The sequence below is a fragment of the Brachypodium distachyon genome, chromosome 5 (assembly GCF_000005505.3).
Source record: "Brachypodium distachyon strain Bd21 chromosome 5, Brachypodium_distachyon_v3.0, whole genome shotgun sequence".
NCBI classification, from domain to species: Eukaryota; Viridiplantae; Streptophyta; class Magnoliopsida; order Poales; family Poaceae; genus Brachypodium; species Brachypodium distachyon.
In genome coordinates, this window is record NC_016135.3 from 20,009,695 (window position 1) to 20,144,433 (window position 134,739).

General features: G+C 46.5%; 22 protein-coding genes and 1 long non-coding RNA gene across 38 annotated transcripts in view; 14 read left to right on the forward strand and 9 right to left on the reverse strand.

The window, feature by feature from the left end:
• Positions 1-9,820: 9,820 nt before the first annotated feature.
• On the forward strand, positions 9,821-14,346 carry LOC100834157 (expansin-B17). Of its 2 annotated transcripts, none has more exons than XM_003580145.4 (4): positions 9,821-10,637; positions 11,507-11,813; positions 12,425-12,554; positions 13,688-14,346. In XM_003580145.4, exons 1-4 carry the CDS (start codon positions 10,463-10,465, stop codon positions 13,889-13,891), a joined length of 816 nt encoding a protein of 271 aa, XP_003580193.1. In that variant the 5' UTR covers positions 9,821-10,462; the 3' UTR covers positions 13,892-14,346. The 2 variants fall into 2 exon arrangements, with proteins under 2 accessions (XP_003580193.1, XP_024312228.1); XM_024456460.1 differs by lacking the exon at positions 9,821-10,637 and adding an exon at positions 10,665-11,307.
• Positions 14,347-16,442: 2,096 nt separating this feature from the next.
• On the forward strand, positions 16,443-19,147 carry LOC100834457 (sphingolipid delta(4)-desaturase DES1-like). The gene is given in 2 exon segments (NM_001279929.1): positions 16,443-16,782; positions 18,181-19,147. Coding segments are annotated over 2 exon segments (990 nt in total). The 5' UTR covers positions 16,443-16,614; the 3' UTR covers positions 19,003-19,147.
• Positions 19,148-21,563: 2,416 nt separating this feature from the next.
• LOC100835067 (vicilin-like seed storage protein At2g18540) lies at positions 21,564-26,480 on the reverse strand. The gene is made up of 8 exons (XM_003580148.4): positions 25,722-26,480; positions 24,322-24,367; positions 23,629-23,678; positions 23,456-23,497; positions 23,237-23,353; positions 22,862-22,940; positions 21,943-22,014; positions 21,564-21,861 (listed from the first exon to the last, which is right to left on the reverse strand). The coding sequence occupies exons 1-8, from the start codon at positions 26,288-26,290 to the stop codon at positions 21,811-21,813; spliced, it is 1,026 nt and encodes a 341-aa protein (XP_003580196.1). The 5' UTR covers positions 26,291-26,480; the 3' UTR covers positions 21,564-21,810.
• Positions 26,481-26,514: 34 nt separating this feature from the next.
• LOC100835373 (syntaxin-81) lies at positions 26,515-30,478 on the forward strand. Its single transcript, XM_003580149.4, has 7 exons — positions 26,515-26,849; positions 26,980-27,063; positions 27,191-27,295; positions 27,795-27,944; positions 28,846-29,103; positions 29,176-29,307; positions 30,175-30,478. The coding sequence occupies exons 1-7, from the start codon at positions 26,772-26,774 to the stop codon at positions 30,319-30,321; spliced, it is 954 nt and encodes a 317-aa protein (XP_003580197.1). The 5' UTR covers positions 26,515-26,771; the 3' UTR covers positions 30,322-30,478.
• Positions 30,479-30,946: 468 nt separating this feature from the next.
• LOC100835684 (E3 ubiquitin-protein ligase RMA1H1) lies at positions 30,947-34,473 on the reverse strand. Of its 3 annotated transcripts, none has more exons than XM_003580150.3 (2): positions 34,289-34,473; positions 30,947-32,114 (listed from the first exon to the last, which is right to left on the reverse strand). In XM_003580150.3, the coding sequence occupies exon 2, from the start codon at positions 32,069-32,071 to the stop codon at positions 31,292-31,294; it is 780 nt and encodes a 259-aa protein (XP_003580198.1). In that variant the 5' UTR covers positions 32,072-32,114; positions 34,289-34,473; the 3' UTR covers positions 30,947-31,291. The 3 variants fall into 3 exon arrangements, with proteins under 3 accessions (XP_003580198.1, XP_024312013.1, XP_010240170.1); XM_024456245.1 differs by lacking the exon at positions 34,289-34,473 and adding an exon at positions 32,886-33,755; XM_010241868.3 differs by lacking the exon at positions 34,289-34,473 and adding an exon at positions 32,320-32,879.
• A 3,577-nt stretch (positions 34,474-38,050) lies between these two features.
• LOC100835992 (thioredoxin M2, chloroplastic) lies at positions 38,051-41,010 on the reverse strand. The gene is made up of 2 exons (XM_003580151.4): positions 40,685-41,010; positions 38,051-38,673 (listed from the first exon to the last, which is right to left on the reverse strand). Exons 1-2 carry the CDS (start codon positions 40,893-40,895, stop codon positions 38,354-38,356), a joined length of 531 nt encoding a protein of 176 aa, XP_003580199.1. The 5' UTR covers positions 40,896-41,010; the 3' UTR covers positions 38,051-38,353.
• A 216-nt stretch (positions 41,011-41,226) lies between these two features.
• Positions 41,227-45,201, reverse strand: LOC100836300 (probable beta-D-xylosidase 6). The gene is made up of 6 exons (XM_003580152.4): positions 44,364-45,201; positions 43,515-43,681; positions 43,306-43,403; positions 42,598-42,948; positions 42,091-42,507; positions 41,227-42,012 (listed from the first exon to the last, which is right to left on the reverse strand). The coding sequence occupies exons 1-6, from the start codon at positions 45,129-45,131 to the stop codon at positions 41,414-41,416; spliced, it is 2,400 nt and encodes a 799-aa protein (XP_003580200.2). The 5' UTR covers positions 45,132-45,201; the 3' UTR covers positions 41,227-41,413.
• Positions 45,202-47,106: 1,905 nt separating this feature from the next.
• On the forward strand, positions 47,107-49,551 carry LOC100836605 (elicitor-responsive protein 3). The gene is made up of 5 exons (XM_003580153.4): positions 47,107-47,374; positions 47,563-47,628; positions 48,021-48,147; positions 48,793-48,913; positions 49,233-49,551. Exons 1-5 carry the CDS (start codon positions 47,308-47,310, stop codon positions 49,245-49,247), a joined length of 396 nt encoding a protein of 131 aa, XP_003580201.1. The 5' UTR covers positions 47,107-47,307; the 3' UTR covers positions 49,248-49,551.
• A 7,158-nt stretch (positions 49,552-56,709) lies between these two features.
• LOC112269525 lies at positions 56,710-57,778 on the reverse strand. The gene has a single exon (XM_024456399.1). It carries the CDS (start codon positions 57,330-57,332, stop codon positions 57,057-57,059), a length of 276 nt encoding a protein of 91 aa, XP_024312167.1. The 5' UTR covers positions 57,333-57,778; the 3' UTR covers positions 56,710-57,056.
• A 1,092-nt stretch (positions 57,779-58,870) lies between these two features.
• Positions 58,871-64,767, forward strand: LOC100837531 (tRNA-dihydrouridine(20) synthase [NAD(P)+]-like). 12 transcript variants are annotated; one of them, XR_002961397.1, is made up of 11 exons: positions 58,871-59,031; positions 59,909-60,014; positions 60,387-60,525; positions 60,716-60,824; positions 60,908-61,044; positions 61,424-61,560; positions 61,914-62,020; positions 62,152-62,279; positions 62,425-62,516; positions 63,358-63,399; positions 64,231-64,767. XR_002961397.1 is itself a non-coding variant. In XM_010241870.3 (10 exons), exons 1-9 carry the CDS (start codon positions 58,987-58,989, stop codon positions 62,477-62,479), a joined length of 963 nt encoding a protein of 320 aa, XP_010240172.1. In that variant the 5' UTR covers positions 58,871-58,986; the 3' UTR covers positions 62,480-62,516; positions 63,302-63,794. The 12 variants fall into 12 exon arrangements, 2 of the variants coding, with proteins under 2 accessions (XP_010240172.1, XP_010240173.1); XR_002961394.1 differs by having other exon boundaries at positions 63,302-63,399; positions 64,231-64,661; XR_733181.3 differs by having other exon boundaries at positions 63,302-63,399; positions 64,317-64,661.
• A 351-nt stretch (positions 64,768-65,118) lies between these two features.
• LOC100837222 (L-type lectin-domain containing receptor kinase IV.1) lies at positions 65,119-67,610 on the reverse strand. Its single transcript, XM_010241872.3, has one exon. The coding sequence runs from the start codon at positions 67,333-67,335 to the stop codon at positions 65,299-65,301; it is 2,037 nt and encodes a 678-aa protein (XP_010240174.1). The 5' UTR covers positions 67,336-67,610; the 3' UTR covers positions 65,119-65,298.
• An 862-nt stretch (positions 67,611-68,472) lies between these two features.
• On the forward strand, positions 68,473-70,930 carry LOC100836918 (L-type lectin-domain containing receptor kinase IV.1). Its single transcript, XM_003580154.4, has one exon. It carries the CDS (start codon positions 68,686-68,688, stop codon positions 70,729-70,731), a length of 2,046 nt encoding a protein of 681 aa, XP_003580202.1. The 5' UTR covers positions 68,473-68,685; the 3' UTR covers positions 70,732-70,930.
• A 1,388-nt stretch (positions 70,931-72,318) lies between these two features.
• LOC100837839 lies at positions 72,319-80,728 on the forward strand. The gene is made up of 10 exons (XM_024456065.1): positions 72,319-72,477; positions 72,591-72,843; positions 73,262-73,327; positions 74,027-74,221; positions 75,067-75,449; positions 76,644-76,859; positions 76,948-77,200; positions 77,819-77,884; positions 79,077-79,271; positions 80,196-80,728. Exons 1-10 carry the CDS (start codon positions 72,380-72,382, stop codon positions 80,577-80,579), a joined length of 2,109 nt encoding a protein of 702 aa, XP_024311833.1. The 5' UTR covers positions 72,319-72,379; the 3' UTR covers positions 80,580-80,728.
• A 50-nt stretch (positions 80,729-80,778) lies between these two features.
• Positions 80,779-82,535, forward strand: LOC100838437 ((+)-neomenthol dehydrogenase-like). 2 transcript variants are annotated; one of them, XM_024456397.1, is made up of 5 exons: positions 80,788-81,059; positions 81,192-81,438; positions 81,525-81,587; positions 81,701-81,895; positions 81,986-82,535. In XM_024456397.1, exons 1-5 carry the CDS (start codon positions 81,025-81,027, stop codon positions 82,364-82,366), a joined length of 921 nt encoding a protein of 306 aa, XP_024312165.1. In that variant the 5' UTR covers positions 80,788-81,024; the 3' UTR covers positions 82,367-82,535. The 2 variants fall into 2 exon arrangements, with proteins under 2 accessions (XP_024312164.1, XP_024312165.1); XM_024456396.1 differs by having other exon boundaries at positions 80,779-81,059; positions 81,701-82,535.
• Positions 82,536-83,837: 1,302 nt separating this feature from the next.
• On the forward strand, positions 83,838-85,686 carry LOC112269524 (salutaridine reductase-like). Its single transcript, XM_024456398.1, has 5 exons — positions 83,838-84,005; positions 84,097-84,340; positions 84,447-84,506; positions 84,661-84,855; positions 84,932-85,686. Exons 1-5 carry the CDS (start codon positions 83,971-83,973, stop codon positions 85,310-85,312), a joined length of 915 nt encoding a protein of 304 aa, XP_024312166.1. The 5' UTR covers positions 83,838-83,970; the 3' UTR covers positions 85,313-85,686.
• A 3,419-nt stretch (positions 85,687-89,105) lies between these two features.
• On the forward strand, positions 89,106-91,017 carry LOC112269522 (salutaridine reductase-like). Its single transcript, XM_024456389.1, has 5 exons — positions 89,106-89,439; positions 89,548-89,791; positions 89,944-90,018; positions 90,211-90,405; positions 90,509-91,017. The coding sequence occupies exons 1-5, from the start codon at positions 89,405-89,407 to the stop codon at positions 90,887-90,889; spliced, it is 930 nt and encodes a 309-aa protein (XP_024312157.1). The 5' UTR covers positions 89,106-89,404; the 3' UTR covers positions 90,890-91,017.
• A 1,786-nt stretch (positions 91,018-92,803) lies between these two features.
• Positions 92,804-94,509, forward strand: LOC100839967 ((+)-neomenthol dehydrogenase). Its single transcript, XM_024456390.1, has 5 exons — positions 92,804-92,977; positions 93,059-93,302; positions 93,411-93,476; positions 93,700-93,894; positions 93,989-94,509. The coding sequence occupies exons 1-5, from the start codon at positions 92,940-92,942 to the stop codon at positions 94,373-94,375; spliced, it is 930 nt and encodes a 309-aa protein (XP_024312158.1). The 5' UTR covers positions 92,804-92,939; the 3' UTR covers positions 94,376-94,509.
• Positions 94,510-94,650: 141 nt separating this feature from the next.
• Positions 94,651-96,308, reverse strand: LOC100840276 (LIM domain-containing protein PLIM2b). The gene is made up of 5 exons (XM_003580164.4): positions 95,888-96,308; positions 95,675-95,774; positions 95,519-95,544; positions 95,276-95,365; positions 94,651-95,164 (listed from the first exon to the last, which is right to left on the reverse strand). Exons 1-5 carry the CDS (start codon positions 96,020-96,022, stop codon positions 94,898-94,900), a joined length of 618 nt encoding a protein of 205 aa, XP_003580212.1. The 5' UTR covers positions 96,023-96,308; the 3' UTR covers positions 94,651-94,897.
• On the forward strand, positions 95,001-95,624 carry LOC112269523. Its single transcript, XR_002961392.1, has 2 exons — positions 95,001-95,140; positions 95,307-95,624. It is a non-coding gene; the product is annotated as an uncharacterized LOC112269523 (long non-coding RNA).
• A 23,521-nt stretch (positions 96,309-119,829) lies between the features above and the next one.
• On the forward strand, positions 119,830-122,667 carry LOC100841187 (transcription factor LAF1). The gene is made up of 3 exons (XM_003580167.4): positions 119,830-120,261; positions 120,601-120,730; positions 121,791-122,667. The coding sequence occupies exons 1-3, from the start codon at positions 120,126-120,128 to the stop codon at positions 122,380-122,382; spliced, it is 858 nt and encodes a 285-aa protein (XP_003580215.1). The 5' UTR covers positions 119,830-120,125; the 3' UTR covers positions 122,383-122,667.
• A 184-nt stretch (positions 122,668-122,851) lies between these two features.
• Positions 122,852-125,945, reverse strand: LOC100841491 (succinate dehydrogenase subunit 7, mitochondrial). Its single transcript, XM_003580168.4, has 4 exons — positions 125,275-125,945; positions 125,022-125,168; positions 123,735-123,837; positions 122,852-123,215 (listed from the first exon to the last, which is right to left on the reverse strand). Exons 2-4 carry the CDS (start codon positions 125,139-125,141, stop codon positions 123,172-123,174), a joined length of 267 nt encoding a protein of 88 aa, XP_003580216.1. The 5' UTR covers positions 125,142-125,168; positions 125,275-125,945; the 3' UTR covers positions 122,852-123,171.
• A 1,379-nt stretch (positions 125,946-127,324) lies between these two features.
• Positions 127,325-129,029, reverse strand: LOC100840880 (probable galacturonosyltransferase-like 3). The gene has a single exon (XM_003580166.4). It carries the CDS (start codon positions 128,856-128,858, stop codon positions 127,830-127,832), a length of 1,029 nt encoding a protein of 342 aa, XP_003580214.1. The 5' UTR covers positions 128,859-129,029; the 3' UTR covers positions 127,325-127,829.
• A 94-nt stretch (positions 129,030-129,123) lies between these two features.
• The window catches only part of LOC100840583 (DEAD-box ATP-dependent RNA helicase 6), a 9,656-nt gene continuing 4,040 nt past the window's right edge, over positions 129,124-134,739 (forward strand). The window contains exons 1-7 of the mRNA XM_003580165.4: positions 129,124-129,584; positions 130,420-130,480; positions 130,824-131,058; positions 131,154-131,392; positions 132,846-133,097; positions 133,202-133,382; positions 134,525-134,613. Of these exons, the coding sequence (XP_003580213.1) occupies positions 129,307-129,584; positions 130,420-130,480; positions 130,824-131,058; positions 131,154-131,392; positions 132,846-133,097; positions 133,202-133,382; positions 134,525-134,613 (1,335 nt within the window). The 5' untranslated portion in view covers positions 129,124-129,306. The remainder of the gene's footprint in view (positions 129,585-130,419; positions 130,481-130,823; positions 131,059-131,153; positions 131,393-132,845; positions 133,098-133,201; positions 133,383-134,524; positions 134,614-134,739) is intronic.

A 134,739-nucleotide genomic window follows, 5' to 3' on the forward strand; every position in this document is an offset into this window, starting at 1 on the left:
CGGCAACTGGAGTTTCTCCACCAGCCTGGCGGACAGGAGGTTAAGCCCCGCTCCGTTGTCCACCAGTACCATTGTCACCGTCATATTGCTGATGATCGGTGAGACGACGAAGGGTATTACCCCTGAACCCAGCTGCCGTGCTGGGTGATCGTCAGCGCTGAAGGTGATCGACACATGCGACCACCTCAGCGGCTGTTGCGGCTCCACATCCGGCAACAGCGCGCACATGTCGCGGGTGAGGCGCTTCACCGCGACATCGGATGGGAGAGCATAGGCTCCCCCATGGATGCAGGCAACACCGCGAGGCTCCTGGAAGCCCGGCTCGTCGCCGCCAGTGCAATCGGACTCGCGCTGCTCCTCAGCGCGAGCCCTGTCGCATCCCCGGGGAGGGCGCTCCCTGCCCGCGCGGGCCTGGCCGCGTCCCCCCTGGGGTTCGTCCCTACCGGCACCGCCGCCGGCAGGCCTCGGCCCCGCTCTGGAGTCATTCGGGCAATCTCGGAAGAGATGCCCGATGTCGCCACAGTTGAAGCAGGCTCCAGCAGCGTGGTGCTCCTCATGGCGTTGCTCGCACCGCTGCTTCACTCGCTGCAGGATGCGGCAGTCCTGCGCGTCATGGGTGGAGTTGCTGTGGATGGGGCAGCGGGGCGCGTCACCCTACTTGCCACCAGACCCGCCACCCGGCGAGGCCTTCTTTGCAGGCCTCGCGACAGGAACCCCCGAGTCTGCAACGAGAACCTGCTTCCCGCTGCGCTTGCAGGAACCCTTGTTCGGCGAACCCACGCCAGGGCTCGCGGCAGCTTTGGCTGCTAGCTCGGGCGCCCATGGCGCACTTGTGCGCCAAGGCATATAGATCCTGCGTCGTCCGGATCCGATGCGTGCTCAGCTTCTCGCGCATCTTGGGGTCGCGGACGTTGATGCCGAAGGTGTTGACGATGGCACCTGCCTCCACCTCCGGGATAGAGTAGGAGAGGTTGGAGAAGCGGTTGACGAAGCTCCGTAACATCTCCCCCGGCTTCTGCACGATGGTGTGCAGTTCCTCCATGGTTCCCGGGCGCTTGTAGTCGCCCTGGAACGCGCTCACAAACTGGTCGCGCAGGTCCGCCCAAGTTGCGATGGACCCGGCAGGCAGGTTGAGCAGCCAGGTTCTCGCTGATCCTTTCAGGACCATTGGGAATCAGTTGGCCCTGACCTTGTCGTCGGCGCCGATGGCATGCATTCCCAACGTGTAGGTCAGGAGGAAATCCTTGGGATTCATGATCCCGTCGTACGTGCCGAGCGCTGGCGCTCGAAACTTGCGGGGCCATGTCACCCGGCGCAGCTCGCGCGTGAACGCGGTGCAGCCGTCCTCGAGGCCCATGGGAGCGTCTTCCTGCTCCTCTAGGCACTGGCGCTCTACCTCGCGCCGACGCCGGCGCTCCAGGGTGCCATGCGCGTCACCCCGCGCGACGGTGGGTGACGAGTCCGAGGATCTTTCTGGGTCCCCGTTTCCCTGGCCTCCCTACGGGGGAGGGTTTTCCCTCTGCAGCGAGGCGCGGGGCGCGTCTCCGCGCGCCGGGTCTGGCCCGCGGCCGGAGCCTGCCGGGACACCCTCGCCTTGCGGCTGCTGGGCGGCCAGAACGAGGAGCGCGTCCAACTCCTCGCCCCACGTCTCGTGCGCCGGCGTGCCTTGCTGCGGTTCATACCGCACCATGACCCGCGCGGCGATGATGGCTTCCGCCGGGGTTCGTGCGGGGGGCAGCCGATTTCCCGAGCGGCTGCTATCCGCTCTAGACCCGGACGCCTCCAGGTGCGCGGGGTGTGAGCCCCCGGGCGTCGCATGCGACGCGGTATGCTCGTTGCTCAGCTGACGCTGCGCGCCTTCAGCCCGCGACTCGACTCGCTGGCCGGCGGGGGCGGCGCTGCGCCCGCTCGCCTGGCTGGCCCCGGCACTGGGGGCCGCCGGCCCCCTCGGCCGATTATCTGCTGTCGGCCGAGGAGGTGGGGGTGGTAGTTGTGATGGCTCGGGATCACCCTGTTCCTGCGACGCGCGTGGCACGTCGTGCGACCGCGTGTGCGCCGCTGGGGCCTCACGCAGATCAATCCTCGAGTCACCAGCCCGCTTGGGGGGCATGGTGGTTTGCTCTGTCGCCGGAAAGAGGGTAGCTAATGCTGGCGTAGACGTCGCCGCCGACAGTCACCGGCGAGCTCTCCTCTAGCGCCCCCTACCTGGCGCGCCAGATGTCATCGCGCGGGGCTCCAACACCGGGGGCGTGCGGGCACACCCCTTTTAGGTTCAGCAGGGGCGTCGGGGATCGCTCCGGCGATCGCCGGCGTGGCCGATGGCGTACAGGAACTGCAAACTAATGTACCCAAAACACATGCAAGCTAAGGACAATTGCATGCACGCTTTTTACCCAGGTTCGGGCCACCCTGAGGTGTAAAACCCTACGTCCTGCTTCTGAGTTCGTATTACCACAAAACCAGGTGTTTACAGGTTGCCGGGGGGGGGAGTCCCTGGGTGCTCTCTCTTTTCGGCTAAGTACCGCTTGCTACTTTGGGCTATTGCTAGTACTGAACTGTGAACTGGTCCAACCAACCCTCCTGACCGTCGGCGGGGGTTCTCCTTTTATAACCAAGGGGATGCCACAGGTGCCACGGTGCATGCATTACAAGTGTCGAGCAGGGAGACATGGCAACTCCCCCTCGGTGCGCTGGTGGACGTGCATGAGCGCCAACTCCGCTGCTAGGGGTCTAAAACCCTAAAAGTAGGATCGGACAGCCACTGTTCCCCTGACTTAGACGGGTAACGCCCCTCCTGTCGGCTCATTTATTGCGCCGTGCGCCTCACTCCTCGCCCTGGCGAGACTGCACACTCGAAGCATGCCACGCGCCCGCGTGGCGCTGCTGCTCTGCCTGCTGGGCCCCACCCCAGTGGCGGGAGCCCGCGCCCGGGAACCCCTCCTCCCGGCAAGTGGCTTCCGGGGGGCGCCCAGGCCTGACCACATCCGGGAAACCCCTCCCGGCAAGTGGCTTCCCGGGGGGCGTCCCGGCGGGAATATTCCCCGAAGCCCCGCTAGCCCTTCCAGGCTGGTAGCTTGCCGGGCTGCTCGTGGCTGCAGCCCAGGATGAGACCCTCCCGGGAAATCGGAGACGAGGCCCACGCGTCGCGCAACGGTGGTACCCCGGGTGCCACTGGTGCGACAATTGTTGTATGTGATTAATCATTCTTCGTAGCCATACACTTTCACGAGATGCTTCGTATAGGGCTATTATTTCCGAATGATTTGTGGATGTAGCCACTAAAATCTGTTTAGAAGACTTTCATGATATGGCTGTCCCACCGTGCAGGAACACGAAACCAGTCTGGAATCTGGCATTGTGGGTATCAGATAAATAGCCAGCATCAGTGTATCCGATTGATTCAGAGGCTTGGTTTTCCTTTTGGAAATATAGACCTAAATCTTTAGTGTCTTGTAGGTAGCGAAACATTTGCTTGACTCCTACCCAATGGCGTTTTGTTGGAGCTGCGTTGTGTCTAGCTAGTAAATTTACTACAAATGCAATATCCGGCCGGGTGCAATTTGCTAAGTACATTAATGCTCCAATGGCACTAAGATATGGGAATTCAGATCCCAAAATTTCCTCTCCATCACCTTTTGGTCTGAATGGATCTTTCTCTACGTCTAGCGATCAAACTACCATAGGTGTTTTACATGGATAGGATTTGTCCATGTTAAATTTCTCCAAGATTTTTTGGATATATGTAGCTTGGTGAACCCATATTCCCGAAGGAAGGTGCTCAAGTTGTAACCCTAAGCAGAATTTGGTTTTACCCAAATCTTTCATTTCAAATTCCATCATTACATGATTCCGAGCTTCATCAATATCCTGTTTGTTGCCAATGATGTTTAAATCATCAACATATACAGAGATAATGCAAAATCCTGTTTTGGATTTCTTGATGAATACACATGGGCAGTCATTATTGTTAGAGTAACCTTTTTTAATGAGAAACTCACTTAGTCGGTTGTACCACATTCTACCCGACTGTTTTAGACCGTATAAAGATTTATTCAACTTTACACAGTACATGTTGCGTCTTGCGTTAGCATTCGGAATTTGGATTCCATCGGGAACCTTCATGTAAATATCCGAATCTAATGACCCATAAAGATATGCAGTCATGACGTCCATCAACTGCATAGATTAAATATCGAAAAGTAATTCCACTCATAACCGGAGAGTGTGTTTCATTGAAATCAATGACGGGTCTCTGCGTAAACCCTTGTGCTACTAGCCTTGCTATGTATCTCACCACCTCATTGTTTTCGTTCCTTTTCTAGACAAAAACCCATTTGAATCCCACTGGAAAAACATTTGGAGGTGTAGGTATTACTTCTGTAAATACCTTTCTTTTATTGAGCGAGGCTATTACTGTTTGAATTGCATCCTTCCATTTGGGCCGGTCGGAGCGTTTTTCACACTCAGCTATGGTCTTTGGATCATGATCATTTAGAAGGTTGTCTGCGATCTTAGTTGAGAAATATGTGTCGACGAATGTAGTCTTTCTATTATATGTTTCTCCAGTGTCTAAATAATTTGTGGAAATTTCATTTACCTTTGGTGACTATTCGCGATTTCCCGTTGCGGTAATGTCTAGGTTTTCCGATATCCCAGCATCAGTAATTGAGTGCACTATTGAGCTGGGTTGTGGATGTTGGTTATCCACAGGGTGTATATTACCCAATTGATCTCGGTCAATCAAATGTTGACTCAAATTTGTTGTTGTTGTTGAAGGAGGTCCAGAAGGTTTATTCTTCCGTTTTCTTTTGCTGCGGTTCCTTCGTTTGTTCCTTTTGTTGCTTGCTGGAAGCTAGATCCTTTTAAGTTGTCGTACTTCTCCCCCTCTTCCTTTGAACGGTAGGTGCAGGAGGTTGAGTGGTTTTTATAGGTACCTCCACTCTTTCTGGTACGTTCTGTGCAGGATTATAGGATTTAGTTATATCTTTGTAATCAACAAATGCGTCTGGTAAATTGTTTGCAATATGTTGCAAATTTATAATTTTTTAAACTTGTTGTTCAGTTTCTTGAGTACGTGGATCAGAGGCGGAAATGCCTTGGACATTCCAATTGATTTCCTGGCATTCTTGTTTTTGGTTGGGTATATATAACAGAATCATTGTGCAGAATCATTACTATTTTCTGAGAAATCAGCCTTGGCTGGGTATATATAACAGAAACGAAACAATGTTAATATAAACATAAGACATCATTTATCTCTTTGTCAAAAAAATAAACATGCTCATCAGTGATAACCAAGCTCATTAGTATATATTTTTTATAATTTTTGTCAGCTCATTGACACTTTATGCGCTGGAAATCAAGTAGTTGCCCATTTAGAAATTATCTGCAGCTTTGGTCGACTGCCCAGTGCCCTTTGAGGCTATGACACATATCCCTACTTAACTGGCCAATGCATTTCTGGGCTCACCCTGCGCAATGCCCACTACACCCAAACCACCCACCTGAAACGAGTGATATTAGCCTGATAAAAGAGTGACTATAATCTGGTAATCAAGTGACATTAATATGGTAAACAAGAGATTATAACTTGGTAAATTTTGACAAAAAAAATTGTCGTCAAAACATATCAACGTAACAGGTGAAAATGGATCGTTAATTAGGGTGCCCGTGGAGTCGTTGCTCTTTGTTTTGAGGGGTGTGGAGTTGTTGCTCTGCAGGTTTGTTTCGCGGGGAAGCAGAAGATTGCACCGATCTGCATGTTTCTTTTTCCGTTCTTTCTTTACTGTGGCTGTACTAACACATGATGAGAATTCTAAAAAAAAACACATGATGAGATTTTTAACATCCCGAAATTTCAAACTTTTACATATGCATTGCATCCATGAGCATCATGCCACAATTGCATATCTAAATTCAAATTTGAATCTCAAAAGGTTTTGAAAAGACTCTATTTCAATTTAAACCCTAGGGTTTGCACCCTTTTGAACTTTGGATCTTCAAACCAATAGGGTTTAATTATAAAAGGGGTTTATTGCATATAAAAGCTATCCCATAATTTTTTGGATAATTATTTGGAGTTGAAAACGTATTTTATTCAAATAGTTATATAGCCCTAAAGACATTTATAGGGCAAATGTATTTTTTATATATTTTATTTTGAGGGGAAATCACTCCCAAAAGTTGAATCATGATAAGACATGATTTTACAAATTTTCTGGAATTTGTTTGGACCAATTTGGAGTTCAAAATCAAAGGATATCAAGGAAATAAGAAAAAGGGAAAAAGAAAAGGCCAAAAGAAAAAAAAATAGAGAACCGGACCGACCCAACTGGACCGGCCCAGTCTTGCGCGTGCCCCCTCGCCCGCGGCCGCGGCCCAGCCCCGCGCGCCCCCGGCCCAGCCGCCCGCGAGAGTCGCTGACGAGCGGGGCCCGCTCGTCAGTCGTCTTCCCCAAGCAGGCGCCCGCCTTTCTCGCCGGACACCGCGCCGACTGCCGCCGCCCTCACCGCCGCCAATTCCGGCCTCGATCCGACATTCCCCGCGCGTCATATTAAAGCCCTCGTGCCCCTCTCTCATTTTCCTATTTCCCCGCTTGCGATTGCGCCCCGGTTTCACTGCAATTTCTCGCTGAAGTTCATCCCGTCCGCCGCCGTTTTTGCTCCGTCGCCGCCGCTCCGGTGAGTCCCGCGCACCGCCGACCCTCTCCCCTTCCTCCTCTCTCCAGCGCGAACCCCCGCGACGCGCTCGCTTTTGTGTTTGGACAACCGCGCCGCCTCCGCCCGCACCGCGCGCCGCCTCTGACTCTGGCCGCGCGCCGCCCGCAAACTGCCTCCGTCCCGCGCGCCCCTCGCCGCGCCGCTGCCCGCCGTCCCCGCGTGCCGCCCCGCACCGCGCCGGCCGCCTGCGCGCTGCCCTGCGCCGCGCCCCCCCGCCACCTCCACCCCGCGCCGGCTGCGCCGCCCGGGTAAAACCCTAGGCGCTCGCCGGTGCCACGCCGCCACGTGGCAGGTTTATCTTTTTAGTTTTTGTTTTATTTTCGGCCGAAATAAAAGTGCACATTTGCAGAAAATCCCCCAGTTTATCAAACCGTCATAACTTTTAAACCGCTTGTCCAAAATTCATGATCCACACCTTTCTGGAATCGTCACAACTTGTAGAATATTTTGACACTGATTAAATTTAAATTTGAATTTTTGAATCACAGTCAAATTACAGAATAGGTTTTTATGCCATTTAATTCATAACTAATTATCTAGGAGTCCTTTTTAATCGAAACCAATGCCCAAAATTTTTTTTAATGTTCTCTGTCCAATGGGACAGAGAAATAAATATTTTGAATTAATTTATTTGACTGATGCCAATAAAACCTCATTTTAGGGTTTAAACCCCAACCTTTGCTAATTGTTTAAAACCCTAATTACATGTATTTAATGATCAATGCTTTGGACCAGTAGATCACCCGAATAAAATAAACCAAGTCATGTGACATGTTGCATTGCATCATAGCATATCTTATTTTGTCGTGATGTGAATTGTGTGTTTATGTATGTGTATGTTTGTTTGTCTCGTATAGTTTTCTCAGAGAGCGAGTCTTGCGAGTGTGACGAGTGTTTGAACTCGAACTACTGTGACAAAGGCAAGTTTACTTTGACCATCATCCCATTATTTTATTACGCACTAGATTTTATTAGTTGCATTGTTAGGATTATTATTGTATCTATGTTATGCTATGATTCTCCTAGTAGTATAGGATACCTTTGCCGTGACTTCACCACCAATTGCCATCGTAGTACCAAAATGCTATGCTATGATAATATATGAGGGTGGTATTATTACAATGTGATACTATTGAATTACATTATGATTTTTCCTAGTGTATGGCAAAACAAGTAATTCAATGAATCGTCCTGGGTGGGCTGCTTTGAGTTTTCGGATGTCGTGACGTTAGGTCCATTTCTTTGGGGCCCGCTGAGTCGTCTCTCCGTGTGATTCGGGAGCGTCCATGGTCGTCTCCCCATGCGATTCGGGGAGCGTCTGCGTCACAATGTGGGATGTCACCCGGGATAATCAGAGACTGGACTAGTTTCTTGTTTAATAGCTTCCAGTACAACCACATGGTAATATGGGCTCTGCCAGGATGGATGTAAGCCATATGATCCTGGATCCGAGGGATTGTGCAGATGTAGCTGTGTAGGTGGGAACGTAGGTCCCTCAGGTGGTCCGGGTGATTATGGTCTGAAAATTCTTGTAATCGATGTCGTTGCTACTCTACCCTGAGGACAGCAAGGGATTAACATGTCGATTTCTGTGGGGAATGTGTACAACCTCTCGAGAGTGTCAAACTAAGTACTTAGCCGTGTCCCCGGTTACGGACAATCATGAGCAACTAGATATGGAGGCTGTAAGGAAGGTCTCACTCATTCCAATTTCTTAAATAAAATGAATGGTTTGAACAGGGTAGGGGCACTTGATGTATCTACTCAATGTGCTTTAGGTTAATAGGAGCATGGGTGTTTCTACCCCGTGTCCAATAGTGATAAAACTATTTAATAAAATGATAGGATGTTACATTGATGCTTGTATGCAATTTGCCAAACCCCACCTAGCCAAATACTGCATATAATTGACAGGATCTGTTATAACCATTTTGTGAATTTGCCAATACATTCAATGTATTGACCCCCTATTGACCCCTAGTGGTTACAACGTTTAAATGTTGCAGGTGAATCGAGTGAGGAGTGAGGTACGAATTGTTAGGGTTACAAGTTTACATTCCGACACGTTTCAACTGTGGAGTTGTTATGGGACTCCTACATCTTCTGCATTCCGCTGCAAGATTTTATCTTCTTTGAGCTAACCCACGAGGTTATGCAATATGTAAGGTTCTGGATCAATGCGATGTAATATACTTTTGACCTTTCTATCTTGATATTACATCTTGAAATTGTGTGTGCTAGCGAGTCGATTCAGGGACTAGCACAGTAAGCACAGAGATCAAACCCTAGTAAGGGGAGATCGCTTCAAGATTTAAGTAGGAAAAAAAACACATGATAAGATTTATAAACTTTTTTTCTAAATTATAATTACAAAATGCGACTTGATTCTTCCTAAAAACAACTTAGAGTTGATAGACAAGAGAAATCACCTCAAAAAACAAAAAAATAGACAAGAGAAATGTTCACGTGAACTATTGTTTTTGAGACATTCCAACGTTTATAATCATGGGTCAAACAAAAATGTCCAACTAGGTTGTATAAAATGTTCAACATAGTTCTAAAAAACTAGAGCTGATATTTTTCAAAAAATTGTTCACATGAATATTTGTATTGCACAAAAATGTTCAAGTAGCTTGTCAAAAGTGTTATAGTGTCGTGTGAAAAATGTTTAACAACTAAACTCTGTTACTAAATGAGAATGTCTGATGTGCGTACACATATCGGACACACACTGTCGTACACAAAGCAAGGAAGCCTAGTCTGCCGTGGTCCGTTGCACATCACTGGAGTTTTTAGGTACATAGCCACCCGTAGAAATTTCGCACTTTAGCAACTATCAGTATTTTATACAGATTCACTGGAGTTTTTAGATACATAGCCACCCGTAGAAATTTCGCACTTTAGCAACTATCAGTATTTTATACAAATTCATGTCAACGGAGGGAGTAATATAAAATAATTTTTCTGCTGGGTAGCTGGTCCTAGTGTGCTCTCCCTGCTAGTGCAAAACGGCAACGGTCAAGCCTCAAGCGAATCCCCCAACGGCCTCCGTGATTTCACCTCACCACCCCCACCACCAAAACTGGAGCCGCACATGGCGCGATGGCATCATGGCAAGGCCACCATCGGCAAAACTGTCTGCTTAACGAGAGAAAACAAAGACGATTCTTCTTACCAGCACAAACACACAAGTTAAAGTGTACTACTGCACGGTGATAATGGCTCTCGCAGTCTCGCTGCAGTAATGCGAGTTTACGGGCCTCTCTCATTGCAGAAGTCATGGCCACCCATGACAAGCAATGAAGGCTCCTCCTCCACTTCCCATCAACGCACTGGTCACCGGGCGCCCGCACTGGTCTCAGCAGTGGCGGAACTCACGGCTCCGGTTGTGTGCTCGGCAGTTCCCACACACTCCTCTTTGTTCCGCTTGCTGCTTTCCACTATAAATCAGGCCACCACCTTTCCGGTACGCTACTCCATCGCTCATCAGTCCCCATTCCCCTGCTTTCCCCCCCTTTGTACTGTGTTGCCATTTGTACAGAGTTAGCCAACCCGGCAACGAAGCCCTGAGCATTGGGGCTTGGGATTTCTCGAAGCCATAAAAGAGACGGAGAGCCCCCAAAAAGAAGTCTACCAGCACGCCTGTCCAAGCAGCCGCAGCATAGCTGCTAGCTAGTACTACAAGGAAAAGGAGGGGAAGGGCGAAGAAGGGGAAAGGAACCAGTAGTGTGAGCCCGTCCCCAATGGCTTCCTCTGCCCCCTTCCTGCTCTGCATTCTGCTGCTCGCGTCCACGGCCTCTGCCGCATTGCTGTTCGACGGCGGGAAATCGGCGGCGAAGGGCAAGGCGGCGGTCGACACGGAGTGGCGGCCAGCCACCGCGACGTGGTACGGCGACGCCGAAGGCGACGGCAGCACCGGTAAAAAAGCTCTGAACTCGCCTCCATTCTCTGGATAAATTAGCTCTGCTGCCTCTGTGTCCATGAGTCCATAGGAGGAGTAGTTAACCTCTTATTACTCGAAGCTACTAAACCGTTTGAGCAAATGTGCATGAATCAGTATTTAGCCATATATACTGCCCTGTTGCAGGATTTCCACTAACCCAGAGACAGCAGCCAATGTGCATTTCTTTTTACTGTTTTTGAGATTGACAAATAGGATTGTTAACTGAAAATGATACTATTAACTAGGACTGCTAGATGCTATCAGAGCCGTCCCATTGGCACGAGACGGTCTTTCATCTTCTCTAAAAATAGAAGTATTCCTCTGGTAAAAAGAGCGATAAAAATATGAACGATTAGTTCTGCCCGTTGCGGCATTTCTGGCGCGACGTCTGCGGATCCCATGAGATCCGAAGAGAATTTCCGGTGGGCCCCTGCTGTATGCGAGCCCATTAGGCATCAGCGAGGCGCTCGGTCGCTTTACGATTCGTGCCCCCAGTTTCTCAGTGCAACGACCGGCGAAGACGACCGTGTCAGGCCTTCCAATAACTCCATTGCTCTGCTCGGTACCAACAAATGCGGAAATCGCTAAAATCTTCGTGGTAAATGCCATCTCTGGCTCCCTTCACACGCTCCACCGACACTCCTGGTAACTTTGATTTTTGCATCCGTAAATTCCAACAATCTACTCCAGTACGCTAGCTGTTCGCTGCATTTACACTCATCAGAAGCCAGAGCACCGCAGCTAGTCGTACCACCTGCAGTAGATCGGAGTACTACCTCGGTTCTGCCAACGAGCTGCATGCCAACTTACTTGACTGTGCGTTAATTTCTGCGATTTTTCTCAGGGGGCGCGTGCGGGTACGGGACGCTGGTGGACGTGGTGCCGATGAAGGCGCGGGTGGGGTCGGTGAGCCCGGTGCTGTTCAAGGGCGGCGAGGGCTGCGGAGCCTGCTACAAGGTGAAGTGCCTCGACCACGGCATCTGCTCGCGCCGCGCCGTCACGGTCATCGTCACCGACGAGTGCCCCGGCGGGCTCTGCGGCGGCGGCCACACCCACTTCGACCTCAGCGGCGCCGCCTTCAGCAGGATGGCCGTCGCCGGCGCCGGCGCCCACCTCCGCGACCGCGGCCAGCTCTCCGTGGTCTACAGACGGTGAGCCCTCGTTACGCGTTCTTTCAGGTCTTTCCTGCGAACTTGATCTGATCAGTTAGTTAGCTGGTTAGTAAACTACTTTTAATCAGCTTTGAGGCATGCCAGAGTGGACACGGAGACGCGGACAAAAGCTCCTTCACTCCCGGACTCGTGAAGTACTAAAATAGTATGATCGATCCGTGGACCGTTGTGGAAACATCGCTAGCTAGCTGAGGCTGTAGTAGTTTGTTGCCCTGTCGTGTCTTCAAGCACACGGGAGGAATTAAATTGTCCAGGGGTTAAATGGGCTTGCAGCACCAGCTCATAGCTGTCTTGGGTCTGTGTGCTGTATCACAGTTACTCATGCCCTCTGCGTGATGTAACTCAGTCAGAGACTCAGAGGTGCGATATCCATTGTCAAGATTCCTGGTCAATTCCTCTAGATCCGTTCACCAGTCTCTCTGACAGTAGAAAACCTGTCGTCTATTCCTCAAGAAAAGATAAAGAACTGTACCAGTCTCATCAGTAGATTTCTGCAACTAGGAATAACGATTGGTTTAGTGAAGCCTAAGATTTCGTGTTTCTTTTGTCTGATAGATTGATCAGTGCAGTGTACTTGTGTTTTGTATCAGGACTGCCTGCAAGTACGGAGGGAAGAACATAGCCTTCCATGTGAACGAGGGCTCGACGAACTTCTGGCTCTCACTGCTCGTCGAGTTCGAGGACGGTGAGGGCGACATTGGATCCATGCAGCTAAAGCAGGTACGTAACGAGAGGTCGTCTTCTTTTTCCAGAACTTGACATGACATGCTTCTTTACTTTCGTTCACTGCCTTTAATTTCCCCGTTGTCTAGCTAGTAGTATCACATCAACAAAGGAAATGGGGAAATCTAGTTATCTTTATTTTGCCTTTCACTGCCTTCGAGTGGTGGGAACAAGCCGAGTGGGTACATGGGACGGATGTTCCGTGGGCCGTGGGGTGCAATAGGACCGCAGATCGTTTCCTTTGCGAAAGCATGTGAGCTCTCTTTCATCGTCCCTCCCTGCTCCATGTGGTTGAGGACATGTTCCACTGTTGGTTGCTTTTACTTACCGTCATGCGCCATGCCTATGCTGGTGGCTAGCATAGCAAAGCAATGCCATCGTTGTTAGGTATCCGTGCTGTGATGTCCTCTGTAGAACAAGCTGAACTTAGTAGAATCATCCATATGAAACTGACTGGTACAGTCGAATTTACAACAAGACAGAGGTGACGGAGCGAAACAAAAAAAAGATATACTCCCGTAAGTAAGATCTACTGTTTGCTCAATCTAAGCTCATACTCCATTCTAAAAGGAACAGCCATCAGACACAGAAATCCGCCACACGTGACCAAGAAAGCATGCTAGTAATACTTTCTTGCCCTGTCCTGTCTACCACACAGGTCACAGAGTCTAGTCAAGATATCATTCGCTTTGCCTTATGATGCCCATCCGGAACATAGTAGTATAAAGAATCCGATGTAAGTGCACATTGAGCAGCAGCACCCAGTTGACAGCCCCCAAAGGCAAGCACATCAAAGCCTCCCCTTTCTCCCGAAAATCCACTGCCCAATGATGCTTCCGCTTTAGCCCGGTCAATCGGTCCTTCAGGACTAGACACTACACTCATGCTTTCAGGTTTGATTTAATCTGACACCCATCCCGCACGCTCTTGACTGGGTTGCGCGGCCTCGTAGTAGTATCCAGGGAATCGGGAGCACGATGCTGCTCTGTACATGTTGCCCTTGCGCTGTCTGCTGTCTGCTGTCTGCTTATTACTGTAGAGCCTATAGTTCGAGCTGCTGTAAATATCAGTATAACACGGGCGCTTACATGTACTTTCTTGATTCTTGACATCACAAATGGTGCGTGCAGGCGAGCTCGGCGCAGTGGCTGGACATGAAGCACGTGTGGGGCGCCACGTGGTGCATGTACGGTGGCCCGCTCGCGGGGCCCTTCTCCGTGAGGCTGACCACGCTGTCCGCCCCGAAGACGCTCACGGCCCGGGACGTCATCCCCAGGAACTGGGCCCCCAGAGGAACCTACACGTCCCGCCTCAACTTCGAAGCCTCTCTGTGATGGACCGGACCGGACTGGGCCACGTTTTATCGGCCCGGATGGAGCCCGCCAAGTGGAGCAACAAATGCAGGCCCACATGGCAGGCAAGCAGGAGTTCTGTTGGATGGACGAAGTAGATTTTGTTTACCGCGGATGTGGTCTGTGATCATTAGATGATGCGTAGCGTAATGTGTGTTTAGCAGGAGTAGTTTGGATCAGGAGCTGGGTGATCTGGCCCGAGCAAGCAGCCGTCCTCTCCAAAAGGAGAGAGAGCGTTTGCTGCTTTTGCTTTGGAGGTTTTTCCTGCTGGGAATCAGATGCGGAAGCCGATTGGACCGGAGGGTTTTGGACCCCTCTTGGTCGCCGCTCGCTCTTTTCATCTACCACTGCCTTTTTCTATTTGCGTGTTTGTTTTGTCTGTTAATTTGTTTACCATGGTTGAAGTGAAGGGATCGTGAGAAAATGTGTTCCATGCTTGTTCGCGTCAGTTTGCTAGTCTGATTCGTAAGTGGAAAACGCTAACATGAGACAAATTGTCTAGCACCAATGTTGGAATATACTTAAGGGTAGATGTTGAGATAAACAAAAAGAGTGAGTGCCAAATTAACTTAGCACCCAATGCTAAGCCAAATAAGTTACTCTAACTTAGTTTATGTGTACACCAATTTAAAGTTCTTAGCATCTACAAGTGGGGTTAAGGAATGCGGCAAAACAACTTAGAGTGCTAAATAGAGAGAACATTGTTATGAACACCCTTGGAGCCTAAATACTACTACTAGGTGATAGGATGCAGACGCTCTAATTTTTCCTTTTCTGCCATCAACATTGGCATCCCCACCTAGAGTTAAGGACGTCCTATCCACAAGTTGTCTCTGAATGGGCTGGATGGTCTCCTGCCCAATCGTGCACTTCATCATCTCTATGTGGAGGTCCAAAACTATATCTTTTGCGCATGAATTTACCCGAGCCCATCAAGGCTATTTCGAAGGTATGAAATTGTATAGTTTTGTGTGTCGCTTTGTTTTGAAGTTTAAACATCCCACATACTATAGATCACAGGCTTACACCAATTGAGGTTCTCTTTCACTCAAGGTAGTCGAATATTTTTCATATTGAATGGGAAATGGGACATTTATGCGGATAGATTGTTTTGTTCGATTTGGTCATGATTCATTTACACTACATTTTTAGAGAACTTTCACTCAATTTTCTAAAAAGATGTGTTCTTACTTTCCTATCGTGCAATCGGACGAATTGAGGTGCTTCTCAGGAAAAAAAATAACAAGAAACAAAGGTTGCAAACATATTGTAATCCGCACGAGGCAAAAGTTTATTAAATATAATAGTAATACTTATGAATTCTTGTATTGGATCCACTTCTCAACATTCATTTTCCTTCTCAGAAAACATATCAATCGTTAAGTCTAGTTAAATTGAATATTTTTATTTTCATGAAAAATAGGTAGTTTATTGAACCCCTTAAATTCAGAATTTGTGAAAGTAGCTCTAGGTTCCTATTGTTGGGGTCACGATGGCTTCGTTCGCGTTTTATGGAGCTTCTCATAGTTTGACTTATTTCTTCCGTTTTCACATGAGGAGGTAGAAGGCACCAATATTGAAGACAAAAACAGATTTAATCCACCCTTTAGATTTTTCTAAAAATATTAACTGATCTAAAGAAAAACAAAAAGGAAACCCATTGACTTTATTTCTTCTTTTCTACACGTGGAGGGAAGATGGCATGGGTTTCGAAGAAAATAAAAACAAGTATATTCCACCCATCCCTTTTTTACTTTTCAAATAATATGAACTAATATAAAGAGAAAGAAAAAGGGAATTTCAATGATACGTATTGTTATTGATCAATTAGATTTTGTTTATGCAAATTCAATCACATTGGATATAAATGGAATAACATTTTGTTTTTCCAATCCAACAAATCAAAGAACTTATTATGGATCGGAGGGAGTACATAACTGCATAAGTCTGCACGCGTATTGTGTGTGATGTGAATTGTGTTGCGTACACAAAAGAAGAAATGAAATACATCCATAATTTGTATACACATCTCTTTGATTATACCATAAATGTATTGACTTTGTGCACACAACCTCTTGCAATATCATGTCTGAATATCTTCCCTTTGATCACTACCCATTACAATTTCATTTTCTCAGCACCAGCAATATAAGATGGCACCAAAAAATGTGTGTATACAACGCAACTTCGGGGGGAGGGAATTCATAGAAACGCAAGCCCATCATTTTGAAACACGGTAAACTTTGTACCATTGAATATTAGTGTAATTGACAATCAAAGTTAAATTTTAAAAACACGGTGCACGCCCATCGTTAAGGAGGAGGCAAGTAGAAATTTCCAATAGGAAATCAAAGTGCGAACTTCGTTATCCCGGTTCACTTCGGAGTTATCGAACTGTCATACTGCCATCAGTCCAAATCACCCGTCACATTCTATGACAGGCCGGGCCCAACCAAGATACCGTACTGTTCCATCCCCATCACGTCAGGCCCCTGCAGATATTTCTGGTTTCCAGGACGCGTCTATCTCCCATGCCCGCTTGGACTCGGGACTCTCCCTGAAATTGCAAGCGCACCAAGCAACTCCATAGCCGGGTTCCATCAACCCAGCCAGCCACCACGAAGCCCACGAGCAGGGGTGCCCCAGTTCCCGTTTCTCTCGCGTAGAAGCAATCGCCATTGCCGGAATCTTCAGACGAGGAAGTAATGGGGGCGACAGGCCCGGACGCCGATGAGAAGGAGGAAGGGGTGATGGCGACGGACTTCTTCTGGTCGTACACGGACGAGCCGCACGCGTCGCGCCGCCGGGAGATCCTCGCCAAGTACCCCCAGATCAAGGAGCTCTTCGGCCCGGATCCTTTGGCCTTCCTCAAGGTGCCGTGATCTATTTCTCTTCTTATGTCCTTTTGGATCCCTCAAACTTGAGATCCCGCGTAAATTGAGTTCTCGATCGTTTCAGCGTGGATTGATTTGGTACTGTGGCGGTCGTCTTGTTTTAATTCTACTCTAGCCGAACAGCTATAGATTCATAACGTTAAGCTTTAATTGCAGCGGCATGAATTTGAAGTGCGATTTTCTTTTACTAATCACCACTGTTATTAGTTCTGTGCTTAGCAAAAAGAGTATGTACCATGCAAAGCTGATGCATCTCATCAATTTTTACGGTTTAGTCACGCAGTGTAACTTAAAGTTCCTGTATCTGGTTGACTGGTGTACTCTGGTGTTCAGTTCAGTAATCAGTACTTTAGTTTCACAGTCCCTCCTTTAATTCAGTGCCTTTTCTACATGGGGAAGCATTTTGGTTGGATACAATTTAATGCAAATGTTCCTTGAGCTGACAAAAGCTTGTCCGTTACATGTCCACATCTAGATCATATGGTCCACATGTGATTCTCTAGCGATGTCGCTCTTGATAATAGTTTTGGAGTTGGTGTAGACTGAAGGTCATGTTCCAGTCCACTCATGTTCGGTGTGATAATTTGAATTTCATGTAGATTGAAACCACCAGCAATTTTCTATACTGGCTTTAAATTAAGATGTCCACAAACTCGGATATTATGGTTGAAAAAGATATAATCGGCAGTAGAAAAAATTGCGCTCAAGTACGCTAACAATCAGTAATACCGCCAATCTAATTGTTTTGACCATCCATAATAAGCACAATAGTCTGTAAATAATCCTATCTTTTGAAGTTTACAATGGTCGGGTAGTTGCTAGTATGATCTAGAAATCTGCGGGCCTCAGAGTTCTGCAGAAACTGTCTTGTTGGTTCTGAATCTGTTCTGCCCATGCTTTCCATGCCTGAAGTGGTTACTGTGTTCTCCATTTTTGCTGTGCATCTGTGAGAACCAACCAGATTATTCTCCACCTGTCGTTGCCAATATGAGACATGGGGTTCATTGGCAAAATTGGTATCTTTCAGTTCCTCTGAACCACACTTGCTGCAGTGGTCTTTGAACTTCTCAGTTGCAGTGCTCTACCTTAGCATGGCAGGCTGGCAACTTTAAATATCCATGTAAATCTCATGGCCTATGTAGGAAATATAAATACTATCCCATCTGACCTTACTTGTGCTGGTTTTTTTGTTTTGTTGGAAGTCGTTCGTAACTGCATGACTAGTGAATTGACTACACTGGAATTCATAGGAGAATATGAATGTGGAAACTTCTCAAACCATCTTTTTGTGTGAAAAATGGAAATAACATCCTAAAAAAGCATATTTTCTATTTAACTGTTGCTATATTTTCACATCCATCTCAACTTTGATTGCAGATTGCTGCAGTTGTCACACTTCAGCTATGGACTGCTATGCTCCTGCAAGACGCTGGCTGGTTGAAGATATTGATGGTTGCCTACTTCTTTGGTTCCTTTCTGAATCACAATCTCTTCCTTGCGATCCATGAACTCAGTCACAATCTTGCCTTCACCACGCCATCTTTAAATCGCTGGCTAGGTATCTTTGCAAACCTCCCCATTGGTGTCCCAATGTCCATAACATTCCAGAAATACCACCTGGAGCACCACCGCTTCCAAGGTGTGGATGGAATCGACATGGATATCCCCAGCCAAGCAGAGGCGCACGTGGTCAAGAATGCCATCAGCAAATCTGTGTGGGTTGTGCTCCAGCTCTTCTTCTATGCACTTAGGCCACTCTTTCTGAAGCCAAAGCCTCCAGGCATGTGGGAATTCACCAACCTTACAATCCAGATCGCGCTCGACGCCATGGTGGTGTACCTCTACGGTTGGAAATCGCTCGCCTATCTGATACTCTCGACGTTCGTCGGTGGTGGCATGCACCCTATGGCCGGCCACTTCATCTCGGAGCACTACGTCTTCAACCCAGACCAGGAGACCTACTCGTACTACGGGCCGCTGAACCTGATGACATGGCATGTAGGGTATCACAACGAGCACCATGATTTCCCCAGAATCCCAGGCACCAAGCTGCACAAGGTGAAGGAGATCGCACCGGAGTACTACAATAGCCTGAAGTCATACAGGTCCTGGAGCCAGGTGATATATATGTACGTCATGGACCAGACGGTTGGCCCTTTCAGCCGGATGAAGAGAAAGGCGCCCAAAAAAGACTCTTAGAAAAACTCTGCATGTAGTGTTATTTTTGCCAGAGATTAGTTATTTCAGATGATGCTTCCCCGGACATTCGGCTTGTAATTGTAACTTTTGGGAACCGGCACTTGTACCAACTCACTGGTTATTTTCTACTGGAGCGCCCTTTTTGAATTTCGCATATGGAGTTCTTAGAAACAGTCCAGACGACTAATCGAGTGATTTTCTGACTTTCAGTTTTGTTTCAAATGACGTGAACTCGTCCCCAAGTTCGGTACGCGTGCTCGTGACTCATGAGTTGCTAATCCAGGTTCATTAGTTGCAGGATAACTTTGTGTGCGTCACAACCGGAGACTGGAGAAGCTAGAGAAATCGCAAAAGATGCCGCTGACCACACAAGAAATGTGTGGGCGCTGAGCGTAGCGTGCACGGGGAGCACTCATCCTGACGGCCGCGTTAGCAAGTATCGGCATCCTGGGGCCTGGGCTCTCCCCAACATTGCCGCAGCTGCGGTCGCCACTCGCCACCCGTTTGTTGTGTTGACCGCACGCTTGTACCCAAGGCCAAGGGCCTCGGCTGCTCTGCGCTTCGTACCAAGTCCAAATTGGAAGGAACAAGGAAGCGTAAGAATTCTGCATGATCTAAAAAAAAGATTGTACGAATTCTGAACTTGTAGCTTCTATGGAGTTCTTATAAATCTGGTGGCGCCCGCCCCTGCTAGTCTGCTATTAAGTGTACCTTTTGTCCTCTAGCCGTGGGCACGTTCACCACGCCGAGGAATCCATCCATGATCCACCGTCTCTGGTCAGGCTTCGTCCAGCTAGTTGCCGCCGCGCCGTAGCCCTGCTATTACGGCGCCGTTATTGGACTCCGGCATGCGGCAGAGGCTGCTCCTCGATTGAGACCCTGATAGTGCTATAGAACTAGTAATACATTAGTACTACATAGAACTGTATTATACTACTTGCAGGTAACTGTGGATTCTCATGGCTACCATCGTGGTGGTGCGTATATTTGATGGATAATTTGCTACGGAGTACTCCGTAGTAGTACGTACTAAGACAAGGGGGGGAATTTATGGGAAGAGTTGTGCGCGCGACTACTCTCGTGGAGGAAACAGAATACCTGCAGCGATCCAAGTCAAATGTCAAAATCCACGCTCCTCTAGAAACCGATGATTCTTCCCTAAACATTAGATCACGACTAAGCCGGAAACACATGGACCAGATCTACCCATTTATTTGTTTCCCAGTACCATTTACGCGTTTCCTTCTTTTAAGGCCTTCTATTCTATACCACTCCCTGAGGAAACTTGCCAGCGAGGCAACACAAACAAGGAAACACAGAGCAGTTGGACCCAACACTCCGTGACAACTGGACCCGACGAACTCTGCCCGTGCATCAGGCCCACATGTCACACTCCTCTCCGAGACGTTATTGTCCTCTTCTTAATCCTGTGGGCTGTGGGTGGCGTGAGTGCGTGATTCAAGCTTCAATCGCCTACGCTGGTACACGCTCATCGTCAAACTTTACAGATCGGCTTCCCCGTCCAGGTCCACACGCGGCACTGGCTATATATCCCAGCGGCGTCATCCCCTCCAGACGCACGACAAGTCGCCAACCCGGCCCAACCGCCAATCAGCATCATCTTTCTCCTCTCCTCAACCCGCGACCGGAAAGGAAAGCAGATTCCTCCGACGAAGAAGAGCCTAGCGGGATCGGAGATGGGAGGCTTCGACGTGAAGCAGCGGACCATGGAGCTCAAGATCGCGGTGATGAAGGGCGTCAGGGTGGTCGGCGACTTCAGCAAGAAGACGTGGAAGAAGGTGAAGAGTGTCAAGCGCTGAGTGATTGATCGGTTGGTCCAGCGCTGGCTTGTGTTGATTCGTATGATTGATAGCAGGTGTGATTTTGGTTGTGGTTGTAATTGGCTTTGTTGGATCTGTTTGAGGCACCTTTTAATGTGAGATTTTGCCTGTTTGTATGGATTATATTATATTTTTGTCTTCTGGTTTTACTTGATTGATCGTGTCTGCTGTTTTTTTGCTTGGTTCGTCTTCCATGGGTGAAGTTTATGGTGAATTGCTGATAGTTCTGTTGTTGTTGAGATGTTTGGTCTGTTCTTGCCCACCTAACAGGCGATCCATCCATATCCTGAAAACTATACACGCTATTTTCATCAGGAGGTGAAAATCTGGCAGACTTCTCACCGTTACACATTCGATGAAACAAGGCTCAAACTTATGATCACATATTCTTACCGATGATTTTATCTCAGCTATAAAAGAAAACTTGGTTGCTATTGATCTACGCATCACAAAATTTTCAGTATGAAAGGTTGCTGCGCATCACAAAATTCTCAGTTAGACAGTAATACGAGCTAAGACTGGAGTAGTTTGCCTCTGCACTACAAAGGGCTGGACATACACGGCAGATGCGTCCTTGGTGTTTAAAGTTCGACAGCTAGCCTCTTCAGACTAAAAATTTAAGAGCTGAGCTGGCTGTGGTAGCGGAGCTGTACGAAAAAAAAGAAAGTCCTCAGGCAACAACTCACGGCACGATGGCACACCGCCGTATGCGGAAACATATGCTGAACAGCAGCAGAAAATGTTTCTTACGCCTCGCTGTACTAGCTGATGCATATAGCAGCACGTGAAACCGCTTTCAAAAATAAATAAATTATACAGCTACAATACCAGCATTTTCCAAGCCAAAACGGCAAAATTCTTGTGCTATTAAACAGCGGTACATGCATCACGGTAAGTTGCTCACTCTACAGTGCTCATGAAGATCTAACGGGAATAACCGCAGGGAATTGGAATGTCCACAAGCCGCCTACTGCGGAGGAGCGTCAGGATCCAACCTTTTCTGGATTGCAGCTGCGGCCTGATAAAGAATATGTTTGGCATTAATTAAATATACATTTCGCCTCTAATTACACTGGCAAGGTTAGAATAAAGGGCATACCTCAAAATTCCCCAACTTGTACTGGTACATCATTTCCTCACGCAGGAGGGCCTGCTCCTTCATTGCTTGAGCCTAAAATGGGGATCAAAGCAAGCATCTATGTCAGATGACAGAACAAAAAGGTGAAATTTTTGTAAACCCATTCTAAGCAAGTGAAATTTTATGCCAACCCATTTTAATGTATACAACCATACAGGTATTCAATATCATGTACTCCATCCCAAAATATAAGGCACATTTCAATTGCTTTGACCAAACCTTTGAGCAAACCTTGCCCCATTAACATGTGACTTACGTGACCAAATCATAATCATAAGCAAGTACTTTTGATTAAGAATTAAATGATGTAATTTTTTGTCACATAAATTGTATATTGATGAAGTAATTCTTAGTCAAAAGCTTGTTCAAGGAAACAAAAAATGCCTTATATTTTGGGATGGGTAGGATCAAAATCAAAAAATTGGATTAAATAAACCTTGAAGCTCAACACCCCTGGAAATCCGAGACTCAAAATTAAAGTATAACAGAAGTTCGAAAAGAACGAGAAGGGGCATCTGTAACCAATTGATAGAGCACATGGCTGTGGTGGTTGAGGTCTCCTTGTAGATTCAAGCCACATACTCCCTATTTTAAAAGATCATAGATGCATTCTCAAATGAATGGAAAAATGAATATATGCATTCTTAAATGAATTGGTGGTACTTGGCAAGTTGGCATCAAGTGACCAAGGAGAGCTTTCAGCTACGTTGTGAAAGATTGATCACACCTACGATACATGAAAGGCAAAAATAAAGAGAACAAGCACTATTTAGTGACCAAGACACTTCCAACAAGCATTCTCGTATTCGATGCAAGTTCAGAGGACAGATCAACAAAGAAAAGAACAAGAATACAAGAAAAAAAACTGCAATATTCTAACCATTCCAGTTTGCATGGAGCGTTTTAGAGCTGTCACTTCTTCCTCCTTTCGGCGTTCACGTTCCCTCAACAGTTCTATCCTGCATGACACATTTTTTGAGAGAAGTAAAAAAATTAATAGCCCAGACACAATTAACTGTTAATCTATCTGTAAAACATGAAGATTGCATGGCATAATGGGCTCATAATTTGAAATTGCCGTAAAATAGTAATCAAATGAATGGAACCTAGGCCATCTACTTTTTTACCAAATGCTATAAGTAGACTTCAGTAATCTATAAGTAGACTTATGTAATTACACTAAGACATTCCATGATGTCCAATGCTTTGCTATTGCAGGTATACACAAACTAAAGAAATGTATATGTCCACATACCGTCGCTGTTCCTCGTCATTAAATATTGTGCGCACTGCTACCACACCAGCATTCTTTAAACCATCCTTTCTCTCTTTCTCCATCATTCGGTGATGGTAAGCATCTAAGTCATAATATCTAATAAGACAACAAAAGAAGGGGAAAGATAAATTCCCATACTGAATTACTAGCATATATATATACACACAACAAGAATCTATGAAAAGAAGCATGCATTACTTTTTTGATGGAAAAGTGGCTGTATTGTGGTCTTCCATAAATCTGAGATGCACAGAAAGATGTATGTTAAACATCCTATGAAGATAAGGAATTCCAGGGAAGGGCAATACTTTATTTCTAAGTTCACCAGAAGCTCATTGAATTATTAATTTCATGGCAGTATAGTAACATACTCCTTAAACATTTGTTTCTCTTCCCAATTAGACAATGCCTCCAAATTGACCTGTGGCCACATTCCAAAATAAATAAATTAAGATTAACACACGATATCGTAAATAAGTAAATACTCAACAAGATTGAGTAGTAACAAGATTGACAATTTGGTACCAATGTAAAATGCACAGCAATTTTCTTTTTTATAACAAACGTTAGTCTACTCTATGTGACCTGATAAGTGATAACAAAACTAGAATAAGAGAGATTGGCTTAACAAGAATGCAAGCAAACATGGTTCAATAAGTTGGGAGAAAAATGCTAAACTAAAAATATCAAAAGACCAAGAGAGAGAACAATACTGCTCTGTTCCTCTAACATTTAGGTCAGCCTAACTTTATAAAATTAAAACTTTTTGCTAAAAGAGAAATAAACAAGCTCTAATGCATTGTGCTCAAATAGCAGCAATTTTCCTTTAACAAAATTTTTTACTGAAAGAATAGTAGTCTACCTAGAATAACGATTTCTTTGGAGCTAACTGGTTTGCCTAATACTAACTGAAAAATATATATATATTAGAATGGCGTTTCATTAGTGGGGGACGGTTAGATACACATTGTTGATCTGACATTTTTCTTGTGTGCGTACTGCGTTCAAGTTCTCAATATTTCATAAAAATGGCAATATCGGTAGAATGATAGAAACAAACATACCTGCTTGACTTCTAACAACCATGCAGTGAACTCTGGTCGCTTGTTCCTGCAGAAAACATCACATGGTTGACCTCATGAGAGAGTGGTAGAAGTATAAAATAATTGCACTTTATAAGATTATCTAGAGTCTAAACTCATAATAACCTACAGGATCCATCACTTAAATCATTTAATCCTATCAAATAGTAAAATATTTCAGAATGATCTAATCTCCATTTCTGATTCATATTGGCCATAAGAGGAATTTTACGCATTGAAATTTACATATTACACATTTACCACTAGTAACACAACTGACAAGATAAATGATCTTAGGCTCTTAGCTATTACCAGTTTACCACATTCTAACAATCACTTGCACCAGGGTAACCAACAAGGAATTGTGAGGCCTCAACACAATGAAGGGCCAGTCCGGAAACGCCAGCGGTAGCCCACATTTCCATCACTCCTCGTTGTCTCCTTGCATCCCACCTCATCTATGGAGCTGCTGTGGAAGCTTCTCTTCCACTGCCACGATATCCTCAAGTGAACTCACAGCTAGTCACCAAGGCATGCAGGAGCATGGCAAGTGGTACAGGCTCATTACTACGTACGTGGCAATCACATTAGAATTTGGTAGGGCTCTTCGCTGTCAAAGAGGCAGAAAAGCAACTTTCCAATGAGAGCATGTCACCTCCCCTCCTCTGTCCTCATCTTTGTTAGATGATTTTTTTTTCTAATTTGTGGCTGCTACATGCTTCCTGATTGCAGATCGAGGAATGAAGAGAGAAGGTGGAGGAGGAGCAGCCAACTAAGGCTTAGATAGCAAATTAAGAAGAAGCAGGTGATGTCTCTTTTTGTTTTTGCTAGAATTTAAATCACAGCAAGAATCGTTACTATAATGCAAGCTTGTGATTCATGCACAAGATGCTTCTTTCTGATCTGATGCAGTCTGTTGATTCATGCAGCGCAGTAGTAGCAAACTATGTGGATGTGTTCATCTGTTACACTTGGTGATTGATAACACAACAGTCACCAGTCACTGGTAATCACCATGTCAGCTAGCTCTGGAGGCAATCAATCCACAGCCAGCAGTTTGCTTCTGGGTGTTTCTAGTTCGCCGGCTCAACAACCAAGCGCAACAGTCAAAGGTGCCAAAGAAGGTGTGTGCTGCAGGCAGTGTCATAGCCTGCAGAAATGTTTTGTGGCAGCACGGCTAAGCATGGTTGGCCGTAGCCTGACCCATCTTCATCACTAACTACAGTACTCATCTTGTTAGCTAATCATGAAGAGTATTCCTCCCATATGCATCCATAGGCTATTCCAGCACACAAACATGAATTCATAATTTTCTACATGCTGGTTTACCATAAAACTAAGACATTGCGATCTAAAAACAAAGTAATAGACAGGATTCTCACCACATATCAACCTCACGGATGATGCCATACTTGCCCCACGAGTTGGTAACTGCAGCCTTCTTCCCCAAATCCTTCTTCTCATCCTTCCTCCGCTTCTTCTTATCCTTTTCCTTCTTATGCCTCTCCTTCTCCTTCCTCTTCCTCTTCTCCTTCTCCTTCCTCCTCCGCCTCCTCTCCTCCTCTTCCTTCTCCTTCCTCCTCCGCCGCCGCCTCCTTCGCCTGTCCTCCTCCGACTCCGACTCGCTCTCCGACTCGGCGCTGGAACCAGAGTACGAAGATTCGGACTCCGACTCAGACGACGATCCCGAGCTCTCACTGCGGCTCCTCCTCCTGTGCCGCCGCCGCCGCTCCTTCTCCTTCCTCCGCCTCTTCCGCCGCTCGCCCGAGTCCTCGCCGGAGCTCTCGCTATCCTCCTGACGCCTCTTTGATTTGCCACGGTGGCCCCGGTCTCGGCTCCCCTTCGAACTTTCCTCCTCCTCGGCTTCTAGGGATTTGCTGTCGCTGCGCGCCGCCTCCTTGCCCGCACCATCATCTGGGGCAGGTGCCGAGCCGTTCTGATCCTTGGCCATGCCTACCCGCCTAGGGTTTCGCCGTTTTGGCGTCGCGGAGGAGACGAGAAGATCGAGAACAGGGGTGGCAACTGGGAACGCGAGGCGGATCGGCTGGCGAATGGCGAATTGGTGATGGCCTGCTGGGCTTCGGACTGCGGGGTGTGCGAAGAGGAGAGATAGCAGCAAAACGTTTCCACGGCCCCTATGAGGCTATGACATGTGGGCCGTTGCTCGTCTGTACTGCTGCCTCTGTACGCGTCTCCCTTCTCCCTCACGCGGCTGCCTCCCTTCTCTGAGGCAAACAAAACTCCAACCTCGCCGCCCGATCCGACGCTCCGCCGGCCGGCCGCTGCTCGCAAGTTCTGTCGGTCCAACGCGCCTTGACCGCAGATTCCTGCGTTTGGCCGGCTCTTGCAGCTGACGAACCCGAGATCGGCACATCTCGCCGGCTGCCGGATCTAGTAGGAGGAGCCCGCGGGTGCTATTATTGCCTTCTGCGATGACGAGGGCTCGGGACAGGACGGAGGATTTCAAGGAGTCCGTTCGCGTCGCCGCGCTCGCCCATGGCTACACTGAGGTGAGCTCATGGGGCCCCTGAGCTCATATGCCCAACGTGACACCTCGGGAACCCGCGCCTTCTCTTCTCTGCATCAGAAACAGTCTTCTCTCTATTTACGGTCCGCTGTGTTGATTTCTTCTCTTTGCAGGCGCAATTGGCCGCGCTCATGTCGGCTTTCATCATCCGGAAGCCGAACCCCAAATCTCCGTTTACAAAAGCAGCAATCAAGACGGTAGAAATTTATTCTTTGGCTGATCTGTTTTTGAATGTCATAATAACCGGAAACAATCGCTAAAGCTTATGGTACTGTTAGAATGTGGGAGGTTTGCTAGTCTAATTGCTGGGTTCTGTTGGTGTAGCTTGAGAGTATCAGGGAACTGGAGAAGTTTATAGTCAAGCATAGGAAGGACTATGTGGACACGCATCGCACCACAGAGCAAGAGAGGGACACCATTGAGCATGAAGTAAGTTCCAACACATCTATGTGTTGTTTGTTCTTTACATTTTCTTCTTGTATTCTTGCATGAGGATTGAGGTATTTACTCTAACCTTGGCTAGTTGCTAGGAAATCTTTGTTAAGACAATCTGATTCCACATGCCACATATTTTTTATTGTTAATGCAAAGCTGAGTTTCAGGTTTATTTCATTGCAATAGCTATGGTAGCATTTAGAATAATTCTTGGTGATCTCTCATCGTGTCCTCCTTTTGCATTGTGAGAGTTCTTTCTCAGTTCTTCCTTCATATCACAACTGTGTTAGTTAGGATTAAAATTTGTTAAGGAAGCATAATCATTATCCCCTTTGTTGCACAGCAGTAAATAAATGTGGTTCGTATATGTAGCACATCTTTTTCTTGCTATTAATATATATACAGGTAAGGAATGTGTATTCTTGTAAATTTGGGCTTCCGCTCACGTTATTTTCTCCATTTCGTATCTATGTGATTACTGAAAGTATATTAGGTTGGTGTTTTTGTAAAAGCATGCAAGGAACAGATCGATATTCTAAAGAACAGGATCCATGAAGATGAGAAGAACAGAAGCGCGAAGACATGGCTTAGCACAAGAGACGAGGGCTCTCGGTTGGACTTGATAGCTCATCAGCACGGTGTGGTATGTCTATTATGCTTCCCACTGATCAGCTACTGTCAGTTATTGACATCGAAACACATCATTGCTCTGATATTACTGTTCCTTAGTGTGTGTGCACACGTAGGTTGAATATGGTAGTGAAGTCTCATTGCCATGGTTATGTCTGTGCAGATCGTTCTCAAAATGATCTTTCAAGGTCTGTTGGGTTAATTTAATGTTTAAGAGAGATCATGATATTGCAAAATTTAGAAGAATCAAGTAGGATTGCAATTTTTGCCCGCTGCCAAAAACATTCAGATTTCAGAATAGTGCTAGTGTTCCCCTTTTCTCTCTGTGTTGGTAAAGTTGTGCATAATTTGCTTAATTTTCTCTGAAATTTTAGAAGTTACAGGCATTCATCGTACATGTGTTACTGTGCTGATAATATGTACTGTGGGCAAATCCTAAAGGGTACTTACTGCTTAGTATATTTACGGTGGGCAATGTTTCGTACACGAGCCGGGTGTTCAATAGACATGTCAAAGTGAATAATTATGGTCCTTTCAAGAATTGATAAACATCTATTTTCCAGATATTTGGTTTCAATGTATACTATGCCCGCGGTAGCAGGATATGCATAACTTCATTGGTTGATATCATTGGGTGGGCTAAAAACAAACACCACATAACTGATCAGTCAAAACAAATGACTTCAAACAATGTCAAATTTCACTTTGTAGTTCAGATATGCGTCCAGGAAGCATCATGTAGGCAAGTACACGGCTGTGCTCTTTCTTACTGGCATGTTCTCTAATCTCTATATCCAATTTGTAGCACAATTAAGTAATATTTTCTGGACTATCCTCCTTGCAAATAATTTTATAGATTTCATATGGTCAGTTCCAAACTTATAAGCTCTGTGTTCTTTGTACAATTTTACCAGGTTTTGATTTTGAGCGAGCGTCTCCACTCAGTAACTGCACAATTTGATCGCCTTCGATCCATGCGTTTTCAAGAGGCTATTAATAGGGCAATGCCAAGAAAGAAGATTAAGAAGAAGCCAGAAATAAAACCAGCTGAATCATCCAAGTCAAACCTTGTATTACAATCTGATGTATCGAGGGTTGGAGATCAGGAGGTATCTACTGCACCCTTAAGAGTTCAAGAACAACTCTTGGATGATGAAACTAGAGCTCTCCAGGTAATATTTTTATGTGATCTTACTACGGGTTAGTGTAAGTCGGGTTATTTACTTGCCTAACTCTTGACTCAGGTGGAGTTAGGCAACCTTCTTGATACTGTCCAAGAAACGGAGACAAAGATGATAGAGATGTCGGCACTTAATCATCTTATGTCGACACATGTCCTACAGCAAGCGCAACAGATTCAATATTTGTACGACCAGGTAGGGGATCTCTTGTTAGCTTAAGCCAACATTTGGTTGTTTCATAGGAGTATGTAGTAGAGGCTGGGAGCATATGCAGTGAAATGGCGATTTATAAATTTTCAAAAATTCCATGAAAAGTGTTGGTTATGAAAACATTCTCGAAAGATTCTCAGGTATACGTAAGACTGGTATATATCCATGCAAAATTAAAGAACTAACTAGGGCTGATTTGCGGTACGCAAAATTTTCAAGACTCCACATATTTTGGCAGGATGCCTCTATTAGGGGCTATAGATTTTTGTTTAATTTTGTGAACAGAAACATACATATCCTGCAAAGAGGTACTCCCTCCGTCCCATAATATGAGGCACGCACGCATCCCTAGATACTCAATTTGATTAATTAAATATGTATCTTTTTTAACAAAAAGTACATCATTAGATTCGTTATCAAAAGAACTTTCTAATGATATAATTTTTTAATTATTTAATTTATATTTGATTAGCTAAATTGACAATCTTGGGATGCGTGCGTGCTTCATATTATGGGACGGAGGGAGTAACAGTTAATAGCATATATATAAACATACAAGGTTCTACAAAGAGATAACAGATAATGACATTGGACACGCATCTTCATTATCATGCGCATATCATTTGTTATCAACTGAACCTTCATCAGGATACATTCAGCATCTAGGAATTTATAATGACGATCTTTACTTGCTAACCTGGTCCAGCATAGCACAAGATCATGGTTGGTTTATTTGCAAGATCATCAGTTTTGCCTGCAGAAACCGTATCCGAATTAGTGAGAAGCTTACAGTCAGTTGCTTTTTGTCACTGCATTTCCATTCTGACAGCGTATCTTATCCATTTGATTCAGGCAGTGGAAGCTACAAACAATGTTGAGCGTGGTAACAAGGAGTTATCCCAGGCGATCCAGCGCAACAGCAGCAGTAGAACCTTTATCCTGCTTTTCTTCTTTGTTCTTACTTTCTCTGTTCTGTTTCTTGACTGGTACAAGAACTGAAATAGCACATGTAAACGTGGTTCTTTAAAATTGCGCAAATGGATTGAATTACCACCGGCGTCTCCTAGTCTCTTTAGGGCTTTAGGCGGACCATATTTATGGGCTATTATCTTGTTTCATGCATATCGTTCACTGTAAACCTGAGATTTTGCCATTATTGCAAACATAGTCATTAGCTCAAAGTGGATTTGCTCCGTGCCCTGCCAATAGGGATGCAAGCAGGATTCCGCGTTCCCACTTCTAGGCCAATCTACAAATTTTAATCAATTTTTTTGAACTAAAATAGAAGTGGAAGATAAGCGGGATGCACATGAAACTGTTTCACTGGACAAGCAACACTGCCGTTTAGGCTGCACGGTGTTCATCGCTTCGAAGGCCCCTCCATTCCCTTTACACGGACAAAAATGCAGCTGGGCAACACTTTTGGTGCAATAAATAATATACAGGTACTCCGTACTGACTACTAAATATCTCAACAGAACTGTTTTGATCGCGTGAACATGTCGGCAAACTTCATCACGCTTGATGTAGTTCAACTTGACATGTAACCAAGTAGACAGATTACGGTGATGTGCAATTTTATATTGTTCTACAACTACATGCAAAGTTCACAATAAAGACAAGATTTGAAAAGTTGCTCCAGTAACGCTCCAAGCCACCAACCAGTGCAGATTGAGATTGAAACAAAATTGCAGTACATGGTAGTGACAGATGCAGGCAAACCAAACAGGAATTCCTGATACTGGCAAGACAAGAATGGTATCTGCATTTCAGCTCCAAATCTCGTCACATTACATCTCTATATCAGCATGATTTAGGCACATGCTTATCCATAAAGGCCGTTGAAAGCGTTAACCATTACCCTCTTCGCTATAAGCAGCAGTCATTAGTATCTTGCCTTCTTTTTTCCACCGAGAAGCAGTATATTGCCTTTGAATATATACATAAGGTGTATACTGCCCCTCTTGCTTCAGAACAAGAGCAGGCATAGCACCACAAACACGAAGAGGAAGAACCAGATGTGGTGCAGGGACCTCTCCACCTCCATCTGCTGCCTTCTCAGTCGGGGGCCCATGTTATGAGCCGCGATATAGTAAGGGCTTGTGTAGTACATGCTCGGAGGGAGCTGGCCACGGAATGCCGATGGAAGCACTGCTTCGGCCATGCCTCCAAGCACCCCTCCAGCTGTCGAGTGGATCAAACCACGTCCCAATGGTGAAGGAGGATGGATGAAGTCGAATTCAGTGGCACCGGAATGGTGGTGGGCATGCCGCAATGGCCGCAGCAGAGGTCTGGGCTCCATGTTCTGATGGTGGCGGTCATCAATGTTGCTTTGTGTGTGGTGGTGCTCAGCATTTTCCCGGTGCACCATTGGCCGGCGTGGAATGGCCATACCATCCAGTGATTTCTTAGAGCTACCACCGCGGCCATATAGTGGCACAAGGCTGTCAGCAGATAGTGTGGCCTTGCACACAGGGCACTGCTGCCTTGCGGAACTTCGGTTGTTACTGGAAGCTGATTCCGCAGCTGGTTGCAGCCACTCGTAGATGCAAGGCCAGCAGTAGAGATGGCCACAGAGGGTAACAACTGGATCTGCGGCGAAGTCAAGGCAGATGTTGCAGTCAAAGGAGCCACTTCCAGCGGCTGCAGGCATCTCCCCACTAATGTTCTTCATTGGCTTATCGTCAGACACTGAAGGTTGGCTATTGATGGCAGCCATGCAAACCTGATCCATTCTCCCAGCTTCCATGGCAATCAGGATGCTATCTGTTCCGGTTGAACAACTCACAGTACTGCAATCCAAGAAGGAGAAGTCAGTAGCCAGTAGGAATACGCATAACTGGAAACGATAAAGTTGAAAAGTTAAGCTAATCATGAAGCGGCCAAGGCTTTTAAAATGTTCGTAAGGTGTGAACACCTATCTGTGTGCATTTAAGGACTAAAAAGCGATACGAAACAAGAACTGGAAGGAACATGGCAAGCAACACGGCTCCATACATCTTCATCTAAACAAGAGCGGGTCCAGGTAACTGGCAGCATTGAGGCCCACACCACATCATCCTGTCCTGAGAAGTCTATTCACTTGCATTAACAGGTGTGATAAGTAGAGCAAATGTTATGTAAAGCATCAATTCCATGTCAATGTGCCAGACAAAATCTTAGCACTGCACATGGTTCTTTTTGCCAGCAAGAGACACATTGTGGAAGAATCCTATCTTTTCTTAACTCACTGAGTCAGCAGCCATGGGTTCTCTAATTTTTAACTACAATGGACTGCAGCTGCTGCACTCTTGTATTAACCCTTATTCTTAGCACCAAGCTACTATGGTAATTGGGTGTACTGACAGGTTATCCAATCATACATATCTATCGGGATACTCGTAAAAGTTGAATCACCAAACAAATCAAACCACTAGAATATGTCCACAGCATAACACCGCAATACTTGACTGACCCATGTTGAAGGCAAGCGCCATGATTGGGCCACTTGCCTTGGGAAGAAAAGGCATGTGAGACAGTTTGCATTCTATAATAGGCAGCTGTGATTTGCGTAGTGGACTTACAACTTTGGCACGCCCTTACTAGATTAACACTGATCCTTGCTAATTCAATATTCAGGTAAGTAGCCATGGAAGGCCAACAAGGCAGATTTGACTAAACCAAGAAGTAGTTGCAGAGGCTAAGACGCCCTGACCTAATCTCCAACATAAGCTTCCATGACAAGTCTTATCTTTTTCTGTGGTTGTGGAGTTCCTTTCACCATCAAATTATTGAAAAACAACAATGGGTGGGGATAGTGATGTGGAACGCAACAATGATGGATTAGCTGAAGGACTTGGCATATTCGATGGGGCCAAATACACGAAAAGGATCATCATTTAACATATCTAGGTGATCGCAAAAAGAATAATAACCTAAAGATAATAGCACCTACTGTATTAAGATCGGGGAACAATGAATTAATTGCCCAACTGCTTCGTGGAAATATCTTGAGTAGTAACTAATACGTCCCCATGTGTACAAGAATTAATAAATTTTACAAGTGGACTTCAGTAAATAATTTCTAAATTGAGAAAATCATCCTTAATTACACCACGTCCCGCACGTGAAACCAAAAGGAGATCAATTTTCAGGCTAATAGGAGCTGTCCCAGGGATGCGACTAACCAACAACTGATTTGATCCTTCAGAAAGAAGACAAGTAATCCAGGCACACAGATCTGCTATTTATGATTGCACTATCTAGTATCTATCACTGCAATTATGCACGGCGTGAATTTTCACGGCTGTATAACGTAAACATACTCCGATAAAGAACGATTCCCCTTGGGAGTAAGAACATATAATACAATTTGACAGCTCAATGAGCAATGGGCATTTTACTGGACATACCCACAGGTCACAAGAATCACCCCCCACCCCAACCCCCTCCCTTCTAGCAATTTAAAAGATTCTACTCCGTACAACCGACTATAACCCCAATTGGAGAATAAAATAAAGTTTATAACCACAAATATCTTCCGTAGACCAAGGAGCACAACATGGAGCCGCAAATATAATGTCCCTCAGAATCGAAGATGGGAATAACGAGTTTAGCACTGCAGATTTCCTAAGCAGGGGAATGGGGTCGGACTGCGCCCCTAAACTCATAAAGGAATTGAACAAAATGCCTCCTTTCCTACAGAAAACGGCATTAGCGCGCGATAGAAAAGCGAGGAGCACCAACAGAGCTACCGGCGATCATCTCCTGTTCACGGAAAAGCCCCTTTAGCAGCTGGTGCCAAGGGCAGCAGCAGTAGCAGCAGCAAGGCAAAACACAAAAGCTGCGGAGCTAAACCAACCTAATGGCGACACCCAAGAGCCCTTCAAGGGGGAAAAAAAAAGAGGTGCTAGAATCGAACAGAGAAACGCAATCTACACACGAACAAAAACAGGACGGAAAAAAAGAGGAGGTTTATTCGGCCGACCTTGGAAGAAATCCAATCCGTGCGCGCGGCGACTGTTGCCGGCTCCTGGTGTCCAAGAATCGGGAGAGGGGATCAAGAAAGGAGGCGAGAATCGGGAGATTGCGGGTGCTGTGTCGCTGCGAGGAGGAAGGAGAAGGAGGGGGATGAGATTAGGCGTCGACGTCACCTGCGGAAGAGGGCGAGAGAGAGATATATAGAAACAGACCCCGAGGTTGGCCGTCCGATCCAGGTCGGACGGCTGTGATCGGGAACGGTAGGCGCCGTCGGTTGCCTCCATCGGACGGTGGCGACGATTTCCCACGTTACTCTCGGTGCGGAAGCTTCCTGTTGATTTTTTTAACGCGGGATAAGAGGCGAGGACGGCGGTTTCGGTGCGAGCAACTGGAAAAAGGATACTGTTTCGGGATTCCCTGTGCAATTTCATTAAGCTGGAGACCCTCGTGGTCTTCTGGATAAACTGAAGCGAGCCATAAACTGGTTGAATCGGTCTCTGACTTCTCTGATGCCCCAGATTCAACGAGGTTAACGTTACTGCCTGTGATTGAGCCAGGTTGGACTCAATGCTAGCGAGGTCCGTCTAGAAAGATGCTATCTGCATCTGACGATTTATTTGATGGCGAATTTAGAATTTTGCTGGTGGGTCGCTGCTCACCTTGGCGCTCCCTATCCTGCGCCCCTGAATTCCACCACGGATCTGGCTGTCTTTACTTTAGCACACAGGAATTAATCATGTAGGGGATGCGACGAAGAACCAAACGCATGCGCGAACCGATTAGCTCGGCATTGTCTGGTAAATTCCAGGTGGAAGATACTCCAACGCTTGTGCATGGTTAACTGCCAACTGTAATAAACGCATTGCGACCTATTAATAAAAGTGAAAGCTCCACCATAAGAATTCACTAGGTAACAAAAACAGCATGTCCCAACAACAGAAAGCATCGGACAGATCGAGACGAGAGGAAATCCCGAGGTCTGGCCTGATGAACAGAGAAAGAGTAACGAGGTGGAGTTAACTCAAAGATAAAGCGTTCTGATTGGTGTTGCTCCTACGACTAGGACACTGCATTGACACCATTTGGCAAAAACAATTTTATTTTCTTTGCTTATGTGGCTCATTTTTTTTTCCCAGAAAAAGGTTCTATGAGCTCATTTTCACTAGAATTTGGCCAAACCTCAGACAACCAATTCAGCTGCCGGATTCCGGTAACATCAAAGTTTTGCCCTGGATTTTATGTGCTTCATCTAGACACTGGGTAAACAGGACCGAGCTCTTGGTCCGTTCTGTTCGGATCAAGATAAGGCCTAGCCGTAAACCCGTACGTCCGCCTTTGTTTAGAGATCTGACGAGTGACATAGCCAGGACCCACCCATCGCGTGGCTGGCCGTTCGCAATCACCACTGCTCTGCACACGCAAGCATCCATTATCTTGAGCCGAGATTTTATATGCGGACAAGAATATATTTTCGAAAGGTTATGTTCGGGCGCTGTCAACGCATAGACACCACCGTGATGATTACCCACCCGGCAATCACGAATCATGTTCGTTTATTTGTTAAACTCTCGCGCAAGAGCGTAATTTTCTAGCCTTATCGTGTACGCCCTTTGTGGGGATGGATGGCTACCATGGGCCATGGCATTGTTGGTTTTGGCATAGGCAGGCAGACTAGTCATATCTGTTTGCCCCACTGAGAAGATAAGCTCGGAGTCGCAAGTGATGTCACGGGAGTTCAAGCGCGCGATGGAACAAGCCATGTGCCGTTTTCTAACTTTATCGTGTCAGTACAGTCACAGAAATATCCACAAGGTTTAAGCCCTGTAGTCTGTAGAGAGTTGAAAGATGCGATCGCACGTACACGGGCAGGTGAGTATGATTGATAGGGTCAGCCAGTCCAGTAGTGAATTTTCCTGTGTGCATGACCGGCCAACGACCTCCGGCTTTGCGAAAGATGCCGGCCGCTGAACGGACGGAAAGGGAAAGCCCAGCCGCCGAGATGCCGTCCGGGATCCCGGGTCGGGGTGGCCGGCCACCTCCTCCCCACCGTTCAGCTCTCTGCACGAGCACGACGGCTGCAACACTCACTTACTCAAGTCATTGGCGCGACAAAGGTTAGTAGTACTGCTCCAGGTCCAATGACGTTGAAGGGGAGAGGGAGTACAACGTTGCCAATTGCCAGGTCCAATGACGTGCCGCGTGCCGCGATTACGGCATCCGGCAACAGCAACGGTGCGGAGATGCGCACGTTTCCCGAGAGGCCGCACGTTCGCCGGCTCCAGCCTTGCGGCATTCTCTTCGGCCGGCCGGGGCCGGGGAACCAAGTGGTCGTTGGGTTGGCTTCCCCGGGTCACTTGTTTAATCCCGGAGTGGACGTGGCCGCTGGCCAGTTTATTCGGCGCAATCCCGTCCCGCGTCGAGACAGGTGAGAGACGATAAGGCACGGGCCGGAGCGGTTGTTGGTGCGTGTATATGTTTGGCTCCCCGTCCGTCCACGGCGTAGGTCGTAGGATATTGCAGGGCGCGTCCCGTGTGCTCATTCGCACGCGTAATCATTGGGCCTAATCTGTTGTTAGCCGGTGGGTGGGTGCGGGGAGCGCCGAGGGCGATCAAGGGACACCGGACCGGGTGGTGGAGTCAAGGCATGTGATTTGGTCTACTACTCGAAAGACTGAATCAAGAGATCGTTTAAGAATAAGAAAATCGATATCGGCCAATGGCGCGGCGTGACGCGTCGAGCCGGTGCACGTTTAACACCCGCGGTAGCAGCAGCCGGAGCCTGGAGCCCGAAGCGGGGTTTGTTTTAGCGGATCGGATCCATGTACTGTAATCACTGTATTAATGCTGTGTGTGCCAGTACAACAACCAGGAGGATTACGGGACCGACCGGCCGGAGCGGGGTTATTGTCCGCTGCATGGAATCCGACGGATGCGTGCGCCCACCAACAAAAGGGGTGGTCGATCGAATCGGGCAAGGTACAGGCCGCCCGCTGTTTAACATCAAGAGACCGTGGATTGCCCGTTTTGTTTTCGCCGCTGTTTACTGCAGCCTGACGGGCGCCCACGATTGATCTGATCTACCGGTTCTCGTGGTCCTCTCGCTCATTCGGATCTCAGCAAGACGTTTAGCGAACCAGAGGCAAAGTTTTGTTCACTCGTGAATGGGACGTAATTACGAGGTAGGGGGTCATATACCTTGGTTTGGAAAACCACGGAGGCGGCGAAGTCATCGAGTCTAGGTCAAGCACTCCAATCCGAGAAAATAGCCGGTAGAAGTGACGGTGAAAACTTCTTAAAAATTACGTATAACAGCCCTTTGGGTCATAATACAAATGAAATTGCTATGGAATACGTTACTTTGGCTCCTATTCTACAGAATCTCTAATGTGCGTTCAATCTTATTATTTTTCTCGTAATCCCGGCACAGACACTGCAACAATTCACATGACATGACCGGTACTCGAACCTTTTAAAGTTTGACCAGGTTTATACAAAAATCACCCACCATCTATGACTCTAAATTAGCAATGCCAAATGTATACTATGAAGACATATAACATGATGGATTTTAATAAAACTAATTTAGAGGCTTAGATTTCGGTTCATTTTCTTATAAACTCAGACAAATCTAGAACATTTTATAAAAACGAACAGGAGGAATGGTATATTTCATCTGAATCCGATTAGTGCATCTGCATCTCACCCACAGCCATCTAAAAGATGAGAGGATCAAATGAGTGGGGAATTATGCTCACAAAACAGTTCAAGATACTCAAGCACGAACTGAGGTTATGTGGTAAAGGATCACATATGAGTGTATAGAATATGACTATTAACAGTCCTGTCATATATATCTACAGCCCAAAAGAATGAAAAGATGGAATCAGGCTTCCTTGGTAATTTCATCACAAGACTTCCTCATTCATTTATTGATGATACACAGAAGGTTAATTTCCAATATTATCTACACGTGGGTATAGAAAGATTGTGCAGATGACGTCAAGTTTTCGATGATCTGACCATAGGACGTGGAATGCTAAGTAAACCGTGTCCAGGAGGTCTCTTCTGCATTTTACCTCTCAGCAAATTTCTCGATGCATGAGATCAGCGTACTTTCAGGCACTGCTCCGATCACCGAATCTTTTTTCTCACCATTCTTGAATATCATCATGGTTGGTATGCTCCGGACGCCATACTGACTTGCTATGTCTGGATTCTCATCGGTGTTGAGCTTGTAGCATTTCAACTTCCCTTCATATTCCTTTGAGAGCTTGCCAACAACTGGATCAATAATTTTGCATGGTCCACACCATGAAGCCCAGAACTCAACAAGGACAGGAAGCTCACTCTCCATAACAAGCGATTGCCATGTCCCTTTCGTGACATCAGGAACTACAAAACAAGTGGACAGTATCATAATGAACAATTGTGAACACACCAGTTGATAAAAATACAGAAATAAAGCCGAAAAAATAACTAGCATAGACTAGCAAAAGTAAATCATTATTTTGCCATGCCTATGACACATATAATGATGATGGAGAAATAAACATGAGGCAAACTCTAGTTATCGAAAAGAAACATTACTGGTACTGTTTGTATGCCATTGCGCCCTGTACAAACATCCTACAATCCTATAGAAGCCTAAGTTAGTTGATCTGAAAGAGATATGGAGGTGTGGAGCAGGAGGATGGTCAAGTCTGATAAGTTGGCAGATTCAAACACTAACCCAAGTCCAAAATCGGCATGAGGTCTCCACATTATTTTCAAAAATGGTTTCTGCAAACCATTGAGAATCCATCAGATTTCCCTATTCATTTTTTGAACTAGCATAAAACTCTAATTGGTAAATATACTTGTCGTACTAGGCTTAAACGGTTTCTCCCCAACCCGATTTTGAACACCCCTACTACATATCAACCATGAAGGTTCAAAGTTCAAACCACTGGAAGTGTACAGCCAGTCTGTAAATTAGGTCAGGCAGATCCCATCCAGACAGAGAAATCTGTTCATAAAAGATCTGTAAACCTCTTTTGCTGGCACAGAAATATCTTCCAATTCAGAACGCATATAGCATTTCCGTATCAGATATTGAAACAGGGTCACTAGTTTTTCATGATTAACAGCTTCGTGAATGTAGCGCAAATACGTGTTGCTTTTTCTAATTGGCTTTAAGGTGCTTCGCATAAGATAGCAGAGGTTTTGAATTTCTACCAACACACATCCGCACAGAACTACAAATCAGAACACTGTAATAATGCCTTGAGTACAACAGGAGCCCAACTGTTCACTGTAAATGCTTTACCACTGCAGTCAACGGTTCGTTCTAATATTGCCCTAGCACATTGCCTGCTTAAGGTGAATAATTTGTACTTGATTGTTTATGTAAATGAATTAAAATATCATGGTTTTCGCAAAAAAAAGAATTAAAATATCATGGGTGTAAGCCATTAATTTCAGCCTTTCAGGAGCTTCCAGCAGCAGGAGTTTTAACATAAAAAAACAGGTAAATGCACCATTGCACCTATCAATCCATCATAGGCATTTGCTTCTCAATTAACTTATGATCCTAAACAAATCAAAACATATATGTGGAGCAACCCAAGATTAGCTGCTTTATGTGTCAGGGAAGAACACATAATTATGCTAAAGGGGGTGACATGGATGATGTGGTCCAGAAAGGAAGTAATGTATCACTGCCATAGCAAAATGGCCAGGAGGCAAAGATGCAGACATCTATACATTCAAATATTCAACTACCATTGAACGATCTAAAATCGACAATAAATCAACTGTACCAGTCATGTGATTCTATATTTAGATTCAGTTACCCTCATTAAAACAGATGTGGCAATATTAATAACTGATATAGCCAAATTTACCTGCAATATACAAGCATTACGTTACAAGTGAGTTCGACGCACTAATAGGAAACTAGTTGTTCAACGTTGGCCTATTAGCAGTCCTATTACAGAAGCCAGATAGTTAAATGCTCGAGTTAGTGTGCAGCAACATAACAGTCAAGCTTGTGTGAAAGCTTCCGAGGAAATAAAATTGCAAACTCTGCATTTAAAGAGGCAGATGCATGCCAGAAAGAAGGCGCCGAAGCATCAACGTCAAATGTTGCTCGTTCTGTCATTCAGAGTTGCTAAAATGGTAAAATCCATAACCTCGCGTCCACAACTCTATGCCCTTAAAAACTCGACATTTGCCACGATGGAGGACCCAAACTGATTCCCCGAAGCAAAACAAGTTAAGCTTTCAATCCCAATTCCAGACACAGAACTCGAAAACTTAGAATAGATCCACACAGATGCATTGATCGGATAAGTATTTAATCACCGAATCTCACAACAGAATACAGATCAATACGTGCGACTTGACGAGCTGGCGTCGTGCATACCTTGGATGGAGGTGTCCTGGCCCTGGACCGCGCACACGACCGACGCGCCACGGCCAACGCCCCGGCGGTTCCCGGCGAGGTCGGTGACAGCGCGGAGGGCCGGGGATCGCGGGGCGCGGGTGGACGGGAGCGCGTGGAAGCGCCGCGCGCGCAAGCTGGCAACGAGGGGAGAGCAGGTCGCGGGGACGGCGATGGCGAGGGCGGAGGCCATGGGCGATGCGGACGGGATGACCGGATGAGAGTTCCAGAAGCGGAGAAGAGCGTGTTTGTTGTGATGCGCGAGGAGGACGGGGGGATGGATGGGGAACTTGGAAAGGGAAGCTGGGGGCAGTTCTTCCGGTGGGCGTCATGTGGTGGCCGCGCGCGCTTCGGCTGGGCCAGGCTGGTGGCTCGGTTGTTGCAAACGGGCAAATGACTCTTCCTTTCAGAGGTTAAAAACGCCTGATGACCTGAAGTGCGAGCGAGGAGCAGAGTGTCACCTTTTGCATTGTGCATTGCGGTTGAATGACAAAGGATCAGTTCATCAGTTAACAATGTTACTCTAGAAAAAAGGTCCTTCTCATTCCCAATCACGAATAATGATACAATAGAGTTTGCAACAGTGTTACATTCATCGCTTGCATTTCTTTTACTGCAATACCTGCATCTAATGAATCTTTACAGCATGTGAATCTGAATGTTCCAGATGCAGCAGCTATAAATATGACACAAGATGTAGTTCCTTCTTCCTCATGCTTCCATGAAAAATTCGTGCTCTTCATCCCCCACCATCAGAAGATGGGATCCCAGGAGCAGCACCCTTCTGCCTTCAGTGTTGGCTGAGCTCATAAGCTTGCAAGGATCTACCGTGATCTCCACGTTGGTTGCTTTGCCGGCGGCTGCATAGAGGCGCTCGAAACCAACCAACTGTTTCAAAGGAAAGCCTGGAACGCTTGACTTCGATCTCGTGAATAGGAGAACAGCGTGGCTCCCATCCATGGCGCCGTCGTTGGCAACAGAGATGTGGACAGAGAATTTTATGGATTCACATGATGCAATGTCTTCGACTTGCACGTAGTCTAGCCCATCCCTCCGTGTGTGTGCACGCTTCGTGCTGATAAAGTCTACAGCTGACGAACGTGACAAACTAATTTTCGTTGGAGCCTGTATGATGTTGTATGAGTATTTTGAGTAACTCAGACCATACCCAAAGCCATATACCACATCTCCGGTGTAAAACCGATATGTTCTCCCAGGGTAACTGCGTGAAGGGTCGGCTCTCATGTTCATATCGTTCATTGGAACAGCGGTGAAGGATTCAGGGTACCAGGTAATAGGCAATTTTCCTCCTGTCATCACAGTGAATCTGATTAGTCAACATACAAGTTTCTCATTCGACTGCATACAACTGTAAATAGTTTACTGACCTGGATTGTACTCTCCAAAGAGAATTTCTGGGAGAACTTGTCCGCCAACTTCCCCTGGATATCCAATCCACAATACACTTGCAATTCTTTTATCTTGCTTCGCAAAAGAAACATCAACAGGACCACCACCCGTGATAACCAACACAAGGGGCTTCTTGGTTACACTAGCAATGCTATTTATGAGGTCCATTTGCTTGCCGGGAAGGAGAAGGCTCACTCTATCAAGATCTTCAGTCTCCTGAGTCAGGTTCAACCCAGCAATCAGAACAACAATATCAGCTCTTTTAGCTACTTCAATGGCTTCGCCAAATCCATCTGTTGAGTTACAAGATATATCCTTACATCCAGCAGCAATGGTTGTTTGTGGAACAACGGCTTGCATGCCTTTAAGAAAGGTGGTAGGGTTACAGGGAACTCCTGAACAAAGCAAAACTAACATTAGTTTATGTACTGTAGGATAGTAAAATAAGGGGCGTTTAAAGTTTAAACAAGGCCAGTGATTTAGACCTGTGTAATCTCCACCCATTATATATGCGTCATTTGCTACTGGTCCGATGATAGCAATATGACTAACTTCGCTTCTCTTCAGAGGCAAAAAACTGTTATCATTCTTCAACAAGACAGTACCCTGCCTTGCAGCTTCTGCTGCAAGCTCCCTGTGCTCTTTCGTGCAAATATTGCTTGGCCCTAGTTGAGTGAACCACTGATTCCCACTAGTCTTATCAAAAAGTCCAAGACGTAGCTGAACAGAAAACAGATTAAAAAGAGCATGGTTGATATCTTCTTCTGTTATCTTTCCTTTCTGAATTGCTGACTTTGTATGCCGAATCAGGAAGGACCCACAGTTGATATCCATTCCTTGAAAAAGAAGGAATCATATTCAGCGAGACATTCTGCTTGGTTGAAGGCTACACAGAAGGTGTTAAAAAAAAATCTATTTCAACAAGATGTTGAGACTTATTCATGCTAATTCTGGCAAGGTGTCACACTGGAAGCATAAATTAGAATTAGTTGAACTTGCACATGCTGGCACCAGGTAAATTAGTTGAACTTGAAAACTATTTTATGTCTCTAATCTCCTAATATTTGTTTATATAATGTATATTGAGCAGAGAATTCCTTTGAGAAGACAAGGCCATAGTCTAGAAAGAAAGCAACATTGTTAACAAAAGCACATATGCGATGCTCGCCACGAGAGAGTTTCAGTCCACTAACCGGCTTTCAGAACAATCGCTATTGAATCTTCATCTGAATTTGTGTAATTCTGGTATCCGTAAATTATTCCCACGGCATCACAATCAGATACGACGTACCTTCAGACAATAAAATGAACACTGATATTATGACATTACTGTCATTCCCAACATATCTAATATTTCAAGGCTCATACAATAGAGAACAATTCAAAGGAGAGGAAGCAATACCCTTGAAATCCCCATTCATCCCTAACCTTCTGCAGTAGATCTTTGCGGGCACATGCTGGCACACCATTTACCTGGTTGTATGAACACATCAAGCAACTTGCACGACCCTCCTGGATACAGCTCTTGAAAGGAGGCTCATACGTGTCCTCGAAATCTTGCTCATTGACCTGCCAATAGTGGATTTGCTCTTACCATTCGCATTAGAAGTTCAAAACAATTATTCAACAGATTTCATTAGTACTTCATATTATTCTTTGATTGAATATATTGATAAAATTACAATATTAATGGTCACTTGAAGCAATAATACAACAATCAAATATTTCTCAGTCACTGATACAATCTCTGGGGCTAAGCATGTAGTAAGTGAAACTGTAGGTAGTACTCCTATTTGTTTCTCTGCACATCAAGTCATGGACTGGTAAAGTAGTGTGCTAATGTTATGTCCAATTGTCTAGTAGTCCCTAAATGTTACTGGAAGTTATTTCTCGGCCAACATCCATAGCCGTCCGGTGAAGATATTTCCATTTCTTTGTACATACACAATTCTCAATATTTCCATTTCTTTGTACATACACAATTCTCAATGATCAGATTGAATGGTTTTTAGCGTCGACTTAGAAATAGTTATCCCCGGTTACCCCAAAAATAGCAAAACCGTTTGAAAAAGTCAGCTGCCCAATGACGGGCTATTAGTTACGTTCTGCATAATTAATGAAGTTGACAGCGCTGTCAAAATAATAGTGAAGTTGACAGCAAACAAGGCCAATAAGCTGAATACTCTGCGAAAACCAAAATGAGCTTCACTATAACAGAAGACCAACACATTCATATGAGCAAACACTTCACCTTGGCATTAAAGGTGTACCGCGTGAAGTTCCCCCATTTCTCCAGATCATACGCGACGTAGTGCTTGCAGCAGGCGGAGAGCATCATCCTGCCTTCCTTGCCATCGCCGTACTCTCCCTGAAACCCTTTCACATACTCGACGGAGTAGGCGGCGATGACGGCGGGGTCCTCACCGGGCGTCTCCTGTCCGCGGCCCCACCGAGGGTCGCGGAACACGTTGATGTTGGGCGCCCAGTACGTGAGGCCGGCTTGGCCGGCGTTGTGCATGGCGCGCGCCTCCACCGCGACGGCCTCCGCCACCGCACGCCACAGCGAGCGGTTGAACGAGGCGGCGGAGAGGATGACCTGGGGGAAGATGGTCGCGGCGCCGACGGGGCCCGAGGAGAAGTTGACCCCCGGGCCGTTGTCGGCGAGGCCGTGGAGGGACTCGGACCACCACTCGTAGGGCGGGATGCCGAGGCGCGGGACGCCCGCTGCTGTGTTGGAGAGCTGCGCTATCTTCTCGTCGAGGGTGAGGAGGGAGACGAGCGCGCGCGCGCGGACAGGGAACGGGAGGGAGGCGTCGCAGAAAGGATACGAGTTGGCCGCAGCCGACGCGCACGCGTGCGCATTCGACGGTGCGGCGGCGCCAGCGCCGGCGCGGGCGACGAGGAGGACCAGGAGGAGGAGCAACGGGGGATACATGTCGTGCTTCGGGGCAGAGGACTTGTGTCGAGCACTTGCCTTGCTTAAATCTCCACGCCAGTTCACCTCTACACTCCATCGCATACGGTTGTCCGGTGCCTCGGCGCCTCGGCCTGGGAAGCTGGGATGTGTTGCCGAGGCTGCTGAGCGGGACCGACTGGGCCTGAGAGGGTAAGCTAGATAGTGTCTCGGGGGACTCGTGTTTGGTGCGAGATGCCTGACGCAGCTCAGTTTTCTTTGACATCGATGACTAGGACCCGATAACAAGACCCAATCGCGTGCGAGATCGGTCCTCATGTCGCTGCGGATAAGTCATATTTTTTGCTTACTCTGTTTTGATATGGTTGCCGAGATGCTTGATGTCTGCGTCTTCCTTGCTAAAGGCCAAGTAATGACAGTTCTGACATGTTGCGTTGGGCTAATGGATAGTAATTGCGAAAGTTGGAGTTCAGAATTCCCTCTCCTGTTCAGTGTTCACCTTTGCGACCCTGCGTTCTTTTCTTCGAACCTCAAAAGAAGGAGACCGCATGAGCTTTGGATACATGTAAATTTTGCTTACCTTTAATGCACTGAACAGATAGATATGTTCAAGTCATCAAAATCCAATCAAGACAAGATTTCAATTTTTTCACTAGTCTCATTAATATTTTTTTCACTAGTCTCGTTAATATTTTCTTGAATTTTAGATGTTCAGGGAGGAGAAAACTCCCCGGCTCCGATGCATATAGCAAGAAACCAAGCATAGTACCAAGTGTTCTAACTTCTAAGATTATATTTGTTTGGGATGCAATTGTAGCTCATAGAATGAGCCGCGGCTCGAAAGTTAGATTGTCTGATGTCTGTTTGTTTCGACGGTTGGTGCAACTGTATGAACATATCATAACATAGAATACTACTAATATATTTATAAACACATCTGGTTGCAAAATATGAGGTCATCATGACAACACATAAGCTGCACCTAATAGGATCCTACTCTCTTGCGGCCATCAGAGCATTTGCAATGTTAATACGGGTTGCGTCCATTGTGCCATTGCCACTTTCCGAATATCTTCCATGTAGTCCTCGTCAGTATATGAATCACTCTCTCGGATGAAGTTCCGCAAGACCATACAAGTAACGATAATCCTTGCTTGCTTGAGGGTAGTAGGCACAACCTTCAACATGAACCATTTTTTGCTTCAAGACAAAACACATCGTTCTATGACATTTTCTGAGTGATGAATGTGTAGCTCAATATTTTTTCCTAGCATTTGCAACGGCGCCATGTCGAAACTCTACTAGATGATATGTTACATATTTCTCTCTACATGCAAACATGTCACATCACTAGACCCACTATGCACATTGTCGTGCAAACAATGTCACCTCATCAAGTCATGCATATTTTTTTTTAAAGCCATGCATATATTCATTTACCTTTTTCATGCCAGCTCATCAATTCATACACATCATTTTTTCACATGCTTCTTAGAGTTTATAGTTTCTAAATGTAAAACAAAACATTTTTTTTTTACCATTTTTCCATTAGTGTAAAATTAATTTTAAGCATCTATTTATACATTTGTCTTAACACGGTTCAGCAATGTGCGGTGCATCATCTAGTATTTAGAAACGGAGGAGTATTTCGAAAGAAGTTTTTTTTTAGCAAAAGTAATAAAAGGAATTTGTTCGAGGCATACAAGCCTGGCCCAATTGTGAGGCCTCGTCACGATCAGTACCACATCCAATCAGACGGTCCAGAGAAACATCTTTGGGCTGGACTGGACCAGATTGAATTCGGATCAAAATTAACACCGCTTTCTTGTCCCTACCAACCCCTCGCCAAGATTTTCCCCTTCCAATACCTCACCGGGGCGATCACACGGACGGGTGACAAGCCGGGTGGTTCTCCCATTCCTGGAACCATCCAATCGGCACGGCCGGCGTACGCGTAAACTAGGCTTTCGCACGCGCGAAACCGGCGGAATTGCGGAAAGAATCCACCGGCATCCATCATTGGCGTTGGTGCACGGCACGGCACGCCAGCGGTGCATTGACTTAAGAGACCTTGGCTTGCTTAGCCCTACCATGCTACCTCCATGTGATGTGGTTGAGGCGGGAGGAAGACGCATGCGAGTTGCTCCATCTTCAACCCCTGTCCTTATACTTATAGCAGCTCCATTTGATTGGATCTAGCGATCTCGTCGTCTAGTCTTGTCGATCGAGCGAGCGGTACAGGAATTCGGGATCGCTCAGATCAGGCCGGGGGGTGGAAGATATGGCGCAGGGGACGCTGGAGGTGCTGCTCGTCGGAGCCAAGGGCCTCGAGAACACCGACTTCCTCAGTACGTACCTTCGCCTTTCCCGTTCGAATTCTGCTTTGATTTTCCGTTACCTGGTCGATCAGGCCGGTGCTGACCTCTTGATCGGCCAAACTGCTCTGTGTTTTCGCTGTTGCGGCTGTTGAAAGATGTTGTCAATTCTCGATTCCTTGTTGACGAGTACCGTACGTGGTTGCGAATTATTCCTGCAGGCAACATGGATCCTTACGCGGTTCTGATATGCACCTCGCAGGAGCAGAAGAGCACCGTTGCGTCAGGTAAACATGTTCGTTTAGCTTGCATTCAGATATGTACCCCCGGTGATCTCTCTCAAGAAAAAGATTCAGCTATACATATCCGTTGCAGCGTTCTGCTCATTCACGCCTTACTTGCTCAACGTTTTAGTTCATTAGTACTTAAATCCGTGCCAATTAATATGGAACGGAGGGAGTAGTGCACAGAACATGAGTATATCAGCTCCTGAACATCCAACTGTACTTTGAAACTGAAATACATGAACCAAAGAACTAGCCTTCCTTTCTATAACGAAAAGCAGAGTTCATCAAGACATGCTTAGCGAGTAACGAGTAATTAACCTCATGGATGGCGCCTCAGTGCTACTCCACGTGTGCCACTGGCTTCCCTATCAATTATAATTCGGTGCATGCAGGCAAAGGAAGTGATCCTGAATGGAACGAAACCTTTGTGTTCACCGTCTCTGAGAACGCGACCGAGCTCATCATCAAGCTCCTGGACAGTGACAATGGCACAGAAGATGATTGTGTTGGTGAAGCAACGTAAGTACATGTTTGTTATCCATGGATCCATGTTTAATGGCTAAAAGTATAGTGCTTTATAAGTCGAACTGAATTTCTTCATGGCTAAATGTCGATTTCTGTCTCTGAAGATGGGGTTAGCCCAAAATCTTCCTACGAGTTACCTCGTTGCTGCACTCACTCGAGACGCCCAACCAAATCTTCTCGCATAAGCTTCAGTGATCACATTGTGAAGAACATTCACTGTTGGAGGTTGTTTTGTTTTTCCATGCTGGCACCTGATGTGCAATGTTGCTTGTATCGTCACTTGTCGGTGGGATTGTTCTCATTTTATTTCCGCATTTACTCTGAACTTTGAAGAACTGGTTGGCGTTTTCTCTAATGGAAATTGAGGGGTGAACCATTCGTTTTTTTAAGGCCACTCTGGATGTGCACGCTGTTACAAGAGAAACTAGTTCTCTGGTAGGCAGGCACCACGCCGTGACCTGGACCATTTTCATTTCGCATTTGGGTTGATGTCACGGGATGCTACCCTGAACAATACATCCCGAGTATTAATTGCAGATAATTAATGGACCATTTTCATTTCGCATTTGAATAGCTGCTTCCGTATAAACTGCAAGTTTCATTGTCCATTAATTACAGCTGAATAGCTGAATCTTGCAGGATCCCTTTGGAAGCAGTGTACACGGAAGGAAGCATCTCACCAACGGTTTATAATGTTGTCAAAGACGAAGAATACCGCGGAGAAATCAAAATTGGTCTGACGTTCACTCCGGAGCCGGAGGTAATTATCTCATGTTAATGCATGTTCAAAGAGGAAGAACCCCTTCTGTTCGGGGCCATAAGCATTAGTAGCTGTATATGCAAGCCTTGTAATCTTGTCGATCCTTATTAGCGATTAACTTAATGTCATATTATCATAAACTGATAGCAAGTGATATAAGAGCTATCCAGCTAACGGTAAATAATCCTCTACCTCATTTTGCCTGTTCAAATTCTAGTTTCAGCGGCCACTAAATTTACTTTGTTTCCTTTCGTGTGTACCTCGGTCCTCTTCTGATCTATGTACTATTTTTTTTTATAAAATCTGTTTCTATTTGCAGGAGTCTGGGGAATAGAATTTACCTGAGGAAAACCTGGGACAGTGGAATCAATCGTCTTGAGAAGATCATGCTTTGATGAACTGCAATTGTGTGACTAGTATGCTAGAACGAAGCCTATGTTAAAGACAGTACTTCTCACTAATTTCCTTAATGGTGGATGATTGCAACTCTCCGTATTAATATGTATCATTCTTGTACTTCAATTATTAATAATGGTTTTTTTTGTTTTCTGCCACTTGTATGCACTGCTCTTTAAAATGTTTCACAAAACCGATCTGTAATTCATCATTTTTCAATGAAATCCAGCAGTTTCACTTGATGTCAAAATAATTGTGTCTTGGTCAAATTATTTCAACAATTTCTGTAGTGCACAAAAATTCAAATAAATTTGCAAAGTATATCAAATTTTGGTTGATTTTCAGCCAATTTTGAGTGAGAATTTTAGTCATTTGACCAAAACACTAGGGAAAAGAATTACCTTGAGTGATTGAGAAAACAAGTGTATTAAGTTTTGTTATGACAAAAGTACTTTTTTCGTCTCTCGTCTTTTCAAACCGGACCGGTCCTAGAGCCGACTCAAAGAGGTTTTCTCGATGATGTGTCCTGATATTTTAGGGTTAATTGGATCTATGCCACTCTCTATTTCACCGATTGAAAATATGTCATTACAAAAACTTGACTTGGAAAATGCCACTCTAACTTTCTTATACCTCTAACTATGCCATTCTGTCCACTTAAGACCAATTATTATTCATAAAATACATGTATTTCAGCGTGTATAACCGTTTACAATAATACCCCTATTTACATTCCAGGCGCCACAAAAGGTTCAAAACATTCAAATTTGGCCGAAAATTCAAACTTCTCAGAAAAATCTATAAAAATTACAGAAAATCATAACTATTTTAATGAGCCTACTGTCCAAAGATGAGCCATTTATGGGCACATATGAACCCCTAAACTGCTATTTTAAGTTCAAAACATTCAAATTTGACCAAAATTCGAACTTCTCAGAAAAATCTGAAAAAAATAGAGAAAATAATAACTACTTTTAGGAGCCTACTGTCAAAAGATGAGCCATTTCTGGGCACATTTGGACCCTTAAAATGACATGCAAGATTCTGTCCAGAAAATTTGACACCATTTACCCGAAATTTCAACAGCATTTTAGATCCATTTAACACATATTAAGAAGAACAATTCATGCAGATTCATAAAGAGGTTCACAAGCACGATTTAATAGTCACAGCTTCACATATCAAGTACCAAACGAATTTAATGGAGGTACATAGGTTGACAAGAACAATCGAATCAGCCGCTAGCCACCAAGCCAATAAAGTAGGCTTCTTTTTGCACCATTTGTAGGCTGCAGTTCTGGAGGTGGAGGTGGAGGCATCACAGGTGCAAATGGAACATTCTTCTTGCCTTTCTTCCCTTTAGATGCAGTCTTCTTCACAGGGGTCTTTTTCTTGGCCTTCTCTTGTGTTGTAGCTTCTCTCACAGGTGTCTTCTTCCTGGCTTTCTCTTGTGAGGCAACTTTCTTCACAGGTTTCTTCTTCCTGGCCTTCTCTTGTGCTGTAGCTTTTTTCACAGGTGTCTTCTACCTGGCCTTGGCCTTCTCTTGTGTTGTAGCTTTCTTCACAGGTGTCTTCTTCTTGGCTGGTGTTTTGGGCTTTTGTGGAGTTGTTCTAGCTTTTTTCCTGCATTATCAACACGTGGTTTAGATTGAGTAATAACAGATTTTAAGACAAGTGCAGCAATTTACCTTATAAGGTTGATAAGGACCTCATCATCTCCTGCATCAACATCTATAGTAGCAGCTGTTTCATCAACTTTGTTCCTGCAATAAGAACAAAATAAATCAATTTTACAATATATAAGTTACAGAAATATAGATCAGGTACATCATCTAATGCCACATTATCTATTGAATCACCTTTTCTTTGTTGGTGTAGATGGATCTGGTACATCATCAACTATATCATCATCTAATGCCACATATTTAGGATCAGGAACCTTACATGTCTTCTCCATGTGCCCAGGTCCACCACATCTCTTACACTTGACTATTTTCCTTCCAGGTTCTAGCCATCCTGTAATTCTCTGAACTCTTGGCCTACCAGCCACTACTTGCTGCAAAGGAGGATGCACCTTGAACCCCAAATCCACATTTATCCACTGTGTCGTCTGTCATGGAAGGGATTCTCCCAGCATATGCTGCCTTGAACTTATCCACAGAATAGTAATCATCCACATATGTCTGAATCTCAGCACCATTAATGCTACAAATGAAGGCCAATGCGTGCATGCATGGCTTTCCAGAAACTTGCCAAACTCTACAAGTACACGTGCGATTTTGCAAGTTGACAATGTGCCTTTTGACAAATTTCAGATCCAGTAATGTAACTTCTGCCTCATGTTCACTGGTCCAAAGAATCTTGTTTCGGCCAATGGTTTTGCTAGGAGCATTCAGCTGCTTGATGATATGAGGAAGAATTCTACTCTTTAGTTGTTCACTTACTTGTCTTCTAACACAAAACTTTTCCATGACGAGCTCCCTAATTCTATCGACGAGGTTGCAAATATTGAGACCTTTGAAGTCTTTAATTTGCTAATTCTATGTGAAGCCATTGTGCAATTTGCCAACTTTGTAGTTGGACAATTGTGCTCAAATGGAAGTGTTTTTATCTGTGAATGAGAAAACAACTATATAAGTCAGGTGCAACAAAGATAATTTGCACAAAAATAATAGACATGTAAAAAACAACACAAGTGCCCATACCATGGTTGTTCTACCATCTTGTAGTACTGATGCATGGATGCGCCATTTACATGTCACATGTGCACACCGAGCAATAAATCTAGTGGGATCGGTTTTGATTTTAGCCAATTTAAAACCAACAATAATAGCTCTCTGCCTTATAGCTTTTCTGCAAGCCACAATGTCAAGAAAAAGAGCACCAACTCTGATGTCTGGGCTCTCGGGGTCATGCACCACAGTATACCCAGCAGGGTCAATGTCAACCACTTTTTCCTCTTCATGGCGCGCAAACACATCAGCACAATCATCTTCCTCCTGAATGTTGCCACCCTCCTCAACACATGGTGCCGAGACATCCACATGGACATTATACATGTACTCATCGTCTACCCCTACATACTCCTCAACTATGTCAAATGGATCAGTTTCTATAACAGGGGCAGATTACTTTAATGGTGAGGTTGAATGAGATGCTGCATTCTCGCTAGGAGTTAGAGGACACCCTTCGAAACCCACCAGAAGCACGTCATCATCCGGAATTGTTGGCTCGGACACATGAACAACATTGTCAAGCATAGGCACAGGAGTTTCAGAACAAGAGCTATCAAACAGAACAACAGAAAGTGTAAGCCTCCTCTCTGCTCTGTACATGTCAAACATCACATCAAATTCGTCGTTTTCAGTTAGTCTAACATCTTGCGCCCTTATCACGTTAAAATACCACACAATGATACTCTGATCCCTGCCAACTCTCAATTCTGCACTTAATCCATCCATGAGAACATCCATCGTGAAATCATCCGAGTTTACATTCCATCTAATCGTTTTCCCCTTTTTTTTTACGAAAACGGCAGCGCCGATTCATTACTTAAGAGTGGGGATATACACGCGCCAAGCGCAAAGACAAGGAGGAAGCCACAAGGACCGAACAAGAGCTAAGGCTAAACAAGAGCTAGGGCTAGACTAGACCTAGATTAGAAACGAGAATCAGAACACCTCTGGGGGGCGGACGGTCTGGAACCAAGCTGTTCTATCCATCAAACCACCTCGACAACACGTAGCCCGGCCGCGCGCCACAGCCGGATCTCCTCGGCGATAGCATCAGCAACTGAGCCGGGGGGGGCGACCATTGGAGTGGAAGACGCGCTGGTTCTGCTCCAACCAGAGAACCACCAGGTAGCCATGACGATGCTGCAGAGGCTCTCCTTGTCTGCAGCGCCGCGAGCGCCATCCACCAACTGAGCCCACCAGGAGAGGAGGTCGCCCGCAGGAGGGGCACGTTGGATGAGGTGCACCAACCGGAAACGCGGGAGGAGCGAGTGCCACACCTGTCTCAAGTAGGAGCAGTCAGCGAAGATGTGATGGGTAGTCTCCGGGCGAAGGAAGCACAATTGGCAGCTCGGCTTGTGAGCGATGTTTCACCGGGTCAATTGATCCGCTGTGAGACATCTCCCAAGGCACGCGAGCTAGGCGTGGAACTTAAGCTTGGGCGGTATCCTAGTACGCCAGACCAGCACCGCCATGGGAGAGGGGATGCTGCCGAGAAATTGCATCTTGTAGGCGCTCAACGCGGTGTAAGAGCCCGAGCCGTCGAACTTCCAGCGCAGAACGTCCTCGCCATCAGAGAGCTGGAAATGCCGTAGCCGCGTCCAAAGGTCGACGAACTGCACCAGGACCGCCGGGGACGGGTCCTGCTTAATGGCCCGGATCCACGCAGAGCTCTGCAGGGCACCGGCCACCGACGCCTTTCTCTTACACGAGTGTGAGAAGAGCAGCGGAAACTTCGAGTACAGAGGGCATCCATCAAGCCACGGGTCGAACCAGAACGACGTCTTCTGACCATTGCCGACCAACACCAGGGAGCCAGCCTCAAAGAGCGCGCGAGTGGTTGGATCCTTCCCGAAGACGCCGTCCTGGGCAGGGACGCCCCAGCTCCTCCAAAGCCAGCGAACCCGCAAAGCAGCGGAGTGACGCTGTAGGCAGGGGATGCCGAGGCCACCGAAGGCTTTAGGTGAGCAGACCCGGCGCCAGGCGACCAGGCACTTCGCCCCCACAGTCTGGTCCGACCCCGACCACAGGAAGGCGCGGCGAAGCTTATCAATTTGCTTGATCACCCAAACCGGGTTGTGAAGGACCACCATCTGGTAAGTAGGCAGGGCCGAGAGCACGGCGTTGATGAGGACCAGCCTGCCCGCACGGTTGAGGAACTGACCCTGCCATCCTGCCAATCTTCTGCTCACCTTGTCGATCAAGGGCTGGTAGTCACCCCTGGTTAAGCGGTTGAAGGAGAGCAGCATGCCGAGGTACTTGCAAGGGAAGGAACCCGGGCTGCAGGGAAGGGCCGCAACAATCGGCGTCATGTCGAGCTCCCCACAGTGAATAGGTGAGAGGCTGCTCTTGGCAAAGTTGATTCTCAGCCCGGTGGCGTTGCCGAAGAGCGAGAGAAGGGACGCGGCAGCCTCCGCCTCAGCAGCCGCGGGCTGGATAAAGATCATGACGTCGTCCGCGTAGATGCTTGTCCGAGAGAGGGCGAGCTGTGGGAATGGTTGGAAGATCCCAGCACGGTCGGCCTCCTCGAAGAGCCGGGCCAAGCAGTCCATGACCAGCACGAACAACAGAGGTGAGAGGGGGTCGCCCTGCCTCAGGGCCCAGCGGTGAAGAATGGGCGCAGACAGGTCCTGGCTGAAGCACACACGCGTGGACGACGAGCACAACAGGATAGCGAGCCAGCTGCACCATCTGTTAGGGAACCCCTGGAAGCGAAGCAGTTGCAGCAGGAAGTCCCACGACACCGTGTCGAATGCCTTGGAGATATCTAGCTTTAGCAGAAGATTGGGCCACTTCCTGGCATGCACCGACTTGAGCCAGCTCTGGACGTGAAAGAAGTTGTCAGTATGCACTGACTCGTTTTCCCCTTCACGTATGATTTTCTACCGTTTGGTTCCTTCAGCACAAATCCTTGAACAACAAGGTCTAAGCTAAAAGCATTCATCAATTCGAGCCTACAAATTTCATGGAAAATAGCGAATGTTCAGAGAATGAAAGTACAACAGTCCGTACATTCAAGGAGGAGAGAAGAGGTTGGGAGCGGTGATGTTGGGGACTCACTCGTACAGCGACTCGGGGATTGTCAACTCCATGATGATCGGCCCCCGACGGGACTCCCTCCACCCACCGCTCGCCTCCAATCATGGCGACGGGAACCTCAAGTCGCCGCGGCCCTCCACAGCAGCGGGCGAGCTCCGCCACCGCCCATCTCCCGCAAGCCACCGCCGTCGCCCGCCTCCCTCCAGCCGCCACCGCCGCCCGCCTCCGTCTAGCCGCTGTCGCCCGCCTCCACTTTTTCTAGGGTTCCTTAGGTCAGGATAGAGGAGCGCCTGGGGTAATTAGAGAAAGGTAGAGAAATAAAACTATTTGAGTTGGGATAAAAAAAAAATTGTTTGTATAGAGTTATGCATATATGTATTTAGATATATACGTCATGGTATTGGACAAAATGGCATGAATAGAGGTATAAGAAAGTTAGAGTGGCATTTTTCCAAGTCAAGTTTTTGTAATGGCATATTTCCAATCGATGAAATAGAGAGTGGCATAGATCAATTAACCCGATATTTTAACCCAAAGCGTCCTTTTGGCTGTCCGAGAGACGATGTCCACCAACTGCTCGACGAAATGTCCAATACAATGAGAAAGAGATGTAAGGTTGATCAGTGGCGGAGGCAGGGACCAGGCCAGATTTCATCATATGAGCTTCATATTTTTATGCTTTGGCCTTTCTTAATAAATCATCTTTTTATTCTGGTCCTCTCTATATCATTTTCCTGCCTCCGTCCATGAGGTTGATGCCACTTGAACAAGCACATGGATGGTTATCACTGAGAGAAACTGTTTTGGGTCCACTCCAGTATCAAATGTGGCTGATTTGAGAAGATGTGGGGCGAAAAACATATTTGGGGTCGGAAACATATTTGGTTAGCTTATGGAACATGATAGAAGTTATTTGGTTAGATATGGAAACGCCGATTTCTTTTTCATGAGGCTGAACCAAATGAATTTTTTTTAGAATTTCATGAAAGAATGTAGATAGTTTTCATTCCTATAGATCAAGCAAGTTTGTTTTTTCAAAGGAACAAAATCCTCCAACTTTTCTTTTATAAATTCTCTTAAGAATATTCAACGTGAGTGCTTAGTGCTTACGTAGTTACTTGTAGATTGTGCTATCTTCCTTCACCGTCCGGAGGTGAGGATGAAATCATTGTAACTGCATTACCTAACGTAGAAAGTCCCAGCGGTAGTCAGCACCATGCATGCATGTTCTCCTGACATGTTTTTCCGGATGACAAAGAGTAGATTATGGCTTAATGTACACTCAAAACACTGCAGGCTGCCGATCCAGACCGGTTGTTCTTTGACCTTTCAGCTGGACTACACGGCCGTACTCCTCTCTCGCCTCCCTATATCTCTTGTCGAATCAAAAGACAAACGGAACCGGCCTACAAAACAATTTTGTAATCTCCTACACGACGCTTCTTCGCCATGTGAGGGGTAAGATAACAACAAGGTGTACTGATGATATCACGCTCATAAGCGAACAAAAAGGCTAGTAAGCATCTACCATATTTTAGCCGGGGCGCGGACAAAGCACCATCTTGTCGTGGCTCCCATGTCCGTTTGCTGCCTTCGCGAAAACTGAAATGACCCTAAACGCCCCCGGAAGAAGTGGAAAACACAAGCCATTGACCATTCCAAGAGCTCGCAACAACAGATTGCAAAAGCTCCCAATCATTGTCCTAGCTAGTCACATCTCAGATCGATCTTTGCTCTCCAGAGAACTAATCATAAATCAAGTGCTAGGGAGAGGAAGAAGGAGATCATACATGCAAGTAATTACATCCGGATCCAAACTCCAGAGCTCTAACGGGCTAGCTAATTACAGTTGCTACATCATCACTTTGTATGTGATTTCGTATTTGCACACAAGGCACTACTCAGCTACTCACTAGTCACTAGTGTGTTCTTCTGCACGAGAGGAAAAAATGGAGGCGCGCGAAGAACCTGTAGTGCTAGTTGTGCAGCGGGTTAGGGCCCTGCGGAACAAGCCTCTTGGAGTCACCGAACTCCGCCGCTGCCGCGTCGCCGCCGGCCGTCTCCGCCGACACCGCCGCCGGGGACACCCAGCTGTGTTGCGTCGGCGTCGGGGCGCGCTTGGACGCCGCGACGTCTGCAGCTCTGAGGATCCTGTGGCCGCAGCTGAAGGTGGCGAGCTCGGACGCCAGGATGAGAAGCAACATTGCTAGGAGCGTGGCCGGCAGTACCGTGCCGCCGGCGTCCCTCACCATGATAATTAAGAAGAGAGATGGGGAAGAGGGGAGAGGGGGTGAGCTAGCTTGGTGAGCTAGTGGGCTGCTGCCTCAGCTCCCGGAAGAAGTGGAGGTGGTTCTGCAATAACTGCGTCTGTATGGACGCGGGCAGAGACTGTTGGGAGGAGGAGGAGGTAGGGGCCGAGAGGATGTTGTGTGTGCGTGTATCATGTGCCTTGTTGTGTTGTGCCGTGGGTGCTACTACTAGTGCTAAGATGGCCGGACGGCGGACGGTGTCCCCGTTTTCGATCTGTAGACTGCAGTGTTGAATTTGTTCGTGTTAAGGGAAGGGATGATGGTTGGAGCTTTGAGAGGTGGCCAGTTGACTATTAGAAAAATAAGCAAACGACATGTTGCATGTGTGTTGCTCTATGATACTGGTTAGGCAGTGTCCGGGTCTTTTGGGCGTAATGTATTCGTGCGTTCTAGAGTAACTTGCTGGGGGCCGGTGGTAACAATTAATCCAAACATTGTGATGGCATGATCTGTATCCTGGCGAAAAAGCTGAGTGCTCGTTTGGTTCTGGCTCTCAGCCGGATGACTGAATTCTGTTATTTCAGCTCTCATGAATGAGATGCAGTATGCTGTATGTCGTATGCGGACAAGGTATGACGGGAAGACCCAAAGGAAATCAATGATGTACTCCAGTGCATTTCTCTTTATGAATCCTGACTACCTTGAACTAGACAATCGGCTCATCCTATCGACAATGCCTCTCGCAGAATTTTCACACGTCTCCATTGTACAAATTACTACTGAGATTCTGAGTACATTTTTTTAAAGATGTTTAATACGTTTTCTGTTCTTTTTTATAAGATGTTTTACTTTTGTTTTAAATTCAAACTTCTTAAAATTTAACCATTTTTTGTAAAAAAACACACTAGTGTGTACATTAGAAATATAAGCATACTATAAAGATACCATGACCAGGGACATACACCTTGCAAGACAAGCTGTAAAACCACTTCTCTGTCGATGAATCAACAATGAAAAAAATCAAAACACGAAAAGACGTGTCATGAGAACCACTGACTCTGTGGCATAAGTTGTGCCTACACCAGGACTAGAAAAGAGGCAGAACACTAATCTTCTAAATGACGTCGTCTCCATCGCCAAAACGACACCGAGAAGAACACGCAAACCTAACAAAAAAATAGCAAAACTAGATGTCATATGTTAATCCATTGTTTCCCTCGTCTCTCGACGCCAGCTCGGACGTGAGAGAGGAGAGGAACTGCGGGAGACTGAAGCTTCTTCGACGACAGCTGCGGCTAGTGTTTTCTCCGTTGGCACACAAAGACGGCGGCTCGCGGATCTGAATTCCTAGTTGGTCACTTGGCTCTCTCTTTTTTCGGGAAAATACGCACTTGGGCTGTTGCAATCACCTCAGCCCAACCCAGCTTAAGGACGGGTAGAGTTGGGCTTTTAAGCGGCCCAACACAACGTAGGAGAGTACCCTGAGAGACGACGCAGCACACGGGACACAGCGCGTAGGCCGCGGTCGCCGCCGGTTCGCCTTTTATTCTCGGCGGTACTCGACACGGAGCAACTCCTCGTTGTCCAAAATCCCCGGAGAAAGAGGGAGAGAGTCAGAGGCGGAGCAGCCGCGGAGAAGCGGCGGCGCTAGCAAGCTATGGAGTACCGCAACAAGTTGGTGCTCGCGCCCATGGTCCGCGTGGTAACTCCTCTTGATCTTAACCCTCCCTCTCTGATTCCCAGCAGCAGCGTCCCCAACTCCCCATGACCATGAGTTGGGGAGCTTAGGGACCGATTTTTAGTCTCCCGAGCACTAGGTCCTAGATTTAGGTCTCTCCGAATCTAAAGCCGGACGCCTTAGTGTGCGCCGGATGAATGAGTAGCTCGCCTTCTCGGCGCGTTGTTCTATGGGCGGTGGCCGTGGGTTGGAGGCTATTCGCTGCCGTGTTAACAAAAATGAAGCCTGAGAGTTCTCTAGTTTGAAACCAGAGTTTCTCTCGATTCAGCTCTAGGGACTGGAATCTTAGCGAGCCTCCATGTGCGACAAATGATAAATAACACACTACCCTATTGATGAACTGATGATGGCTTTCCACCTGTTACATGTACTTTTGGAGGTGCAGTGCAAAGGTTCACCTGAACCTTTCATATGGTAACATCCAAATGAACCATTTGAGAGATGTGGTATCAAGGCTGCAGGTTTACTTGATTGATTAAATTTGCTTCTAGCATGTCATGTTCTGAAAACGTGAGAATACTAGTCAAGTAGTCATTTATTACCTCATGGTTTGGGTATTAAAAGACACTGTATATTGAGAAACAGTACGCATGCAAAATTGTACTAGTTTTGTCGATGTTAATATCATCGAACTTTATCATTTCTCCTGCACTTTTGCTTCTAATGGGGCGGTATTACTGCACCTTCACTGAGTTCCAGTGCTGGCTTACTGAATATGTAGTAGCCATCCTCCATAATTCACATTTATTGTCTTGAGAGAGACTATTTCCTTGAATTTGTAATACACAGTTCTATTGGCATACTGGTGGTATCTAACTTATGTTGTTAATGTCTTGTGCAGGGTACTCTGCCGTTCAGGCTACTGGCTGCTGAGTATGGCGCTGATATTACATACGGAGAAGAAATTGTAGATCATAAGTTTTTGAAGTGTGAACGTGTTGCAAATGGTACTGTGGTTGAATTGTTGTTTGACAGCTTACGATGATCTGGCAACTTCCACATCTCCTTTTAAGATTTAAATATCATAGTATTATAGATAACATTGCACTTGAAGTTGGTGACTGGAAACATTCATCTGAGATGATTCTTGGATGGGAAAAAGTTTGTATTGAAGATAAGAGTAAAAATACAAGGACAAATTAATTTAAGATTGTATAATTATATATTTTATGGAGTTGGAAATTCTTGATTTTACCTGTGAGTCCAAGTAATGATTTGACAACCACTCGATTTTGTTTCTTTGTTCCCCTATGTTATTCACTGCAGATTTATTTGGCATGGTTTCCCTGATTTTAATTATGGTATTCATCGTTTTTCAGAATCTCTTGGGACTACTGATTTTTTGGAGAGAGGGACTGATAATTTAGTTTTCCGAACGTGCCCACAAGAAAGGGACAGGGTTGTATTTCAAATGGGGACATCAGATGCCGTGAGGGCACTTAAAGCTGCTCAGATTGTGTAAGCTTTATTTCTGAATTTATTTGACGCAAAATTTGTAGGTAAACTAACTTAAAGCGCACTGAGTTATTTGGGCCAATTGACTACCTAAATTGTTTGCTCTGCTCATTTGATCAAGGAATTTGGTTAGTTGGTGTAACATTTTCTTATTTGCATCTTCTCTTTACTCATTGCATTTCATCATCACCAGGTGTAATGATGTTGCAGCTATAGATATCAACATGGGTTGCCCAAAGTCTTTCTCTGTCAGTGGAGGAATGGGTGCTGCATTACTCTCCAAACCTGAGCTTATACACGATGTACATGGTCCTATTTATTGTCTTACTTTCTTATCCCTGTTATTTACTGTGCTTATTAAGTCTATGCAAATTGTACCATCTAGATTTTGACCACACTGCGAAGGAACTTGGACACAACCTTGACATGTAAAATCCGTCTTCTGAACACACGTCAGGACACTGTGGAGTTGGCACGACGGATTGAGAAAACCGGTGTTCCAGCTCTGGCTGTCCATGGAAGGTAAGCACACATAGATTTGTACTGTCTGGTCCTGTCTTACTTGAAAAATGCATAATTTGATCATCCTTACTTTTCAATGGTGTCAACCAAGTTTAAAACCTGAATTTGTAAATATGAGCGAAAGTTATATCATATGCACAACCATTCTGTTGATTAGGATTATATTACCCAAATTGATATCGCTTAAATCCATGGAAAGTTCAGGGTCCCTTTTCTTTTGTAACATTTGAGCTTTATTTTGTAAGCCATTTATTTTCAGTAATGAAAATGCAATATGATGTGGTGTCACTATTATCCTTAATTTTTTCATGTGCCCTAGAACCCTAATTTTCGTTTTGGGTAATTGGTTCCCTTGTGTCAACCTTCTTTTAAAGTGCAGAAAGGTCAAAGACAGGCCAAGAGATCCCTCTAAGTGGGATGAGATTGCCGATGTTGTGTCCGCATTGTCAATTCCAGTTATAGCTAATGGGGATGTTTTTGAGTACGATGATTTTAAGAGAATCAAAGATGCCACAGGTTTGTATATTCACACTAATTGCTCTTACATTTTATTTTGCTCTGTAAATGGATACCAAATTAACTCAAATTAGTTTGGGTTTTTTCATTTGCCAGTTACAAGTACTGCACTTACTTTACTCCTAGCCAAAAGCACAAATCTCCATGTAATGTGATCGCCACAATATTAGATCATTTCCTAAATGTTTTCACATTCAAGAATGCATAACCAGTTTCTTGAAAACCACGAATGTGAGAGATTGACTCCTTACTGCCAGTATTTCTTGGGGAGTTGTGCACTGGCATACTGATTTTGCTTCTCTTTGATGTTGTTTTTGACAATGGGTTTGTGTCTTGATTCCTGTAACTGCTAGGTGCCACGTCTGTAATGGCTGCTAGAGGTGCCCTGTGGAATGCATCTATTTTTTGTGCCAAAGGGACAACACCTTGGGAGGAGGTCAAAAGAGAGTACATAAGAAAGGTATTTAATGTTGCTGTCTGCATTCTGTTCTGTTCAGCCTCCCTGCATTTGATCTGTTCAACCTAAGTTAAATTGTCATGTTTTTTACTTATTGTATTGACATGTCCTTACATTGTAATTTTTTTGAGCAGAGTATTTTGTGGGACAATGATGTGAAGAGCACAAAACATACATTAAAAGAAATGATAATGCGCTATTCTTGCCTTGAACTCGCTGAAGGGAAAGGTGTGATAAAGTGTGATTCATCAGCAGATATAGCGTAAGTGATTACTTATGCAGATGTCTCTGTGTGATTACTGCACCTTATTTTGCAATGCTGTGGTTTCTTGCAATCTGGCTCATTTGTTCTACGTTTATTCATTATTTGGCAACTATCTTAACAGTTCTTCTTCTCATGTCTTCAGGAAACTTTACAAGGAAGAGGACTACTATAATTTTGTTGTTTCAAACAGGAAATGAACAAAACTTGGTTTTGCTAACCCTTCATGCGACCCAGGTATCTATATAACTGTGCAAGTTTGCATTTCTTCACAAGGAATGAAAGAGATGTTTCGATAGAGAAGTTCTCTCCTGCAAAATTAAGAATCGGCTCAAGAATTCATGTTCTGTACGATTTGAAAACTTACTTTCCCAGTTTCACTTGCATGGTGAATGGTTCCTTTGATAAATGTTGTCATTGGTCCTTTCTTGTCTGTATGGTGTCTAAATTGAAGTGCAGTATGTGGGGACCAAAACTTGATTTCAACTTGTTAATTGCATTTGTCTGTGTGCACACCCACGCGTGTGTTTTCCTGAACCATGAGAAGTGGCTAAATCTGTCTGGAAGATCACAGTTGTTAGTTAACACCATTTGCAGCCATACATCGAATCTTGGATCTGAAAAGTTTGCAGGCATTTGTCAGTGTGCACATCCAAGTTGCAACTTCATTAAGTTACTTAAGAACAAGCAGTAAAGTTTGCCAGTAATTTGGTAAGCATGACTTGTAATTACTCATGAGTCATGAGTTGACATTGTGATCGTGGACTGTCACCCCTGTCACGAAGGGCACCCCTTATCCCAAAAGGTTGATGGACTAGAAGTTTGGTATTTAGCTCCAGATTCTACCAATGCACTTCTCATTTTTATTTGGGTTGCAATGTTTCATAATTCCTACTGGTTCCTTAAATTATCAATGATTTTACTCCTTAAATCATCAATGATTCCACTGAAATTACACACACACACACACACACACACACACACACACATATATATATATGTAATTTCATGTTTTCTGGCAGCATCTGCTTGGATCCTTGTCTCAGTCTTACGAATGGATATTTTGGATGTGTTTCAGTGGAGTTTTGGAGAATTTCATCATATCACCAGCCAATACGAGGTTTGCAGTTTTGTCTTTGCACTGTACCATGTTAGTATCTGATCGAGAGGATCCACAGGTTTATTATTTGGCCGGTAGTCTTACAGCATGTTCTTTTAAAGTAGGAAACTTTGAGAGAGGGCTCTTATTAGACTCACAGGATTTTTGAAGCATTTTGAGATATTATATTCTTTACGCTAATGGTAGTAGATAGAATTCATACGTGATACTGATTAAACACCATTTTTGTAAGCTTATATTTTATGCTTTCTGCTAGTGCAGAGCTCGAAAGTCCATGTCAGATACTGTTCGTCGAAATCATGTAATTTGGGTAATACTTGATCTGTTGATTGTATAATTTAACACTTGGATTATGTCCATCTTGTCCCAATTCGCAAATGCTTTGCAGTCTGTTTGATTCAAAGAATTTTGATAGGATGTTTTGGAGGACTGTGGGTCGTATGATTTGTAGGATTGTGATCCATATGGATTTTTTTTTCAGTCTTGCACTATATATTTCATTGGAAATATTTCGTTCGCTCTTACCTCTTTGAAATTCTTCTATGTTTCTTTATGGAGCTTCAAACATCATCTCGTTCCAATTTTTACGTGCTTTTACAATTGTAAAGAAATTAAAAAAAACATGAGATTTGGATAGAGAAAACATTAAGGGCCCCTATGGTTTGAATGAAATTTTTTTTAGATTTCAGTCCATAGAAATTTTTCTTATAGAGGCCTTTTAGATCAATGGAAGACTGGCACATTAATCCTAACTTTACATATTCCAGTTCTTTTAGAACCCTGCGTCTCACACTGAATTGTGTCCCTGGCTAACCAGTTTGTTTACTATAGCTGGGGAGAAACTTCGAATGCCTTATATGTTTTGGCTCCTTTTCAAGTATTCCATGAATGTCTTTTTGGCCTGACGTTTGCCGCAGTTGTACACAGTAGAATGCCTTCAGTCACCTGGTTGCTTTGACTGTACCAATGGTCGGCTTACCTCCTGCGTTCTGGATTCTGGAAGCACAAAATCTGCGTCATCCATGACGTCAGAGATATCATCGACAATGGTATTTCTTGTGAAAGGACTTGTTGCTATATACACTGGAGTTTCAGTCTTTCACGGTATCTCACTCAGCTTTCTGTAACCAAAGACTTGTTGGACTAGACCCCTACGGCCTACGCTATGTTGAACGATATTCCCATCCAGAACTAATGTTTTGAATCTGAACAGACAAAAACCAATTTCCCCTCCAATCTACAGTGTAGGTCCTTCTTTAGCATTTTCAGTCCTACAGCCACAGTGTATTTTCGCTCATTTTCCTATTTATCCTCGTTGTTTCATCAAGAACTAAATTATGCAAAATAAGTTGTAGAAAGAATTAAGAATGGCATTGCATTTCACCTCTATCCTTGATTCGTCTGTATTTTCAATCGGAAGGAGTATTCAATTGTGATCAAGGGAGATCAGAAATGATCTTGCAAACAATCGTCGGGCTAGAACTCCAGAATGCACTGGCCCAGAAAGATGTCCATTTGGAACGCCTGTAGTACATTCTCGATCTTGTCATGGGTGATAAACAACCAGACATTTCAAAGAACCAAGCGTGCGTAGACGGAGCATAGACATGAAACATAGACTCCACCTATCTTTTACTCAAGCTCTGCTTAGTTTAAAATTCGGAGGGGATAACATTTGATTTACAAATTCTGCTCAATATCAGTACTTACAAATTCGGAGGAGATAACGTTTGGTTTGCATTTGGAGCTCGTGGCACTGTAGTGGTTAATAGAGCTGAGGAGAGTCCAGTAGTTGATCACGAGTGAACAGCACAACACGTTACATTAAGGTTATCCACGCTACACCCAGAAAAACGCACCCAGAACAGGCTAGTACTAGTTTAGTTACAAGACCGCGACTCATCTCCCCCCGGACAGGTCAGACATCTGAGACATGGTGCCGGCGGTGATGGACGTCATCGGGAACGACATGACGTAGGGGTCGAACCCCTGGTCCTGCATGACCGCGAGCATGTTGAAGCTCTGGTACGTCGGCGACAGCTCCGGCAGCTTCACGTCGCCGTCCAGGTACTGCACGAGCTGCCGCGTGGTCGGCCGCGCGCCGGGCAGCGGGTGCGAGCACAGCAGGCCCAGCCTCAGCACCAGGCTCGCCTCGTGCTCGACGAAGTCGCCGCCCAGCCGCGGGTCCACGGCGCCGGTGACCGACCCCGCGCGCCATTGGTCGAGCACCCAGTCCACCAGCACCAGGTGGTTGTCGCTCGCGTCCTGCACGACGGGCTTCCTCCCGCACGCCACCTCCAGCATGAATGCCCCGAACGCGAACACGTCCGACGCCTTGGAGGCCTTCCCCGTGTGGCCGAGCTCCGGCGCCAGGTACCCCATGGTGCCCACCACGTGCGTCGTGTGCGGGTCCGTGCCGTGGTCGTACAGCCTCGCCAGCCCGAAGTCCCCCAGCCGGCCGTTCATCTCCGCGTCCAGCAGCACGTTGCTGGCCTTGATGTCCCTGTGCACGACAACCTGATCCCAGTCCTCGTGAAGGTACAGCATCCCCGACGCGACGCCCTTGATGATGCGGAACCTCTGCCCCCAGCTCAGCGAGACCTTCTGCTGGTCGTAGAGATGCTTGTCGAGGCTGCCGTTGGGCATGTAGTCGTAGACTAGGAGGAGCTCGCCCTTGCGCCGGCAGTAGCCGAGCAGCTGCACGAGGTTGCGGTGCCGGAGCCGGCCGATGCTGACCACCTCGGCCACGAACTCCTTCATCCCCTGCCTCGACCCGTGCGACACCTTCTTCACCGCGATCTCCGCCTTGGACGACGGCAGCAGGCCGCGGTACACTCTCCCGAACCCGCCGATGCCGAGCAGCCGGCTGTCGCTGAACCCGTCGGTGGCGTGGAAGAGGTCCTTGTACGCGAACCTGTGCGGCCCGAACGCAACCTCCCAGTCTTCCTTGAGCTCCGCGAACATCCGCCGCCTCCGCATGACCACGAAAACGACGGCCGCCACCACAAACACGAGAACCGCGGACGCTATCGGCAGCACGATCTCCAGAGTCCTGGACCGCGGCTTCGGGGTCGTGACCGGCATAGAGGGCAGCGAGGAGATGTTGAGCGCCGGGGCCGCGCCGTTCATCTTCAAGCTCCAGCCGAGGACGTAGTGGCGGCAGAAGAGGATGCCGCTGGACGACGAGAACCCGACGTAGGCGGTGTCGTCGATGACGGAGGAGAGGTTGACGGTGGTGGAGAGCAGGGGCTTCTTGGGCCGGGCCACCACCTCCAGGGGCGCCATGGTGACATTCACCTGCATGGCCTGCCCGTCGAAGTCCACCCACACCTGCATCGGCTTGCGGTTCACAAGGCTCATGTTCTTGAACGCGCCGGTGCCGTCGTCGTAGTACCCGGCGTTGTCGGCGTCCACGGAGTTGAGCCCGTTGACGTCGATGCCGACGTGGTTGCCGCTCATGTCGTTGAACTCCGAGTTGAGGATGGTGTCGAACTCCACCGCGAAGAGGTGGTTGGTGGCGTTGCCGTTGTTGGCGGAGCCGACGAGGCCCAGGAACTGGCCCGGGAGCGCCGAGGTGAGGTTCCTGCTCTTGGCGATTATGAAGGCCATGCCGTGGCTGCTCAGGTCCTCGTACGCGCCGATGATGCCGATGACGAAGGCCGTGGAGAAGGACTGCATGGCCGTGCTGTTGGGCGCCCTGTGGAACTGGAGCGGCGTGGGGAAGAAGGCGTGTCCCTTGAGCTGGCTGGTGGCGTTGGTCAGCTGGAGGAGCCCGTTTGGGGTCACTCTGGCCATGCCGTCCATGGAGAGGTTGGCGCCGGTGAACCCATTGAAGACGAACTGCTCGTCCGCTGACGCCGCGGGGCGGAGGAGGCCGCTGAGGCCGAGGAAGAGGAGCAGGAGAAGGAACGGCATGGTTTGGTTGGGAAGCAGCATGGCTGCTCAGTGCAAACAAAACAGTGGTGAATTGAAGCGAACTCCGAGTGGTGTGGCTGGCCTCTATAGCCGTCAGTACTGTACTCCCGGTGTCTAATTAACACCAGCTTTTCAGTAGTGTGAAGTTGACCAGATGTAAACGTCAAGATTCCTGTCCATCCGGGTGGGTTGTTGCGGCCAGTCGCCCTTGTACCTGTAGTCCTGTACGCATCGGCGGCGAGAGCGAGAGGAGCAAGGCAAACTCCGTTTCCGGGTCGGCACAGTGGGCGCCGAATTACCTTACAGCGATGGTTGCACGGATGTCGACGCGTCTGAGGTGCCGTGCCGCGATGCGGACGGGTGAGGTTCAGACGCCAGAAGCGTCAACGATTCCGGCCTCCTTTTCCGCTTGCCCGCGAAAGAAGTCGTCTCCTCGTCGAGAAGGACGCGACTTCGGGACCCGGGGGCGACGCGACCCACGCAAGCGTTAAACTAGCGGCGGGGCCAGCCATACACCGTGCCGGCGCACAAGCCGTGGCAGCTCCTTTGCTTGCGGCGTCTTCGTTGGAAGCTTCCTGGCTCCGTCTCGTCTGCTTTGCTGTGCGCCCTGGCCCCTGGCTGGGGTTTGTCATTCACTCACATCTGACCGATCCACTCGTCTCATTGTCTCCGGTGGTTGAGGATTGGAGAGATACTAGTAAGTCAGCGGCCAGCCACCAGAAGAGATTCATAGTTATCTGCCTCGCGATTTCAGTGTGCAGTTTCTTTTGACTATCTGCAACTCTAGGCTCATTGCTGAGCAAAACCTTAATGATTCTGACATGAGTAACAAGAAAAGCGAGGTTGGGTGGCAGGTCTAACGCGCACCAACTCTATTTCGTCGCAATTGGCAGCTGCCTAATGTAATGGTTATCTAATCAGGATGCGTTACAGCGCGACCCATGATGACATGACCACTCACTCCTGTCATAATGCCATCCGCCGCTTAAGATATTTTATCTGAATTTCTTTTTTGACTTTGACTCGCAAAGTCGTCTACGTCTAATGGCAAACGTACGGAAGGTAGCGACGTGGGCCTTACGCACCGGTCCCGGAGGCAACCGGAGCAGTATCATTTGTCCCTGTACTATGAAGAACCGTGACAGACAGACCATGTTGACATTATCAAACACAATCTTGATCCGCACTCAGGCAGCAGATTTTGAACAAAGACTCGCCATTTCCAGTCAATGCATCGCACGATCACCTAATCAGGATAATCCCCGTTCACATTACTGTAGTCCACTTCATGCTCTACACTACAAACGGAGCTGCTCGAGCTACTTGCACGAGACGCAGCGGACACAGGCTAGCAAGCAACGCACGCTCGCGATGTGTCCTAGCCGCAGCTTCCTGCTCCCCATCCTCCTCCTCGCCCTCCTCGCCGGCGATGGCTCTGACCACGCGGCCGTGCTCGCCGCGGACCAGTTCACCTACAACGACTTCTCCGGAGCCAACCTGACCCTCGACGGCCTGGCCGCCGTGGCGCCGAACGGGCTCCTGGCGCTGAGCAACGGCACGAGCCAGGCGGCCGGGCACGCGTTCCACCCGACGCCCGTCCGCATGCGGAACAATAACGGCGCCGCCCAGTCCTTCTCCGTCGCCTTCGTCTTCGCCATCGTCTCCAACTTCACGGTGCTGAGCGACAACGGCATGGCGTTCGTGGTCGCGCCCAGCACCAGGCTCTCCACCTTCAACGCCGGCCAGTACCTCGGCATCCTCAACGTCACCGACAACGGCAAGGCCGAGAACGGCGTCTTCGCCGTCGAGCTCGACACCATGCTCAACCCGGAGTTCCAGGACATGAACAGCAACCACGTCGGCGTGGACGTCAACAGCATGAGGTCCGTGCAGAACCACTCCGCGGGGTACTACGACGACGCCACGGGGGTGTTCAGCAACCTGAGCCTCATCAGCCGGCAGCCGATGCAGGTGTGGGTGGACTACGACGGCGCCACCACCCGGCTCGACGTCACCATGGCGCCCCTCGACGTGCCCAGGCCCAGGAAGCCCCTCATCTCCGCGCCCGTCAACCTCTCGGCGGTACTCGTGACGGACACGGCCTACGTCGGGTTCTCGGCGGCCACGGGAGTCATCTTCACGCGCCACTACGTCCTCGGCTGGAGCTTCGCGCTCAACGGGCCAGCGCCGCCGCTCGACACCTCGAAGCTCCCGGCGCTGCCGCGGTTCGGCCCGAAGCCCCGGTCCAAGGTGCTGGAGATCGTGCTCCCTATCGCCACGGCGGCTTTCGTCCTCGCGCTGGCCATCGCCTTCTTCCTGTTCGTGCGGACGCGGGTGAGGTACGCCGAGGTGCGCGAAGACTGGGAGGTGGAGTTCGGGCCGCACCGGTTCTCGTACAAGGAGCTGTACAAGGCCACAAAGGGGTTCAAGAACAAGCAGCTGCTCGGCACCGGCGGCTTCGGCAGGGTGTACAAGGGCGTGCTCCCAAAGCCGAATCTCGAGATCGCGGTGAAGCGGGTGTCGCACGACTCGAAGCAGGGGATGAAGGAGTTCATCGCGGAGGTGGTCAGCCTGGGCCACCTGCGGCACAGGAACCTCGTGCAGCTGCTCGGCTACTGCCGCCGGCAAGGCGAGCTGCTCCTGGTGTACGACTGCATGCCCAACGGCAGCCTCGACAAGTACCTGTACGACAAGACCAAGCCCGTCCTGGACTGGGGGCAGAGGTTCCAGATCATCAGGGGCGTGGCGTCCGGCCTGCTGTACCTCCACGAGGACTGGGAGAAGATCGTGATCCACCGTGACGTCAAGGCCAGCAACGTGCTCCTGGACGGGGACATGAACGGCAGGCTGGGCGACTTCGGGCTCGCGAGGCTGTACGACCACGGGCTGGACCCGCAGACGACGCACGTGGTGGGCACGATGGGCTACCTGGCGCCGGAGCTGGTGCGCACGGGCAAGGCGACGCCGGTCACGGACGTGTTCGCCTTCGGCGTGTTCGTGCTGGAGGTGGCCTGCGGGCGGCGCCCGCTGGGGTGCGCCGCGCCCGACGAGCAGAACGTGCTGCTGGACTGGGTGCAGGAGCACCAGCGGAGGCACGCGGCGCTCGACACCGTGGACCCGAGGCTGTGCGGCAAGTACGACGCCGACGAGGCGCGGCTGGCGATCAAGCTGGGGCTCATGTGCGCGCACCCGCTGCCCGACGCGCGGCCCCGGATGCGGCAGGCCACGCAGTACCTGGAGGGCGAGGTGCCCATGCCGGACCTCGTGCCCACGTTCCTCAGCTACACCACGCTCGCGCTGATGCAGAACGACGGGTTCGACTCCTTCGCCATGTCGTTCCCTTCCACGGTCAGCACCAGCGTCAGCCCCATTTCCGGTGACGTCTCGGCCGTGTCCGGCCTATCCGGCGGGAGGTGAATCGACAAGCAATGTTAAGGACTCTTGATTTCTCTTTATGCTGTTAGGCATTCTCGTACGCGTCATCAGGCCATCTCGTGTGGACTAACATGTAGAGCACCAGTTGTAAGTTGTAACTTGTAACCACTGCTAGCTCCTAATGCTGGATAACTGCGAGTTTTCTGGAATAGAATAATCTGGAACCTGCGAGTGCAATGTTTCTCAAGCGTCCAACGTCACCTGCAGAAACACCGGTAAAGCGCGACGCATGATGCCGTTGCCATGCCTGTACGTGGGACGCGAACAAACTCTTCTCTCGCTTTGGGAAATCGGCTTTGTCAGAGCCGCAGGCGCGCTGCATGGGGTTGATGAACTCATGGGGTAGCGACTATGTAAGCAATGACGACTCGGGTTGGATTCTGCCTGCGCGGCGCGACAGGACGAAAACGATTAGGTAGCCGCGGCTAAAAGGATGATCGCCGCGACGGCAGTTGTTGTCGCGCACGCACGGGCTACTGGACTGTTGCGGCGCCTATTGTTTTCCAAACCGTGCCACATGCGAAGGCGGTGTGGTCGGAACTCTCAACTTTGGAATTGCAGGTTGGCCAGGGTGGTTTGGCTTCTTGCCGATGATCTCTTCACCAGGTTTCAGAAGACAACCATGTTATCCCGCACACATCGCATTAGCAGGATTCTTAAGCAGGTTTCAGAGTCAGGGCAGCATCCTCGTGCCAGAAGTCTGGCCTCGTTCTATAGTGTGTTGCGGTTTTTTAGTCCTGGGTCTCTTCTCTTCTAGAACTCGACCTGCCACTCTCCACGCGTACATTCGTCATGCACACCGTGTGTTTACAGGAAGGGTTGGTTTGCCGTACACGCCGTTATGCACAGCTGACAATTGCTGACGGGCAGACGGTAGGTAGGTGACCCGGAATGCAGGCCGGAAATGAGCGGGCATGGGTAACGTGGTCGGACAAATGTTTGCTGTTCGTTTCCGGATAACCAGCACAAGCTAGTGTAAACCACAAGCGGGGCAAGCGATTCGATTGGTACGATCCGGCGTGTTGCTGCTTTCGAGATCTACAAAATAGGAGCAAGTAACCAACAGCACAGAGACCAGAGTATGGGGCCATGTAAAACAATCCTCTGCCTCGAGCATGTGGTGGATGACCCACCGTGTTAAACAATCCTGTCTCGCATGACAGGGGAATGTTAAAGCAGTCCTGCAACGCTCCTGCCACGTGGTAGATGATTAAACAAAATACACAGGTCGTTGTCTCTATCTCTGACGGAGTACCAATTTTGCTTAATAATGTCCACCGATACTTATCTCTCAGTGTGCTAAGGTTGCTTAATCTCATCCACCAAGGTTTGGCTTAAATTTGAATTGGTTGCCTTTTGGCGATTCCATCATTAAGCTTAACATTATCTCTTTTATTTTAGGTGAGCTTAACATGATCTAAGGGCGCTCCAAATGCAGATACGAGCTTTCTGAATCACGAGTTACTATTAGAAAAAAAAAGACATATCAGTTTCATGGGCCGGCCCTAACCGTAGCATCGGGGGTCGCGGCCCCCCTGGATGAACTGGGTCGCACGGCCTGCCTCGCGGTCGTTGCCTCACTTCCAAGGCCCATCAGGACACTGTTTCAGAAGGAAAAGGAAAGTGCACGATGAATCATCATCTTCCCCAAAGCTCCAGAGTCCAGTGCAGTCCTCAAGCCGCCGCGACGAGAAAGATGGCGGCCATCTCGAACACGTCGAGCAAGAGGTTCGATCGCTCCGCCTACTTGCCGCCCCCATCTGCCCCTCGCAACTGCTAATTTACTGGACCTTCGAGAAAATTCCTCATCTGTGTCGCACTAATATACATGCGTAACGTAGGATCGCTCTGGTTACCGGAGGGAACAAAGGGGTCGGGCTGGAGACGTGCCGGAAGCTCGCGTCTAGAGGGCTCAAGGTCGTGCTGACGGCGAGGAACGAGGCGAGGGGTCTGGAGGCGGTCGACGGCATCAGGCGCTCCGGTGGTCCCGGCCAACCCGATGTTATCTTCCATCAGTTGGATGTCACCGACACTTCCAGCATCGATCGGCTGGCGGATTTCGTCAGGGATCAATTCGGAAGGCTCGATATCCTGGTATGGATTCCCCTGTTTTGCTCTTTGAGGTTTTGCGCCGCGCAGATTTGGGCTGAAGCAAGTGGGGATGCATACTGTTCCACTGAGAGCTTGTCAGAGTTATGTATTTATTCAGACTCTTAAGTAGAAATTGAACTTGCTAAACTTACATATAACGGTGGACACATTTTTTTTTTTGGAAAGCACAGGTGAACTCAGTAAATCTCTACATTTTAGGGAGTACTAGTTAAAGCCGAGATGATGTTTTTACAGGTCTTGTAAGCTCTGCTGTGGATACTCGAAACTCATAAACTAAGATGTGTTGGCTACTGATTCCCGACCACAAAAACATAGCATTGCATGTATTAATTTATTTATGTCTCTTGTATATGCATCGGTGTTTGTAATGCCTCACCTTGATTGTGTTTTTTTTTTGTAGATAAACAATGCCGGCATTTCAGGTGTTGACCGAGATCCAGTTCTAGTTGCCAAAGTTAAGGAACAGGTAACTAAAGCGAACTGTTATCATGTCCTCATTTGCAGTTTGTCAGCAGTTAATATCTACTTCTATTTCATAATCAGGCAAAGTCAACAAAATAAGAGTTGTTTCTGTAGTTGTTTGTTGCTATCCATCAATCGCAGCATAGACATAAGATCATCATTGTTTAACTGTACTGCCTACTGGAGCATAGTTTAGTACAGGAAAACACATCATACTGATGTCGTGGTACAGGATGAACTTAAAGTTCGGATTGTTAGAAATCAATTGTTGAAGTTGAAAATCCTGAAATTTTGCATCGCAGACACCATGTTTCTATAGTGAATTATGTTTTGGATGTTTTTCTTAGTGTTTTCTTCCTTTAAAAGACATTACTATTTTAATGATGTCCACATTGCATACTGAAGTACATTAATATATTTCCGAATCAAACTAGGTAAATAAGATGTATGGGTGCAAGTGGGTCGTCATGGGCCCAACAATTTTCTTTTTAATGAAATACCTACTCCCAGTTCCAACTCGACCAAATTTCTGGATCTGTCCCTGCTAACTCGGCTTCTAATTTTATCGGTGGTTTACTTGTGTACACTGATTTGAACTTTTACAAATGAACTAGGATGGGTCTATGGGTTCTCCTGACATAACCCACTTGCATCTCTAATAAGAAGCTGCAAAACAAACAATTAACTGTCTATGTATGGATAGGTTGAAAGCATGGATGTAAATCAGAGAGTTCAATGGATGAAAGAAAATTCAAAGGAGACATATGAAGAGGCAAAAGAGTGTATGAGAACGAACTACTATGGGCCAAAGCTTGTCACCGAGGCACTACTTCCTCTTCTTCAGTTGTCCTCCTCTGGGAGAATTGTCAATGTCTCATCAGGCTTTGGTCTGCTACGAGTAAGTATTGCTAACGACCCTGCAAGTCGGCAGGACAAATTATATTTAACTTTATTTATGCCAAAATATTTCTACAACCACAAAATTGATTTTATTTTTATTTCTTGAGAAGTGTATATGCGGTTTGCAGCGGTTCATTATGCTTTTCCAGTAATTATTTGGCAACATATCTTGTGCAAGCCTTCATTCGGTGCAAACTTGCAGACTATCTTCGTGAACTATCAAATCTAAAACGTGCGGTTCAGATCAAAGGTGGGACTCATAATACCCACTTAAACATGTTTTTCACATAACCCCCTGTACTTAACCCACGTTGTCTTATCTTTGATTCCCACCTCTCATCTGGACCGCACATCGTAGATCCTATGGCTCGGGACGAAAGTTTGCAAGTTTTCACTGGATGAAGGTTTGCACTTGATACATTGCCATATTGTTTCCTTCCTGTTGAGTGGATTTTCAGGATAAGACATTTCTGTTTGCATACATGATCGTATGTCGGTATAACTTGTTTCATCAGATACAGTAAACATGTGAGATGTGACTGCATATATTGAAGGAGACTGTCTATACTATTACATTCAATGATATTACTACACTGACTATGTTCTACACCAAATACAATCATATATATTTTAGGAGAGTGCATATACTGTAACTCATTTTGCCAAATGCTACTTCATTCAAATTTTCTGTGATTCTGTGATATGAATGTTCATATTGTTAGAGCTCACATCTTTGATCCTCCTCGCACATTATTTTTCTTGTGAGAAAGCATAGTAGTTCAGATTACAGAAACTTAGGCAACCAGTTCTTTTTAGTTGATATCTACTGTTTTGCTTGAGCAGAACTTTAACAGTGAAGAACTTAAGAAGGAACTCAATGACATTGACAACCTTACTGAAAAAAGACTGGATGAGCTGTTGGATTTGTTCCTAGAAGATTTCAAGGCCAACTTAATAGAGGCACATGGATGGCCAACGGGTGGCTCTTCAGCCTACAAAGTTGCCAAAGCTGCCCTCAATGCATACACTAGGATTCTAGCCAAGAAGTTCCCTACAATGCGCATCAACTGTTTAACACCTGGTTATGTGAAGACTGACATTTCAATGCACATGGGAGTATTGACACCTGAGGAGGGCGCTAGCAACCCTGTGAAGGTTTCTCTCTTGCCTGACGATGGCCCAACTGGTGCTTATTTTGATAGGGATGGTGAGGCGTCTTTTGTGTGATCGCGCCATGCCTTCTACGTTGTCTCCCATTCTCACTTTCAGAATGAGAGCCATCAAGAGATATATACTGTAATAGTTGTCAATAAGCAATGTAGTTTGACCTTTGCTCAATTCGACGTGCGGAAGATAAGAACAGTTTGACCGTATTGCTGTAATAATAGCTTCTCCACTTTTGTTATAAAAAAACAGAAAAAGTGGGGGAACCCAGTTGCCATGTTTCCGTGAAACGAATGCTACACATAGGAAAATAGAAAAAATTCACAAGGACTTGTCCTTTTTGGATAAAAAGCAATAAAACATAGAAAACAGAAGAACATAGAATTGTCCAAGTTTATTACTATGGAAAAAAGAGGTTATAGTTAATGTTTATTTTTCTCGAAAAACATAGGAACTCAATAAAATTTGTAAGAATCACTTTGCTTGTTCCCTACAAAACGAATGCACCTAGAGTGAATTTTCTTACGTAATTTTAATTCCTTTGTATTTTGTATAAACCCTGTAAAAATCCAGAAAACCGAATGAGCCGGCCCCTTTGATTCAAAGGAATTTCAGAGGATTATATTTCCGGGTTATTTTTTTCTATACAGATTGTTTGATTCACAGGATTTTAAACGATTTTTTTTCTAAGGACTACTTTGCATGCATATCAAAAGAAAAGTTTCCATGATGTCTAACTTCAAGGAAAATTTTCTTTGTATTTATGAGAACTATAGCTAGCAGCCAGTCCATCAAATAAGTCTTTTTTTTCTTTGGCGCAAGCAAACGACTTTCATTGTATATTCCCATGTTTTGGATTCCTGTATAATTCAACATGGCCTGCCATTCAATTCCTGCAATTTTTCTACTCTTTTTTTCAATCCTACAAATTAAAAAGACACTACTCCTTCCCTTTCAAAATAAGTGATGTGGATTTGTATAAGAATATATACAAATCCATCCAAGTCAGTTATTTTGGGATGGAGGGAGTACTGTCTAATAAGTTGGTTTCTTTGCCTTGTTAGTAGCACTCTAAAAATACTCATAGTTTATTATACTTGGTCTCACTTCATCACTCTCATCAAATATTGATTCGTTTAAATAACGCTGAATCACCTCGTTGGAGATTCACAAAGCCCGATACCGACCGTCTGAATCCAAACAATCCAAACCCGAAGCCGTAAAACCCGAAGCCCAAAACCAAACAGAATTTTCAGGTGTCTTGTTTTAATTTTCGGTACCCGAATGGGCCAAATATCCCGAGAAAAAAGAGCATTCATACGATTTTGGCCCGAACTCAACTCCCCAGTTAAAACCTTAGCTCAACCCAACACAACTACTCTAGTCTCCCTTGACTCCACCAGTGCAGTCCCCAAGACCCCAACTGCCGCGAGAAGAAAGATGGCGGCCATCTCGAACCCGTCGAGCAAGAGGTTCGATCGCTCTTCTGCCCTATGCAAACTAATTTACTGGCTCTTCGAAAAATTTCTCATCTATGCCGCACACCTGTGCGTAGCGTAGGATCGCTCTGGTTACTGGAGGGAACAAAGGGATCGGGCTGGAGACGTGCCGGCAGCTCGCGTCTAGAGGGCTCAAGGTCGTGCTGACGGCGAGGAACGAGGCGAGGGGCCTGGAGGCGGTCGACGGCATCAGGCGCTCCGGTGGCGCCGGTCAACCCGATGTTGTCTTCCATCAGTTGGATGTCACCGACCCTTCCAGCATCGACCGGCTGGCGGATTTCGTCAGGGATCAATTCGGAAGGCTCGATATCCTGGTATGGATTCCCCTGCTTTGCTCTTTGAGGTTTTGAGAAACGCTGATTTTAGCTGAAGCAAGTGGGAATGTATACTGTTCAGCAGATAGACTCTTATGTGCAAGAACTTGCTAAAATTCAATGGAATATAAGTAACTACATACACTACATAATTAAAGAGAACGTTGTACTACCATCTATTGTCTTATATATCATATATTTTTTCTAATTTCACTTGTTTGTACAAGATCAACAACTGATGGTTTCGAAGGTATGATGGATCACCGCCACCAATTGAGCCTTTTATAAAAGTAAAGATAAAGATAAACAGGTTTCTTTTTTGCCGAAAGAACAGGTGAACCCAGTAAAATTCTTGCTCCTACCAGGCTTATACTAGTTGAAGTTGAGGTGACACTTTTACAAGTCTTGTAAGCTCTGCTGTTGATATTCAATAGTGCAGATGTTTCAACTATTGATTTCGGGTCCCCAAAACAAAGCATGGCATATTAATTTATCTGTGTCTCTTGTAGATTTGTTTTAGACAATGATGTCTCGTATATGCATTGGTGTTTGTGTACAAGTGATTTTTCTGCAGTCTTTGTAACGCATCACTCTGATTATGTGACTTGTTATTTGTAGATAAACAACGCAGGCATTTCAGGTGTTGACCGAGATCCAGTTCTGTTTGCCAAATTTAAGGAACAGGTAAGTAAAGTGAACTATTATCATGTCCTCATTTGCAGTTTGTCAGCAGTTAAATCTACCTCTATTTCATAATCAGGCAAACTTAACAAAATAGTAATCGCATATTTCTGTTCTTTTTCCAAGGGCCATATTTCTGTAGTTATGTGTTGCCATATATCAATCACATCATAGACAAAAAATTATCATTGTTGAACTATACTGCCTACTGTAGCATAGTTTAGTACAGGAAAACACTTCATGCTGATCTCGTGATACAGGATGAACATTTTTTTTTGAAGAGAATACAGGATGAACATAAAAGTTTGGATAGTAAGAAATCTTTCGTTGAAGTTGACAATCCTGAAATTGTGCATGGCAGGCACCTTTTTGAAGAAAACACGGCAGGCACCTTGTTTCTATAGTGATTTATGTGTTGAATGTTATCTTAGTGTTTTGTTCCTTTAAAAACATTACTATTTTAATGATGTCGACCATAGTACATACTGAAGCACATTAATATATTTCTGAATCAAACTAGGTAAATAAGAAGTATGAGTATCCGAGGTGTTTTTTCTTGTTACACACTACATAAACACGATATAATCCTACAAAGGATCAATTAATAACTTATGGATCATCCCTATTTTTAATCACAATTGGGGAAAACACAAGATCTTACGTGCGCCGACGATCATATCAGTACTGCAGAGATCAGAGTAGAGAACATGCTGGACGCGCTGCAGTTTTGTTTGTGTGTTCTTCAGGCGAGCAGGTGACAATCCGATGCATCAATGCTTACCTGCCTCGTTGGTTAACAAGCAGCCAAGGAGAATTCACAAAGGCCCAAGTGACCTAGTGCTGAAGTAATCATGAGGCATAGCTTTGAAACTGAGGACGTGAGAGGCTAGGAATAGATCAGAATTTCTTCTTTTCTTATGTGGTACACGTATATGGACATATACACTGTTTTTTGTTTGGAAAAAAACATGGGTATGTCTTGCATACCCAGGCATTACTCTAGCTCCGCCCCTGTGTAAGTTGGTCATTATCGGGCCACGTCACTTGGCTTCTAGTCGTATCGGTGGTTCACTTGTGTACACTGATTTGAACTCTTACAAATGAACAAGGATGAATTGATTGGTCGGTCTGACCCAACCCACTTACATCTCGCATAAGAAGTTCTAGAACAACAATTAACTGTATGTATGGATAGGTCGAAAGCATGGATGTAGATCAGAGAGTTCAATGTATGAAAGAAAATTCGAAGGAGACATATGAAGAAGCAAAAGAGTGTATGAGAACGAACTACTATGGGGCAAAGCTTGTCACCGAGGCACTACTTCCTCTTCTTCAGTTGTCCTCCTCTGGAAGAATTGTCAATGTCTCATCTGGCTTTGGACTGCTAAGAGTAAGTATTGCTATCCACCCTGCAAGTCGGTAGGACAAATTATATTTAACATTATTTATGCTAAAATAGTTTCCGCAATAGCATTATTGATTTATTTTTTTGAGTTTTGAAAAATTTATATACAGTATGGAGCCTTGCAATATGCTTCACCGGTAATATTATTTTCTTCCTGCTGAATGGATTTTTTTGACGGGCAAGCAGGTTTACTGCGATTCATTAAGAAGAGGGAAAACTGTACAATGTAGAGAAATACAAAATTAAGAAAAAAACAGAGGCCGGATACGGTGGCCACCCTAGTAAAAGCAGCTACTCCTTTCTTGCCTCACTGTAGAGGCTTAAGTCGTTCTTAATCAAAACAATCACTCCTTCTGCAGAGAGCGCTTCCTTTTGGAAGATTCGCCAGTTTCTTTCTTTCCAAATGTTCCAAATTGTGTAAGATGCCACTGTTAAGTCAAAGTGCATTTCCTTTTGATTTCCAAAATTGGTAACACGTCTCTACCATTTTTTCAAAGAGGGGGCCTGTTGAATGGATTTTCAGGATAAGGCATTTCGATTTGCATACATGTTCTTATTTCGCTGTAACTCATTTCATCAGATGCAGTAAACATGTGACTGTGAGAAGTGTTGCATGTACTGAAAGGGGAGTGTCTATACTTTCACATTCAATGATATTCCTACACTGACTATGTTCTACCCCAAATACAATCATATATACTGTAGGAGAGTGCATATGCTGTAACTCATTTTGCCAGATGCAAATTCATTATTATTTTCCGTAATAAGAATGTTCGTGTTGTTAGAGCCCACATCCTCGATCCTCCTCACGCGTTATTTTTCTTGTCAGAAAGCATAGCGGTTCAGATTAAAGAAACTTAGGCAGCCTACTGGTTCTTTTTAGTTGACATGTACTGTTTTCTTGAGCAGAACTTCAACAATGAAGAACTTAAGAAGGAATTCAATGACATTGACAACCTTGCTGAAAAAAGACTGGATGAGCTGTTGGATTTGTTTCTGGAAGATTTCAAGGCCAACTTAATAGAGGCACATGGATGGCCAACGGGTGGCTCTTCAGCCTACAAAGTGGTCAAAGCTGCCCTCAACGCATACACTAGGATTCTAGCCAAGAAGTTCCCTACAATGCGCATCAACAGTTTGACTCCTGGTTATGTCAAGACTGACATGTCAATGCACATGGGAGTATTGACACCTGAGGAGGGTGCTAGCAACGTTGTAATGGTTTCTCTCTTGCCTGACGATGGCCCAACTGGTGCTTATTTTGATAGGGATGGTGAGGCGTCTTTTGTGTGACCGCGCCGTACCTTTTACGCGGTCTTCCGCTCTTACTTTCAGAACGGGACTGACAGATTTATACTGTAATATTTGTCATTAAACAATGTAAGTTTGACCTTTGCTCAAATCGACATGCTGGAGATGGAAATAGTATAACTTTACTCTGAGTTTCTCAACTTTTTGTGTCATCTTTCTGGAAATGATTGCAGTGACGTTAAATGTGCTCTGAAGAATGCTTCACATGTTTCTTGCTTTCGTAGCCACGGGCGTGGCGTCACTGGTTATGTCAGCGCGTGATGACCTGTGCCGGGCGACCGTCGACCAGCAACACAAGGGGGACCGAGATACCACCGGAGCAGTTACAAGTATCCCTCTTTCCTCCCTCCCATAATCTATCTGATTTTGAGCCACGCTGGTAGCCCTCCTCTGCCACCGTGTTGCTCGAGCTCCTGGTGCACCCAGCATGGAAGGAGCCATCTCCAAGCCGCCATACACGAGGTTCGATCGCCTCTGCATGCTTAATTAGCTCTTGACGTCGCCGTTTAGTCTCGTTAAGAATCTCGACTCTAGTGATACATGTTGTAGTACTATCTTGTATGTACTGCTCTGATCATTGCCGTTAATTTGTAGGAGGATTGCCGTCGTCACCGGCGGGAACAAGGGAATTGGTCTCGAGGTGTGCCGGCAACTGGCCAGCGACGGCGTCACGGTAGTTTTGACGGCCCGGGACGAGAAGAGGGGCGCGGATGCCGTGGAGAAGCTCAAAGCGCTGGGGCTCTGCGACATCCTGTTCCATCAGCTGGAGATCACGGACTCTTCGAGCATTGCTGCACTGGCCGATTTTCTCAAGACTCGTTTTGGGAGGCTAGACATTCTGGCAAGTTTTCGTTTCCCTGTCTACGCCTCCTAGGTGCGTCCAAGGATTGATGAACAGGTTGATAGATACACTCTGTTATCTTGCAGGTGAATAATGCCGCAGTCAGTGGGGTTGAGCACGTCCAAGAAGTCGATACCAACGAGGAAAAGGTGAGCTCACGAAGTCAGAGGATCCACGTTAACCTGATGCGGAAACATCATCCTGACAAAATGCTTAGAGACGCGTCAAACTAAACAAGTTTATTTTATGATGCGTGCAACAGTTTAATGGCATGGATCTCAACCAGAGGCTTGAATGGGTGCTGAAAAACATCCGGGATACCGTCGACGGCGCGAAGAAAAGTATCCAGACAAACTACTACGGTACGAAGCATGTAATCGATACGTTGCTACCTCTGTTGCAATCTTCTAACGGGGGAAGAATTGCGAATGTCACCTCCGCCTATGGACTCCTAAGGGTAAGTTTTTTCCTTCCTCCACTGGTCATGGAATCCCAAATCCCAGTAGACCAGTACTACCATATTCAAGGGATTTTCTTCTATGCGCAGCGTATCAACAACGAGGAGATCAGGCAGGAGCTTGACGACATCGAAAATCTGACCGAGGAGAGGCTGGACGAGCTCCTGGGCAAGTTTCTGAAAGACTTCGAGGCCGACGCGCTAGAGATGCACGGGTGGCCCGTAGGGCTCGCGGCGTACAAGGTGGCCAAGGCCGCCATGAACGCCTACTCGAGGATCTTGGCGAGGAGGAACCGCGCGCTGCGCATCAACTGCGTGCACCCGGGCTACGTGAAGACCGACATGTCCATGAGCTCGGGGGTGTTGACACCCGAGGAGGGCGCGCGTAGCGTCGTGAACGTGGCGCTGCTTCCTGATGGCGGGCCCACCGGCGCGTACTTCGCCATGGGTCAGGAGGCGTCATTCGTGTGAGGTCGACACTGGGCCCATACATGCATGGCCCGTTGGCCCGATGACCCCCAGCTGGTTCGCCGCTCACTGTATGGTTGATCATAAATGCTGGTTTGAGATCCCCCTAAAAAAAAAAGTGCTGGTTTGAGGTTGAGAATAAGAAGTGGGATTGGAGTTGTTCTTGTTTGAATTAATACGGTATATGTTTTTTTAGAGAACGGAAAATACTTTGTGTCTCGAGGCATTGATTAAGAGAAACAAAAGGATTGATACAACTTAATTCATGATTACTACACTACACGACTACGCTAATGTCCCAACCGCCCTAGCACTAGCCCAAAACTGAACATCAGCCTAGATCAGTTGGGTGAGTGAAGAGATATTGGAAGTCGCATTGTCACAGCTAGGTTCGTCGGGATCCTTCCAGATCCACCGGACCGTGAGCATGATGAGAAGCAATGTCCTTGTGAGCCGAGGAAGGGGTGGAACTGAATGCCGCCTGCCACCAGTCTGCGAAGAGGACATCTACGGTCGGCGGGATACCGTGAGAATAAAGTACCTCATGCCACAACCCTCTGTGAGAAGGAGCAAACCAACCAAGAGGTATTCCTTGTTAGTAGGTACAGTAATACGCTTTACTCACTCCTCCTAAATATACAGAATACTCCCTCTATTCCTATTAATTGGCCACATAAATTTCACAAAAAAACCTTGCTATTTTTCGAAATCAAGCTGCACTCCATGTTCTACTGGATTTTTTGCAAAAAAAAAAACCTATAGTTTTTTCAAATCAACACGCAGTCCCCGTTTAATTGAAGATGTGTACTGCAGGTTGATTTCATAAATTAATTGGGAACGGAGGAAATATATAAGATCAATGATAGGATACACCTTGTTTATTTACAATTCATGAACTTATATTAAAGTAATTTAGTACTCCGTATATCCAGTTATTAGAGACGAGCGGTCAGTAAATATGGTTACTAGAGGCAATAAAAAAATACCAACCCATAACCAAAACTCTAGACACAAATAGGGTCCTTAGGGCATCTCACCGAGCAGGTATTTAGAGTCTTTTTCTTACTTTTTGGCTGAGGTGGAACAAAAAGGTGAAGAGTGGTATGCTGCAGAAGTAACAACCTTGACACAAGGATCAAGAATATGAGAAGATAATTTAATGAAGAAATGGGTCCAAACTGAAAAAATTACTTTGATAAATGATTGATCCAAGAGGGAGAAAAAAGAGAAGGAAAGAGAGAAACTAAGTACCGGTACTTTGCTGTTGAGGATGCCCTCAGGAGATCACGGCCACGATCCAGCGCCTCTCCACCAGGCGTTGTCGACGAGCTTGGAGATTTCCACCAAGGACCTGTTTCCATCTCATCAGCATGCATTGATGCATGACAACCCAGCACCGATCACCCACCGGTCTGGGTCCTGCCGCCGTTTTAGTGCCGGAAGTGAGCGATCCTGACACGGCGCTTCTGTCAAGTAGCCATCTCGGCCAGTTCACGTTATCCATTACATCCTCTACAAGTTTCTCTTTCTTTCCTTCGGGCCCCCTTTCCTTCTTCCCATTTCCGATCTGATTTTGAGAGAGCCATCTCACTCGTGGTGCACCAATCATGGAAGGATCCATCTCCAACCCACCAGACACGAGGTTAGCCGTCCCGCTGGGCGCTGGCCTCCCTTCCCTGGTATAAATGTATCTTTGTACGAACTGCTCTGATCTCCTCGCGCTGGTACCGTAGTATCGCCGTCGTCACCGGCGGCAACAAGGGGATCGGTTTCGAGGTGTGCCGGCAACTGGCCGGCGGCGGCTTCACGGTCGTTCTGACGGCCCGAGACGAGACGAGAGGCGCAGAGGCCGTCGAGAAGCTCAAGGCGCTCGGGCTCTCCGGCGTCGTCTTCCATCAGCTGGATATCACGGACGCTTCCAGCGTTGCTACCCTGGCCGATTCCTTGAAGGCCCGTTTTGGGAGGCTGGACACTCTGGCAAGTTCCCGTTTCCCTCTGTGCTCCTGCTAGCTGCATCCAAGGCGTGTTTGCTCGATGCAATCGGCAATTGATAGGATGATAGATGTACTCTGTTAATTCGCAGGTGAATAATGCCGCGGTTACTGGGGTTGAGCACGTCATCGATAGCACCAACGAGGAAAAGGTGAGGTCAGGTTGAGTTTGCTAGGGACTAGTAATACGTTACCTTCCTTTTCGAAAAAAAAAAAGGGGACTAGCACTACGTACGTGGCTCTGTTCTGAAATTGCTCGGAGACGCGCCGAACTGAACATGTTTATTGTTGATGCGTGCGCAACAGTTCAGTGGCCTGGATCCCTACCAGAGGCTTGAGTGGATGCTGAATCATATCAAGGAGACCATCGACGGTGCAACGAAAAGCGTGCAGACAAACTACTACGGCACGAAGAATGTGACCCAAGCCCTGCTGCCTCTCCTGCAATCTTCCTCCGCGGGACGAATAGTGAATGTTTCCTCCGACTCTGGACTGCTAAGGGTAATTAGGTTCGTTTCACTGATCATGCTATCCCGGCCAGTATTAAACCCAAGGATTTTCGGCTCCGTATATGCAGCTTATCAGCAACCAGGAGGTGAGGATGGAGCTCGACGACATTGGCAACCTGACCGAGGAGAGGCTGGACGAGCTGCTGGGCAAGTTCCTGAAGGATTTCGAGGCCGGAGCGCTGGAGGCGCACGGGTGGCCCACGGGGTCCGCGGCGTACAAAGTGTCCAAAGCCGCCATGAACGCGTATTCGAGGATCTTGGCAAGGACGCACCCCGCGCTGCGCGTCAACTGTGCGAGCCCAGGGTATGTCATGACCGACATGACCAGGAATTCCGGTGTGCTGACGCCCGAGGAGGGCGCGCGCAATGTCGTCGCGGTGGCGCTGCTGCCGGACGGCGGGCCGACCGGCGCATACTTCACCGAGGGTCTGGAGGCGTCGTTCGTGTGAGATATCGGCCATACGTGCACGGCCCGATGATGAGAATAAGAGATCATCGAAGATGGACATAAGGATATACGGAGTACTTATTAATTTCCGATGACGAATGATCGAAACCGTATTGTTCTTGTCCGAATGAACAAGCTAGCATGCTGGTGATCAGGGCAGTGCGGCGACTCGCGTCCACCACTCTTCAGTTTAATTCTCCACCTACGGACGCTTAAATACCTACACCAACTAGTTAAGCGCCCAGTAATCGTGCATCAGTGGAGGTCGACTGTCGGGCGTTGCGCTCGTGACCTAAATACCCCGGTTCTGTCCATGGCAGAATGACATGTCACGTGGATTCGCATCTATGATCTTTCATCTTTGAATTGGCTTCAGATTTCTCCTCAACATCATACATCATGTGCTTCTTCTTCTTCACGAGCTGAAGAACGTGTTTGGAAGTGGTTTGTTTTGGGAAAAACAGATTTTTTTGGGGAAATTAAAAGGGAGTAAATGACTTGAACCTTTTGGATTTAACTAAACCCAGATATATTTCAAAGTATTTGAAAAATTGTATTTGAGGTTTGTATATTTTATGAAACTCAAATACCATATAGTTTGGGATTGTTTCCAAATATTTAAACAACCTTTGGAAATTATTTACAAGTCCCATTTAAATTTAAACGACTTTGAATTCACATACTTCTAAATATTTCGAACTTGCTCAAAATTATTTGATACTTTCACAGTATGCAGATAAACTGTTACCAAACCTGCATCTTAAATTTCATAATTTTTGGATTTGATTTGAGCCTCCAAATGAATTAAACAAAGTCTGGACCGAAACCAAAATAGGAGTATTTCTCTGCACATGGGACACCCTTTGATTGCCAGTTTGACCTTTGACTGAGCCCTCTTCACCATCTCTATGTCGTGCGGGCCCCGCCAACATCAGCTCGTCCTCCTCTCCCACGTCAGCTCCGTCCCTTCTCTCCGTAGCGCCCGTTCCCTCTGTCCTGCCGGAATTGCCGTCGCCGCCGCGGGCCCCGCCGTCCTCGCCGGCACTGCTCGCCACTGCTCTTCCCCCTCGTTTTTATCGTTCTCCCCGCAGCACCCCCGTCCCCCATCTATTTCTTCTCCCTCATTCCTCTCCTTTCTTCCGAATCCGCTCTGTTCTCTCTTCTTCTTCCCCACCGAGCCGCCTCCTGCTTTCTCTCCGGTGAGCTCGCCGAGCTCGAACCGCCCTATTCCGCTCAATCGACAAGTCCCTAAGAACCTCCGCGTAGCCCCACTCTCTCTCCCGCATCTCCTGGACGCCGCCGCGCACCAGGGGCGCCGTGTGCCGCTAGTCTTCTCCACCTCCGGCCGGCCACCGCCGTGGCACGCGCCGCCGTTCCAGGGAGCCCCTGACCCCGAAGCCAAGTCTAGAAGAACCGAGGCACCGCGATGAAGCCGATTCCGCCTTGTTCTCAACCTCTCGCGCGCCGAGCCGTCCCCGCGTTGGAGCTCCTCCGCCGCCGCGCGAGCTCCTCGTCGCCGGCCTCCTCCAGTGCCGCACCTCCACATGAGCCGTTGCCATCCAGTTATACCTGCCGGTGCGCACTTAGAGAGCGCCCCGGAGCGCCTTCTCGACCACCGGAGCTCCGCCCGCGCCGCCGTCTCCTTCGGCTCCGGCGAGATCCCGCCGACGCCGCCGTTCGACTCCATCGGCCATGGCATCCCTCTCGAGCCCCTGGTAAGCTCCTCTCCTCTCTTCCTCTCTCCCTCGTAGTCCGACGCTTCCGGCCGTGCCGCGCCGACGAGCTTCGACTCCGCCGGCAGCGCCGCGCCGCGCGCGGTATGGGCGCGCACCGGGTGCCGCTCCCGTTCCCCGCCTCCCCTCTTTGCCATGGTGGGCTGCGCCATGTGAGTACGTGACAGCCCAGGAAAGCGCACTCCTTGCCAGCCCATTCCCCAGGTAAAGAAAAGAAAAAAAAAAGAAACGGAAAACTGGGCCGAAGCCTATTACAAATTCCGAACCGGCCCAGTAGACAAACTGGATTTCCCTCCTCTCTTATTAAATCTCTGACGTGCTTCTAAAAAAATTCTCTGACGTTGGGCCCTGGTGTCAGTCACTGTTGGCCTGTTTAATTGGAAAAATAGGAAAAACTATTTACAGTAAATCTGCCATTGGATTAAAATGCAAATAATTATTTGCAGAAAAATCCTAAAATGTGTAACAGTGGCATTGGTTATATGATTTCATCTAGTTTATTTTATTTTAGTAATTATTATATAAAAAATTAGTGTAATGTCTTTGTGAATTTATTAAAAAAAAGAACTAAGTGTTTGTAAATAAGAAAATGATTATTAAATTAATAGCCTAAAAAACTATGAGACTGGTTTTGTTAAACTTGTTTTTGAGCCCCCTTGTACAAAGTGGACTGGTTTTAAGAGTTTTGGGTTATTGATTGTATTTATGTGAACTGGCACATATGGCCGTGCGTTGCTTCGGGTCAAATACTTTGTTTTTCCCGTGATCCCTTCTTCCTCCTCGTGTCGTCCTGGCCAAGGAACGATGCCTTGTTCTGCGGGTTTCCACCCCAGAGAAAGACTTTGACGAGGGTATATCTTTGAGACGCCAATTTGGTAATAAAAGTTTTACTTGCTGATAAATTTTCATGAAATATGTGTCAGGTAGGAAAGATGCTCCTTTTTGGAAATATTATGTATATGGGCTTGTGCAACTTACTCTTTGAGTAATCAGCCATAATTTTTTATGTTTCCTTTATAGTTTTTTTAATAAATCCAATGCAGTAAACAATTAATAATCTACTCGAGAAATGAAGTTACCAAGGCAACAACGACATAAACAATCGAAACAAATAACAGATATGCATATAGCGCAACACAAACACACATCTCATAAAAAAAATACATGCATGATTCCCCCCTTTTTTTCAAAACCTTAAGCTGAAAACAATTTTTAGTAGGCTTGAGAATATTCGAAATCCCTTTTTACGAACAAGGGTGTTTAAAAATTTAATAGGGTCCTATTGTTTTAGAAACCTTAACATGAAACGTCCAATGAGTCACTGACGGTATGAAAAAAAGTCAGACGTGAATCGGGCTATTTTCGTTTCTGTCATGGCATTCATGACCGACATGACTCATGGATTTCAATTCTTCTTGCGTGGCCAGAGACAACCTGGAGACATTGTCTTTTAGATTTCTAGCTACCGGCCCTGGAAGATTATATATATTAAGAAAATATAGAGCTAAGTGCAAACCCACGGTCCATTTACGGATTACAACAGTAGCATCTGGGGTATGTCGTCCGAAGGCGAGTAAACTCGGATTCTTGCAAGGGTAATCATCTGCTAGGATATTGCAATATTGCAATCCCCAAACACGATTTTATTGACACCATTACACTATTGCTAGACACCTAAATCTGATTAGAGATATTCTAGTGTTGTCAGGCTGTTGATTTTTGAATCACTGTGTGTTAATGCTTGTATAGATGCTGATAATTATTTTATAAATGATAAAAATGTAGAACTTGATTAAAAAACTAAGATTGGCTATGTGTGTATTATGATTGTGACAAACCATCCACGACCCATTTTTGCTAGCGGCCGGAGTAGTTCGGCATATTCCAATGGATCACGTGAAACTCGCCTGAAAATCGAGACAGTGACCATATAGTATAGTTTAGGAACGGCGGACTGCCAGAGGCCGCAAGATGCGCTATTTTTAACAAAAAGATACCCAATCATTCATCTCTCCCATACTTAGTTGTCTTCGTGCTTTTTTGACACGTCCTACCTCGTGATTGTTCTGCATCTGGAGTTGGAATAGGCTGCCGCGTCAGCCTCATTTTCCATTTCCCCTATAATAAACGGCTATTCCCCTTCATCCCTTCTCCACTCCAACTCAGGCCGCCGCACGTACCGACGACCCCGTGTTATATCGCGAGCTCGAATTTTTTGGATCCTGAACTGAGGCTTGTCAATTTTTCAATCAGGGCTCGACAACAGCCCGAGTGGAAAGCTTGATCTGTCAGGTGGAAGTACGCGCAACGTTTTGTATTCCGACATTAAATTTCGTGTTGAAAGGTCAATTTTTGTGCTCATGGAAGGAGCCATTCCCATTTCCTGGAACACAAGGTACATACAAACTACATGCCGTATCTCCATGGATTTTCTTGCCAAGAAAGGCGAAATGGCCTCTCTAAAATCTGAACTTCGCATGTATTGTTCGATTGCCGTTGCTAGGATTGCTGTGGTCACCGGCGGCAGCAAAGGGATCGGGCTAGAGGTGTGCAAGCAACTGGCAGGCAGCGGCATCACGGTCGTCCTCACAGCCAGGGATGAGACGAGGGGGACGGCGGCGGTCGAGCAGATCGTACGCTTGGGCCACTCAGATGTGATTTTCCATCAGCTAGACATCACGGATGCTCTGAGCATCGCTCGGTTGACTGACTTTCTGAAGGCTCGTTTTGGGAAGCTTGACATTCTGGCAAGTTTTTATTCGTCTCCCGGACAATCTTTATCTTCACTGTTCAGGAAGATCGCTTACTACTACAGTACTATACTATTGATTTTTTTCCCGCAATTTTTTTTTTTGAACTTTTGGTATGACCAGTGATTGATGAACAGTCTGATTCACAGGTGAATAATGCCGCTACTGATGGGATTGAGCAAGTACTTGATCCTGTTTATGGTTCGATACCCGGCGACGAAAAGGTAACCATTTTGACATGTACTTTACGAGACCTTCAGTTTCGAAAAAAAAGAAAGTGTGATCAGCCACCAATATGTCATGTCCTCAATTAATGGACTAATTGGTCCATGTTCTTAAAAAGAATCCTCATGCGTTCTGCAACGGCTCGTACGACAACTGAACAAGTTTCCTTCCTCTTTGCGTGCATGCAACAGTTCGATGGAATGGATGCGTACCAGAGAATTGATTGGATGTGGGCCAATTGCCGGGAGACTTACGAGACCGCAAAACAGGGCCTGCAGACGAACTACTACGGGACCAAGCGGGTAACAGAAGCTCTCCTGCCCCTGCTCCAATCCTCCTCAGATGGAAGGATCGTCAATGTCTCCTCCAACTTCGGATTACTAAGCGTAAGCATCATAATTAAATCACACTCTAAAAATTATTTCACACACACACACACACACAAACAGAAGATAAATCCGTAGTAAGATTTCTCTTTTGCGGCTGCAGCTTTTCCGCAATGAGGAGCTGAAGCAGGAGCTGAACGACGTCGAACGCCTGACGGAGGAGAGGCTGGACGAGCTGCTGGCCATATTCCTCCAAGACTTCGAGGCCGGCGCAGCGGAGGCGCGCGGGTGGCCGGCGGAATTCTCGGCGTACAAGGTGGCCAAGGCGGCCATGAACGCGTACTCGAGGATCTTGGCGAAGAGACACCCGGAGCTGCGCCTCAACTGCGCGCACCCGGGATACGTAAGGACCGACATCACCAGGAACTCCGGGATCCTGACGCCCGAGGAGGGCGCGCGCAACGTCGTGAAGGTGGCGCTGCTGCCGGAAGACGGGCCGACCGGCGTGTACTTCCACGAGGGCCAGGAGGCGTCTTTCGTGTGATAGTAGCAGTACTGTTCCACCGTCGTGCTATGTGCTGCCATAATCTGCAAGGCAAGATTGAGAAGAAGCGAGGTCGAGAGTTATTGTATTTTGTTACGTGTAAACCTGTCGGATTGATCGTCCTGTTACTGCTCGGCCTCGAGTTGGTATCACACCGGTGATTTTTTTTAGGGGATGTTATCACACCGGGGTTCTTCCTCTCTTCTCCCATCTATAGCACCATGGCCCACAAACCTCAATGAGCCCACCCAGGCCCCGGCCCATTTGGCTGGAAAGGCCGAGATAAAATTGAAAAGAAGGATCTACCATATAAACCAAAAGAAAACTATAAGAAAGAAATCCATATTTCACCCTCAAATGTATCTCTAGCCACATAACCCACAGAAGTTCAAAACCGGTTATTTAGATACCTGAATTCCGTAATACCATTTAAATCACACCCCTTAGCGGTTTTGGAGCTGACGTGGCACATTTGGGATGGTTTAGAGGTTGAGTAGTCAAAGTTGGCTCTTGTTCCGCGAGCTCGCACTGTTGGCTCTCCCCGACCATGCCCGCATCTATGACGATTCCGTCTACTGTGCCGTCGACATCTACCTCAAGGTCATTGTTGCAGTGCCCAATTAACCATGTCCTGCTACTGTTCTGCACTTTGTTTCTGAACGACTCGAAGAATTTGGCGGTTAATTAATCTGTGGAGATGTTTGTTGCTGACGAGTTCATTTATGAATAGGCGCATCCGCAGCTGGCGGCGGAGGAGCGGGACAGGGTGTGCGGCGTGGTGGACTGCAGGAAGCTGACGGTGGAGGCGTGCACGCACGCGGCGCAGAATGAGCGGCTGCCGTTGCGGGCGATGCTGCAGGTGCTCTTCTTCGAGCAGCTGCAGCAGCGGCGGCGGCACTCGGCTGGTGGCCCTGCCACCAGTGAGGCGTGGCGGGCGAGCGTGGTGCGGGTGGATATGGACGGCGTGAGTAGGCAGGTGCAGGGCCTGGAGAGGGAGTGCTCGAGCATGCGGAGGACCATCAAGAAGATCGACGGCCGCAGCGGCGCCAGGTCGTCACCGGCGAGAAGCGCGGACGCCGACGCCGAGGATGATGGCGGCGGGCCGGCAAGCTAGAGGTCGCGTTACGGGTGCAAGTTCAGCACGCAGGTGTGCGACTCGCAGGCGCGCAACGTGGTGGCGGCCTCCAGGGCTTCCAGGATGGGGATGAATCCGTGAACATGAGTGCGACAGCCCATCGGGGCCCATGGCCGGCCGCGACACCCTGTTTCGACACTGCCGCGGCATGGTCTGCCGCCGTCTGCCATTCCGTTTTGACATGTTTCACGACCAGAAAAAAGAACCAACACACGAGATGAAAATGGTTGAGAGATTGGGGTTCCAAGTTGTCACCACTCACCACGAATAGCCACGGAGTATATGAAATCACTGAGTTCAAGCGCCGCAAAATCAACTCTCACCCAAGTGTGCCACGTCATCGATCAAATAAAAGCCAACTTTGCCTATTCAGCCTCTAAACCGCCCCAAATGTGCGACGTCAGCCCCAAAATCGCTAAGGGGTGTGATTTAAATGGTATTACGAAATTTAGGGGGTCTAAATAACCGGTTTTGCAGTTCGGGGGTTATCCGGCTATAGGGTCACATTTGAGGGTGAAATATGAATTTCTTTCAAACTATAAAAGTATGAGCTCTAATATGTGTTAGGCCTTCCATCAAAGTTATGCCCTGGCCTTGAGCCGTGCCTCAGCCCACCTCTCCCACCCCGAAAAATCGTTTTACCCGGGACCCGGCACGGCATTGCGATTCCGGGGGATACCGCCATAAAGAAATCAGCCGGCTGCGATGAATGCAACATTGCAAATTTTTAAATACCTCTGTACACACATTGTCAATCAACGATAAGGATGGCATACTCGTTGTCAATCAGCACACACATTAGAGCATTCCTACCCACCTCCATCACCCTTGTTTTCAACGGCTCACCTGGGTGAATACTAATCATAAGTCAAGCCCAATTACAATGAGCACATCTCAGTCTCGAAGCTCTTGAAGATGGACAGAAGCTCCGCCTCCAACCCATCTGAGAAAAGGCATCCACCCATACAAACTACACTGATACATACTCTGTTCGTGCGTGCAGTTCAGTATTCAGAGTTCAATTTTGTGTACAGGATTGCTGTTGTTACGGGAGGGAACAAAGGGATTGGGCTTGAGGTATGCAGGCAGCTGGCCTCCAAGGGCGTTCTCGTCGTCCTGACGGCGAGAGACGAGAAGAGGGGCACCAAAGCAGCGCAGGCGCTTCACGCTTCCGGGTTATCTGACGTGGTTTACCACAAGTTGGATGTCGCTGACCCATCGGACGCTGCCCGCTTGGCTGACTTTATCAGGAACAAGTTCGGCAAGCTAGATATATTGGTGTGCCCTTTTTATTTAACTGAGTGTGACTATGTCCTTCTGTTTTAACGTGAGACAAAAAGCTTTCTCCCGTTTCATATGGATTTCTGAATCCTGTAAACTTTGTAGATCAACAATGCAGGGGTTATAGGTGCAACTGCAGAGATTGACACCAGGGCACCGCTTCAGGATGTGGTACGCCTATTGACCTGTTCTAGTTTGCAGTTCACATTTAGTGTACAACTTCTTCAGAAGAAAATTTAACCGTAGTGATAGTGCTTCTGCAGCTCGAAAATCATGCAACGTTAACGATTCAGTAGCAGAAGTTAGGAAAATAGAATGTACTTTTGTTTTTCTAGTTTCGTTATTTGGAGCTTAACTAATAGGAGTAGAAACGACCATTTTGGTGCGTCAACAGCTTGTAGGCAAGAACCCCGCTGAGAGGCTCCAGTGGTTGCTACAGCACTCCACGGAGACTTACGAAGAAGCTGAAGAATGCTTGAAAATAAACTATTTCGGCACCAAATACGTTACAACCGCACTCCTGCCCCTCCTTCAGGCTTCCTCTGATGGAAGAGTTGTCAACGTGTCGTCCAACTACGGATTACTCCGAGTATACTTTTCTGAATTCTTAACTAATACTACCATCGATACTCGAGAGTTATCATATCAGGCGTAAAATGTGTTGTTTCCTTCTTTTGCTCCAGTATTTTAGCGGCGAGGGTCTCAAGCAGGAACTGAACAACATCGAAAACCTGACAGTAGAGAGGCTAGACGAGATGTCAAGATTGTTCCTGAATGACTACAAGAACGGCCAACTGAAATCGCATGGCTGGCCGGCAGATGCAGAGTACCTGGCGTACAAAGTTTCCAAGGCCCTGATCAACGGCTACACTAGAATGATGGCGAAGGATTTCCCCGAGCTGCGCATCAACAGCGTGCACCCTGGTTATTGCATGACCGACATCAACTACGACACCGGAGAACTGACTGCTGCAGAAGGCGCCGGTAGCATTGTCAGGGTGGCCCTCATGCCGGCGGGAGGACCAACAGGCGTGTTCTTCTACCAAAACGAAGTAGCACCAGCTGTATAACTCTTTCAAGTGATCGACCCTGTGACTCGACTCCTATTATGTTTGTCAGTTGTTCAAATGTACTGTACATGTCATTGGAACGTAGAATTCGCTTCAGAACTCGGATTATAAAGTGGTCAGGTTAATTTTTCCTATTGCTTATACGGCAATTGCCTGGTTATGTGTCGAACATAAAAATCGGATACCTTAGCTTAGCATTTGATTAACCAGGACAACCATCAGATGATCAGGGAACAGACATTGCAAGAAAAACGTTGCAGGCGCCTTGGGAGTAGTTGTCTTTGCTTACAAAATTACAGTTTCTTCCATGAGGCTTAGCAGTTGCGTGTTACAGTTGTCATTGTCATGAGTCTCATATGGAACGGAGGTATTAGTACAGTACTTACAGCTTGACAGACCAAGCTCACAGGGGGAAGAACCAAAAAGGAAATAGGAGGGAATAAAGAAGCGAGCGCGGGGTGCAAAAATAACAAAGAGGAACTCCAGGCTGTGCTGTGTATATATGGTTAATTCGTGTTTCTCCTACTTGTCCTCACTAGTCTCGTCTTCCGCCGCCGGTGCCGCTGCCGGTGCCGGTTGCTCTTCGGCGGTCACGTCGGGCAACACCTCCTGGGAGTCGCTCTTCTTCTTCATGTGGCTGTAGCTTCCTTTCTCCATGAACAGCTGCCCGAAGTGGATCTTGCAGTACAAGACACCGTTGAGGGCCGCGTAGGAGGAGGTGGTCAGGATGCAGCCTCCGTGGGAGCACTTGAAGCAGCTCTTGTGGTATGCCTCGCCTTCCAAAGTCATCTGAATTAATAACAAGATTAATTATTAAGTTCAGCAGTACATTTCATTTTCACCAAGAAGAAAATGCCTAGCAAATTTCATCATTACAGAAAAGTTGCATCGTTCATGTACCTTTTCAAGTGGGTACACTGTTTTCGTGCAGGCTGTGCACTTATCCTGAGTACCAGAGAAGATAGAAGATAGCTTGCTTGGGGCCCTTGACTGTTGCAGGGACGACATTCCAATTTGCATCACAAACATTTATCCAGTTAGCACAGCTGGCATGCATTAGAAACGTACGAAACAAGCAATGCTAGCTAAAGAGGATAAGCTTAATTGGCTTTTTATGAACAGTTTCATGGTGCTGAGCTGTACCAGTTCACCCCTGTCGGACTTGGTACCTGCGTCACACACAGCAAGTCATTCAGGATGAGCCAGCGCTTTTCCACAGAGACAACAAGTTAAGAACATTTTGATAAAACGTTAACCACGCTGTCGCGTCATGTTAGGATTATATATATAGTATTTTACCCGGAGTGAACTTCTTGGAGAAGCTGCCGGTCTCCTTGAAGAGCTGCTCGAAGTGCGTCTTGCAGTAGAGGACGCCGTCCATGGAAGAATAGCTGCACATCTGCAAGGCAACCAAAGCATAGAATGGTATCATCGATCGTTTTCTCCAAGGAGATGCATTTCCTCTGCAGCATCGGTGGGAAGAGCACATTGTCGCTGCAGGCAGGCACGTACCGAGAGGATCCCTTTGCAGTGGCTGCACTTGAAGCAGGTCTTGTGGTAGATGACGCCATCGGCCGTGAGGAGGTCGATGAAATGGACCGTCTTGTCGCACGCGAAGCACTTGTCCTGCGTGCCGGTGAAAGACATGTTGGTGGTGACGTGCAGCGACGGCGACGCGCCTGGGTGTGCACGTAGGACGTTGCCGGCCGGCCTCTCCCAATCGCTTCGCTCTTCCCAGGCCGGGGGATAGGGTAAATAGAGAAAAGAAAGCGGCGAAGGGACCGATGGTTTACGGGGCCGGAGGACGAGGGATCCGGAGCGAACATCGGGCGCGGGCGGGCTCTGCGCCGCACAGACCTGGTCAAGCGAAGGCTTGATTTAGGAAGAGAGAGAGAGAGGAGGGTGGTGAATGCTCATCTCGTCTCGTCTCACGCGTTAATTAGGGCTTTTTACTCGTTTCGTTGTAGTGTTCTGAAAGCCCGTCTATTTTGGCCCAAAAGGTAGCCTACCCGGGAGTTTGGGAAACGCTGCTGCACGCCTGTACTGTGTGCTGTATGGAATCGAAGTTCCAACTGGCCAGGAGAAAAATCTATGCAACGGGCTCACAAATCACGTCAAAAAAAAAAAAATCACGTCTCATCTCTCGGTCCTCGTTTATTTCTCCTGGAAATAGAAGTTTTTATTGATCTCGATGCAATATCGATCAATACAACCATAGCGTATTACACCTCCGGCCCCGATATCGAAACGCACCGGTTGCTTTAAATTGTTGCGTGCCGTCAAACTTAGTTGGAACTCCACACGCTTTACAGAGTAGACCAAGTTGATTTGTGAATCCTCTTTTTGATTAGCGGCATACTTATGAATCTTGTGGTACTCTCACGGTTATTTATTTTGTTTTTTTAGTCTTTCTCTTGCCTTCTGCAACTCTATCACTACTAGCAGAGTGTCCGTGTGTTGCTACGGAATCACATAATACCTTGCAACGAACATCAATGTTAATAGCATCTGATGGTCTAAGATCAAAAGTGATACGGTTTGCTTGATCTCCAATCTGTAGCAGTTTTCAGTTCTGAACACTAAATGATAACATTGTACCAACTAAACAGGATATCCAGTTTGCTTCGTAGAAATTTACTCAATCACTCGGTACCTTAGCTAAATACAGCACAACACAATATGCTTCTTGAATTCTCTTGTTTATCCAAACAAGTTTTACCTGGAACCATCCACCATAATTGGAGAAGAAATAAATGAATGAGAATTATTCAGCATGAACTTCTCAGGAAGAAATTTGGTTTATGTACTTTAGATGAAGGTCAAAATAAGCTTACAACATAGCCCATCTTATCAATCAGCTCCTTGACAACCCGTCCAGAGCCATTTACTCAAGTTATTAGATGCAGCCTTCATTTATAAATACATGATGTTTCAGAAAGTATGCAGTCAAACTTCTCTACCTTGAATAATGAAATGATCCATAAAACGCTATTTAGATTGGCCAGGTGAAAATGTTGGTATCAGATTTTTAATGAACAATGATTTCAAATCTTTTTTACAAACATATTTACATGAAACATAGCACTCAAAGTTGCATATTGAACCAGTGACAACATTGAAAACATCATATATTCCTGAACAGAGGGAGTAAAAGATAGTCAAGGATTAGCCTCAATACATGTCATAGATATCGATCTATGTTTGATCTGTGTATAGTTAGACATATAATTGGTCAAAGTTAAATCTTGGAAAACATGCACAATCCTCTGCTTTGGCAGGGATAATGTACAATCCTCTGCTTTGGCAGATCGTTAATAGGAACTCCGAGTCCATCCCTAAACAAAGGCCATCATCTGGAAGCTCAAGTGGAGAACTCTCACAATGCACACAATGTTATTTTCCTAAGTTCAAGCGTACAAATTTATATGACAACAGGAATGAAAATTGCGATGCAACAAAGAATACTACGCAGTTGATGCCAACGGAGAAAAAAGTTTGGAACAACAACTGATTAAAAAATTAAGTAATTTCTGAATGTACGTGATACAAAAGGCCGCCATGGCATGGTGAGATTACGTGCTTCTAGCACACCGGAATCAACATATAATCTTCATTATTTTCACTGAAGTTTCCAGCCATGTATCCATTACCATCAGATAATGAGCTGAATCTAGAGCAAATAGGGCCGAAATTCTTTGCAGATGGCTGAGAGGTTGGCGAACCACGCAATCTGTCCATATGATTTCTGCTTCTTCTCTCTCGTCATCCCCAAGTGATCCTCGGCCTCCCGATCTCCTCTCTCCCCCGATAGCACTCCCTCTCTCCGGTTCTCCTCCCGACTGGAGCAGGGCGCGGCCCCCAAATCCCGAGCAAGAGGGCACGACCCAAGAGAAGCGGCGTAGCAGGCAGCGCAGAGCAGGCCCGGACAGCGGCGGTGCTGCGGCTCAGGAGGAGCAGTGGAGCGAGGAGGAGGCGACGCTGGAGGCCGATGACGGGGGCCAAGGAGGAGCGAGGAGGAGGCGGCGCTGGTGGCCGTTGACGGCGGCGAGGGATCTCCGTGGGCTCGTTGGGGACGGCGGGCCGCGGCGAGGGATCCGGGTGGAAGAGGGGCACGGCGCGACTGATTTTTTAGGGTTACGTGTGGATCGAGAAAGCTTTCCCTGCGTTTTGGTTTTTTCCTTCCCGTGCGGAGACAGACGCCATCAGGCATACCGGTTTTTGCGCGTGGGCGCGGGGGTTCAGGACGACGTACGAGTCTACCACGGACGCAACTGCAAATTAAGAAATAGTAAAGAAACATGAAAGAAATAGAAAACAAAGCAAAAATACTCACTGGATCCGCCGTGATGTTGATTCTGGGGCTTTGATTTGTGCTGCCTCCCACCGACGAGCGATGACAATGCTTGGCCGAGCTGCGGTGGTGGAGCGCGGCAGCACACGATGACGAGTGCAACGACAGGGTTGCCAGATCAAGCCATAGGAGGATGTGGCGGCTCGGATCCAGGCTATAGGGAGGCCCGCGGCGCATATCTGGTCTCCGTCGGAGATCGGGTGGCGTAGGGAGAACGGCGGCGATGCAAGGAGAGGGAGGTGTGGCGGAAGCGAATGCAAGGAGTGCATGACAAGTGGAGTGAGAGGGGAGGGGGTAGGTGGGGAGTTCGGAATGGGAACCAGGGGTGGACCCACGTGGAGAGCTGCGGGTAGAACTATTTGTATGTGACTCGTGTTGGAATGCACTTAGTTGACGGAAAGCCCTACTTTATATTTTTCGGGCCTTCTGCTGGACATTTTTGGCGATTGGATCCTGGGGGGCATTTTTCCCAATTCGATTTGAGAGGGGACCGAAAGAGCAAAAATTTCGCTATTTCACTTGAAGGCCTCGGAAAGCTGGGAAATCTGGATGGAGTATTTCCTCTTGGAGTAGTACGTACTCCTGAGTCCTGTCCATCTGACCAAGAGAGAAGTACAGCAGAAAAATCCTACTGCGAGTCCCAACAAAACGATGGCGGCCAGCCAGTGTGGTAGTGCTAGGCTAGTGGCACTGTCAATAAAAGCAGCCAATCATTGGCTTGGGTGCCGGATCGCAAAGCTTCCCAATCCAGTACTGTCCCTACGAGGCCACGGAACGAATGAATGATGATCGGAACGGACGAGCGAAAGGCCCCGTGCAATCGAGTCGTCGTCTTGCTTCAGCTTGACAGCGGCTGGGAAGGAGAGAGCATACGTGTGTGATTCCTGTGGTCCGGACTCTCAAAAAGACAGTAATCGGGCAGCTTGTTTTTCTGCGGATGACGATCGAACCACTGCAAGACACACATGCATATAGGGGTACTTTTCTTAGCCTAACAAAAGATAAGCAGACAAAAACTTGCTACTGTTAAACTATTAGTAGCAAGTTCCTCACTTCCTCTCAACTGCTACCACGTACCGACTCGGCTATAAAAATGCCAGTTTAAGATATGCACGCGTCGGCGTCATGCAATAGTTAAACGTTCGAGGGAAACGTTCGTCGAACGTTGGCAAGCCATGCCTTAGTTTAGGTTTACCAACTCCTGCCTCTGGGATTTCATTCGCAAAAGAAAACAAAAAACGGGACCAGCTAGCGCTGAGGAAAAAGAACAAAAGCGGTCCAATGGCCGAACCGTACGTGTTGTTGGCGCGCTAGCTAAGCTGGCGTTATTCCTTCCTTCCGCCATGCTGTTCTAGTATTGTTCTTTAACGATGACGCCGACTCGGTCGTGTAATCGTGTTTATTTTTCGCGGCAGGGTCGTGATCTCACTTGCCATGCGCGGGCCGGGCCGGGCCTCCGGGCTGACCTCGACTCTTCGGTCCCTTGCCTCCCCTGCTTTGGCTCTGTGAATCACTCTCTGCCGGGGTGAAAGACCAGCTGCTCGTGAAAGACCAGAGCAGAGGTTTCTGCTCCCGAGTCGTTAAGTTTTTTAACTATAGTAGATTGGTAACCAATAAGTCAACCTCGATCATGCATGGTAGCTGACGCCGCTAGCTAGCAGTGGAATAAAATACAGTCAACGAATCCAATTGACAGGAACTACTACTCCGTATAACATTTCATGCGGCAACTGTGTTGGTACTTTGATAGTTATACTACTGTTGCGTTCTGCATGATTGGTTTTTAAAAAAAGTTTTTGAAAATGTTATCTGCATGATTAGTTGTAACCAATGCCAGTATAAGTTAGTTTCCACTTTCCACACCGTGCATTAGGCCTGCATTGCAACGGGGCTCGATCGGCTGTCGTCGGTCTCAACATGCAGTTACAAAATAGTTAGCGTACCGATGCTGATGCCAACCCGAGAACTACCTATTCGCAACAAAAAAAAAAGAACACGATGGATGCCGTTGTTGTCATCCATCCACCGTTGCATCACTTCATTGGATGCCAGATTTGCCTGGCCATGCACCGTATGCACGGCGAACGGAAGCATGGATTTTAATACCGGTAGAGCGAGCTAGCTGCTGAAGGAGTCGTTCGTCAATTTCTTTTCGAATATCGGTGCAGTTGATCCAGCAAGTACTTAACTCTGCAAGTCCCTAAGAACTGAAGTCAATACTTCGAGCAGCTAGCATGCATATTATGTACCTGACGTACTCAAGGCATCCCCTCTTGTCGCTGAACCACATCGCGCGTCTCGATCGGTCCCGTCGTTTAGTCCTGCTGGATGAGAGGTGGAAGGAGAATCCTGAATATAATCAAGCAGTGTATGTATCTGTTGGAATAGACGAATTAATAGTCCGCGAGATGATAGGCGCTAACAGTAGTATATTCAGAAAATTTACAGCATGATGATTGACCAATTAATCGTTGTGTGCCTGTCTATGGCTGACTTGGAAAGGTCCTAAACTTTAAGTGTCTTCTTAACTGTTCCCAGTCCCAGGCTGAAACATCTTACATTTGGGTTTCGACGGGTGCTGCTGCTGACAGTCAGAAATTCAGAATGCTTGACCACATTTGAGTGATATATATACGACATCAAAAGCAATGATACCTCCGGCCTCCGGGTGGGTGGGCGCACTACGTACTGGCCCAAGCCCTAGCCGACGCCCCTGTCTCTCCTCCTGTCCCCATGTTTTTAGATACGGTACTGGTCTTAGTGGTCTCGCACCAGGATCGGGCTGCGCATGCGAGGCCACGAGAGGATACGACGGTCGACCTCCATGTCCTACATGTAGATTTTATAGCTGTACAAAGCCTGAGAGTGATAAAAACTCGCACCATGTAAAGTGATCGCCGGATAACGTCCACTGCATATATAAATGGAAGCAGAAAGCCTCGTTGGTTGCAGAACGGACGGCGGAGCTAAATTAAGCGCAGTGTAATCGTCGAATGATACTGCCCTAGAAAGGAGCTTACCGACAGTTGTGTTACTTTCCAAATTTCCTACCAAACTCCTTTGTCCAGATTTCGCCGGAGATATGATATAATTCAGACCGATGCCGTCCTGTCCTTGACAAGTATATCTGTTATCTCACTTCCACAACAAGCCTAATTCTGAAGGAAAAAAATTCATGCGTGTGCTTAAAAAACAAAGTAGATTCAGTAGCTCTGAAGTTATATATGTACTGTCGGTATCTGTAGATCATAGAAGTCCACGACCTCCGTTTTAAATATGACAGTTGACAGTTCCAAGCGAAATGATAACGTGCCCCATTGGCTAGAAATGCCTTTTTCTATGGTTCAATGTACCAACCACAAAAATTAACAATGGCTTCATCATTTGCCCGTGGAATGAACTATCGGTGGCCCTGCTTTGGCTGCTTCTCGAAGGCAGGGGTTCTGCGAAATGAAGACAAAAACCGATTTTGTCTTCTGATTATATGTCTAAAGAGCAGTTAAGGGACTACAATATGAGGATATTTCGTCAAATAGAGTTCTTTGGAGTAGGAGTACAAACAACACATTAGTCATATTTTTTGATCTAAAATGATCCGACCCTGGCAAGACAGCGGCCAATTTCAGGTTACAACTATGCCTGTTTTATGATTGCTAACATGCAAATTATTGTGACGTGACATGGGCAGGAATTTTTAGACAAAGCGTGTGCATTTAAAAGGATGGTCTCTGTAGGTTCGACGTTGATTCAAAGGCATAGAGATGATTAAAATGTAGAAAATAAAACAAAATCAAGCGGCTCAGGAATAGACGATCCTTATTTGTTCTGTTCTGTGGTACTGGCAATAAGCTTTTAAATCTCCGTCATCCATCCTATGAATAAACAACCAGTCTTATCCAAGCACAAACTTAAATGGAAAAGTCTAGTTTGGGAATATTAATGCAGAAAATATATTTCCCGAAGAAACAAAAGTCTATTTTTGATCTCTCAACTATTGCAGAATCAGAAGAAAGATTCCAGAAATTGTAACAAAAAAGTAGGGATTGGATCATAGTATGTTAAATCTTACATGAATGAATACATATATATAGTAGAAGATGTTTGATTGCATCATAGAGAAAATACAAGACTTTTCTGAAGGAATAGGTGTCTTGCCATATTTTACAGACACAAAAAAAATCAAGGGGTTGACTCAATAAAAGGTTTAATTTGTATGTGCATGCAAAATAGTCTGTACGAAAATCCCTCTGTCAATCCTATGTTTTTTTTTCCAAAAAGGAAGGCAAAACTTTATGGCCTCTGCATCCTCTTTCAATCCTAAGAATCAAACAAAGTTCTATAGGAAATTCCTAAGAATAATCCTCCAAATTTCTATGAATCTTTTTGAATCTAAGAGGCTCTTGTTTGGTCCCTCGAGTATCAAACTGTTTCGACTTGGTTCCTACCTCCGTCGAGTCCGATCAAACCTGTTAAGAAGGTGATGTGATGCAAATGAGCACATTTTTCTAAAAAATATGTATGTCAGGAACGAAAGGAAAAAAATAAATCAAAATAAGAAAACACAGCTGGTGCACCAAAGTTGCCCCTAAAGGTTCCCCATAAAATCAAATATTTTCTTTGGTATATCTTCATAAGGTCACTAACGATACTTATGATGGTTCAGCTGGTTTGCTAAGCCCTTGAGATGACTTTGCTCCTTAAACTGGCATGGAAGTAAACAATGTTGTTTTTCTCACTCGGATGAGACTAAGCATTTATTCTTTGGTTATCAATTTTGCTTGCTCTGCTTGGTCTGTGGTCCAGATTACCTCTAACCTCACTCCACCACGTAGTGTTAGCCTTGCATTTGGGAACTGGCTACGGGGTGTGTCTAAGCATTTGAGGGCACTGATTCTTGCTAGAAATGATAGAGCCATGCTAGTTGCTACGGTTTGTAGAAATGATGCCGTTTTTAACAAAAAAAAAATCTCCAATGCTCGGTATGAACTTATGTACACATTTGGTTTCTTACTTTGTCTACTCTTCTGCAGCCAGGGACCTATGTACATGGATGGTGGCGCAATCTCTGTATCACCGCTTCATAGCTCTTTTCTCTCCTTGTTTGCTTGTACTCCAGTTGTTTTGTATGTCGTGAATTGTGGTCCCGTATGCAGAGGTGAGAGGCCAAGGATATTTTGAAATGGTGTGTATCGCTCATATTATTTTGATTCAATAATATGCTTCCATTGTTGGAAAAATAGGCCTGGTCTGAAAAAATATACTGAGTATATACTACTCCTTCCGGTCGGAATTACTTGTCGAAATATTGTATGTATCTAGACACTTTTTACACATAGATACATCCGTATTTGGACAAGTTTGAGACAAGTAATACCGGTCGGAGGAAGTAGTACAATAATACCAGCACTAGCAATCTGGGTATATACACTAGGAGGAATAAATGGAAGATATTATGTTTGTTTATTGGGAAACAAATAGACGCATGTAATGAGTGATTTGAGATTTGACAATTCGAGATGTGAACTGTGGTAGCAACTACTTACTACTGTTCTCTTTACATAATGCGAGGATAGAGTTTGATTATTTAGTGACATTTTAGCACTTGTGATGGTCTACACATAAGTGCAACCGACGACATAAGCGTATGGACTCACCTAGATGTTAGTATAGTGAACAGTGATCATGCCAAGAAAGTAAACAGAACAGATTAGATGCATATACCCCATGATCCACACAGGGCCGAAAGAAAATTAGAGGCCGGCCGGCAGTGCACATGTGACATGACCACTACTTTTATATAATATATGGCACTCCTAATTATCAACTTAACAGGGTATCATATCGGTGTGGAAGATTCAACTTTATGGGGTCGTGCTAATGTTACAACCAAAAAGCTGTCAAAAAAAATTATTTATAACCAAAAGGGTTGGCGTTTTATCAAGTGTGTCCCCATCAACGATTGAGAATACACATTTCCTATTTGTATATCCAGATCAAACGAATGCAAATGGACTAAACTAGTGGCAGATGCAAAGATGAATCATTTCATCGTTGGGACTTGGGATGAGGATTAAATATGAATCGTAGAAAAAAATAAGTAGATATTTCTCCATGGAGCCATAGCTCACCATCTATCACCGTTAGAGCTACTATGCCCAGGGTGAAGCTGAAACCCCTCACTCAACTAGTACTCAAGAAAAAAAAAGAAAAATGAGGGAAATCCATCGGCCTCTCTGCATCAAGCCATCAATCGATGCATAGCCATAGCACTCAAGAAATATGGATGGACAATTGTGCACATTTCGTGCGAGCAACGAAATCACTATGCGTACGACACTTCCGTGTCCCAACTTGATACGACACAACGATGGATGGTTGTAGCCAGCCCAGCTGATGCGATGGATGGCTAGTACTGATTGTCGTATGAAAATCATACGCATAATGTCGTTCGTGTAGCAGTGAAGCGGGAAATGCTTAGCATTCATGCAGTCAAGAGAACTTGAGCCCCGTTGGATCTTGTACACACTCTGGGAGTGCGTGTACCCGTTTTGATTTGGCCTACACGTGCATCTCAAAATAAAAATTGAGCCGTTCTATTGTGCTTGGAAATTTTCCTGACCGTCTATTATGACTCATCCAATGGCTGGAGAGGAAATTACCTGCCGGTACCATCATGTGAATTTCATATCGATGGGTAGAGGTACCAAGCGGCGCCAACCTTGCAGCTCTCCAAGCCCGGATCAGGATGGCGGCGCGGCACGATTCCACTGGCAACAACTTGAGTCAAGCCGGTGGCCATGGTTTCCGGAGGTTGCGGTGTTGAGGTCGTCGGCAACGGGACGAGGACTAAACCGCTATTGATTGGCGGATCGAGGTTGACCGCAGACAGCGGTGTCGGTTCCGACTGGATGCGAGTTTAACGCCGGCGGGTCGACTCGGATTGGAGGCCGGACTTCATTCCTCGAGGTGAGCGGCGATCACTACTACAAAACAGTTTATATCTCATGGCCCATCAGTAACGGGTCTGTCGCGACCGTTACTGATGAACAGATAGGGGTCTGCCCGTCCCCGCCCAGCCATACATCAGTGAAGGTCGCTCGAGGCGATCGCCACTGATGTACCATCATTCCTCGCAAGAGACATCAGTGGCGGTCGCTTAATATCCGACCGTTACTGATGTGTGGTACATCTCTAACGGGCGGGTAGACCGACACTGATGAGCGTCGCGTTTAAATACACTGGACAGAGCCGCAGCTGGTCGTGCTGCGCGTCTTCACTGAGAACAGCTGCGGCCCCTTCTCCTCCAAATCCAGCAGAGCCCTGCCGAATTTTGCCATGGCGGCCGACTGGACCGGCTGCAGGTATCCCCTCCCTCCCTCTCCCTTCTTCCTCTCTTCCTCGGCTGGCCCCCATCTCCATATCCGGCCGCCGGACTCCAGCGAGCTCAATTTTTGGAGCTCCGGCCGCCGACGGCCGGTGAGCTCCATTTTTCGAGCCCCAAGCTTCCCTCTCACTTGCGAGCTCTCTCTCCCTCCCGATCTCTCTCGCGGTCTCCAATTTCTCTCCGAAGTTCCCCAATTTCAAATTTTTGAGCTCCGGCCGCCGGCCAAAATGCGGCCTCCTCCTCGTCGCCCCGAGCTTCCCTCTCCCTTGCGAGCTCTCTCTCACTCCTGATCTTTCTCTCCGGCCTCCAATTTCTCTCCGAATGTGCCCAATTTTGAACTCCCTCTAACTTCAAATTTCAAATTTTAGTAAACCCCTTAATCCCCTTGTTACTTATTAGGCTAACTATTTTGCTTTGTGTTTTCTTGTGTATTGTGTTGTAGATCGAAGGGCCGTTCTTGGATGTACGCCATGAAAAGAATCAATGCTCGAGGGATAACTGAATGGACGGTCTTTTTTGGAGTCGCGAAAGGTGATATGGAACGAAAAGGACTTGTGATGATGTGTTGTCCATGTCGCAAATGTGGAAACACATGCATGATGAAGCCTGAAGATGTTCAGATGCACGTGCTGGCATCGGGTTTTGTGGAAGGTTATTCACGCTGGACTTGTCACGGGGAGGATGCGGTTGATGTCGGTAGCGGTAGCGAAGATGATCATGTCCTGCGGTATGATCTGGCGAATGATTCCGAGGAAGAAACAAGGGTTGATGAGGAGGCTAATGTGGAAGGTGAAGGAGCTCCACGTGGCAGGATTGCCGAAATGCTAGATGACCCGTACCTACGGGACCAGCTGGAGGACCTCGAAGATGAGGCAGAGTTTGCTCAGTTCAAAAAATTGTTGGAGGACGCAAACACACCCTTTTATGATGGAGCTGGCGAAGAAAACAACGTGCTCGAAGTAACGCTCGAACTTTTGACGCTGAAGGCAATATCATGCTGGTCAGACAAGGACTTCACTGACTTGTTGAGTTACCTTGCTTCGGTTTTTTCACAGCCAAACAAGTTGCCCAAGAGCACATACGAGGCGAAGAAGATTACATGCCCGCTTGGATTAGATTGCGTGAAACATCATTCATGTCCAAACGACTGCATGGTATACATTGGAGAGTACGAGAACCATGAGAGCTGCCACATATGCAGTGCATCGAGATACAAAAAGAAAAACGCCAGAGCTGGCGAAGACGATGGGGAAGAAGTGATGAAGGGTAGGCCGGCAAAGACTGTCTGGTATCTTACGGCAGGTGGCCGAGTTGAGCGTTGGATGCAAAACATTAAGGACGCGAGGTATCTCGTCCATCACGATCCGACGCAGGCAACATTCGATCCTGATGGGCACTACCGTGTGGAGGAACCTGGGGTCCTAAGACACCCTGCCGATGGGACTCAGTGGAGAAACTTCGACACGGCATTTCCAGATTTCGGGGCAGAGCACAGAAACCTGAGGCTCGGTCTCAGCACTGACGGGTAAATCCTTTCGGAAACATGAACAACAAGCACATCACATGGCCAGTGATCTTATTTGTCTACAACCTTCCTCCATGGTTAATCATGAAGAGAAAGTACATCCACATGTGCATGCTCATACAGGGTCCAAAGCAGCCGGGAGTTGACCTAAATGTGTATCTGCAGCTAGTGAAGGATGAGCTGAAGCAGCTTTGGAACCCTGGCAGAGTGGTTTGGGACGCAAACAGGAGGGAGTACTTCACGATACAGGGTCCAAAGCAGCCGGGAGTTGACCTAAATGTGTACCTGCGTGCATGACTACCCCTCGAATAGAAATACTTCATGCCAGGTGACACATGGCTACAAGGCCAGTACAAAGTGCGGGGAAAACACGACATCAGAGAAGTTGCCCGCTTCATCCAAAATTGTTTACATGGGCCACCGAAAGTGGTTGGATGCTAAAGACCCTTGGAGGGATGACAAGGAAAGGTTCAATGGAAAGACGGAGCACGGGACAACGCCGGAGGAGAAGTCTGGTATGCAAATCCTAGAAATTGTGAACGATCTTGAAGTTGTCCCCGGAAAGATTGCTGCGAAGAAATATAAGGAACTTGAAGGCGTCGTGTGTAAAAGGAGGTCCTTATTCTGGGACCTGGAGTACTGGGCACATTTAGAATGCCGTTACAAGATGTCATGCACGTGGAGAAAAATGTATGCGACAACGTGCTGGGGTTGCTGATGAACATTCCAGAGAAGACGAAAGATGGACCCAATGCACGGAAGGACCTGGAACTCATGTCCATCAGAAAAGAGTTGTGAGGCAAAGATCAAGTGTCGGCAGCCGACAAGAATGGTTTCGTGACGGTGACCATGCGGTGTCGTCTTGCATGTTACAACCCGTACAAAGACAAGTTGCATAGGATCTGCCAGTGCCTGCAGGGCATTAAACTTCCATCGAACTACTCGTCGAGCATCAAGCATCTAGTTGACACGAAGAGTCACAAGTTATCTGGCATGAAGTCTCACGACAACCATGTTATACTCACTCAGTTACTTCCAGTCACAATCAGAGGTATCATGGAGCCGCACGTAAGGGAGACAATCATGAAGCTTCCTGACTTTTTTGACAGCATCTCGCATAAGTCAATCACCGTTAGATGATGCCAGATACTGCAGTATAGTATGATACAGATTCTGTGCGAACTCGAGATGTTCTTCCCTCCATCATTCTTCGATATCATGGTCCATCTAATGATCCACATATGCGATGAGGTCTTGTCCTTAGGGCCCTCGTTCCTGGATAACATGTATGGCCCTGAACGATACAACGGGGTTCTGAAGTGCTACGTTCATAACAGATCGCGTCCGTAAGGTAGCATTGTGGAAGGCTATAAGGCAGAAGAGTGCATCGAGTTCTGCACGGATTGGTTGGCTGATCAGAAATCAATAGGTGTTCCCGAATCACGGCACAAGGGCAAGCTCGATCGCGAAGGTAGCCTTTGACATACATTCCTTAATGTCTATGGAAGAGGAAGGGAAGCTGACTTTGAAAGAGCACATTTGGTTGTGTTGCAAACTATCGATTGCTGCTGGCCTTATCAGAAAATGCACGTGGAACAACTGCGAAATGAAAACCCTAAAAGAGGAAAGTCTGGATCCACCGGGAGCACAATAAAACATTCGCAGCGTGGCTGAAGAATTATTGGTACGGCAGAGAGACGACCAATGAATCGGAAGAGACGGTTGCATGTTTATCACAGGAACCTGCTTACCACGTCTCTACTTGGCAATCGTATGCAATCAACATCTATAACTTCTACACTGCGTCTCAGGACCGTAAAAGCACGTATCAAAATAGTGGTGTAGTCATGACTTCTTAGACCGTAACCGACAACAACAACAAAACCAAAGCGTTCTTTGGCGTTATCGAGGAGATCTGGGAATTGGAGTACTCGATCACAAAGATCACAATATTCCGTGTAAGATGGATTAAAGGTGACAAAGAAGAAAGTCACAGGTTCATGACGATGGTGCTACCTCCTGAGATCTCTCGTGAACAAGTTGACGTGAGAAAAATCCCGGCAAGAGAGGAACCATGGGTCTTTGCTAAACAATGCAAGCAGGTATTCTACATAGATGACCCGGCAAATAAAGGCCGCTCGTAGTAAGAAGAGGGAAAAGAAGCATTGTTGGAGTGGACGGAGTTACTTCACAAGAAGACTACGAAGGTTTCCATAATTCGACAACCGCCGCAGATGACGAAGAAGCGGAACACACGATATTAACGAGGAAAAGGAGAGGGAAAAGAAGAAGTGATGGGAGCGAGAACGAGAAAATACCACAAAACCCTACCTCAGAAGCACTACTACGAGGAGTCAAGTTATGACTTATCGAAGGAAGGAGAAGGCCTAATAGTCACATTGTAATTTGAATGCAAACTTTGTACTAAGTGAAATTATGTGTGATCGATGTACTTTTGTGTATGCATGTTAGTACATGGCTTTGTCACTCCCAAAAATTCAATCCAAATTTAGCAAAGAAAAAAACTAGACAAAATGCATGAAATTATCCATCAAACTTCAACCTTTTGATTTCATCTATTGAATGTGACAAGTACATGTCCTAAAACACTCAAAAGGACAGGTTTTAAATTTTTTAAACATCCCTGTAATTTAAATTGGTACAAAGATCAACAAGGATGGGAACACATCAGTAACGGTCGCATGGTTACCCGCCCGTTACTGATGAGTATAGGCAGACATCAGTAACGGTCAGCTAACAAGGCGACCATTACTGATGTGTTGTTGGGCATTGCTCATAGGAGCACATCAGTGGCGGTCACATTCTAGCGTGCCCGTTACTGATGATTGAAGCAGCATCAGTAACGATCCAATCCCTTACCCGACCGTTACTGATGAGTATAGACTATATAAAGGAACACTTAGAAAATTTTAGGGTTATTCCGCCCGCACGTCCTCAATACACCAGAGTGACCAGCAGTTGGGCTAAACCCTAGCTTCGGCGAAGCCCTGCCGGATTTTCACGCCGCCGCCGTCCCCGAGCCCGCGCTGCCCCGAGCCCGCGCCGTCGTCTCCCTCCTCCCGCTGCCGTCCCCGAGCCCGTGCCGTCGTCCGGTCCCGAGCTCGTGCCGTCGTCTCCTCCTCTGGCCGTCGTCCCTGAGCCCACTTCGTCGTTCCCGAGCCTGACCCCGAGCCCGACGCCGCTGCCCGACCCCGCGCCGTCTTCCTCCGTGACGACCCGACCCCACGCCGTTTTCCTCCGACCCGAGGTGCGTGTGCTCCGCTCTGCATGCCTCTGCTGTTAGGGTTAGGGTTAGGGTTAGGGTTAGTTGTTGTCAAATTAGTTGCTGTCAAAATTAGTTGCTGTCAAATTAGTTGCTACTACCTCTGTTCCATAATTCTTGTCGAAATATTGCATGTATCTAGACGCTTTTTAAGAATAGATACATCCATTTTTAGGCAAATTTGAGACAAGAATTATGGAACGGAGGGAGTATCAAATTAGTTGCTGTCAAAATTAGTTGCTATCAAATTAGCTAGAATTTGATATACATGCTGTTTATATTTGTTTAATTGGGGTTAGGATTTAATTAGGTTTTGATTTTATGTGTTTTATATGCTATATATACATCCTGTTCAAAGATCGGTTGTTTGAAAGCTATTCCATGTATATGTGTTATTGTAATTAATTCTTTTATGACATTACTATATTGACGTTGTTTGAAAGCTATTCCATGTATATGGGCTATTCCATGTTGTTTATATGCTATATAAATGTTGTTTATATGCTATATACATGCTGTATATGATTTTAGCTAGGTGTGATGATTTTTTGCTTTGGAAAGGTCTTCATTTATGTGAATTGTGGGCCCGACCATCGTGTCGGGTCATTGGAGAAGGGGCCGGCCATTGTGCCGAGGGGGTACATATGCAGGTGGGTTTTTTATGCAGGGTTCGAGCTCCTGGTAGACAAAATTTGCTAGTTTTTTAGCATAGGTCATGCCGAAATTTTTGGCCGATATATATTTGATGGTTTTGATGACATAGGTACGAAATGGGCAAGAGTAGGCAGAAATCAGTTCTTGAGGATGTAGCTCCTGAGGAGGTGTATCATATCGATGAAGAGTCTTCATCGGGAGAGCAAATTGCCAGCTCTGGCGGCGATCCTAGCTCTGGCGATCATAGCTCTCGTTCAGAAGAGCAAGACAACGAGCGACGGGTGAAAGAGAGTAACCCGCAGCCAACTGCTTTTACGGCTCAGAAGCCAAGGAAAAAGACGCCGAGGGGGAGTCACAACTTGAAAGAGTTTTGCTACGTGGTCACCCGACATTCTGACAGAGGCCGCCCGGAGTCGCCTGAGAGGGCACAGAAGGCCTTCGCAACCACCTGTGGAGCCATTGCACGTAAATATTGCAAGATCACCGACGAGTGGAATGACATCTCCTAAGTCGTTAGAAACACATGCATGGCGGACGTTGAAAGGAGGTTCCAAGTCAGTGACGAGTGGCACGAGCGATTCTGAGGGTCCATCAACATAGCATTGCGGAATGGTCTTGCTACTTGGAAAACCACCGCTAGAAAGTGGATGGACAAACCCTATGCCATCATCAAGAAGAAATGGCCATCGATAACTGATGAGGCCGAATGGGAAAAATTCAAAAAGGAATCGTCTGACCCTGCCTTCATTGCGAAGAGTGAACGTATGAGGGCGTTGCGCGCGAAGGTGCCGTTGAACCACATGCTAGGGAGTGCAGGGAAAGAGGGGAAGAGGAAGGTCTGGCGCAAACAGGACCGAATTCTCGAGGCGGCAGGCAAGGTGCCTCCAGTGCATAACATTCTGGAGGATAAACGTGCTAAAGAATATGCACGTCAGCACATGACACCAGAGGAGTGGGCGGGCATTGAGCCAATGCAGCCGCTTGATAAAAATTGTACGGTAAGGGTTCACGTGCATTAATTTGTTTTCGGCATTAATTATGACACTCATGATCCATATATACTCACGTTGGTCCTGTCTTATATGATAACAGGAAAATGCCCACAAATGGGAGGAGAGCAAGAGGTCCCAAACATCCGCCGGCTCCATGCAAAGCAAGAGGTGGGAGTCGGCTGTGACCGCCGTCTTGCAAAAGGCTGAGCACACGGCCCGTGTATTAGGGGAAGGCGAAGGGGCTTGCTGCGATGATTATTTCTCGCCTGCTCCAAAGCGAATAAGGGTCCAGAAAAAGCTCCCTGTTTCTGCTGAAATAATAAAACAAGCTAAGGCAGAGGCGTGAGAGCAGGCATCTATGGTGTGTCAAGAGGTGTCAAGAGAATATGCAGTGCAAGCCGTCCATCACTTGGTGTCGGCATTGGCCAAAGACCGCCCCGCCCTTGACGCCATACTCGGGGGAGGAGTGGACGGTTTGAGGAACCTCTTTCCTCCTCTTCCTCCTCTTCCCCCGCGAAAGAGCACCCCGCTGAAGAGCAGCGCCGCCTCCGACACACGTATGGAAGACGATGACACCTACACCCCAGGTTACAGCCCGGCTCCTAGCATGGACAACCCCCCCCCCGCTAGCCAACCGGACCCAAGCGAGGGCATCTGGGATAACAATTCGGGTCCGAGCGACAACATCCTTGTAAGCATACTATTCAAACTCTTTTTCACTACTTACCTTCATGAATAAAGATCTTACACACATATGCCTTCTTTTTGTTACGTGCAGGCACTGGTAAAGTGTCGACAAGCCTAGGAAGCCTGTAGGCACCATTGGCCGCCTGATGCCCAGACAATCACCGCCACTGGTGCACGGCATTCTTATGAACGACACACAAGTGAGTGTGATGGTGGACTCCGTCGTCGAGGAGCATCGTGATTATGCTATCCCGCTACCTCCAGAGGAAGGCGTGGATATCCTAGGCGGTTGTCCAAACTACCGCATAATGTGGCCTAAGAGCTTGGTATCTCTCTACAACCAGCGCCGGCCCTCTTTGACTCCATCTCCCTCCGCCCACAAAGGTACTTCTCAATCGCCGCTTGGCCTTTCCCCTAGGATACTGCCTCCTGTCGATGCCGGCGGAGATGAAGAGCGGGCAATGTCGTTGCCTCCACAGCTTAAAGATAGCCAGACCACAGGATCGGCACAGGCTGGAAGCGTCCCTCCTACCTTTTTTCTCTTGGGTGCCGCTGGGTCCATGGGTGGCCGCAAGATCAATGACAAGTACAAGGCAGAGGAGCAAAAGGATTGGGACAATAAGAGGAGGCATAAAAAGAGGAGGCGCGGCGGCAAGACCAGCAAGGACTCCTCGAATGTCAACCAAGATGAGATGCACTATGTGCCTGACATAATTGGAGTGTGGGAAGACAATAGGCCTGACATTCTCATGAAAAACCCCCGTCAAGGCCAGAGATTCGAAGACGGATCCTATTTCATGGCTAGGGAGTTTGACCGGGTGCTTATTTACTATCCTAGAAGACCGATGCTCACCGAAGCTTTCCTGCGTGCCGTGTCGAGAGAGATGCAAAAGCTTCATTAGTTCTGTATGCAAGCATCAGCTGGTTCTCAACAACATGCCCAACAAATCAATGTTCGAATCCCACGAGACTATGGCTTCTTTGACCAAGAAACTGGGGGCATTCCTTTGGTGTGGAGTTCAACGAACTGTTCCACCTCTTCAACTGCCAAAAGCTTGATATCAACCTCTTAAGGCTGTGGTCTACCTACCAAATAAGGGAAATGCGGCAAATGGAGGTCAAAAAAGTAGCCATTCTAAACCCTGCGGTGTTCAACTACGGTGACATCGGTCTAGAGTCAGAAAAGGATCACTCAAGAACCCTGGCGTCTAAATACTTGATGGCATGTATGGAGAAATACGCTGACCACGACTTTATCCTCTTTTTCCTTAATTTGGAGTAAGTTGAATTTTATATATGGAACCGTTTGTTTTTTCTAATTCAGTCTTTCTTATACACCCTTAGTTACTAAAGTTTGTTTCTTTTGAAAACAGAGACCATTGGGTGACACTACTCATTTGTTTGCCTTGGTCCGCGGTATATTATTTCGATTCACTACTTCCGAAGAAGGGTGTTCGAGGTCGCTACTGGAAACCCATCAAATCACTCATTAACACTGCCTGGAATGTTGCGAGCAAGGAAAAACTAGTTGGTAAAGGCTATAAAGACGAGCCTCACCACAACCACCGGTTTCCTTGCCAGCAACAGCTGTCCGGCACTGTGTACTGTGGGTACTACTGCTGTCACATCCTTATGGAGAATGCCAGCATGTTCAAATCTGAGTGAAAGGGATCAATCGCGGCTGTGAAAGAGTACTGCAGCCCCAAATGACAATGGTACACCGACCTAAATGGATTGTGTATAACATTGAAAGGGAGTTCGGCCATCTCATCAACAATGAGGTCATCAAGTTTAGTGGGGACTTCTACGAACGCGTGGAACAAGTGGTTACTAAGGTTCACCCACAATAGCTTCAAACTTGATTTTGCTACGAAATTTTGACACTTTATAATCAATGTCGTGAAGTAAGATACATTTGTATGCTTTATATGCTTTAAATGATGCGGCTTTATATACATTTGTATGCTTTAAATGATGTGGTTGTGGTTTTAATTCGAAATATATGTGCTGTGCTGTGTATTTTCTGTGTATTCGAAATATATGTGCTGTGTATAAATGCTGTGTATTTTCTGTAATTTTAATTATTATTTTAATTACTGAAAATGTATCAGTGTCGGTCACTAGCCCGGCACTGATGGGACAAAGATACCCATCAGTAACGGTCGGGCCGCCCGTCACTAATGATTGATACATGAGATAGCCATCATTACTGATAAGAAGTTAGTTACGGCGGCCAAACCGATGCTGTTTTTCGACCGCTACGTAACCGTTTCTCTGGCAGTGGATGCATGTCCGCTGTTGCATGGGAGGCTACGGCCGCGTGCGCGAGGAAGTCGCGGCAGTGGCTGCTTCGATTCAGCAGCATAACAAATCCAAGAAGCTGATCGCTTCTGGATAGTACTACTTTCCGTGATTTGTCAATCACATGGTGATTTCGCCGGCAAGCGATGCGGAGTTAAAACCAGGAGCTTGCCACGGATCGATTTTGAGGCAGCGGATTGACCTCAGCACGGGCGACGAACCGGTACCTTAGGGTACCCTCCCAGGCACCGTAGAATCGCACCTCAAAATTTGTCCCCCAAACACACAGAGATAGATGTTGACTCGTTCTGAAGTGACCCGCGGCACAATCATACCAGTACTCCGTATCACTTTGGATCAGGTTCATCTGCGTTAGTGTTTGGAAATTTTAAGAAAGGAAAGTACGGACTAGATAGCTATGTGTATTCTTTATAGTGTTTGCAAAAAAAAAGGTTTTAATCGCAAAAGTACCTTTTTATGTTAAATGGAATGTCTATGTGTAAGTCAGTCTATATGCTCACCTGCCACCCACTGCATAATTCCATTAAGAACACTAAGTCTGAGTTGTTTTCCTTGAAATATGGAGTTAATTATCACCAAGTGGTTTGGAAAAGGCTGTCCTTTTTCAGGGAAAATTCCTCAAGGTTGTCCTTGTCAGTGAGCTTTATTTCTCCGTCTCCCTGCGTCAAGGTCTGTGTACTTGCTGCTAGCTTGATACGCCATCAATAAGTAAACTCTTGCGAAAATACCCCTAAAATTGAGTTCTTTTAGATTTTCAGATTGATGAGAACCTCGCTACTGTCAGATTGACGAGAATCAAGCCACTGCCATGTGATTAGTAAAAGTGGTTGTGCTAACTTATACTCCTTGTATGTAGATGCTTTATTTTTTGCGCTGCCATGTTTAGGAGATACAGTTTTTACGGAACTTTTTCGACTGGAAAATGGTTTTCGTGGGATGCTTTTCCCTTTTCCGTGAGGGTACACGTGCATCGATCTCTGGTGACGTGTGTGCGCCACGAGGTCGGGTGGACGCAGATAAATCGCGAGAAGGACGAGCAACGGTCACGTCAACGGAAGCCAACAAATGAACACGCACGCCCAGCTAGGACCCCATCTCCATGCATGATCGCGATGCATCTGTCCACGCTCGTCATGCAGTACAAGCTGCTCTAAAATGATGACGATGATGAGGGCGTTACTATCATTCAGCTACTGCCACAGTACTGCTGCACAGTAGATGCCGCCTGTGTCGACGCTTTGTCCCCCTTCCCCTGGAAACAAAAATTCGTCTCGTTTTCCATGGGCCGGGGTTTCTGCACGGTGCAGTAGCCAGGACTGGAAGGCAAGGAACCCGAGGAATTAACAAGGCGCATGCCGAAGGCGCGCACGGAGGCCAGCCCCGGAAGCTGAGGCCGCGGACGCCGATCGCCCGCCATTTCTCATTGACCCCGCTTCGCCGCGGGGCAACGCCTCGAGAGGGCGCAGACGGGATCGCCATATTTTTGCGGCACGTGTGAGAACACCGGCGCATTCTTCATTTGCTGATCAAAACTCTCTAAACAAACTAACGAACCACCCGATCCGCGTTCCATATATACTACAAAAGAACGATATCACGAAGCTTAAAGTAAACGGGGCGATCAATCGAGCCAACGGGGCAGCGTTGAAACTATTGGGGATCATCGACCGACCCAGTTGCCAGATCGGCCGGCCGGGCAGCGTGTGGAACAACGCAAGAAAATGTGATGAGGTGTTGCCTGTCGTTAGGCTAAGTCTGCAGGGAGGGGATCTGGTCTGGACCCCGTGAATTATAACAAGAAACATGCTCCTCGTGCAAGGGTTATAAACTGATAATGGTGATCGTTTTTGTCTCTTGTGTTGCTGCACAGTCAGTAGTTGGTAATATAAGAATTGGGATTGCAACTTGAGCTTTCCTGCTCGGTCCTTTCAGACATGCAAAACTTGCATAAAGAGCTCAAGCGCCGTGTGTGCTCCAGAGGGACTTTTGACTCTTGTGACGCGTCAAGAAGTTGGAAGCTTGACGGCAGCAACCACCTAATGTGTTTCGAGTTTTCGACCAAGATGTACTATTCGAAATGGCTACCAGAACACATAAACAAATAATAAAATGGAATAAAGCACCGCGTCTTACGGGGGGGACTGAACAATACCGATGATAATACACTTGATTGCTCGATACCTTTCCTCTGCATTTTATATGTGTACGTTTAAACGGTGGACATGTGTACGTATCGTTTCTGTACATACCATCAGAAGAAATTTTCTTTATGTATTAATTATTTCGTTCCTACTCCTACAAAGTACAAACTGGTAAATTGACCTCTTATTATTAGTAGAGGTCACTGTTCACAAAATTATTTGAAATATCAGGACTCGAACACAAAAGTCATATTGTCCTGTAGGTACTAATTTTATTTTATAGAGTATGTGTAAGTACAATTTTCATGTGATAGATTAGAAGTAAGTAAGTATTTAACCATATCCTCTGTTCTTTTTTATTCCAAAAAAATTACTTGCCGAAACGTCCTATGAAAAGAAATGGAGAGAGTAGAACTTTCATGCTACAATGTAGGGTTATAGAAATATTCAGATTCATATTTCAAAATCAGGCTATGTAGAATATCGTATTGTCTTGTAGATTTTTTTTTTGTGGAGAATAGATGTCTCTACTTTTTTATAAGGTAAAATATAAGTAAAAATAGTTAATTGTCAATTATACCCTACATACCACTTCAGTGCAGGGCTGAGTCTACGCAACTGTACATAATGATTTGTTTTTTCAACTTTGGACAATGGCACCATAATGAGTCAAATTTAGACACCCTCTCCCTCGGGACATCACATAAGACTTCATCAATATTTACTCCCGAAATACCATGACCTCTAAGTTGTGGATGCGGGCGTGCATATGTATACATGATGGTACTGAATTAGGAATAACTACATGTGTCAACGTGCATTGGTGACAGAAATGGGTAAATGACACCAAAGTAGTACAAACGCAAAGACCTGCTACCTTGAAGGTTTTTAACTGATACCTACAAGTCCAAGACTAATGTGTTACAACCTGAAATTCACATATTTTGTCAAAGTAGTGATTTGGCCTTCATGTCATACAAGACATTTTTATGGCTCAAGTCCCTGCCTGTCCACTTGAATTATCTGTCATGCAGGCCGGAATCACTACTTGAGCCATCTATCAGCAGGGACGAGCTGCTTTTGAATTTTAAACTCAAATGGTCTCACAAATTAATCCAAACGTTTAAGAGTACAACCAACAAGACATCTTTAATTTATTGTAAATTGTTTGAAATTTTCTACAAAATTCAAAGTTCTTATTTGAATTTTGAAATTCAAATGACTAGCAATTTGACTCAAATTTTAACAGTACAATTACCAAGACATATGACTTTTTTTTGTGAAACTTTTGAAACTTTGATTCAAATTTGGTCTAGATACATTATCTAAATTTTAAAACTTAAACGTATGGGCATTTGATCTAAAATTTTAACAGTAAAATCAATAAACATCGATTATTTTCTTGAATATTTTGATATTTTATTTATAGAAACTTTTGCTAAGTTGGTTCAAATTTGGCCTAGATTTGTTATTTGAATTTTAAAACGCAAAGTGCTAAGCAATTTGAGGTCCAATTTGAATAGTAGAGTTAGAAAAACATCTTAAATTTCCAGTGAAGATTTTGATATTTTTTCAGGGAACTTCTAAAATTCTGCTCAAACTTGCCTGGGTCAAAGAATGGTTCAAGCCGATGGGCATGGACATATGGGCCTGAATAACTTATTTTACTAAATCTATGAATTTCATGTTTTTTGTTACTCGCCAGTTTCAGACTTGTGGATATTTGAACACTTGGGCTTGTGGGCTTTCTGTTACACAAGTGCTTGTATTATGTGGTTTGGCGTAATTTAGTGACTAGACTATGCACATTGGCGGCAGCATTCCAAGGTGCCAGATTGCATTAGTACGTACCTGAGCACTGATGGCCGTGCGGTCATCTGTTTCAGCGGGCAAGAGCTTTCGTTTGTTCATTTGCTCTTTCTTGCCCCCAGTCCAAGTTACCACCGCGGTCAGCTAAAGTTGTTGAACTCCATGGTTTACCTCCTACAACTCACAGGCTGTACAAACAGTATTTAAAGTGCAATTTGCAGAACCTATAATTGGATATCTCTTTTCCTCAAGAAATAATTGGATATCTCCAAGATGGATTTTCTTTCAACGCCTTTGGAAATATCATATCCAAAGAAACTGTACAAAATAACGAGCACTGCGGAAAACAATGGATATGCTATCTTCATTTTCTGATCAGGAAAAACAATTGGCGAGTAATCTTTGTTTATCGAACGACCCATCATTGAGCCTATAAAGTCTTACGCACAGCTCCCACGCCAACGCAGAGACCGACACAACAGTGCAGCAAGCTATTCGCAGCCCCCCTCTCTCCCAAAGCTAATTCCTACTCCCTTTCTTCCTTCCTTCCTAAACCGACATCGAGGAGAAAGCCCAAGGCATTTCTCCCTCCTCCTCCATTGATGGGGTGCAAGTCGTGCCAGAAGCCCAAGGCGCACCATCGGAAGGGCCTGTGGTCGCCGGAGGAGGACCAGAAGCTCCGCGACTACATCATCCGTTATGGCCATAGCTGCTGGAGCACCGTCCCCGTCAAGGCTGGTAAGAACCTCTATCGATGCTGCATTCAGAATTCCGTGAAGAACTCGTCGGGGGAATTGGACGGGGTTTTTCAAGTCTAATTGCATTGCAACGAGCTTTGAATTCTCGAAGCAAGAGAGTTGAATTCCAATTTCCAATTCCTCTGCCTGCTTGTCCGGGCTCTCGTGTTTCTGAAATGTATACCTTGGCTTTGTGGGAAGGGAAATTTCGGCAGACAACAACTGCTGACGAACCTCTTTAGCTTCTGCTGCTTGGTTGTTTGGGTTCAGCAAGATTTTGTCAAATGTACCTTGTGTTGTGGTGTTAACTTTATTTCCCCGTGGAATTCCGCGTCTGCAGGACTGCAGCGGAACGGCAAGAGCTGCAGGCTGAGATGGATCAACTACCTGAGGCCGGGGCTGAAGCACGGCATGTTCTCCCAGGAGGAAGAAGAGACCGTCATGAGCCTCCACGCCACACTGGGCAACAAGTAAGCACATCACCAGAATCCTCACCCACCTCACTTTCAGAACAAAGCAGATTGCTGACGAGTAAATTAAACGTCGCCATTAGCATGCGTGATTGAATCAATCAGATACTACTACTAGTATTTTGTAACTTCTCATCCCACTATTTATCTATTGTCATTTAAGGAGGGAAAAGGAGCATTTCTGCGCATGCTAGATGCTGCTACCTACTGCAGCTTGCGCAATTTTGCCAGTGTCACTGTGTCAGCATGGCACTGTCGTTAAGCTGGCAATTTGGGGTTCTGGGTAGTAAACAAAAACGTTTACCTAGTGAAAACAAAATTAAAATGCTGATGTCTGCACTGGAGACCGCTTTAGCCTTTAGGTGGTGGAGTTGATGCTGACGCCTGCGTTCCATATCGAGGCACTCGATTGTTTCTTTTTCGAGCGCTCGTTTGGTGATTGTGAACAAGTATCTTGCTTTCATTACTACCTACTAGAAAGTGGGCTGGGTCACGGTTAACCACTTTTTGCACAAAAGGAACGGCAAAACTTGTGTCTAATGTTTCCGTTCGCAATGAGGTTTAGCAGTTGCCTGTCGGTGCAAGCAAGCTAATATTGTCCCTCCCATTTCGTACGTCAATAGATATTCATAATACCGTCCTTAATTTTGATAATGAACGATGTGCGCAATTATGTATTATCGCGCTTGTACCCAGTCAACTATTTCAGAGCAATCATATTGAAACAGATGCTTTGACAATCCGAACGAAGCAGACATGTAGCACTGCTAAAATAATCGTAGGTTCTTTTATTGGAGTGACTGTACAATAACCCAGAATCAATAAAGAACCAGATGATTGTTATTTCTTGTCAACTTAAGCATATTGTACCCATACTGTTGCAAAGAGAAACGAGGCCAATCAATCAACTTGCCGATTCTAAAAGACAAGTAAAACTTTTAAAATGTATTGGCTGCTGACCAGCAAAACTAATAAATCACGCACGCAAAAATTCAGAGTCCAAATTATACTTGGGTGACTTGCTTCTCTAACCTGGTGAGTTTTTTTTCTTGTGGTGCAGATGGTCTCGGATAGCGCAGCATCTGCCAGGCCGGACCGACAACGAGGTGAAGAACTACTGGAACTCGTACCTGAAGAAGCGCGTGGAGGGCGCGCAGGCGGCACCAGCCAAATCCGCCGGCTCGGACTCGCCCCAGAGCCCGACGGCGGCGCTCAGCGAGAGCGGCGTTAAACGGCCGGAGAACTCCGGCTCGTCCGGGCCGCCGGAATCGTCGTCGGCCGACGACTCGAGCTGCCTCACGGGGCCCGCCGGCGCCGCCGCGGCCCTGATCCGGCCGCACGCGCCCGTGCTCCCCAAGGTCATGTTCGCGGACTGGCTCGACATGGACATGGACTACGGCACGGGCCTGATGGCGCCGGGCCTGGACGCGGGCTTCGGAGCGGGCCGGTGCAGCAGCCCGGCCCAGGGCGCCGCGAGCCAGCAGGGGTCCGTGCAGGTCGACGGCCCATCGTGCAGCGCCGTGGATTCCTTGCACGGGCTCGGCGGCGGCATCTGCTGGGACTTCGACGCGGCGGATCAGATGCACATGCAGAGCGGGGGAGGAGGGTTCTGCGACCTGCTCTCCATGAGCGAGTTCCTTGGGATCAACTAGGCCAGACCGATCGTTCTTCGCCGAGTGTGGATTCGTTGTTCGGTGTTGTAAATCGTGTGCCGTGATTGTGCAGTTTTAAGTTTAGCGTACGTGTAGCGAGCAAATTAAGCTTTTGTTCTTCGTAAATTTGTAGCCCGCTCTTTGTTCTGGAGGACGTACAGAAAGAATAACGGGAACAGAGCGCAAGGATTTCATGGTCCAGCACTTCCGACTGGATTTTCTTGTGTGACAGAGGGAGTAAAAGATATTTCAAACTAGTGCAAGTGGAATTATTACCATAACAAACTAAATCGCCTAATACTGGATGCAACTTGAGTTCATTTTATGTGACCAAACCTGCCAGTTACTTTCCCTTAAAAAATCATTTTACTTAGTTTATATGATCCAAAATTAACAGAAACATTGCATTTGTAAGGATATTTCAGAGTGAAATAAAAATTGCAGGCAGAACCGTACTCTCAAACGGACGTTAACACCCCAAACGGCACATTCGCATGACAAAACACATGTAGTGCAGTAGTGGTCAGCCATCTGAGGTCGCCCATTTATGAAACATCATAGTATGTAGCAAAATGATTCCTCTCAGAAACCAAAACTTCACTTTGTGTACAAGTAATAATAGGCAAATAAACTAGCAAGCTATTAACAGATAAGTTCAGCCTAGTTTGTTTTATTTCACATGGCACAATAGACGCAGGAAGCTCGGAACAAGTGCTGATAAAGTGCCAGTTTATGTTGATGAATCACTTTCTGGTCGATAGAATTTCTCCCACACGATTGAAATTTCCTTCATTGCGTGCTTGTTGCCAGTGCAACAATCTCATAGCTGCAGGCTGAAGCAAAAAACAGACAACAGTCAGCACAACCGTGAAATGACTCGATGGTGGGCAAGCAACAACGATGATCTTTGAAGCAAAATGCTCCGATGTATAAGTAACTTTATGGTGGGCAAGCAACAACGATGTGGAGTTACTAGGAAAATGTGTCTTTAAAAAACACATATCATCTTCAAAGTCAGATAACTGCAATTGTGAGTTGCAAGAATTTTTCATGGAACTAAAACAAAGACAGTACCAGTTATCAGACATTATCAGCAACTTACTTTTCAAATGCGAACTCAGCACTCAAAATTCGTACAATAACTCAAGATAGAGACTAAACAATAGTGTCATGAATAACAGAGGGTTGCCACATCATGGCCAAACTTTAAGAAGTTTGACTTGGGACAAAGCTAGGACTTCTTGCATTTAGGAATTAGGAATAGAGGGAGTAGCATATAACAGTAGGGCAAGTACATTCACAATTACTTAAAGGTCCAGTACAGAAGAAAAATAAGTGGTAAGATAACATACCAGCAACAACTACAAGAGTGAGAACATTCCCAATTTTGGAGACCTGTTTCACACTGTTCTTGTATGATTTGAACCTCTTCAAAGCAGCATCTTCCTCTAAAAGCTGCAAGTCAACAATGAAGAGTCAAAACCAAAAGGTGGAGGAAATGAAATAACTTATACTGATAAAAACACAAACTATACAAGAAACTCATAAGTCAAAAACTATGCTAATACAAAAATAACAATGTCGAAGTAATAAACTAAACGCAACTACTTTGTAAGTTGCTGTTGACTCGTAGTATCTAATAACACATGGACAACTAGGCTTCACTTAAAGCCCAGTTTTCATGGAACAAAAAAAAGATGCTTCTATAGAAAACTAAGCATCGACTGGATTTACAAAAAGAAGCAGAAATACATAGATTTAAGTATTCCAGTGCTACGTAGGAAGTACCGTTTCCACAAAAGACTACCAAAGAAGCACTATTGTGCAAAGATTATTTTCCCTCAAGGAGCCCAACAATGAATGTAATCAAGAAAATTGAAGTTCGACAGTATGTATTGCATCATCCCAGAATTCAGGATAGAAACATCTAGTTACCCACAAAATTAGAAACACTAAACTACAGTGACAGAAAATATAGTGGCAGAGATACAATACAATGACCGCTCGCTCATCTCATTCTGATTCACAAAAACCAGTAAATATCAGCAAACAAAAGCATTACGCTGATTGATTCTGACAACAGATGACCCACCTTTGTGCGATATGGATGCCATAAGATAAGATAACTTCTGCATCATTAAACATGACAAATGTACATATTTGCATCTCTTTACTACGCGCATTATAACCGGATTACACTCATACACTACTACAAAGCATAATCATCAGTTCTTATCACGCTGATAACCGCATGAGCATCATCATCAAGTAACACGACTGCAGGTAGGAAACCTAGATAGTAAATCCAGTCCCCACATAATGGGCCTGACCTCGACGTCAACCATTCTGAACCAGAGCACAGCCGAAACCTTCTACACTACTCCCATTCCACCTATTACGAGCATCTATCACGTAAACCAAGTAAAATTCTCTAATCAATAATCACAGCATCTCGCTATTTTCGAACCAGATCGGATGGATGTTCTTCGAGGCTGCGCACAGATCAGAACGACAGGTGCGATCTGTACATCCGAATAGGGGAATCGTGGCGAAGCAAAATAACCTTATGCCATTTCACACCCTAGCGATCGAATTTTGATAAAGCTAAAAGAGAACGAGATGTGACGAGAGGGACTAACTGCTTTCTCGCGTGCGCCGAGTTCGACGTGGTACCCGCGGCGAGGCTGGAGGTGAGGGAGCTGCGGCTGTGTAGACCGGAAGCGGGAGCGCAGGGAGGAGAGGAAGGTGGGTTGGGCCATGGCGGAGGCGGAGGCAGACGATAGCTCCTGACGTAGAAGAACAGCAGCAGTGAAAGAAAAAGGGTCAGCCGAGGACAGGAGACGATGACATGGGATTGGATTTCCCCGGCAGATCTGGATTGAGAGGGCTTACCGGGGGGCGGGACGGCGGCGACGGGAGCAGGAAGGAAGGGTTCTCGGCGATGGGGATGACCGCTGCCGCCGGATAGGACTCTGCTCTTGGGCCTCGAGATCCGATCCACCCTTCATGGGCCTACTGTGCAGCGTCTACGGCCCATTGGTGCCTAATTTGTCTTTCTTCGGCCTCTCGAAAAAAAAATGTCTTTCTTCCCGAGTGAGCGACGAGATGCGCGGTTACAAAAAGATTTGGCGAAAGGATATTTAGGGGGGAGGCGGGGGCCCAGTGTTTTTTGAATGGCCCAGGTTCTTATAGGAAATGGCACAGTATTTACACTATTCAATATTGTATCTTGGACCAAATTTCAGATCATGAAGCAGACGAAACCGGCCCAATCAACCAGAAGCTTTGGAATTTTTTTCAGGAGCATAATGGCCTCCACAGTGTGCCAAATAGGGGTGCCAAATTGCAATTTTGTCATTTGGCACCGCTGTGCACCACCTGTGAGGCCGGTGCTAAATCTCAGAAATATGGAACCGGAGCGAGTAGGTGCTCCGGTGCTAAATTTGGTTCGAGAATAAAAAATGGAGGAACAATGTTGAATGTAGGAGGAGGCGGAGACTGGGGTAGCGGCGTGACGACGCCGTGGGCCGATGCGAGCGGCCTCCCGGCGGCGGCGGCTCGATGTGACAGCAGGTCAGCAGCACTCCGCAGAAGAGGTCTGATGCGAGCAGCCGGCGCAGGGGCACGGGCGCGGGCGACGCGGGGCTGGACGCAGCCGGGCACGGGCGCTGTGCATAGCGATGGGCGACGGTCGCTGGGCAGACGCTGTGGGAAGCATGCGTGCAAGCGGAGGATTTGTGGATCTCTGTGGAAGAAGGCTGTTGGAAGGGAAGGTGCGGTTCAGCGGTTGGAAAGAGATAAGGAAGGACCAGAATTATTTAGGAAATTTATTGCTTGGTGGGTCCCATACATGACAATTTGGCATCCTCCTCACGTTGCAGCAAAATTAGGATTTAGCATCGGTTCCAAAACAGTACTACGTGGCAATTTTAGCTTTTAGCATGCTGCAGATGCCCTAAGACCAGAAATGGCTGCACAAAGCCATCCGAGAGAGGGAACTTTGGAGGACTTGAGGTGGCATAATGCCCCTACAAGTAAAACTATTCAGCACGTCCAAAAAAAAAATCGAGGAAGGAAAACAAATGGCAACAGCATTCTAGGCCACCGCTGCACTTCCATAAACCATCTCCATCTCATAATTTGGGTTAGAAGTAGGCGTTGTTCACTCCCAAGTAGCTAAACAGTCACTGTAGGCCACTGCTTATGGAGTGCATGGCGGCATGGCGCTGCCGTGTGTCGGGACCTGTCCATTCTCTGGCAAAACTCCGAGACTGTCGGTGGAGGAATATTCAGTTCCGTAGATCGGGACCGTTGGTCAGTGAGATGCGATCTGTAGGAGCAACACTGGTTTCCCCTGTTCGTGTTGTACTTCTCCGAATTATTGAGAGGAGGAAGAGAAGAACTAGGCCTGGCAGCGCAAGGAGAACATCTTGATACAGGTCCAGGCGCAGTAATAAGACACTAACCAAAGCTGATGGTAGCATGTGCTGTGTATCCCTGAAGATCGAGGAGCCTTCGAAGTGAGGTTCGATTTGCAGTAAGCCTGTACAAAGCCAGTGTCCGACGACAACATCATACTCTCCCACGCTACTGCAATCGGGTGATCATCGTTTCACCAACTGTCGACACTCGACAGTAACATTAGAGAAAAGGCGGAAAGCAACCGAACCCTTTTTCCTTTCGTCTCTCCGGCACGAGACGAGAGAGGCAACTGATCTTCCAGCCTTTACAAAAACTAAAATAAAAAGATCCACCCGAGCACTTGGCAACCGACCATTCATATGGCAACAAACAACGCACACTAATCAAATCACTCAGGATCTATCAAGCTTTAAATAAAAGTGGAAAAGTCAGGTGGATCAGATTCCTGAAATTTGGTGCCCCAGATTTCAGATTTGCGCCACAAAACGACGTCCAATTAGCTGCTTCAAGTCGCAGTGAGTTGCTAAATTTTTTGCATTAGACAAAGCTTTATCTCATTTCCCAACATCTCTTTGTTTCACCCCGACATACCACAAATTATTCCCTTAATTATTTTGACCGAGCTATACTTATTATGGAGTAGTAGTACAAGCAATAGAAACTTTTACTACTAACAAACACGAATGAAATCTAATACGGAGTAACAGATTCCCAAAACTGGGCAAAAAATAACAGCTGTGCACAACCCAGCGTCGCATCTGACGATCTCATCCCAGCCCCGTCTCAAACTCCCCCACAAAACTTGACATCCGTCACCAGCAAGTGGGCCCAGATGTCATTACCGATAGGGCCACTCCAACCAAAGCCATAAACCATCCACGTGGTCCTGCGCCGGGCCCATCCTCCAAGGCCAAGAGGGCCGGCGGGTCACTACCCCGACGCCGACACCGACCCCAATGACGCGACGCCGCAACCAAGCCAAGTCATGGCCAGTGATCCGCTGTTTGCTCCAGTGACGCGCATTGTCAGGCGACGGCCGCGAGGAGGTCGTCGCGGGCGCCGCGGCGGCGGAGCAGGTCGTAGGGCGCCCAGAGCGCGTCCAGCGGACAAGGCCGGCCGGCGTCCAGCCGCAGCCATGGCTTCCCCTTGCCGCTCCAGTGGAGCAGGCTCACCGGCCCAGGGTGGAGCTCCCTGCACTGCCCCGCCACGTTGTCACCGCCGAGCCCGTGCTGGTTCCACCTGTGCTGCACGGCTTTCACCTCGCCGGCAAACACCAGGAGGAAGGGCGGGAGGGATCCTAGCTCGTATATCCTGGCCTCTTGCTTCTGCACATCCATCCAGTACTCCAGCTTCGCCGTGTAGTCACCGGCTCGCCACCTGTCCAGGTCGATGACCATGACCCCGGTGTTGAAGTAGCACGGCTCGCGCGCCCGGTTGGCGAAGACGGACGAGTACTCTCCGTGGCGCCAGAAGGCGTCGGTGAAGTAGGAGGTGAAGTTGGCGTGGCAGTACTCGGGCGCGGCGAGGGCGGCGTCGGGGCCGAGGTCGGTGGCCCAGAGGCGCGCAACGTCGTCGACGACGAGGAGGTCGGAGTCGAGGTAGAGGACGCGGGAGACGGAGCGGGGGAGGATGTCGGCGAGGTAGATGCGGGCGTAGTTGAGGGGCTGGTCGAGGGCGCGGCGGACTGAGGAGGAGATCTTGCCGCGCACGAGGCGGGCGTCGAAGCGGTGGACGGTGGCGGGGAGCGTGGGGAAGGCCGCCGCGAGCGCGGCGCGCAGCCTGGCGAGGCGGCGCGCGGGGGACGCCGAGGAGGCGACGAAGTGGAAGTCGATGGATTCCGGGCAGGCGGCGTGGCGGAGCACGGATAGGACGCCCGCGAGGGAGCCCCGCAGGTAGGTCCCGTCCAGCGTCATCGCGATGTGGATCGTCGGCGCGCCCGCGCACCCCGCGCCGTTGCGGAACGCCGGCGCCTCCCTGAACTCCGGCAAATCCCCACCGCCTGCAGCCGCCACCGCCGCGGCGGCGGCGAGCAGGACCACGACGAGGACGCGCATTGCGGAGGGGGGTAGATGGATGTGTTCTTTTATTATTCCCCTCCCCTCCGAGAGAGGGGGAGAAGGTAAAGAAGAATCAAGAGAATGGAATTTCGATGGACGCGGCACCGTCGGCACGGGTGGGGGGAAGAGAGATGGGGGCGAGGAGGAGATGGGATGATGCAGAGTTATGAGGCGGAGACGGCGGAGGGGACAGGCTGGAAAGAGGACGACGTGTGAGGTTTCCGCGTGGTTATTTTCGGGGGTTTCTTGTTGGGTTTTTGAGTTTTTTCCGGACGTTGGGCTGTGCCTGTGCGGGGGAATCGATTTGTTACTGTGGGTTAATTCGTTCCGATTCGGTCGGTTTCCACTTTCCACGGGAGAGAGGCTGTAGCCTGCTGCTTTCCGTGGGCCTCCGAGTTTGGGGGCGCCGCGTGTGGTTAGGTCTGGGTTCCCTGAGGCCTGAGCGATGGATCCGCGGGCGAGGTACCCTCCCGGCACCGGCAACGGTCGCGGCGGGAACCCTAACTACAACGGCCGTGGCCCGCCGCCCGCGCAACAACATCACCTGCAACCGCCGCCGCCGCAGGTACAGCAGCAATACATGCAGCGGCAGTCGCAGCACCACAACCAGCAGCTTCAGCAGCAGCAGTGGCTTCGGCGGAATCAGATTGCTGGCGAGGCCGAGGGCGCTGCAAGAGCCAGCGAGCACCACGCCCCGCCTGCCACCGATGGCATCGATTCGAGGTGAGAGAGGCGCTGGAAAAGCTTGCCTGTTGTTTGGTATTGGTACAAAAGGCTCCCTTGTTTATGTGATTTGTGGACTCGGATAATTGCATATTGGTTCGGTGCCAGGGACGATAGGTATCAATTTGTTATGGATTAGTAGGGGTTAGATAGGCTGAAGGTAGAATTTTGGAGAAACATTATTTGCTTTTGGAGTTTTGGTTGTATTGTGTGCCTTTCCTTTTGTGCTTGATAGGGCCATAGGGAAATTAAAATTACAGTGTCTACGCATGAGTTGTTTGGATAGCCTACTTCTGTATTGCTTCTGAATTCCAAACATGACATCATCTAGGAAAATAGCGCATAAAACTGTCTCGTGAGGTAGTTCTGTTTAAGTGACTGCTGAAGAACGGGCAAAACATCTCCATATTTTAGAGGACATATGTAGCTGTGAAGTTTGTTTTACTGAAATATTAGGTAGGGCCACTGCATTGACTGGCTTAGTACTTGGAATTACTTTACATGATGCTAGCTAGGTAGAAATGGGCCAAACAGCTATTTTGTGGTCCATGGTAATGACCGCATTGATGACTAATGTGGCCAGTTTTATTTTGTTTTTGTTGAAGCTTGATGTTGGACTGCTGCATTATATGAATTTGTAGTTGGAAATGCCTGTAATGTGGTCTGCTGAAATGATTGTCTTAGATTTAAGTTTTTCAACAAATTACTATCAGAGTTATATGCAAGAATGGTTTCTCAAGTAGAAAAGAACCACTATTTGATTTCTTCAAACCTAATTGATGTTCATTATAAATTTATAAATCACAAGTCGGGATTAAGTATTACCCTTTTGCAGTTCACAAGATTGGAAGACCCAATTGAAGCTTCCACCTCCAGATACACGCTACCAAACAGAGGTAATTTATATAATTTTTCTGTTTGCCATATTAGTGTTGGATATACTCATTCTTATAAAGATTGTCAGGCATCATTGTAGTTTTTCCATGAGCAATTTCTCTATCACATCACCCCTCAAAAAACCCAAGATTTTTGTATATATTAGTTGCCAGGACTAGGAGTTTTGAGTAGAACTAAGTTTCGATAATATATTTTGACGACCTTGTTCATTGTAAAGTTAAATTCCAACTAAGCTAGTGCCTTTCTTTTCTTTTTTTCCTATCACATCACCGTTAGTTGTTGCTTATATTCTCATTCTCCTGCTAAGCTAGTGCCTTTCTTTTCTTTTTTTCCTCCACACAGGATGTCACTGCAACCAAGGGAAATGAATTCGAAGACTATTTTCTGAAGCGTGAACTTCTTATGGGTATATATGAGAAAGGATTTGAAAGACCTTCTCCTATCCAAGAAGAAAGCATTCCTATTGCATTAACTGGCAGCGACATTCTCGCTAGAGCTAAAAATGGGACTGGCAAGACTGCTGCATTTTGTATACCTGCACTAGAAAAGATTGATCAAGACAAAAATGCTATTCAAGGTTTCTTCTGGACTAGTACCTGTGTTTTCGTAATTGGGGTTCATAGAGATATTGTATGCGACCATATAATTTTAACCTGTTTGTCTTATATTCAGTTGCTATATTGGTCCCCACAAGAGAATTGGCTTTGCAAACATCACAAGTATGCAAGGAACTTGGGAAACACCTGAAGATTCAAGTCATGGTTACTACTGGAGGAACCAGCCTGAAGGATGATATCATCCGTCTTCATCAACCTGTTCATTTACTTGTTGGGACGCCTGGTCGTGTCTTGGACCTTACAAAGAAAGGCATTTGCATTCTGAAGGACTGTTCAATGCTTATTATGGATGAGGTATTGTCAGCTTTGTCGCATATTGAGATTTCTTATGTATTGCAGTAAACACACATTCTTGTTTTTCAAGCATTTGTTAGCATCTTTTTTCTTTACCTATGAACAAAAATCAATATTTCACCAATGAAAACTGGAAAAAAGTGTGTATTGTTTTCTACAATATGAAATTTATTTACTTGATCATTATCAACAGATCTGTTCTCGACCTTGTTCTCAGTTTGCTCGGTCACGGAACCAATTATTTAGTTCTCCATTCAAGACTAAATGGATTAAGAAACTCCTGGGAGGTGCTCTTTGTCCTGAGAACTCCCAGGTTGTTCTGCCACCCCTTTCTTCTACCTCCCTTCTATCTCAGCCTATTCTTATCTCTTCCTCTCTAGTGTTTAATCAAAGACATAACTTGGACTAGGGAAGGAGAAGGCGTCAGGGGATGGTTTGGAGTAGCCGGCCGCAAAGGGAAGCAAAGCAACAGCAAGTTGAGTCATGGATCTGAGGGGACAGAGGGGCGACACACCGGGTTCGACACAGGGAAGGATTGCGACCTTGATATATATGAGGACGTCTAGATCTTGTTTGCCTATTTGGATTTGGAGCGTGCAGGCGATGAGGCACTATCCTTACATTGCCTCATGGCGCCATGAGCCCATGAGGTCTGCTTGCGACCTTGCGTGAGCTACACAGCGGCGGTCTTTGCAGCGTGCTCCTCGGTATCAAAGCCAAGCTTGGTGCAGCAAGTCTGGAGCGTGTAGCCTCTTGATCTGCCCTGACGTACGGTCCTGCCAGGCTGCCACTGGCAACTGAGTGAGAGAGTGGGAGAGTTGCAGATCAAGCGAACAGAAGCAGTGCTCAGGACTTCTGTACAGGTCTGCTAAGCAATTCCCACAGGGGCATAGGCTTACTTTCCAAATTGAGTTGGGGTGGGGGGTGGGGGTTAACCAATCAAAGGCAGACCAACTTATTGTATATAATAAAGGCTAAACACCCCTATGAAGCTCACATGAAAGAAATGGGATATTAGGATCGGTTGGAATATATTTAAGCTCATTTATGTACTGTTATAAAAAAAATGTGATAATGGGTTAATCAGTCGTTTTTGTTTAGCACAGGTCCCTCTATAGGCTATGCAGTCAAAGGCTAAACATTTGTGTTGTTATATGTGTGATGATGTTTGTTAGATAAAGGACAATTTCAAAAGGTTATTTGAATTGTTGGTGCAACTGTAGATTTGTAGGTGGCGTGTTTGCTTCATCGTTTCCGTCTTTGTCGACCAGTGGGGCTTCGTCCCCTTTACATCGGGTTTTTGCCCGGTTTTCCCTAATTAACCGGGCAATTCTATTTCTTCTATAATGAAATGCAGGAACTCCCTGCCCCTTTGAGGTGTCCTAAAAAAAAACTGTAGATTTGTTGATAAATATGCATGCATTCTCACAAGCAACATTATTTTGTTTTTTAGGCGGACAAGCTTCTTTCTCCTGAGTTCCAACCCTCTGTGGAACAGTTGATTCGATATCTTCCAATGAGTCGACAGATTCTGATGTTCTCTGCAACATTCCCTGTGACTGTCAAAGCGTTCAAGGACAAATATCTCCCGAAGCCCTATGTAATTAACCTTATGGACGAACTTACACTGAAGGGAATTACCCAGTTCTATGCTTTTGTTGAAGAAAGACAAAAAGTCCATTGTCTTAACACTCTTTTTTCCAAGGTTTTTCCATGTGCACCTTTAGTTTATGCTTCAACAGTTTAGCTATGTTTTGTGATCTTCATCATAACCTGTAATTAATTTATCTATTTTCCATTTCGATACAGCTGCAAATTAATCAATCAATAATATTCTGTAACTCTGTAAATCGTGTTGAACTACTGGCAAAGAAGATCACAGAGCTTGGTTACTCTTGCTTCTACATCCACGCTAAAATGCTGCAAGATCATCGCAACAGAGTTTTCCATGATTTCCGTAATGGTGCATGTAGGAACCTTGTCTGTACAGGTAGGGAACTTCCCCTTTACAGGTGCTGCCTTTATTTTCCACCAAGGACATTATTCTGTGGCTACATAACTTTCTTCTGTACTGTACTATGGAACCTATTCCTTTATGGACTTAACTTTTTTTTTTGTCTTACTGAAATTAAAGTGTTTTAGCTGTTCATCGCTTGCTTTTTGCAGTTTTGCTTGCTTGTTGTCAAACAAAGGGATATCAATTTACTGAGATATTTGCACTAAATACTACTCCCTCCGATCCATAAAAAGTGTCGCCCATTTTGTACTAAGGTAGTACAAATTTTGTACTAAGTGGGCGACACTTTTTATGGATCGGAGGGAGTACGTGTTGTTTCTGTATTCCATGGAGACAGTTCCATTTCTCTGTTCTGTGTGCTTTAGATATATAGCCTGCCCCACTGTTCCATCTTCTACGTAAAATAAGGGGCTCTTTAGCTCATAGTTAACCTGGAGATAAAGCCTGTTGTTCAGTCCTAGCTTAGTTTCATTTTTTTACATTTAATCTTAATTTAAGCCTTGCTGAGCACTCAGATGCTAAGACTTGATTGCTCTTTTGATTGAACAATTGCTAGGAATTAACCTGTGCTATGAGTCTGACCTTACGATGGTCACTGCACAGAACATTAGTGATTAATTTTGTGTGTAAAGGCAGGGTTAAGCCCATCATATCAATTTTGGCAGGCTTCTTTCATTAACTGGTCAATTCTTTTTTTTTCTACATACTGAAGGGCAGAGCTCCTGTCTGTTGCTAAAAAAATGATTTTGTGTGTTTACATCTAATGGACGAAATGCTATCCTTATTTGTTGTAAATGAAGTGCTCCTGCGCCTCTCAATAGCATGTCATTTAGCGAAGTGCTGATTTCTAGATTTAGAAAAAGAAATATTCCTCCGTCCAATAAAAGATGTCTCAAGTTTGTCAAAACTTGGATGTATCTAGACATGACTTAGTATATAGATACATTCAAATTTGGTCAAAGTTGAGACATCCTTTGTTGGACGGAGGGAGTATTAAAGATTCTGCAGCTCTTTACATTTTCGTTAATTAATTATGATTTATTTGTTTCAACATATTTATCTGTGAAGCTGGGTGGGCTGTTTGGTCTTCTAACCTTTCATTTTTCTCTTTGTAGATCTTTTTACAAGGGGAATAGATATCCAAGCTGTTAATGTTGTTATCAACTTTGATTTTCCCAAGAACGCTGAAACCTATCTCCACAGGGTATGGATTGAATGCATTGACATTTAATTTTGCTGTTCAGGTTGTGACTTCTCTATTTTAATGATGCATTTAGTTTGCTGAATAATCCTCTGTTAAGATGAACTCCAAGACATTTATCAGACATGG

Bases quoted from the DNA above. Each gene is read 5' to 3' on its own strand.
- LOC100837839 (XM_024456065.1), top strand. From the start codon at position 72,380: ATGAATCATCATCTTCCCCAAAGCTCCAGAGTCCAGTGCAGTCCTCAA. The intron at 75,450-76,643 runs ATCGCGCCATGC...CAGAATTTTCAG, and splicing joins GGTGAGGCGTCTTTTGTGTG to GTGTCTTGTTTTAATTTTCG. The intron at 79,272-80,195 runs GTAAGTATTGCT...TTTCTTGAGCAG, and splicing joins CTGGCTTTGGACTGCTAAGA to AACTTCAACAATGAAGAACT.
- LOC112269524 (XM_024456398.1), top strand. From the start codon at position 83,971: ATGGAAGGATCCATCTCCAACCCACCAGACACGAG. The intron at 84,341-84,446 runs GCAAGTTCCCGT...GTTAATTCGCAG, and splicing joins TTGGGAGGCTGGACACTCTG to GTGAATAATGCCGCGGTTAC. The intron at 84,507-84,660 runs GTGAGGTCAGGT...CGTGCGCAACAG, and splicing joins ATAGCACCAACGAGGAAAAG to TTCAGTGGCCTGGATCCCTA.
- LOC100836300 (XM_003580152.4), bottom strand. From the start codon at position 45,131: ATGCGATGGAGTGTAGAGGTGAACTGGCGTGGAGATTTAAGCAAGGCA. The intron at 42,949-43,305 runs GTTAGTGGACTG...TTCTTTTTCAAG, and splicing joins AGCGATTGTTCTGAAAGCCG to GAATGGATATCAACTGTGGG. The intron at 42,508-42,597 runs GTCTAAATCACT...TGCTTTGTTCAG, and splicing joins AATGGGTGGAGATTACACAG to GAGTTCCCTGTAACCCTACC.
- LOC100835067 (XM_003580148.4), bottom strand. From the start codon at position 26,290: ATGGCCAAGGATCAGAACGGCTCGGCACCTGCCCCAGATGATGGTGCG. The intron at 24,368-25,721 runs GTGAGAATCCTG...TGTTTTCTGCAG, and splicing joins ATCCGTGAGGTTGATATGTG to GAACAAGCGACCAGAGTTCA. The intron at 22,941-23,236 runs GTATGTGGACAT...TGTGTCATGCAG, and splicing joins AATGACGAGGAACAGCGACG to GATAGAACTGTTGAGGGAAC.
- LOC100837222 (XM_010241872.3), bottom strand. From the start codon at position 67,335: ATGCTGCTTCCCAACCAAACCATGCCGTTCCTTCTCCTGCTCCTCTTC.
- LOC100835373 (XM_003580149.4), top strand. From the start codon at position 26,772: ATGACGAGGGCTCGGGACAGGACGGAGGATTTCAAGGAGTCCGTTCGC. The intron at 26,850-26,979 runs GTGAGCTCATGG...TTCTCTTTGCAG, and splicing joins TCGCCCATGGCTACACTGAG to GCGCAATTGGCCGCGCTCAT. The intron at 27,945-28,845 runs GTATGTCTATTA...CAATTTTACCAG, and splicing joins TAGCTCATCAGCACGGTGTG to GTTTTGATTTTGAGCGAGCG.
- LOC100838437 (XM_024456396.1), top strand. From the start codon at position 81,025: ATGGAAGGAGCCATCTCCAAGCCGCCATACACGAG. The intron at 81,060-81,191 runs GTTCGATCGCCT...GTTAATTTGTAG, and splicing joins TCCAAGCCGCCATACACGAG to GAGGATTGCCGTCGTCACCG. The intron at 81,439-81,524 runs GCAAGTTTTCGT...GTTATCTTGCAG, and splicing joins TTGGGAGGCTAGACATTCTG to GTGAATAATGCCGCAGTCAG.
- LOC100841491 (XM_003580168.4), bottom strand. From the start codon at position 125,141: ATGGCCCAACCCACCTTCCTCTCCTCCCTGCGCTCCCGCTTCCGGTCT. The intron at 123,838-125,021 runs GTTAGTCCCTCT...GTTGACTTGCAG, and splicing joins TCGGCGCACGCGAGAAAGCA to CTTTTAGAGGAAGATGCTGC. The intron at 123,216-123,734 runs GTATGTTATCTT...TTTTTGCTTCAG, and splicing joins CACTCTTGTAGTTGTTGCTG to CCTGCAGCTATGAGATTGTT.
- LOC100836918 (XM_003580154.4), top strand. From the start codon at position 68,686: ATGTGTCCTAGCCGCAGCTTCCTGCTCCCCATCCTCCTCCTCGCCCTC.
- LOC100834157 (XM_003580145.4), top strand. From the start codon at position 10,463: ATGGCTTCCTCTGCCCCCTTCCTGCTCTGCATTCTGCTGCTCGCGTCC. The intron at 10,638-11,506 runs GTAAAAAAGCTC...GATTTTTCTCAG, and splicing joins CGAAGGCGACGGCAGCACCG to GGGGCGCGTGCGGGTACGGG. The intron at 12,555-13,687 runs GTACGTAACGAG...TGGTGCGTGCAG, and splicing joins GATCCATGCAGCTAAAGCAG to GCGAGCTCGGCGCAGTGGCT.
- LOC100835992 (XM_003580151.4), bottom strand. From the start codon at position 40,895: ATGGCCTCCGCCCTCGCCATCGCCGTCCCCGCGACCTGCTCTCCCCTC. The intron at 38,674-40,684 runs GTATGCACGACG...CTTGTTTTGTAG, and splicing joins CCAGGACACCTCCATCCAAG to TTCCTGATGTCACGAAAGGG.
- LOC100840276 (XM_003580164.4), bottom strand. From the start codon at position 96,022: ATGTCTTTCACCGGCACGCAGGACAAGTGCTTCGCGTGCGACAAGACG. The intron at 95,366-95,518 runs GTACAGCTCAGC...TCCCTGCAACAG, and splicing joins AGTCCGACAGGGGTGAACTG to TCAAGGGCCCCAAGCAAGCT. The intron at 95,165-95,275 runs GTACATGAACGA...TTATTAATTCAG, and splicing joins CAGTGTACCCACTTGAAAAG to ATGACTTTGGAAGGCGAGGC.
- LOC100837531 (XM_010241870.3), top strand. From the start codon at position 58,987: ATGGAGTACCGCAACAAGTTGGTGCTCGCGCCCATGGTCCGCGTG. The intron at 61,561-61,913 runs GTTTGTATATTC...TGTAACTGCTAG, and splicing joins GAGAATCAAAGATGCCACAG to GTGCCACGTCTGTAATGGCT. The intron at 62,280-62,424 runs GTAAGTGATTAC...TCATGTCTTCAG, and splicing joins GATTCATCAGCAGATATAGC to GAAACTTTACAAGGAAGAGG.
- LOC100839967 (XM_024456390.1), top strand. From the start codon at position 92,940: ATGGACAGAAGCTCCGCCTCCAACCCATCTGAGAAAAG. The intron at 92,978-93,058 runs GCATCCACCCAT...TTTTGTGTACAG, and splicing joins TCCAACCCATCTGAGAAAAG to GATTGCTGTTGTTACGGGAG. The intron at 93,895-93,988 runs GTATACTTTTCT...CTTTTGCTCCAG, and splicing joins CCAACTACGGATTACTCCGA to TATTTTAGCGGCGAGGGTCT.
- LOC112269522 (XM_024456389.1), top strand. From the start codon at position 89,405: ATGGAAGGAGCCATTCCCATTTCCTGGAACACAAG. The intron at 89,440-89,547 runs GTACATACAAAC...TGCCGTTGCTAG, and splicing joins CCCATTTCCTGGAACACAAG to GATTGCTGTGGTCACCGGCG. The intron at 90,406-90,508 runs GTAAGCATCATA...TTGCGGCTGCAG, and splicing joins CCAACTTCGGATTACTAAGC to CTTTTCCGCAATGAGGAGCT.
- LOC112269525 (XM_024456399.1), bottom strand. From the start codon at position 57,332: ATGGTGAGGGACGCCGGCGGCACGGTACTGCCGGCCACGCTCCTAGCA.
- LOC100841187 (XM_003580167.4), top strand. From the start codon at position 120,126: ATGGGGTGCAAGTCGTGCCAGAAGCCCAAGGCGCACCATCGGAAGGGC. The intron at 120,262-120,600 runs GTAAGAACCTCT...CCGCGTCTGCAG, and splicing joins CACCGTCCCCGTCAAGGCTG to GACTGCAGCGGAACGGCAAG. The intron at 120,731-121,790 runs GTAAGCACATCA...CTTGTGGTGCAG, and splicing joins CACGCCACACTGGGCAACAA to ATGGTCTCGGATAGCGCAGC.
- LOC100836605 (XM_003580153.4), top strand. From the start codon at position 47,308: ATGGCGCAGGGGACGCTGGAGGTGCTGCTCGTCGGAGCCAAGGGCCTC. The intron at 47,375-47,562 runs GTACGTACCTTC...TTATTCCTGCAG, and splicing joins CGAGAACACCGACTTCCTCA to GCAACATGGATCCTTACGCG. The intron at 48,148-48,792 runs GTAAGTACATGT...TGAATCTTGCAG, and splicing joins GATTGTGTTGGTGAAGCAAC to GATCCCTTTGGAAGCAGTGT.
- LOC100840880 (XM_003580166.4), bottom strand. From the start codon at position 128,858: ATGCGCGTCCTCGTCGTGGTCCTGCTCGCCGCCGCCGCGGCGGTGGCG.